This window comes from Dama dama, chromosome 7 (genome assembly GCF_033118175.1).
Source record: "Dama dama isolate Ldn47 chromosome 7, ASM3311817v1, whole genome shotgun sequence".
NCBI lineage: Eukaryota > Metazoa > Chordata > Mammalia > Artiodactyla > Cervidae > Dama > Dama dama.
The window spans coordinates 35,960,262-36,104,440 of record NC_083687.1 but is presented as its reverse complement, the minus strand read 5'-3'; the positions used below and the strand labels follow the sequence as shown (position 1 = coordinate 36,104,440).

Genomic DNA, 144,179 nt, shown 5'->3' with positions numbered 1-144,179 from the left:
CAACAAATGGGAAGCCCTGGCAGGAGATGGATGGAAGAAAACAGAATGAGATCAGTGAACATATTCCCCTGGCTCCATCCTCTTAAATTTTCCCAGACACAATCACAGTTTCTTCAAGGTATCCTCTCCTGCAAAACTCTAAGTTCCACAGATGCCTCCTTCTCCCATTTCTTTGGATCTAGGCTGATAACAACTCATTTAATATCACCCAACTCCCATAACTTAATAACACTCCTGAAGTATTTTCAATTCTGTATACTTTTTTTTGATTTCTAAATGCTACAATTTAATTTTACACATGAAAACACTGAACCTGAGGAAACACGGCTGTCAAGTTCAAGGTAACACAACCACTAGCCAGCCAGTGAATGACAGTGGGAAGAAACCAGAACATTCCATTGCCAGGAACAGAAGCTTCTCTGAAGCAAATTAAACAGATGAAAAGATGGAGATGTTCTTTGGACCACAGAGCAGGGAAGTTCAGTGGGGCTGAATTGGAGAATGGGAGGAGGCAGAGTCCAACCTTTATTATCAGGAATGTGTCTCTTTTCTCCATCCCTCTCCTTAGCTCCAGGTTGACAGGCAGGCTGTCCCCACAGAACAGAAAATGCAACTACTAGAAGCTGTATCTTTACTCATCCCAAAAGTTCTAGCAAAGTCCCAGAGGCAAGTATAGTTAATTAGCACTACTCACAAGCCCACCATGAACAAATTAAGTGAATCCTGAGTGCTCAAATCAAGACAGTGGGCCATCCCTGGAGTGAGGAAATAGGGTCACCCCCACCCTCAAGACATAGACTCAGGTGGGAAATGGATGACTTCTAAGAGAAAGAGACAGACAGAAAGCAGAGGAAAGAAACATTCCCTAGAAATAAGGGTAGAAGAAATGTAGAACTAAGAAACAACTGGTATACCAAAGCAAGAACAGAATCAGTTATCTGAACCTAATTCAATTTATGTTTCACTATGACACATACAGAAACGAAATAATCTGACCTAACTGAAATCTTATTCCATGGAACCTAAAGAAAATAATCAAACTGTACATACCAATGATCAACATTAGTCTTGTAGTTACAAGTCACAGAGAATTATCACATACATTATCTCATTTAATTCAGTTATTCCAGATTTGGAATTCCATATACTCTCCCTGTGGCCTTTTTCAAGGTCAGACAAATGTTTGTGAACTTTGAGAATCCAAAGATTACTTATAAATGCTTCGATGGTGTTCACATGTGGTTAAGAAACTACAGTGTAAACATTTCCAAAAAACTCATGGTTGTCAGTTTTATTGCGCTAAGAATCACTGTGGAAATTCAGCCAGAGACTCATTAGGATATATTTCTTAGTCAAAGGCCAAATTTCTTGGAATGGTCATGTCTTCTTTTCTGCAATCTGCATTTTACCCAGGCCCCAGGGTAACTCTAATACTAAAAATATAGCTTCACCACTCCCTGTGAAAACCACTGACCAAGGCTTTTGCCATAATATTGTAGAAAAGCATGGATATATGTGCCTAAAGGAGATCAGTCCTGGGTATTCATTGGAAGGACTGATGCTGAAGCTGAAACTCCAATACTTTGGCCACCTCATGTGAAGAGTTGACTCATTGGAAAAGACCCTGATGCTGGGAGGGATTGGGGGCAGGAGGAGAAGGGGACAACAGAGGATGAGATGGCTGGATGGCATCACTGGCTCAATGGACATGAGTTTGAGTAAACTCTGGAAGTTGGTGATGGACAGAGAGGCCTGGCATGCTGTGATTCATGGTATCGCAAAGAGTCAGACATGACTGAGGAACTAAAATGAACTGATGTGCCTACATACCCAGAAATGTGTCATTTGTATAAAAATCTCAAACAAATGATCAAGAGGTGAAGTCTAGCAGACTCTTATGAGATTTTGATATAAAGTTTGGGTTCACTCTGGTGAAATTTAGAGGTCAGAAAATACATGAAGATGACCCAATGATGAAGTATTTAATAAGCTTGGGGAGAAAACAAACGGTGTGGAATCACTCAATTTAGAATGCAAACTAGAACTTGATTGAGAAGGTTAAGAGGAAAGACCAAACACAATAACATGAAAGACTGAATTTGTTTTGTCCTTTCTTGATAAAGGTAAAAATATTTAATACAAATAACCTTTGATATATATATATATATATATATGCATATTTAAGTTTATATACATATAAATTATACCTATATGTAAAACAGTATATAAAATTGCATATATACAGTTTCAGACATTTTCTAAATTTCTCAGTTATGACAACAGATGGATTGAAGATTCCCAAAATTTGCAACAGAAACTCACATCATGTGATATTTTCAAATGTACTTTTCTAAATGGTGATGGCAACTATGGATCAACCCCAGTTGGTAGACATGAGGTCGGTAATCCCCATGTCAGAATTTATTTGGTGCTTATAGTTAGAAAAACTAACTGTCGAAAATCAAAATATATGTCTGTCAAAGCTCAAAAATATTTTCAGTGCATTTCACATCAGAGGTAGGTGGAAACACCCAGTCTCAGGAGGAAATGTCTGAGAAATCTGGTGACAGATGTGATATGAGGACAGGAAAGGAGAAGTGAGTAAGCAAAAGGTGACTCTAAAATCTTTAGCCTCTAGCTGTGTATTCACTCAACTATGCGTCAGTTCAGTTCAGTTCAATTGCTCAGTCATGTATGACTCTTTAGGATCCCATGAACCACAGCACGCCAGGCCTCCCTGTCCATCACCAACTCCCGGAGTCTACCCAAACCCATATCCATTAAGATGGTAATGTTGTCCAGCTATCTCATCCTCTGTTGTCCCCTTCTCCTCCTTCACTCAAACTTTACCAGCTTCACAGTCTTACCAAATGAGTCAGCTCTTCGCATCAGGTGGCCAAAGTATTGGTGTTTCAGCTTCAACATCAGTCCTTCCAATGAACACTCAGGACTGATCTCTTTTACAATAGACTGGTTGGATTTCCTTGCAGTCCAAGGGACTCTCAAGAGTCTTCTCCAACACCACAGTTCAAAAGCATCAATTCTTTAGCACTCAGCTTTCTTTATTATCCAACTCTCATATCCATACATGACCACTGGAAAAACCATAGCCTTGACTAGATGGACCTTTGTTGACAAAATAATGTCTCTGCTTTTTAATATGCTGTCTAGGCTGGTCATAAATTTCCCTCCAAGTAGTGTCTTTTAATTTCATGGCTGAAATCACCATCTGCAGCAATCTTGGAGCCCAGAAAAACACAGTCAGCCACCTTCTCTACTGTTTCCCCATCTATTTGCCATGAAGTGATGGGACCGGATGCCATGATCTTAGTTTTCAGAATGTTGAACTTTAAGCCAACTTTTCACTCTCCTCTTTCATTTTCATTAAGAGGCTCTTTAGTTCTTCTTCACTTTCTTCCATGAGGGTGGTGTTATCTTCATATCTGAGGTTATTGATATTTCTCCTGGCAATCTTGATTCCAGTTTGTGCTTCCTCCAGCCCTGTGTTTCTCATGATGTACTCTGCATATAAGTTAAACAAGCAGGGTGACAATATACAGTCTTGATGTACTCCTTTTCCTATTTGGAACCAGTCTGTTGGTCCATGTTCAGTTCTAATTGTTGCTTCCTGACCTGCATACAGGTTTCTTAAGAGGCAGGTTAGGTGGTCTGGTATTCCCATCTCTTTCAGAATTTTCCACAGTTTATTATGATCCTCACAGTCAAAGGCTTTGGCATAGTCAATAAAGCAGAAATAGATGTTTTTCTGGAATGCTCTCCTTTTTTGATGATCCAGCTGATATTGGCAATTTAATCTCTGGTTCCACTGCCTTTTCTAAATCCAGCTTGAACATCTGGAAGTTCACAGTTCACATATTGTTGAAGCCCAGCTTGGAGAATTTTAAGCATTACTTTACTAGTGTGTGAGGTGAGTGCAATTGTGCGGTAGGTTGAGCATTCTTTGGCATTGCCGTTCCTTGGGACTGGAGTACAAACTGACCTTTTCCAGTCATGTGGCCAATGCTGAGTTGTCCAAATTTGCTGGCATTGAGTGCAGCACTTTCACAGTGTCATCTTTTAGGATTTGAAATAGCTCAACTGGAATCCCATCACCTCAACTAGCTTTGTTCATAGTGATACTTCCTAAGGCCCACTTGACTTCACATTCCAGGAAGTCTGGCTCTAGGTGAGTGATCACACCATCGTGATTATCTGGGTCGTGAAGATATGTTTTGTACAATTCTTCTGTGTATTCTTACCACCTCTTCTTGATGACTTCTGCTTCTGTTAGGTCCCTATCATTTCTGTCCTTTATTGAGCCCATCTTTGCATGAAATATTCCCTTGGTATCTCTAATTTTCTTGAAGAGATCTCTAGTATTTTCCATTCTATTGTTTTCCTCTATTTCTTTGCATTGTTCCCTGACGAAGGTTTCTTATCTCTCATTGCTCTTCTTTGGAACTGTGCATTCAAATGGGTATATCTTTCTTTTTCTCCTTTGCTTTTCACTTCCCTTCTTTTCACAGCTATTTGTAAGGCCTCCTCAGACAGCCATTTTGCTTTTTTGCATTTCTTTTTCTTGGGGATGGTCTTGATCCCTGTCCCATGTACAATGCCATGTACCTCCATCCATAGTTCATCAGGCACTCTATCAGATCTAGTCCCTTAACTCTATTTCTCACTTCCACTGTACAGTCAAAAGGGATTTGATTTAGGTCATACCTGAATGGTCTATTGGTTTTCTCCACTTTCTTCAATTTCAGTCTGAATTTGGCAATAAGGAGTTCATGATCTGAGCCACACTCAGCTCCAGGTCTTGTTTTTGCTGACTATATAGAGCTTTTTCATCTTTGTCTGCAAAGAATATAGTCAATCAGATTTTGGTCTCGACCATCTGGTGATGTCCATGTGTAGAGACTCCCCTTGTGTTGTTGGAAGAGGGTGTTTGCTATGACCAGTGCATTCTCTTGGCAAAACTCTATGATCCTTTGCCCAGGTTCATTCTGTACTCCAAGGCCAAATTTGCCTGTTAGTCCAGGTGTTTCTTGACTTCCTACTTTTGCATTCCAGTCCCCTATAGTGAAAAGGACATCTTTTTAGGGTGTTAGTCCTAAAAGGTCTTGTAGGTCTTCATAGAACTGTTCAACTTCAGCTTCTTCAGTGTTATTGGTTGGGGCATAGGCTTGGATTACCATGATATTGAATGGTTTGCCTTGGAAACGAACAGAGATCATTCTGTCATTTTTGAGATTGCATCCAAGTACTGCATTTCAGACTCTTTTGTTGACCATGATGGCTACTCCATTTCCTCTACGGGATTCCTGCCCACAGTAGTAGATATAATGGTCATCTGAGTTGAATTCACCCATTCCAGTCCATCTTAGTTCACTGATTCCTAGAATGTTGACATTCACCTTTGCCATCTCCTGTTTGACCACTTCCAATTTGCCTTGATTCATGGACCTAACATTCCAGGTTCCCATGCAATATTGCTCTTTACAGCATCGAACCTTGCTTCCATCACAGTCCCATTTACAACTCGGTGTTGTTTTGGCTTTGGCTCCATCCCTTTATTCTTTCTGGAGTTATTTCTCCACTGATCTCCAGTAGCATTTTGGGCACCTGCCAACCTGTGGAGTTCATCTCTCAGTGTCTTATCTTTTTGCCTTTTCATACTTTCATGGGGTTCTCTAGGCAAGAATACTGAAGTGGTTTGCCATTCGCTTCTCCAGTGGACCACATTCTGTCAGACCTCTCCACCATGACCCGGCTGTCTTGGGTGGCCCCACACAGCATGGCTTAGTTTCATTGAGTTACACAAAGCTGTGGTCCATGCGATCAGATTGGCTAGTTGTCTGTGACTGTAGTTTCAGTCTGTCTGCCCTCTGATCCCCTCTCTCAGTACCTACCGTCTTACTTGGGTTTCTCTTACCTTGGATGTGGGGTATCTTCAGGGCCGCTCCAGCAAAGCACAGTCACTGCTCATTACCTATGATGTGGGTTAGCTCCTCTTGACCACCACCCCTGCCCTGGGCCTCAGGCCCAGGATAGCTCCTCTCTACCATGATTATGCGCCATGGCAGCCGCCAGGCTCCTGCGCGTCACAGCTGCGGCTCTCAGAACCCTTTTCTTTTCTACTGACTACAAAACAGTAGGAAAGAAAACAGCCCAAGGCAGCCTGCTTTGTTACACCAATCAGTCATTGAGCAATATGAGAAGTAGCCATTTTAGAGGATACAGTTTCACTCTGCAAAAGTGTTGGGAGGTTCCCCTTAGTCTATAAACTGAGTCTAAGGGAATTAACTAAAAGTAAACTCTAAAGAACCTGGTCAAAATCTCCCAAGCACTTTCGAAGTTTAAGTAGAAATGAAATGCAGGTCTGGTCAGTCACAGAGTCAGTCACAGATCAGTCAGATCCAGAACCAGTTTAGACAAATATCTGTGTATCATATCTGCTCAATCTGGAGTCTCCCCATTTTCCAAACAAATGACTCTGTAGTATCATTTAAGATCGGCAATTCAGTTTTCATCTCAGTCTACATATGAACTTTGACATGTTAGCACTGTGTTGGAAAGAGGATGCAAACAAGTAGATGTATCAGAGGTTGAGAAGCAAAATAAGAGCTACTGTTGTGAAAGGAAAAATATTGATTTGTCTAACCACTGACATAATGTCTAATGGGTTAAGGCAAAGTTAAGGAACAGAACAGACCTCAAGATTCAATCTCTGAGTCTCATGTTTTGAGCTGTACATTCTGAACATAGACTTCCACAATATTATAGTTCAACATCATCATTTCAGGAAAGAATGTGGGGAAAGGAAGAGTTGTCAGGGAGTTAATTTTCATCACAATATGGTTAATATTTAGTTTCTAGCAAATCAGATAATGTATGCAAGATACATATGTCAAGTAAGTACCAATATAATATGCTAAAACGTTTGCATGGATAGATGCACCCAGAAGACTTTTTCTAATGTTATCATCAAGCATGTTGAACATACAAAGAAAAAAAATAAATAAATAAAGAGCCCTATGCCTAAAATGTTGTGTAATCTAAAGATACAATTATACTGTACCTAGGAGAATGACAGACACCCATAAAATGGGTACTCAACAAATACTATAACAACAACAGAAAGAAATCCTATGAATACAATTGATTTTCTGGGACTAAAAGTATGTAAAGGGCTAATCCACATTATCTCTGTTTCACATTTTATATTCTTCCCTAAAATGCTATTCCTTTAATGAAGTGTAACTAATTTGCATTCCAAAGGTGTGAGGTGGATAAAAGTTTGTCACACTTGTAATCTAAGTGTACAAGATTATCACAGGTACAGGCAATTAATAAGCAGATTGCCCTACACCCAGAGTCCTTGGGGACCTGTCATTAACAATGAAGGGATAGTTGAGATTTCAAGTCCCTTACAAATAGAATTAGTCAGAGAAAATTTACATATCCTATTCTCATGTTCTCCGTTTTCATTTGAAATTGAGAACACACTTGAGATACTTTAAAATGATATTATTGACTTGTATAACAATTTTTTGTTATTCTTCTGCAATGTGAATGTGCAGTTTTCAAATATCAAGGCTTTAGTCTGACTTGCTCCACCAGAACACTCTATAGAGGCTGGAAACCATTTCTATATAAGGGTTTGCTCTGCTGAGATGAAGACTACTCTAGCTTGGAAGAGGTTGGAAATATCCCATCTCGAAGCTCTTTTCAGTCCTCCTCAGCATAAACACGTTACTGAGAGGGGTCAAAGGTCACAAACTGCTAAAACAAAGCCCAAATTACTTCCATAAAGAAGCTAAGCTAAGTGGAAACTCAGAGGTCACCAACTGGACTCCTAAATGCAGCAAGGGACAAACAGTAAAACTACCCTTAAAAAGCAACAGGTACATTCTCCTAAATCCTACTGATTTTTACAAGTTGTCCAATAAGTTTAAAAAAACTAGCTTCTTAGGTATCAATGTAGAAACTAATTTGAACTCTTCAAGAAGGAGGAAGTGGTAGTAATAGTGGTGTGGCCAGTACAAACTTAAACTCTGAAAGCAACCAGCCTGCAAACTATGAAGCACCAGGTGGTTTTATAAATCTGAAGATCCATAAATCTTTCCTTAAAGTTTCCAAAAAAAAAAAAAGGGTTATTTTCTTTGTGGGATTGGGGAAAATTTTTGCCATTGGGTATCTGAGCCCCCCAAACCCTAATAGCTTTTTAAGTTTTCTTGCTCTGCATGCAGGAGACAAACAGGACAGAGGCCAAGGGAACAAGCTCAGAGCACAGCGTCATCTGGCAGCTGTCTTGTTGAGGAGAGAAGGCTGAGCTTCTGTTTCTCAACCTTGACTGTCTCACTGTAGTCATCACAACTTAATGAAGTTCTAAGATTTTAAACATTCATGGACTGAGTTTATGGATTCCTCCTTCAATTGGAAAAGTAATATATATTTCTGATTTTCAATTACAACTCCAAATCTCCAGTTTTTAAATCATATTCAGCAGTGGCCAGAAAGAGGGAATGATGGCAGAAAGACTTCCCTGATTTCGTTATTTAGTCACTAATTTGTGCCTGATTCTTTTACAACCCTATGGGCCATAACACCAGGCTCCTCTGTCCGTGGGATTTCCCTGGCATGAATACTGGAATGAGTTGCCATTTCTTTGTCCAGGGGATCTTTACCACTCAGGAAATTGACCCCGGGTCTCCTGCATTGGCAGGTGGGTTCTTTACTGCTGAACCAGCAGTATAACTTTAATTTGTAATGGAGTCAACTTTATCCCTACAACTTTTAATGTGTGTGTTTGACCTACCCCTTTCCCACATCCTACCCGGTAGAATATGCAGAAAGAGTACAGAAACTTGGAGGGAACAAGGGGCAGACCAAAGAGCGATTGGTAGCCACAATGTAATTGGCTCATTTCACTTGTCAAGGTCTGTGTACACACCTGTGTGAGGAGCATCTGTGTGCCAACTTTGTCAGGATGGGATTCAATAAGGCAAGAGTCTGCAAAAAAATATGAGGCTTTGATTTTGCTTCAAAAATTAGTAAATCAGAAAAGGGCAACTGTTCTTGGCAGACCCATCTATCTTACATACTTTGGCCACTGAAATATGTAAGCATTCCATTATTTCATGTTCTTACATCCATTTCCTGCTCTATTCAACCTGTCATTACACATCACCTTAACTTCCTTCCTTCCTTCCTTCCATTTCTTTCTTCCCTAAGTGCATGAAACCCTTGTCTCCTTGTTTATCACAATGAGACTAAGATCAGCATGGATATAAAAATTGCTTTGTAAATTATGAAGCTTTGAAACAATTTCAGTCATGATTATTTATTTATATGCCAAAATATACAATAGAGTGCAAAGGAAGATGTGAGAAATGCTAAATGCTTAAGATTGCTTACCTTTAGAAAATTATGTTCAAGATCATTTAATAATCTAATCAAAGTGTATTAGAAATTATGAGACTAGAGAGGTTTCAAATTCCATCGAAAATTGAAAACAAAACATGGAATGAGTTCAAGCTTCAAGGCATATATAATAAGAAATTTCAACAATCTGGGTTGTTGAGTCCTGGGGTGGATGAATCATTAAATCCATGGCTGATTCATGTCAATATATGACAAAAACCACTACAATATTGTAAAGTAATTAGCCTTCAACTAATAAAAATAAAATTAAAAAAAAAAAAGGAGACTGTGGACTGACTTCCTAGGAATTGTACAAGGAGCAGAATGGTCACCATCTGATGTGGTCCCACTCTGTAACCAAGCAAAAGTACTGAGAGAAATCAGGTCACCCCAATCCTATTTTCTAGTTCCAAAATTTGATCAAGGCATTAATTTTTTAAAACTCTTATGCAAAGTCCCTATAACTTTAATACAAACACTCAGATTTAAAAATGTAAAATTTCCTACTGAATGGAAAAGTCAAAAATTCCAGCTATTATGGTAACAAATAATAAAAATATTTTTTCAAATGCAGGACATGGACATTTTAACAGCAGCCATTACAGATGAGACTTCTGTTTATAAGACACCCCCAGAGGTTCAAAAATCAGAGGTGGTGATAGCAAAACAAGAACAAGTTTCTCGGTTTTTCCATGTATCCCCACAAAGGCTTTATGATCTTAAGTGTTTAGAAAAAAATATATTTCAGCCACATGAAAAATGTCAAACCTTTCAGTGACCTGTCATCATAAACACTGTCACAGACCTTCCACATCAAAGTTAATGACATCCTTGTTAGAAGATCCTTCAGCTACCCGTTATGTATATCTTTATGAATATATTGATATCTATATATTTATATTTATTTGAATATTTTTAAGAAAATTAAGAAGGAAAGTTAAAATTCTCCTCTGATTTGAAGGTTTTGTGTGGGATTTTCACTTTTTTCATTCACATATTACTCTGAAATGAAGAGAATTAGGGCAACAAGATAAGTCTAAGTTCTTTATCTTTAGTCCCATTTTAGGAAAATGGGAACCTGACTTTCTTTTGCGTGCCAGTCATTTAGTGTGTGTGTGTGTGTGTGTGTGTGTGTGTGTGAGATGGGCATATGTATACAAGCATAAGACAGCAACTGCTGCTCAAGCAGCCTGAAAAATTTCATACACCACTGACCTAGTCCTGACAAGAGGAGTCCAGCTTGGAAAACAAAACCTCTCCCTCAGAGCTACCTACTCTCAGCCTTTTGGATCTACTTTAAAAACACAAATGATTCAGGGGGAGGCTTTTATTTCACACAAGAAGCATCAAGTGATAAGGGACTTTGTCACCTCAGGGGACTAAGCACCCACTTATAACATTTGTATGGAAGCTGACTTGTTAAATTTGCCCTCAAAGATAAGGATACTACCAAAGCACTAGGAAGAGGAGAAGCAGGGTCCAGTTAAAAGTGAGGCCAGAGGCTGAGGGGTTATTCATCCACTGATAAATACTTAATTATTAATCCTTTTGCTTAAGTGGTATTTAAGCATCGAAAAAGTCTCCATCTTGCCTTTCTCAGTAGATACTGCAAAGTTTTTCTTTTTCTTATGTCAACAACAACATGTATAAATCAAATGTCATGAATAGTGACTAGCAAGCAGAGTATTGTTTGAAGCAGAATTGGCAAATAAAACTGCAAAATATTTAAAGTATATACCATGAGAATTTGATAGATGTATATATTATATTTTAAATTTACTTTTAATTGGAGTATAATTTCTTTACAATGTGTTGGTTTCTGCTGTACAATGATGTGAATCAGCCATAAGTATACATATATCCCCTCCCTCTTAAATCCGCCCACCATGCACCTCATCCCACTTCTCCAGGTGGTCACACAGAATGGGGTAAGCTTCCTGTGTCATACAGCCACTGCCCACTAGCTATCTGTTAATATTTTACATATGGTAATGTACTGTGTTTCAATGCTACTGTCTCAATTCAACTTGCCCTCTCCTTCCCGCATTGTATCCACAAGCCTGTTCTCTGTCTGTGTCTCTCTTCCTGCCCTGAAAACAGGTTAATCAGTGCTATTTTTCTAGATTCCATATATACGCAGTAATATACAACATTTGGTTTTCTCTTTCTGACTTATTTCACTCTCCATAACAGGCTGTAGGTTCATCCACCTCAGCTCAAGTGACCCAAATTCGCTTCTTTTTAAGGTTAATTAAAATTCTGTTGTATAAATGTACCACAACTTCTTTATCCATTCCTCTCTCAGTGCACATCTAGATTGCTTCCATGCCCTGGCTATTGTAAACACTGTTGCAATGAATTTTGTGGTACACGTGTCTTTTTGAATTATGGTTTTCTCAGGGTATATGCCCAATAGTAGAATTTCTAGGTCATAAGGTAGTTTTGTTAGGACTTCCCTGATGGCTCAGTAGCTAAAGAATCTGCCTGCAATGCAAGAGACACAGGAGATGGTTCAATCCCTAGGTCAGGAAGCTTTGCTGGAGGAGGAAATGGCAACCCACTCCAGTATACTTGCCATTTCCACCTACCCCTCTGCCATAATGCTGACCCTCATTTACATATATATTAGAAAAGATTTTCCCTTTCTATTAACTTAAGTAACATACCTATCATCTGACATGTTTACCTTCTACTTCTTGAAGAGAACACAGGCAAGTTCCACTCTCTTAGAGAGCATCAATTATGCAACACAATTTTATCAGTTATAGTCATCATGCTATACATTAGATCCTCAGACCTTACAATATTCATATGTTATAATGTATAACCTTTTACAATTCAGTCCATATTTCCCCCACTCTCCAAGCCTTGACAATCACTATCCTACTCTGTTTCTGAGTTCCAATTTTTTTTTAAATTCCTTACAATTGAGATCATACACTATCTGTCTTTCTCTAACTTATTTCACTTAGCATAAGGCCCTCCAGTTTCATCTATACTGCCACATATGGAAGAATTTCTTTCTTTTTTAATGGCCAAATAAAATACACATATATATGTCACATTGCATTGTTTTAATCTCTTCACCTGTTGACAGATACTTAGATTGTTTCTATAATAGGTTGTTTCTAGGCTACTGGAATATTGATGCAATGAACATGGGACTACAGATTTCTCTTTGAGATAATTATTTAATTTCTTTGAGTATATCCAGAAGTGGAGTTAATGGCCACATAACAGTTCTTTTTGAAATTTCGTGAGAAAATTCCAGAAGGTATTTCTTGGGAGTTGCACCAATATACATTCCTACCAATAATACATTAAGACCTCCATTTTCTACACATCCTCAATCAAACTTATTTCTTACTTTTTGGTAAAAGACATGTAAACAGGAATGAGGTGGTGTATGTTGTACTTTTGATTTGCACTTCCCTGATAATGATGTTGAGCATCTTGTCATATACATCTTGGGCATTCTGTATGTCTTATTTGGGGGGAAAATTGCCTATTCTGTAAAAAATAGCATGCATTTTGTATACTGTATTTGAATATATAAAACTCAGTTCCCTATCCATACACAAAAACAAATTACAGAAATACAAATAATCCCATTTACAATTGCATCAAAAAAATAAAATACTTAGAAATAAATTTAAGCAAGGTGTTGAAAGATCTATGTATGAAAACATTCAAGACACTCATGAAAGAAATGTTTAAAAGACACAAAGGAAATATATTTCATATTTATTGACTGCAAGAATTAATATTGTTAATCCATTCATACTACCCAAAGCTATCTACATATTCACTGCAGTCTCTTTCAAAATTCCAAGGCACTTTTAACAAAACAACAAAAAAAGATTCTACAACTTGTATAAAACTGCTGTTGTTGTTCAGTTGCCAGGTCATGTCTGACTCTTTGTGACTCCATAGACTCTAGCACACCAGACTTCTCTGTCCCTTACCATCTCCTAGAATTTTCCCAAGTTCTTGCCCACTGAATTGGTGATGCCATCCAACCATCTCATCCTCTGTAAGCCTCTTTTTCTTCTGCCTTCAATATTTCCCAGCATCAGGGTCTTTTCCAATGAATCAGCAATTCACATTAGATGCCCAAAGTATTGGAGCTTCAGGTTCAGCATCAGTCCTTCCAAAGAGTATTTGGGGTTGATTTCCTTTAAGGTTGACTGGTTTGATCTCCTTGCTGTCCAAGGGACTCTCAAGAGTCTTCTCAGCACAGCAGTTTGAAAACATCGGTTCTTCAGCACTCTGCATTCTTTATTGTCTGTCAAACTCTTACATGCATACATCACTACTGGAAAGAGTGTAGCCTTGACTATACAGAACTCTGTCAGCAAAGTGATGTTTTTGCTTTTAACATGCTGTTTAGGTTTGTCATAGCTTTCCTGCCAAGAAGCAATCGTCTTCTAATTTCATGGCTGCAGTCACCATCCACAGTGATTTTAGAGCCCAAGAAGAGGGAATCTGTCACTGCTTCCATATTTCCCCCTTCTATTTGCCATGTAAGCCATGGGATCAGATGCCATGATCTTAGCTTTTTTGATATTGAGTTTTAAGCCAGTTTTTTCACTCTCCTCTTTCACCCTCATCAAGAGGCTCTTTAGTTCCTCTTCACTTTCTGCCATTAGAGTAGCATCATTCACGTATTTGAGGTTGTTGATATTTATCCCAGAAATCTTGATTCCAGCTCTTAGGACTCATCCTGTCCAGCATTTTGCATGACATGCTCTGAGTATAAGTCAAATCAGCAGGGTGACAATATTCAGCCTTGACGGACTCCTTCACTAATTTTGAACCAGCTTATTGTGCCTTGTCTGCTTATAACTGTTGCTTTTAGAACTGCATACAGGTTTCTCAGAAGACAGGTAAGTTTGGTCTGGTATTCCCATCTCCTTAAGAGGTTTCCATTTTGAATACAGGCTTACCTCAAGAAACAAGAAAAAAAATCAAATAAATAATTTAACTCTACACCTAAAGCAAATTGAAAAGGAAGAAATTATGAACCCCAGGGTTAGTAGAAGGAAAGAAATCTTAAAAAGTATGGCAGAAATAAATGCAAAAGAAGCAAAAGAGACCATAGCAAAAAAAATGAACAAAACCAAAAGCTGGTTCTTTGAGAAGGTAAATAAAATTGACAAGACATTAGCCAGATTCATCAAGAAACAAAGGGAGAAAAATCAAATCAATAAAATTAGAGATGAAAATGGAGAGATCACAACAGGCAACATAGAAATACAAAGGATCAAAACAGACCATTATCAACAACTATATGCAAATAAAATGGACAATTTGGAAGAAATGGAAAAATTCCTAGAAAAGTACAACTTTCCAAAACTGAACCAGGAAGAAATAGAAAATCTTAACAGATCCAATACAAGCATGGAAATTGAAACTGTAATCAGAAATCTTCCAACAAACAAAAGCCCAGGACCAGAGGGCTTCACAGCTGAATTCTACCAAAAATTTAGAGAAGAGCTAACACCTCACCTACTCAAACTCTTCCGGAAAATTGCAGAGGAAAGTAAACTTTCAAACTCATTCTATGAGGCCACTATCACCTTAATACCAAAACCTGACAAAGATGCCACAAAAAAAGAAAACTATAGGCCAATATCACTGATGAACATAGATGCAAAAATCATTAACAAAATTCTAGCAAACAGAATCCAACAGCATATTAAAAAGATCATACTCATGACCAAGTGGGCTTTATCCCAGGGATGCAAGGATTCTTCAATATCCTCAAATCAATCAATGTAATACACCACATTAACAAATTGAAAAATAAAAACCAATGCTTATCTCAATAGATGCAGAGAAAGCCTTTGACAAAATTCAACATTCATTTATGATAAAAACCCTCCAGAAAGCAGGAATAGAAGGAACATACCTCAACATAATAAAAGCTATATATGACAGACACACAGAAAACGTTATCCTCAATGGTGAAAAATTGAAAGCACTTCCCCTAATGTCAGGAACAAGACAAGGGTGGCCACTCTCACCACTACTATTCAATATAGTTTTGGAAGTTTTGGCCACAGCAATCAGAGCAGAAAAAGAAATAAAAGGAATCCAGATAGGAAAAGAAGAAGTAAAACTCTCACTGTTTGCAGATGACATGATCCTCTACACAGAAAACCCTAAAGACTCCACCAGAAAATCACTAGAGCTAATCAATGAATATAATAAAGTTGCAGGATATAAAATTAACACACAGAAATCCCTTGTATTCCTATACACTAAAAATGAGAAAACAGAAAGAGAAATTAAGAAAACAATTCCATTCACCATTACAATGAAAGAATAAAATACAACCTAAAGAAATAAAAGACCTATATATAGAAAACTATAAGACACAGATGAAAGAATACAAAGAGGACACAAATAGATGGAGAAGTATACTGTGTTCATGGATCGGAAGAATCAATATAGTGAAAATAAGGATACTACCAAAAGCAATTTATAGATTCAATGCAATCCCTATCAAGCTACCAACAGTATTTTTCAGATGCTCAGGGCTGGTGCACTGGGATGACCCAGAGGGATGGGATGGTGAGGGAGGGGGGTTCAGGATGGGGAACACATGTACACCCATGGTGGATTCAAGTCAATGTATGGCAAAACAAATATAATGTTGTAAAGTAAAATAAATAAATTAATAAATTAAAAATAAAAAAAGAATTTTCCAATTTGCTGTGATCCATACCGTTTGGTGAGGTCAATGAGGCAGATTTCTTTTTTGGAAATCCTGTGCTTTCTCTATGTTTCAGCAAATGTTGGATATTTGATCTCTTGTTCCTAGGCCTTTGCTAAACTCAGCTTGAACATCTGGAATTTCTAGGTTCCCATAATGCTCAAGCCTAGCCTGAGGAATTGAGCATAACTACAACTGTTTAGTGGCTGGAACATTCTTTAGTACTACCTTCTTGGGAACTGGGATGAGGATTGACCTCTTCCTGTCCTCTGACCCCTGCTGGCTTTTTCAAATTTTCACACATACTGAGTGGAGCACTTTAATAACATCATCTTTTAGGATTTTAAATAGCTTTGCTGGCATTCTATCACCTCCACTAGCTTTATGGGCAGCAGTGTTTCTTAAGACCCGCTGGACTTCACATTCCAGAATGTCTGGCTCTGGGTGGGAAAATACACCATTGTGATTATCTGGGTCATTAAGATTTTTTTTGTGTGTAGTTCTTCTGTGTACTTTTTCCATCTCTTCTTGGTCTACTCTGCTATATTAAATCACAAAATACCAAAGAGTCAAAGTGATCTTGGGAAAGAACAACAACATTCGAGACTAGGGTTGCTGATTTCATATTGTATTAGAAAGCTATAGTAATCAAAACAGAATGATTTGCTTCTGGCACAAAAACAGACACATAGAGCAATAGAGCAGAACAGCAAAGCCAGAAAGAACCGCATACCTGTATACTGTTGGTTAGCTTATGAAAAAGGAGCCAAGAATATCCAGTGGGGAAAGGACATGCTTTTCAAAAATGGTGCTGGGAAAACTGGATAGTGCTATGAAAAGATGAAACTGTATCCCTGTCTTTTAGCATACACAAAAATCAACTAAACAGGGATTAAAAAGTTGAACATAAGACTTTAAGCAATGAAACCCCTAGAAGACAACATTGAGGTAATCTTCTTGCAATTGGTCTTTGCAACGAGTTTTTGGGTTTCACATCAAAAGCAAAGGCAACAACTGCAAAAACAAACAAGTGGGACCACATCAAACTCCAAACAAAGGAACATCAACAAAATCAAATGGCAATTTACAGATTGACAGAAGGTATTTCCAAATCATATATTTCATAAGGGCTTAATATCCAAAAATACATGAGACATACATCTCAAGGGAAAAAAAAAACAAATAATCCAAATTTTTAATGGAGCATAAGAAAAGTAAGAGTTTCAATAAATCTGAAGATTAGACTGTAGATGAGAGACACAGCAAGGTTTTCCTTATAGAACCACAAAAGCCTTTATCTTCCTGGCATTACTTTCTTCATCTCCACTCACTTGTTTGACAATTACAGTTTGCAGTGTACATTCTTCACAGTGTACCCACAGTGAGCTATAATATGTACTAAGAACAGCCCCACTGGGGAAAAAAAACCCTAATATTTGCATACTTACTAATGAGGCATGTCAAATGGAAGGTAATTTCCAGAGTTTACCACTCCATTGTATTCTATATTTCATTTCAAAATTGTGCCACAGAGTAAGGAAATTGAGTTAAGAGACCTCAATAATATATAGATAGAAAATCAGTTTTAAATGGGAGCATTAATGGATTATAATTTGGGTGTAATTTATTACTACTATTGTAACTGCATTCCATTTGATTCTCTACTGCATAAGGTTAATATTTTATCATAAATATTAATACCAGCATAGGGACACAAACTACTAAAGTTATAGTGAATAGAGAAAGACATAGAATATAGTAGGCAAGAAGTGAAAGTATGGGAAGTCAGCAATGGTAGTAAAGTGAAGGGCAGTATTGCCTTGAGAGGAAGGAAGGTTCTCAGAGTTTTTTGAAACACCAAGAATGAGCCAGATGTGAGGAATTAGCTTAATTTGTAAACCAGAAACTCTGCCAGAAGAAATTTAAGTTCATAAAAATATTACGATGCTAAAATCCACAATTTAGAGAGAGAATAGGGTAGGGTAGGGTATATAGACATTCAAAACTCTCCATTGCTTAGTGCATCAGGCACTCAAGGACCACCCTCACTGAAGACTTTCTCTATTGCTCAACCTACAGGTACCAGCATGGAGAAAGAGATAGCTCTACTCCACAGGCAGTTGAACCCTACTTTTATGGCCTTGTGGATTTCCTTAAGAAGCATTCGATGCAGCAGATTTCCTGCATCCCATCCCACCGGCTGACTGCCCACGGTCAACAGGACTCCTCTCCCTGGGATCATTCTGCAATCCCCATGGCTCCAGCTCCCAGCTTCCGTGGACACCAGTGGACTTACAACCCTGTCCGAGGTATGAAAGGCAGCAGCATGGCTTGTCTATGTGGTTCTCACTCTGTTCAGACGGTCACAGGTTATTTAGTTCACTCCCCAACAGCTTCAAATGACTCCCCCATTCCAGTGGACGGCCATGGACATGGGGTCTCTCCCCTATGCTTCAGCTGCACCCCCAGGTGCAGGCTGGTCCCAGTTGCTCTCCTTCTTCTTTCCCCTTCATCCTTGTCCCTTCTTTCCTTTGTCCTACTGAGTTCTGTGTGGATCCGGACATTCCTTCTCAGTAGTCAGGGCGTCCTGCCAGTATTCACCTGGTCTTCTGTGAGAACTGCTGCATCTTTAGACGTTGTTGATGCATCGGTGGAGAGATGTGTACCCCACTTCCACCTACCCCTCTGTCATCTTGTCCACCCCCATTTGTACATGTATTAGAAACGAGTTTCCCTTTCTATTAAGTAACATTGCCATCACCACACATGTTTAACTTTTGCTTTTTGAGAACACAGGTAAGTTCCACTCTCTTCAGTTCATTCAGTCATGTCCAACTCTATGTGACCCCATGGACTGTGGCAACACAGGCTTCCCTATGCATAACCAGTTCCTAGAGCTTGTTCAATCTCATGATTAGATCCCATGATTAGATCATGAAGCTCAAATATTAGAACCTCTGATCTTATTATTTTTCTATACATGAAAATATGTAACCTTTAAAAATCTCTCCCTATTTGTCCTACCCTCCAGTCTTTGGCAATCATTTTTCTATTCTGAGTTCCATCTTTTTTTTTTTTTTTTTTTTTTTTCTGAGATTCCTTATGACTGAGATCATATGGTATTTGTCTTCCTCTGACTTAGTTCACTTAGTGTAATGCCCTCCAGTTTCATCCATGTTGCCACAAATGGAAGGAGTTCTTTCTTTTTCTAACGGCAAAATAATATTTACCTATATATGTCACATCACATTGTTTCAATCCATTCACCTGTTGAAAGATACTCAGGTTGTTCCTATACCATGGTTACTGTGAATAATGCCGCAATGAACATAGAAATATAGATCTCTCTTTGAGACAATGATTTCATTTCCTTTGAATATATATCCAAAAGTGGGATAATGGATGACATAACAGTTCTCTTTTAAATTTCTTGAGGAAACTCCACGGTATTTTTCCATGGGAGTTGCACCATTATGCATCCCTACCAACAGTGCATAAGCACTCCTTTTCCTCCTCATCCTCAATAATATTTGTCATTTCTTACATTTTTGGTACTAGCCATTCAAACAGGTATGAGGTGATATCTCTTGTGCTTTTGATCTGCATTTCCTTTGATTATTAGTGATGCTGAGCATCTTGTCATATACCTCTTGATCATCTATATGTCTTATTTGTGGGAAAATGTCTATTCTTTAAAGATGTAGCATACATTATGTTTACTATATTCCAATATAAGAAACTCAGTTGCTTACCAATATATTTACAACAAACTATCAGAAAGTGGTGTAAAGAAAATAATCCCATTTACTATTGCATCACAAAAAAGATAAAACACTTAGAAATAAACTTAAGCAAGGTGTTGAAAGATTTTATGCAAAACCTTTAAGACATTGACAGAAATTTAAAAAAGAGTTAAAGATATGTAAAGTTAGGTTGTCTATTCAATGTGTTTCTTGAGGTAGGACTTGTATTACTATAAACTTCCCTTGTAGAACTGCTTTTGTTGCTTCCCATAGGTTTTATATCATCATGTTTTCATTGTTCTTTGTTTCTAGGAATATTTTGATCTCCCTTATTTCTTCAGTAACCTGTTTATTATCTAGAAATGTGTTGTTTAATCTCCATGTGTTTTTGTTCTTTAAAGTTGTTTTTTTTTTTTTTTTTTTTCTATAGTCGATATCTAGTCTCATACTGTTGTGGTCAGAGAAAATGCTTGATATAATTTTAATTTTCTTAAATTTACTGAGGTTTTATTTGTGACCCAAGATGAGGAAAATGTTCCATGTACAGTTGAAAAAAACTGTATTCTTCTGCCTTTGAATGGAATGTGCTGAAGATATAAATTAGGTCTGTTTGCTCTAATAGTTCCTTTTTCGCTTATGTTTCCCCATTAATATTCTGTTTTGATGATCTGTCCATTGGTAAAGGTGGAGTATTAACATGCCCTAATATTATTGTGTTACTATCAATTTCTCATTTTGTGTCAGTTAGTGCTAACCTTATGTATTGAGTTGCTCCTATGTTGGGTAGATAAATATTTAAAATTGTTATGTCTTTTTCTTGGACTGATCCTTTGATCATTTGGTAGTGTCCTTTATCTCTTATAATAGTTTTTATTTTAAGGTCTATTTTTTCTGATATGAAAATTGCCATTCTGGCTTTCTTTTGATTTCCATTTTCATGGAATATCTTTTTCCCTCCTCTCACTTTCAGTCTGTATGTGTCTCTAGGACTGAAGTGGGTCTTTTGTAGACAGCATATATAGGAGTCTTGTTTTTGTCTCCACTCAGCCAGTCTGTGTCTTTTGCTAAGAATGGGAGAAGATAATAGCAAATGAAACAACTGATAAGTATTGCTTTCCAAAATACAAGCAGCTCAAACAAGTCAATCATCAAAAGCAAAGGCAAGAGCTGCAAAAATAAACTAGTGAGACCACATCAAACTCAAAATCTTCCACATAGTAAAAGAAACCATCAATGAAATGAAATGGCAACCTATGGAATAAAAAAATATTTGCAAATCACATATTTGGTAAGGGCTTCATATCCAGGTATATATATATACAAGAGACTCATGCAACTCAGTAGCAAAACAAATCAAACAACCCAAATTATTAAATGAGAAAAGGAAGATTAATTGTTTTGAAAAATCTGAAGATTAGACTGTAGATGACAGACACTGTAAGTTTTTCCTTCCAAAACAGAAGCCTCTGTCTTCCTGGCATTGCTTTCTTTATCTCCAATCACCTGTTTGGTGATTGCAATTCACAGTATACATCCTTCACTCAATAGCAATCACCCTACACTGAGTTATATGTGCTAAGAATAGTCCTACTAATTATAAAAAAACTAATAATTACATACTTAATCTTGAGGCATCAAAAATCCAAGGTGTTTTCAGAATTTTACACTTCATTGTTTTCTACATTCTATTCAAAATTGAAACACCTAGTAAGGAAAAATGAGTAAGAGACCTCAATAATACATGGATAGAAAGTCATTTAAAACTGGGAGCATTACTGGATTATAATGGGGGCAATGCATTATTACTAATGCTATTGTAATTTTACTTCCTTTAATTCACAGGTACACTAGGTTGATATTTATTTAAAATAGTAATACTAACATAAAGACACATAGTACTAAAGGTACAGTAGATTGAGAAAGACAAAGCTTATGAGGCAGGAGGTGAAATCACAGAAAATTAGCATTGGTATCAAAACAAGGGGCAGTATTGCCTAGAAAGAAAGAAGAATTCTCTAATTTTTGGAGACAACCCGAACAAGCCAGATGGGAGCCAACCAGCTTAAGCTGTATACCTGAAACTGCACCAGAGGAAAATGCAGTTCATAAAAATATGCTGATGCTAAACACCAGAATCCAGACAGTAAGGAAATAGGATAGGGTACAAGTAGATACTGAAAACTCCTCAGAGAGGTAGACATGGAAGCAAATACGTTAATGAGCATCAGAAAAATCAAAGCACAAAAGGGTCTGAAAAGTCAATCGTAAAGAGACTTGGTAGTCTGAGCAAAAGAATAAGAGAATCAAATTAGAAAACCAAAATAGAAAGACTTGTGCACATGATAGAACCAGAGAATGCTCAGGAGAGAAAATTTCAGACTTAGTGGGCCAGCAAAAGAAGCCTCCAGCATCAGGAACAAAAACCCTGGGCAGGACTCATGACTATGCGCTTCTGGAAACAGCCTCAGTTTCAAAGTTTGGGCGCTATACCACCTAAAAGCGAACGCAGACAAGGATTATAGCTTGCTGTGACACTGAATCACAGATAATAGTGTTTGTTAGTTTACTTTTCTCATTCAAGTATAAAGTTAATGAATCACTAACCAATGATAATTGACACCATCAGTTTCCAATCAGATATTTTTTAGTCATACAATGAATATCTGAACCTGATCAATGATCCCCAATAACAGTTTCAATAATTCAATTTATTGATCTTTAATTGAAGGGTAATTGCTTTACAATACTGTACTGCTTTCGGCCAAACATCAACATGAATCAGCCATAGGTATACCTATGTCCCCTCTCTCTTGAACCTCCTTCCCAACTTCCTTCCCATCCCACCCCTCGAAGTTGTTACAGAAAAATATGGAAGGCTTCACAAATTTGTGTGTCATCCTTGGGCAGGGGCCATGCTAATCTTCTCAGTATTATTCCAATTTTTTAATATATGTGCCACCAAAGCAAACACATGAATAACATTTTAACAAAAAAAAAATCATATAGTTAAGTCTTCTACCAATAAATGATCAAATACATTAGGAATTAGAGTATTCTGCTATATTTACTGCCCCTTATAGAATTGAATTTCATAAGGTCCAAAGTTCCATGTAGGAATTAAGCATATATTTATGCATAACACATGTATACATGCACAGAAATATATGCAGACAAATATGTCTATGTTATACAAGCTATTATTCTCCTTGCCTGTCACAATAAGCTCTTTAGTTGATGAGAGAGATAGTCCCAAATTTCTCCAACTTATATGTCTTCTTTTTGAGAACTACTTCTTTTATTTTCATCACCTAATTTTAAGTAACCATATTCTTCTTAGACACCATGCCCCTTTAAACTAACTAAGAGCAGAGAAAACCTCGTAAATGCTGATATCTTATCCTTCATTAAATTACCACTCTTCTGGTAAATTGGAAAAAGAATCATGTTGAGATCTCATTCAGGAGGATAAAATTCCTGTTTTATCAGTTCTCTTGTCCAAGCTCAATTCTTGCTCACTTTAGTCTTATATTCTACTTATTTACAAAGGACAGACAGGAAAAGTAATATTAAAATCACGCTTGCAAGAGTCTATGATTTTATGCTTCTGTTGGCCAAAGGTAGGGCCAGGAATAATTTCTGATATATTACAATACATCATGGAAACATGAAGATCTGGTTCTACTATCAAAGCGATGTTTGGAGATGGTTCGAAAACTGAGCCCCATGGTTGTCAGGATGTGCTCCCGACCAGACAGATGGATTTTCTCCCTGAAACGTCACAGTCAGGAAAGGCCAGGCCGTGTCCACAGAGCCAGTGACTGGGTCCTGGGTGCTGAGCAGGTAAGATTCTCGTATTACCATTTGGAGATTTATTTGCTATTTTCTCGAAGAAAGAAATGTAATGAGAAGACTCAGTTCAGTTCAGTTAAGTTATTCAGTCATGTCCAAATCTTTGCGACCCCATGAACTGCTGCACGCCAGGCCACCCTGTCCATCACCAACTCCTGGAGTTTAGTCAAACTCATGTCCATCGAGTCAGTGATGCCATCCAGCCATCTCATCCTCTGTAGCCCCTTTACCTCCTGCCCCTAATCCCTCCCAGCATCAGGGTCTTTTCCAATGAGTCAACTGTTTGCATTGTGTGGCCAAAGTACTGAAGTTTCAGCTTCAGCATCAGTCCTTCCAAAGAATATCCAGGACTGATCTCTTTAGGATAGACTGGTTGGATCTCCTTGCAGTCCAAGGGACTCTGAAGAGTCTTCTCCAACACCACAGTTCAAAAGCATCAATTTTTCGGCAATCAGCTTTCTTTATAGTCCAACTCTCACATCCATACATGACCAATGGAAATACCATAGCCTTGACTAGACGGACCTTTTTTATAAAAGATGCATAAAAGTAGAAGAGCTGTCAAGGTACCTAGAAGCAAGGCTAGCCAGGAGAACCAGGCCCCCACATTGATAATTGTCAAAGACTTTAATGGTGAGTGTTTTACAAACAGAGCAGAACAAGTGGATAAAACCAATGTTCTAGGGTCACTGCTGTTTTGCAGTCAAAGACAAAATATTTTTCTCTGCAAGCAGAGTCATCACAGCTCCTGATATGGTCCTGGTTACACACATGCAGACCGAGAGCCCACAGGCATGTGTGATGTGACATCAGGAAGTGCACAGATGACTGTATTGGTGCCCATTCACCTCCATCTGCTAATAATGGGACCTGGGGAAAATTACTTGCCCTCTCCAAGTCATTGCATCTTATTATAATTTGATGATCATAGTGAAGATGAAGGCTATCTCACAGGGTTACTGTGAAACACAAATTTTAAGATGTTTTAAAGCTTCTGGGAAAGTATCAAAGACATGCATGTGGTTACGAAGGAGAGTTAGTACTTCCAAGGTACAGTGTCCTTTTTCTCTTTGTATTCTCTCTGTACTCAATAGTAGCGATTAGTCAGTCATGTGTTTACTCTTATCCCAGTGTGATGGTAAACCACACAGATCAACTGGACTTTTCTTGTCATTTCCGTGTCTAAAATTCAAGCACTAGTCAATGTAGAGTGAAAAAATTACAAACTCCTAGAGGGCCTCTCTGCTCAGAGTCTGCAGAGTCCCAACATTAAACTGTCTTAAAAGAATGGCCTAAACACTCTGGCTCAGAATTAAGTTCCAAATGTTTGCAGAGCACAGAAGTACTTCTGGGAGCAATGCAAAAATGCAGGGAGTATCCTACTTCTCCAACTATCTATCTGTGCAAATATCATCATCCATCTAAATTTACACAGAAGGCACTCCTTCTTCCCCAGCCCAGCTACTATAGCACCAACTCTTGCTCAAAGCAACAGGGAAAGAGAAGGTTTCCCTCCACAGGATGGATTTGATAACCTCAGGTGACTAGATCATCTCAGAATGGCTCATGTTTTTATTTTAGCAGGGTCCTGGCTGCTCCTGCTGCTGGTCATGTCAAAACTGCTCTTGTGCCAAGGCAACTTATGCCCATCCTGCAGTCCTGACTTGCTTGACATCCCCCTGAAATCCCTTACAGACCTGTTTATGGATGCCGCCAGGCTCTCCCACGACTATCATAACCTTTCCACAATAATGTTCAATGAGTTTATAAGTACTATGGTGGTGGTGGTGGATTAGTTGCTAAATCATGTCTGACTCTTGAGACCCCATGGACTGTAGCCCGCCAGGCTCCCAGAAGGAAACTTCACATAAGTGACTGGGCCATACTGTTCTTTAAACAAGAGGGCTGCATCAGCCAAACTTCAAATAACACACTCTCTAGGTTAAAGATGCCATCAGCTGAGAAGATGTGGAAATTGAAGAAAGGACCAGTTTTGTGAAATCTCAAAGATTCCTAAGAAGTGCAATAACTTTTTTAATTTCCTTTCATTCATTTTCTTTTTTAAATTTCCAAAATAAATGATTTTGTATCTGTCAGCTAGGAATGCCATAGAAGAATACAATAGACTCAGTGGAATAAACAACAGAAATTTATTACCTCACAGCTCTGGGGGCTAGAAGCCCCAGATCAGGGCACCATCAAGGTGAGGTTCTGGTAAGAACTCTTTCTTCCCAGGATGGCTTCTCCATGCGTCCTCACACCAGGTGGGGGTGGGGCAGATAGACAGAGGAGAGGACACACAGACACAGAGCAGAAGAGAAAATTCTCTGGTGTTTCGCTTCATGCAGACACTAAACCTATTGGATGAGTGTTCCACCCTAAGAGCTCATTCAACCTTAATGGGCTTTGCTAGTGGCTTGGATGGTAAAAAATCTGCCTGCAATGGGAGAGACTTGGGTTCTACCCCTGAGTCTGGAAGATTCTCTGGAAAAGGGAACGGCAAGCCACTCCAGTATTCTTGCCTGAGAAATCCCATGGACAGAGGAGCCTGGTGGGCTATAGATCATGGGGTCCCCAAAAGTCGGAATCCTTTTCAAAACACAGTACTTTGGCAGTACAGGCTCTAACACATGAATTTGAATAACACACATTCATTCCATAGTATTACCTGACATAAAGCACTTTTAGGTGGAACTGGGGAAAAGGAAGCATGTTGATTTTCTGGTCCTTCAGTGTCTCTCTGGGCTTTCTTCTCTAGGCTCAGAGTTAATAGCCAATAAATGAGAACTGCTCTGCAGTGAACTGGGTGGATGGAACATGTTGAACAAAGCTGAATCCCGGTCACAAAAACGAATAATGATTTTTTTTTTTTTTAATGCTACAAGTTATTGTTTTAAGATTTGCAGTGAATAGGTTTCAAGCTACAATAGAAGGGGAGTTTACAATTGGAAACAATTATTCTCTTTCTGATGAAGGTATTTGAAAGTTGTATGTTAATTCTTTTAGGTCAATCAAGGAGCACACAATAGAGCAGACAGCTAATAAAAGGCGGTTCTAAAGGTTTCTATTAAATTTACGTAGTTCTTTGTAAACACTAGTTTTTGTTTCATCCTCCATTTTTGTCGGTCCTTTTTTTTCCCCATCTCTTCCAAGTTATCTCTTTAAATGTTCATAACTTCTGCTAAAGATTAGTTTTTCTCTATCAAAGTGTTAGTTAGATTTTTCTACTCTTGTTATTCTAAGTCCATTGCTTAGTATTTCCTATAACTTTATGCTATGATTTTCTGATGTACCATTTTGTCACCATAAACAACATTGTATTCTGCACCTGGGATGAACACTAATCTTTTTGGTGTGCGGATTCAGAAATAAGTTGAAGTCATTACTGTATTACTCCTTATAAGGGAATATATTGGCTCTGACCCACAGTAAACAAGAGATTAAATGGTTAAATATAGGTGCATGCATGCATTCTAAGTCACTTCAGTTGTATCCAACTCTTTGTAACCCTACTGACTGTAGACCAACAGGCTGCTCTATCCATAGGATTCCCCAGGCAAGAATACTGGAGTGTGTTGCTATATATATATATATCTATCTTGCAAGGGATGCTCCTCACCTAGGGATCAAACCTGAGTCTTCTTATATCTCCTGCATTGGCAGGAATGTTCTTTACCGCTACAATCCCCTGGGAAGCACCAACTATTGGTACATATGTCTATATTTGGTTCAAATAGTTTAAAAATAATAATAATAATAAAACAGAGAAAGGAAAAGTTTAAACTTAAAAGGTTAGATGTAAAATCATTTTTATATAGGCAATGTATCAAAAAAGTAGGAAAAGAATTACTTTCAAATTTTGTGATGCCCCCCCATTAAAAAAATTCCACGTCTATCAAACATGTAAATGTTCCAGTAATGGGTTCATCTACTGAATGCCCAACAACTCTAACTAATTGCCTGATCACTTTCAGGAAGGGCAAACAGTACTATATCAGTGCCACCAGGAGCTACCACACAAATTCCCTCCGTGCTCCCAAAGAAAGAGAAAAAGCCCTACAGATGAACGTGAGTTTTTTACCTGGGTTTTTCACCAAATCAAATGAGACTGTATCTGGGTAACCAGGCTTCAGACTATTAGAGGTTATGGTAACAGTACATGGAGAAAAAGGTGGAAGAACCGTAAGCAATTGAAGAGAAATTATATTATGCAGTTGATGAAGCATGAGTGAAATCAAGGGATGACTAACGATCTGTAGTAGCAAAATAAATAACAGATCTATAAAGTGTCCATGCAGACAACTTTAGTTTGACCAATGCATTAGACACAGGATTGCAGCTATTATACTTTACAAAACCAGGAAATGGATGGGAACTTCCATGTGTAAAATATAAGATTGCAAAATTCATGAATATGTGAGAAACACACCCCAGTTTTGAGTACTCCTTGTTACTACTGACTCCTACTTGGGAGTTCTATACCGCACTGCCCGGGCGATCGCGTTTACCTTTCAAGACTCTCCTGATTCTGCTTCTACTTCTCTGACACCTCCTTCATTCATCATTCTCAATGACTTCTGTGTCACTTTTTATTCTTAATTTGTAAGTCTCCCCCACAATGGCCTATAAAACATTGCTTTGCTTCTCATGGCCACAATAACTGCCTCTGTTCTGAGGACAACACAGTTTACATAGCAAGGCTCAATCATTTATGGCACCTGCAAATTGTCACTGTTATTGATTTCCTGCATTATCCTTCTTCCTAACATTATTTAAAATATTTTCACATGCAGTCCCCCTTAAAATTCTATCTTCTCTCTCTACAACCTTCTTAATGATACCAGCATTCTTTTCCTCTGTTAAGCTCATTAATAATGAGGATGATCAAGTAATGGAAAAAGGTCAAAGTGGAAGAAGAGGAGGGATTTTTCAAAAGCTTAAATTTAAAGTTTATTCAGAGTTACTACATGGCCATACATTTTGCTAAGTACATTACATGCATTACTATATTTAATCCTACTCAGTTCTCTGTTCTTTACCACTAAAACAGTTCATGGATGTAAAGAAATCAAGCATATTAACTAGAGATATTCAGCCCCCAGGATTTTCATGCTCAATTCTACTAGTAGTAGTGAACCTGGAGGGGAGGGGAACCCTCCATTGTGAATCCCACTGATGCTGTTACTAAAGACAACACTGCCATTTTCTGCCCGGACACATGTCAACAATACAGACTCTTCTGATACCAGCATGGGGGCCAGTGTTGGGATCAACTGAGGAAAGAAAGCCTGTTTAGGAATGTCATGTCTTCTTCATTATCTCTTTGTTGTTATAGCATAAAACAAATTACCAATTGAAAATCAATATGAATGACTCATCTGATTCATTAATACGAAAGAATCACTGGGTTACAATGATGTGGGCACAGGTAGAATGCCTCTTTCCTGGGTCAGGTACTGCAGGCACATACTGACTTGTCTCAAAATACTTAGATTTCTCTCACGCAAATATACAAACATAAAAGAACACTGAGTGGTGGTAGCATTTCAGAGGAAAAAAGAAAATTCTTCATGTTATAAATTAGAACACATCAGAGGAATTAATTCCTAAAATAACCTAGATTTTTAATAATTCAGAGAAGTGTGAACTAATAGCTTACATTTTATACTTTTGAAACTTTCACTACCTTTAAAAATCTCTGCATACACATAGGAATAACCAAAAGTTTTTTAGGTCAGCTGCTCTGAGCAAAGATCACATGTTACCAAAACCACTGACTTATGATTATTTTAATGAGACTGTTTCTTCTGGTTGCTTAGAATGAAGACCTTAGTAAGTGGATACTCATATTACTGTACTCCTGGAATAGACCTCTGTATCATCTAATAAAAGAGCTGCAGAGTTTGAAAGAAGATTCAGATGCTATCCTATCAAGTGCCATAGAGAATGAGAAAATGTCAGACAAACTGCAAGAATTCATAGAGAGGCAATTTAGCCAGGTGAACATCCTGCCAGAGGGCTTTCTTGCTTTGTTCATGAATGAAAGAGTTGACCTCTGTAATGCATAAGGAGTTTTGAAATATCTCATTTTGTAAGAAAAAGATTCATGACTTCTACATGCTAGACTTCTACTACATAAAGCAGGAGTTTAGTCATTCATAGTGATAGATTCTACTGTAAAGGAATCAGAATTTCACTGCAATTTTTGTCATGTGCACACAATTCCACCAAAAGCTTGCCTCTTCCTAGGCACAGGTGGTTGAAATAATTTCAGAAGTAAGAGAACTGGAGAATAGAATTTTCAAGATCAGCATTTTCTTCAAAGTATCCCAGGACATCTGCTATTGAAGTTCCATGTGTCTTCTTTCTCTGTTCTGCTCAAATCAAAGGATGAGAGAGGGAAGGAAGAAAAGAGAAAGTTAAAACTAAACTTGAGTTATGTTTCTACTTTTTAGATTCCTAATAGTTTTCTCATTGGCCGGCTCCAAAATCCATATCTAGAGAATTTTATGTTCGTATGTCTTCCCCAAATCTTAATTTGATAATTAGAAGCAAAAAAGATAAGCAAATACTAATAAAACACAAAAGAAGTCACTATCTTTTGGGTATTCAGATTATTTTTGCAGTCAGGCTGAAGATGTCCGAGGCTCGCACTTACTGGTCAGGACTCCCATCCCTGATGTCCACTGATGAAGATAGGCATCATTCTGCATTTTATAACCTGTTCCAGTGCCTGCGCAGGGATTCACATAAAGTTGACATCTACACCAAGATCCTGGCGTGCCGAATCTGCAAAAGGTGCTAAATCCACATCCATCCGATCCCGCTCTGAGATGGTCATAATGATCTATCCCATAGCAAGCTTCTTTGAAATTTACAGCTTTTCAATGCATGCTCTTTGAAATGGTTCTTCTCTTAAAAAAATAAATACAGACTCTGTAGAGATGTCAAAATCTAAGAGGGCAATTTGACAACACTTCATATTTTCATTTAATATAAAATCAAAAGAAAATCCACCCCTACAATTGAGAGAATGAAGCTCGTTGTAAAATTAGTCACAAATAGCAGAAGCTGGCATTACAAATAAGACCATTAAGAGATTACATAACAATCAAAGCCAATTATTATGGGTCAAGTTATTACAATCAAAGAATTAGAAAATTGTTCATGGCTCTGGCCATGCTACCAAGGCTGAATCCTTAGGATTCTGTATTAAAGCCAGCTGCGAACTGTCAACCAACTGTCACAGTGTTACACCATACAGGACCAGTGCTTCGCACCTTTGTACAAATAGCATGAAGTTTACTGAACTGTTTGAAGATTGTTAGGATGCTGTCTTAGACCTTCTGGGTTTGCTATAACAAAATATCACAGACTTATAAACAATGGAAATGGATTTTCACAGCGTGGTCATGCAGGGTCTTTTCTGGTCACACACTTCTTATTGTATCCTCACATGGGGGAAGGGCTCGGGAGCTCTGTGTGTCTCTTATATATAAAAGCACTCATCTCATTGAAGAGGCTCCATCCTTATAACTCCATCCCCTCACAAAGGCTCCACTTATGGGTATCATAACCATGGGAATCTGGATTTCACCATATGAAATTTCTGGGGGACACAAAGGTTGAGACCATAGCAGATACAAACGTGAACTGGCTCCATCCTCCTCCAGTGCCTTCTTCACCCACACTCCACTGCATCCTCATTTTCTGCATCACCTTGCAACCATTCCATACATTCTGTCACTCTGGGTTTCACAAGGCCAGGTCAGTCAAGTGTCAACTCCATCTCATATTCAGCCTATTCAATGTTTCCCTCTACCCTACTGAGGCCCAGGGGACCTACCAGGAAGCATCAATGTGTCCATTTCTGCAAGGTTCCTTCTCTCTCGCTTTCTGGATCTTCATTCCTTGGGCCATGGTGGAACAGGGTAGATGGTAATGAGATGGGAAAGTTCTGACATCACTGACTTACATGGTGCTCTTGTAGCCTTCTCTTGGTCCAGACGGACTGATTTGAAGTTCCCCCTGACTGACAAGTGTTTCTCTTGTGGGGGATCCTTGTGATTACCCAGGACATTCACAAGTTGGGGATCCCCAACACCATAGTTTCCTTTTTAATCAGGGGAAATGTTCTGTTACCGACAGCTCACCACCTGCAGTCATCACCACAGCCTCTCTGTTTCCCTCACTCTGCAAGCACCATCTGGAGAAAATTAAGGAGCCCACAGTCAGCTGCCTACTAGCTGACCCACAGGAAACCCATGTATCATAAACACTCTGAACCATTGAATGGCAGAAATACTGGTGTGCATCTGTCCCCTGCCTGGGGCTTCTGGACAATTGTCCAACTGGTCACATAGATACCGAGGAGATCAGAATGCTGGATTCAAAAACACATTTATCTGAGAAGTGAGATACCATTCTCTCTTCCTTTTAGAGTAACTATCCTAGTCATTAAGTATTTGGCTTTACAAACATGCCCTAGTAGGTCCCTGAATTATAAAATCCTCCAAATAGACTGAGTCTCTACTGAGACTGGAGCGATGTGACTGAATTAGGGTTGCTCAGCTTGTTCAACAGCCTCTAAGCCACCTGGGATGAGGGCCAATCTCTTGACTGGCTCTCCTAAGAAGTCAGTGATGTTGCTGGGCTAGTTGTGCAGCATCTTTAGGGCTTTAGCAGTAATTCCTAGTAAACAGAAATTGGGAAATCAAAAGGTAGAAGGGAAAGGTTGATAAATAAGAGAGAAGGAAAAGAAAGATGGAAGGAAAAGCAGCAAAAGGAAAGTGAGTCAAGGCTTTGGGTGGTGAAGGATGAAATGCTGTTAGAACACTTTATTTTTAAGGACCCAAACATATGTGCTTTTTTTAATATCTGAAGAGCACATATCTCACATTCACTTTTATTTCCATTTTCTCTTCTCTCCTCTTTTATCTGACATTGTCCTTTATATTAGGAGTATCCTTTTGTTGTTACTAAATGTCATAGTTCTAGAGATGAACAAAGTTTGGCAACTCTTCAGGGCAGTATGCAGCCAAATTATCTTATTTTAGGCAAAGACACCTTTCACCCACCTACAGGAACACTGTCCATTAAAACCAACCTCTTCCCTCATAGCCAGGGTTGTTCTTGCCTGATTCTTGCCCCTGCCTCTACCTGGGACGACCCAAACCTTTCAGAACACGACAGAATACTCTGCCACAAAGCAATCTATCAAACCCTCCTTTGGCACCCTCATTCATGTAAAGGGTCTGCTTATTTGTATTTTCATTTGTTCTTTCAAAACACAAAAGACCATGAAAAAAATCCTATAAGCAATTTCTAAGTCGTTTATTGACAAAAACATCTAATTCTATTGTGTTACTTGCTGAAGTATCTTTCCTTCAATGTCTATGTATTTCCAGCAGAGAGGATCATATATATTAGAGGGGAAATTTGGCAATAAGGGGGACAATGCAATTGGAGGAAACATACACTCACCAATAGTCCACACACATCTTCATGTATTTGTCTCTAATAAAATTTATTTCAAGCATAAATTTATAACTTTACATCAAGAACAGAGGTGGTGACACTGAGAGTGCCCTCCTTGCTTGACAGTGATATATAAAGTGAATACTGTAGATTTCAGACAATACTGAACAGAGCCATAGATATTCTATAGAGTCAGTCAGGAATAGCCAAAGAGGAGACATTTGGACAGGATTTAACAATCACGCCCTTGCCATCTAGAAAGCGTCGATTTTTCCCTCTTTTACAGATTTCCATGTAAGATTACATGTGAAGAAATGGCCCTGCTATATCAGGATTAGTAGCCATGGTTACCAAAGGGAAACAAACAAATGAAGAACCTTTGAATTTCACTGACCTTATAGATTAGTACGTCACATATCATGGATACAGTGAGGACTTAAACTGAGGTTTAAAAATACCTCTATTTTCCCAAAGTAGGCCCTCAAGTTGTGGAGAAGGAGAGGGTGATATAAACACACAGATTACTCTATTACATGGTGGAATGATGAAGGATAAAATGTGATGCGAACACAGTGCTACAGTGGATTGAAGTAAAGCTAGGAGCGATCTGAGTGGTTCATAGGAGTGATACAAATGGGATAGCTTTATGATTGAGTTTTGAAAGGTTGATGGAATATTGATGTGCAAAAACAGGAAAACAGTATATCTGTCAATTCATTTAGGATCATCTTTTGAAATAAGTATCTCTGACATCCTAGATCAAGGCAACTGAGTTATTAATATGTATAGCATTATAAGGTATCAGTGAATAATTTAGTCTTACAGAAACACATGAAATGCTCATTTTTTACCATACATGTTGTATCTCTCATGATTATGCTCCCATGATATGCTGTATATATTATTATAGGGTTAGAATGGAGAAATACTTGTATGGATTTTTATGCATTAGGGAGAACATATATGCCAATTTGGAGAGTTTGTCTTTATTCTACAAAGCAACAGGAAACCAAGAACATTTAGTCAAAGAGATCAATATGTCTAGAATTAGAAAAGAGAAACTTTAATGTGGATTGAGGAGTTGTGGCTATTGGGGCTGGTAGAGAAAAAGAAAGACCTGAAAGAGCTGGGAATATTATGACACTAAAAATCAAAGAGGGCTCTGCCAAGTGATAAGATGCAAAGGATGTGAGAAATACAGGAAATGAATAAACCTTGACCACATGCAAGGAATGAGGCAGACATAAGAGTCAAAACAGGCATCCAACAATATGGGACTAGTTGAGTCAATCAATGAAACGTCAGAGAGAAGGGAGGAGATAAATTAAGGTTTTATCCAAAAGCATCTGAGCTCTATTTTCCTGTATTTCATCAACTTAGTACTAGAAATCACCAAAAACTGTCAAGGTTCTGCAGCAAATGATAGAAATAAGTACTCTACAGAGCCTCTTCTAGACCCTGTGGAATACCAGAACCAAATCACGACTACCCAGTGATAACAAGCAATAAGTCACTAGTCACTTTCAACACTTAAATAAGACATAGATTGTAAAGCATAGATGATGAATGGAAATAAATTGGAAACAACACATTCCTTTACAGAGCCAGCCTAAACAAAACCTAAAACTTAACCAAAATAGAAATAATGGTCTCCTTAATCATGTGTCCACTTTCTCCAAGAGTTCCTCATCCCTTTTGCCTGAATCCTCCCTTGTTTACTAACCCTTCATTGCCTTACACTCAGCAGTCAGCTAATCACTAATCAAATAAATAATTAAACAGCGTTCACTCCTGAGATATATTTGTATTGATGGACTCTTCAAACTGAAAAGCTTTCTAAACCCCTGAGATTAAAACTCTAATACTGAAAGAACTCCTTCCCAACCTCTTTCCAAAATGCCCAGTGGGCAGCAACTGTGAGTCTAGCTACTTAGACATCTTCTGCTGTAATTATAACCTGTTTGGATAGTGAAGACAGGAGACTGATGAGGCACTGAAAGATGTCAAGAAAGAAATGCATGAACAAGTGGAAAAGATAGCATAAACCTTAAACACCGATCTATGCCTGCATACCATACCATGTGATGGGAGCCAGGTGGGCCTAATCAGGGATGGATTTTTCAAGAAAGCCCTGTATGAGTTGGCACTGAGAAGTTTGATTCAACTCAACTGTTTCAACATGATTCTTTGATTCTAAGACTCAAAGCCCCTTGTATCATTTAACTGCACTAAGTCAAAAAGGGAATATACTTACTGCCCATTTGAACACTGCCAAGAGATCATAAAATGTCTCACCGCAAGTAGAAAATTGTAACTATTTCTAGTGATGGATGTTCACCAGACATATTGCGGTGATCATTTTGCAATATATATCAAATAATTATGTTGTACACCTGGAACCAAAATAACATTATATGTCAATATTATCTATGTATAATGATACCTGGAACTAAAATAGCATATTTGTCAATGTGACCTATGTATAATGATCATATAATCATTACGTTATATACATAACACATACGCATACCTTCAGTTAAGTTCAGTCACTCAGTCATAGCCACTCTTTGAGACCCCATGGACTGTAGCACATCAGACTCCCCTGTCCTCCACCATCTTCTGGAGCTTGCTCAATCTCATGTCCGTCGAGTCGGTGATGTGATCCAAGCATCTCATCCTCTGCCATCTCCTTCTCCTCCTGCCTTCAATCTTTCCCAGCATCAGTGTCTTTTCCAGTGAGTCAGTTCTTTGCATCAGGTGGCCAAAGTATTGGAGCTTCAGCTTCAGTATCAGTCCTTTCAATGAATATTCAGGGCTGATTTCCTTTAGCATTGATGGGTTTGATCCCCTTGCAGTCCAAGGGACTTTCAAGTCTTCTTGGAGTCTTCTCCAACACCACAGTTCAAAAGCATCAGTTCCTTGGTGCTCACTTTCCTTATGGTCCAGCTCTCACATCCATACATGACTACTGGAAAAACAATACCTTTGACTAGATGGAATTTTATTTATGTATATAGACATATATGTATACACACCTATGTAAGGAAAAGTTTTGAAAAGGAATATAATTCTATTTTGGATAAAGAAAACAAATCAACTAGTATATTTTTTTTTCAAATGTGCATTTTGGCTATCATATTGGGTCTAAAACCTTATCTTCAAATGTAGTTTATGTTTATGCTGATAAAATAAACAGAAATGTGTCTTAACCTTGTAACATTAACTGTAGAACAGCTTATTTACAATAGCTAATCAAAATCACAAAACTTTGAAACCCATAGGCCTGCCCAGTACTCTGCTATTGGTCTTTAACCAATTGACTTTACTTAATTCCTCCTTGACTCAGAAACTCTTACAGGTGCTTAGTTTACATCAGTAAACAAAGCAGGCAGACACTTATGTTCATGGAACTGACATTCTAGCTGGGGGAAGACAGATAATCTGCAATAAACATGAATCCAAGTACATTATATGGTATGTTACAGGTGATCTGTACTGTGGGAAAAGAAATAGTAAAGCAGAAGATGGGGTTTAGGGAATAAAGGTAAAGAAACAGAGGTGATTTAAAGCAAAACAGCTTAGAATAAACTGAGAGGAGCAAGCATGCTTTCTCACATTCAAGATTCAAGTTTTCCCCTGTCCAGTCAGATCTCTTGGTCTTCTACCCAACTTCAAAAATGTTTCCGTCACTGAGTCTCTATGCAAACTCATGCAAACTTGGATGTTCTGAACATTCTGCCTCTTCACTTGAACTGGTCTCATAAAAAATTTTTTGGCAAACTCCCCCAAATTAAGTAACATTTTATGAAGCAAATTTTGATAATTTTCTGTTTCCCAAAGAACTAATCTCCAAATTGTTTTCCACTTTACAACACACTGTCAGTGACCTAAGTATATTATGTAAAAATATTATATATGCATTGCTATCTATTTCTGCTTTATTGACTACACCAAAGTCTTCGGCTATGTGGATCATAATAAACTGTGGAAAATTCTGAAAGAGATGGGAATACCAGACCACCTGACCTGCCTCTTGAGAAACCTGTATGCAGGTCAGGAAACAACAGTTAGAACTGGACATGGACCAACAGACTGATTCCAAATAGGAAAAGGAGTACATTAAGGCTGTATATTGTCACCCTGCGTATTTAACTTATATGCAGAGTACATCATGAGAAATGTTGGACTGGAAGAAGCACAAGCTGGAATCAAGATAGCCAGGAGAAATATCAGTAACCTCAGATATGCAGATGACACCACCCTTATGGCAGAAAGTGAAGAGGAACTAAAAGGTCTCTTGATGAAAGTAAAAGAGGAGAGTGAAAAAGTTGGCTTAAAGCTTAACATTCAGAAAACTAAGATATTGGCATCTGGTCCCATCACTTCATGGGAAATAGATGGGGACACAGTGGAAACAGTGTCAGATTTTATTTTGGGGGGCTCCAAAATCACTGCAGATGGTGATTGCAGCCATGAAATTAAAAGACACTTACTCCTTGGAAGGAAAGTTATGACCAAATTAGATAACATGTTAAAAAGCAGAGACATTACTTTGCCAACAAAGGTCTGTCTGGTCAAGGCTATGATTTTTCCAGTTGTCATGTATGGATGTGAGAGTTGGACTGTGAGGAAAGCTAAGCACTGAACAATTGATGCTTTTGAACTGTGGTGTTGGAGAAGACTCTTGAGAGTCCCTTGGAGTGCAAGGAGATCCAACCAGTCCATCCTAAAAGAGATCATTCCTGGGTGTTCATTGGAAGGACTGATGCTGAAGCTGAAACTCCAATACTTTGGCCACCTCATGCGAAGAGCTAACTCATTGGAAAAGACCCTGATGCTGGGAGGGATTGGGGGCAGGAGGAGAAGGGGACGACAGAGGATGAGATGACTGGATGGCATCACCGACTCGATGGGCATGAGTTTGGGTAAACTCTGGGAGTTGGTGATGGAGAGGGAGACCTGGTGTGCTGCGATTCATAGGGTCGCAAAGAGTCGGACACAACTGAGTGACTGAACTGAACTGAACTGACTCTTATATATTATGACATTTAAAAATATACAGAAAATATAAATTAAGAGACAGTGAGATAAAAATAAATAGAAATGGAAATGCTAACCTTTTCTTCCCCAGGGGATGAGGACACTCATTATTATGGCCACTGGACTAATGGATTCTGAATATACACACATAATTATACCAGTTATTTAACTATCATAATAAAATAATTTCTTTTACATATAGCTTCAATCAAAGTTCTCAGAATACCACAAGGGGCCAAGAATACAATTTTATGTGAATAACTCTCTTCATGTGCATATATAAAATTTTATGAGCTCAATTAAAAAATCTTTAATTCCTTTGTTATTCCATCAATTCATCTACTGTTACATAATACAAACTCTACAATAGATTTCTTTTTTTTCAAGTGTTTAAATCACAAGTCATAATAAAAGCAGATCAATGGCCTAGAAGAATAAATAAAATGTCATATGAAAATCATTATACCTATGCATTTGTAAAGAAAATTCATGAAAAAATGCAGAAGACTTACAGTTTGCTGAAACAGAAAGTTTACTTACTCAGAGCTGAATATACACATCACCTAGAAAAACTACTTTCTCAGCTTCCCATGAATTCTAAAGAAAAGGATTGCATGACTTTCATCTCCAACCTACTGTGGACTCCTTTCCACTTTCGTCCTCAACTTCCCTCCAGAAATCTCTTCCTTAAGTTATAAAACACACCGTGGGCTTCTGGTTCAGACAAGATGAACTTGATCTCTTTGTGCCCACTCCTCTGTTTGTTCTGGAAATAAAAGAGACCAGTAAAGGAGACCTTGTATATTTGGCAAGAAGAAGGGAAACTAGTTTAGGGCCTGAAGAATGGAAGAGAAACACAGCAACACATAACAGAAGACAACCCAGGCCCAGCATTCCTGACCTCCAACCTAGCATCAGAAGGCAGCCTGAGTGGGGCTGTTCCTCCCAAGGGATAAATGTGAAGGAACAGCAGGTGGTGGTTTAGTTGCTAAGTTGTCTCTGACTTTTTGTGACCCCATGGACTGTAGCCCACCAGGTTCCTCTGTCCACGGAATTCTCCAGGCAAGCATACGGATTCCCATTTCCTCCTGCAGGGAATCTTCCCAATCCAGGGACTGAACCCATGTCTTTGCAAGGCAGGGGGATTCCTTACTGTCTGAGCCACCAGGAAAGCCAAAGAAACTCAAAAATGGCTTGGATATTTGGAAAATAAAAGGATTAAAATATACATTAATGTTAGATAAAGTAGACTTTAGAGCAAAGAAAATATCTCTAGACAGAGGAATACAAGGACATTACATAAGGAAAAAGGAGTCAATCCAGCAGGAATACATAATAATCCTAAATATGTATACACCAAACAACATAATCTCAAAATACTTGAAACAAAAATAGATGTGTCATCTGAATACTGCTATAACCGTTAATGAAATTGAAAGTGTAGCATAGAACTTTTGAAAAGAAAATCATCAATCCAAGATAGTTTGACCAGAGAATTCTAACAAATATTTAAAAAATTAAAATCAATTTGACATAACCTCTTCAAGAAAATGAAAGAGTAGGAAACCATTCCCAACTAATTAGATGGGACCAGTATTGCTCCGTATCAAAATCAGACAAAGGTAGTTCAAAAAAGGGAAGTTTCAGACTAACGTCTCTCATAAATTTGGAATTAAAAGTTTTCATTCTCACACATACAAATCAACCAAATGAATGCAACAATGTATAAAAACATCTCTTGATAGTTTCTGGTCCCTTCCTCAGTCTGGTCACATTACCTATTTCTTCAAAGGGTTTAAGTGAATCAAGGATACAGTCGGTTAGGTTCCCAGTGATAATATTATCATACCAGAAACAGTGACAAATGCTCAAGTCTACGTCAAATCAGAAACTGACTACTCCCATTAAAGTTAATCATATCCAGCCATTCTAAATGTCTAGCACAAATAACTAGAACTAGATTCATATGATAAAGAAAACATATCTACAGCATAGAAAAGGTGGGTGTATTTGATATTCTTTATATGCCCCTGGGGAACCCTGTTGATCATTTTCTACTATGTTATGAGCCTTTGGAGGCTGAGAAGACCAGATTTTATCCCTTTAGCTCTCTTGGACTCTGACTTCTACTTGAGTTTGGCCAGTGGTGGACAAAAGAGATTGGTGAGTCAGTGGAGAAAGAGATAAGTAGATTGATTCTTCCTGCTTCCTTTCCTTCTGGGAAGTGGCCAAGTTTCTCCACTGAAGCCCAGAGCTCAGGTCAGAGGCCCTCACTTTTAGCTGCAGCTGTGTACAAAACTCTTTAGAGACTGCAATATCCATTCTCTTCCTTTGCCCTGTGGGCCTAAAAGTGTTCATGTATCCTTGATCTTGCCTATCTCAAAGAGTTTTGCTATTCTTTTTAAGCTATCCTTAACTCTGCTACAGCTTCCAAATCCTTAAAGTTCATCGTGTGTTAGTCACTCAGGCATGTCTGACTTTTTGTGACCCCCATGGAAGTCTATCAGGCTTCTCTGTCCAAAGGATTCTTCAGAGAAAAATACTAGAGTGGATAATCATTCCCTTCTGCATGGATCTTCCCTGACCCAGGGGTGCAACCCAGGTATCCTACATTGCAGGCATATTCTCTACCATTTGAGCCACCAGGGAAGTTAGTTTTCTTTATTTTCCTTATCTGTGTAAATCATCTTGATTTCTGACAATGATAGGGGTGGCTTTGGAGCTGCTAGCTAAAGAGGGCCCCTCAAAGATCTATCACTAAACTGCTTACAACAGGAGGGGGATATCTTTTTTTCTGACTCCAAAATCATAAATACAGAACATGTCACATATCATGTAAAAATAAGTGCTGAGAAATCAGTGATTTAAGAATGAATTTGGTAAAAGTGCACAAACTTTAAGCTGTAAAATGATGAATAATGTGTGAGGAACTAATGTGTAACATGGTGACTATGGTTTGTAACGTGTTATTGACATTTGTGGTGCTTCCCGGGTGGTATTAGTGGTAAAGAACCCTCCTGCCAGTGCAGGATGCATAAAAGACATGGGTTGAATCCCTGTTTAGAAAGATCCCCTGGAGGAGGCCATGGCAACCCACCTTAACAATCTTTCCTGGAGAATCCCCATGGACAGACGAGCCTGGCAGACTATATAGTCCACATGGTCACAAAGAGTTGGACATGACTGAAGTCATAAGCATACATGTAAGAGAGGAAAACTTAAAAGTCCTCACCAAAAAGATCTTGAAAGGTATATATGTGAGGAGATATTAATAGATATGTTAATTAAATCAATGAGAGAATACATTAATAATGTATACTTATTTAAAATATCATGTATACTTTAAATATCTTGCCATTGTATCTGGAAATTATATTTTTAAAAAACTGAGAAAAGTCAAAAAACAAGAATTTCAATGCTTTTCATATGATATTTTAGCTATTTCAACCATTACTCTTGGTATGTAAAAGCATTTTTTTTTTTTTTATTCCAGATAATAACCTGTGGGATTCACTGGATATTCAGAAATGGAAGAAACCTTGGAAATTATCTAGACAATACTCCCATTTTAAGGATATATAAGTTAATCCAAGAATGATTAAGTCACTTATCTAAACTTATAAAACTCAAAGCAAAACTAGCAATAGAAACCAGGTTTCCAAGGTTTAGGGGAATCTTTACCGAATTACCCGGCAAATGGAAATATCTCCAATGCTCCAAAAAACTTGATTCTTATCTCTTTCACAGAAGTGATCATATTCCACCTTGTATTCATTGTCCAGTTAGCATAAGTTTTACCAAGTAAATTAAATTCCTTGAAGGTTCAATCCTGGCATGTCTGTTCTTCTCACTCTATATTCTCACTTATGGCTAAAGCTCTTTATCAATGCCATTTCTTCTCCTTCTACCTCATGACTTCCCTGACATCTTTCAGATCTCAGTAAAAACCACTTCCACAAAGCAGCCTTTCGTGATTCTGACACAGTTCAGGTCTCCTTGTTATGTGGACATATGGCATTCTGTGCTTTATCCTCTTTTTTTTTTTTTTTTTTTTTTCATTTTTAATTTATTTTTATTAGTTGGAGGCTAATTACTTTACAATATTGTAGTGGTTTTTGTCATATATTGACATGAATCAGCCATGGATTTACACGTATTCCCCATCCTGATTCCCCCTCCCACCTCCCTCTCTACCCAGTCCTTCTGGGTCTTCCCAGTGCACCAGGCCCGAGCACTTATCTCATGCATCCAACCTGGGCTGGTGATCTGTTTCACCCTAGATAATATACATGTTTCGATGCAGTTCTCTCGAAACATCCCACCCTCGCCTTCTCCCACAGAGTCCAAAAGTCTGTTCTGTACATCTGGGTCTCTTTTTCTGTTTTGCATATAGGGTTATCATTACCATTTTTCTAAATCCCATATATATGTGTTAGTATACTGTAATGGTCTTTATCTTTCTGGCTTACTTCACTCTGTATAATGGGCTCCAGTTTCATCCATCTCATTAGGACTGATTCAAATGAATTCTTTTTAATGGCTGAGTAATATTCCATGGTGTATATGTACCACAGCTTCCTTATCCATTCGTCTGCTGATGGGCATCTAGGTTGCTTCCATGTCCTGGCTGTTATAAACAGTGCTGCGATAAATATTGGGGTGCACGTATCTCTTTCAGATCTGGCTTCCTCAGTGTGTATGCCCAGAAGTGGGATTGCTGGGTCATATGGCAGTTCTATTTCCAGTTTTTTAAGAAATCTCCACACTGTTTTCCATAGCGGCTGTACTAGTCTGCATTCCCACCAACAGTGTAAGAGGGTTCCCTTTTCTCCACACCCTCTCCAGCATTTATTGCTTGTAGACTTCTGGATAGTAGCCATCCTGACTGGTGTGTAATGGTACCTCATTGTGGATTTGATTTGCATTTCTCTGATAATGAGTGATGTGGAGCATCTTTTCATGTGTTTGTTAGCCATCTGTATGTCTTCTTTGGAGAAATGTCTGTTTAGTTCTTTGGCCCATCTTTTGATTGGGTCATTTATTTTTCTGGAATTGAGCTACAGGAGTTGCTGGTATATTTTTGAGATTAATCCTTTGTCTGTTGCTTCATTTGCTATTATTTTCTCCTAGTCTGAGGGCTGTCTTTTCACCTTGCTTATACTTTCCTTTGTTGTGCAATAGCTTTTAAGTTTAATTAGGTCCCATTTGTTTATTTTTGCTTTTATTTCCAATATTCTGGGAGGTGGGTCATAGAGGATCCTGCTGTGATTTATGTCAGAGAGTGTTTTGCCTATGTTTTCCTCTAGGAGTTTTATAGTTTCTGGTCTTACATTTAGATCTTTAATCCATTTTGAGTTTATTTTTGTGTATGATGTTAGAAAGTGTTCTAGTTTCATTCTTTTACAGGTGGTTGACCAGTTTTCCTAGCACCACTTGTTAAAGAGGTTGTCTTTTTTCCATTGTATATTCTTGCCTCCTTTGTCAAATACAAGGAGTCCATAGGTGTGTGGAAATTATCTGGACAATCCACCCATTTTAAGGATATATAAGTTAATCCAAGAATGATTAAGTCACTTATCTAAACTTATAAAACTCAAAGCAAAACTAGCAATAGAAACCAGGTTTCCAAGGTTTAGGGGAATCTTTACCGAATTACCCGGCAAATGGAAATATCTTCTATGCTCCAAAAAACTTGATTCTTATCTCTTTCACAGAAGTGATCATATTCCACCTTGTATTCATTGTCCAGTTAGCTTTTTCCTCTTGACATGTGTCGCAATTGTGGTGCAACAGTTAACTTTGAAATTTACCTCATTTCTGTTTTTCTATTAAAATATAAGTCCTAATTTACAAAGTCCACATGTATGCTCTTCACTACTGTCCATCTTTGCATCCAGCAGGACTTCATTAGGTGTTTGTTCAGTGAAACACTTTTATTCGTGAAGAATAAAATTTCAATGAATTTTTGATGCTCACAGCATACAGTGAACTAAAACCATTGGGGTCTTTTCTCCCCACCCAAACCCTCATACCCAGATTATTTGGACATGATACAAAACTAGAACTGCGGGGGCTTTCCTTGTGGCTCAGCTGGTAAAAAAATCTGCCTGCAATGTGGGAGGCCTGGGTTTGATCCCTGGGTTGGGAAGATTCCCTGGAGAAGGGAAAGGCTACCCACTCCAGTATTCTGGCCTGGAGAATTCCATGGACTCTAGAGTCCAGCATGTCACAAAGAATCAGACATGACTGAGCAACTTTCACTTTCACAGAACTGTGTATGCATTTGCTTTTAATTGTTACCCTATTAGATGGAAAACACTGGATGTTCGGTCTTTTATTCCCCATACAGTAGCCCTCACAGTTTCATGTCCTAAGATCATGTGATAATTGAGTCACTGACTAAAAGGCTGAATAGGACAGAACTAGAGACAGTGCTCTGAACCTGCCACTTGAGTCTACTTTTTACCATAGGATTCTTAACTTCCCTAGAGGTGTTCATGTCTTAGCTGTATTCTCTGATCATGACAGATGAAAATACTTTAAGGAGAGTCTACAAATCAAATATTCTTGCATTGTACACGAACACCTAATCTCTCTTCGAAGGTTCAAAAGAAAATCACCCCCTTGATGAATTGTTACCTACTTTTCCTAAATGAAAGTACCGTCTTCCTCCTTATTGCTTCCTAATTTCATTCTCACCATTTTTATCTCACTGACCACATTCTGTCTTATAGTTAATTATCTGAACAACACCAATTCCCACTGCTTTAATTCAGTTTCCTTGGGTCTATAAAGGCTGCACCAACTACCCTGAAGTTACTACTTACTGAGTATCAACCATGGCAGAAACTGGTATTTTTCACAGACCAGCTTATTTGTTCCTTTTGAGGTAAATATTACAATTAAAAGCAAATACTCAGCCTCTGGTATTTTGAATAAACTGACAACGGACAAAATCTTAACCGCTATTCCAGATAAAAGTTCCTTTTGTGTTATTTATTTATTTATTTTTCATAAAGAACTTGCATTCTAGATAGCTTTCAGGTGAATAGAAACAGGACTGATATGTTAATAGGAAAAAAACCACTGCTGCAGGAAACAAAAGTAGACAAATATCACATCTTCTGTGTACATCAAGACTCATTTTATTGGGAGCTGTTGGCTCAGACAGTAAAGAGTCCACCTGCAGTACAGGAGACCTGGATTCCATTCCTGGTCAGGAAGATCCCTGGAAGAGGTCATGTCAAACCACTCTAGTATTCTTGGCTAGAGAATCCCCATGGACAGAGGAGCCCGGTGGGTTGCAGTCCATGGGGTCATCAGACCATGGGGTCGTAAAGCATTGGACACAACTGAGCAACTATGCATAGCAAAGTTCCTCAAGGTAACATACTGACATTTAGAACAGTTTCTCTCACTAGTGTGCTTAACTACAACTCCTGGTTTTCGATGAAAGACCAAAGATAAAAGTAGTATTCCATAACAATCAAGTAATTATTTCTATCAAGGAATTTTTCTTAAAGCTAAGCTAGAGAAATATACTGTGAGATAGAGCAGATAATGAGAAGTAGAAGAGATCCAAACACAGAAGCTGAATAACCAATTGATAAGTTTTCTTTCAGGAAAAAGAATAAAACCTCAGTTTGGGATCATGCTTTATACAGAGATTTGCATACTCTTTGGAAATGTAAAGGATTTTCTACTCTAATTTCCTTGTTTAGTTGAGAAAACCAAGGCCTAGAGAAGTGAAGATAAGTTTTCTAAGTCAAAGATCAGTTATGTTAGGATTCTAAAGAGAGCCTAGTGACAGGCTTTAGGGTCCAGTTGCTTCATCTTTAGGCTGACAGGCTGGTGATTGAGCTACCAGTGATGGTGCCATCTTCAGGCTGAATTGCTTTTACTTTGGGAAACCTCTGTTTTTGCTCTTAACATCCTCAACTGATCCCATAAAATCCACAATCTATTGGTTTAAATGTTATTACCTCTAAGAAAATATGTTCCCAGGTGAGCACGTCAAAGAACTACAATTTGAAAGAAATGTTAAGTTCTATGGAGTATGTTACCTCATTCCGCAAGAATTGAATATCCATGCTGCCTGTTCCACATTCATGACCTTGGAAGGGAAAACGTGATTGAGAATTTTTTTTTTCCCCCATTTAATCATGTCCAGTGTTTTAGTGCATGCAGGCTGCTGTTACAAAATGCCAGAGGCTGGGTGATTTATAAACCACGTTATTTATCACAGTTCTGGAGGCTAAAAGTCCAAGATCAGGATGCCAGCATGGTTGAGTGAGTGAAGGCCTCTTCCAGGACATATCCTTAAATAGAAGGGATTTGCAAGTATTTCAGGCCTCTTTCACAAGAGCCCCAATCCCATTCATGTGGGCTCTGCCCTCATGTGGGTTCTGCACTCATAACCTAATTATTTTCAAATGGTCCCACCATCTAAAATCATCACTTTGGGGATTAGGTTTTCAACATATGAATTTGGGGGGAACACAAGCATTAGACCATGGCAGGAGACTGACTTGTCTAAGGTAACCCAATGCCTCATGCATACTGAATGCTCTGTGGTGCTGATAGCCAAGGACTAAGGAATTGTAGATTTCTCCTGGGGATTGCAGAGTTTTGAAAGATACAGATAAAAACTGCCCAGGGAAAAAGGCATATAGGGCAGAGTCAAAGACAGTGTGAGCATGGAACTTTTGGTTTCCTCTTCCCAGGGTGTCATGGACAGCTTTGTGTTCCCAGCACCGATGTGTCAGCAGTGAGCACTTGCAGACACGGGAGCTCACTCCAGGCTCTGTGTCCAGATTCTTTACGGGGGCTCCACCTCGTAGGCATGATTGACTGTCCATACAGCTGATCTCAGGCTCAAACCTCTCTAGAGGTGCAGCTGACACTGCATGATTAAAACCCCTATCCTGAATCACATTGTTCATGTGGCCCAAACTTTTTACTCCAAGTCACATTATTTGCATCCTTATCAGGCTGTCCTAAGAACCTCACATAAACAAAAGCACTTTTCTCAGTGTCAACCTTTGACACCTTTAGTCACCCTTTCTCAGAGAAAATGACCTAAGGGTTTAGAGAGGAGCTACCAGGAAATAAGTGCAAAGTCCAGACTTCCCTTTGGATGAGGCTAAGCCCTTCGCTACACAGCTGGGTGGCTGATTTTACCTGAGGAGACTCCCCTGTTGTAACATCACATTAAGAAAATGTGAAGTGACAAACATTGGTCAGGCATTTATCTTCTTCTGGTCTTTCTCTGAAATGCTTTTCTTGCATGATCTTCTTTAATTCTTATGCACCTCCATGAGGTGGACACTAGTTTGAAAGGCATTATAGAGAGAAGTAAAATATGGCTTGCCTAAAGATTCAGAGCTTGTGAGTGGTGCAGTGGGAGTATGGACAAGGGCTACAGGACTCCAAGGTTCATACTTAAAGCCACTATGTTGCAAAGATGCCACCATTTCTTTTTTTTAGTATTTTTATTCATTGATGTCTTAGTTGTAGCACATCTGGATCATCCACCTCTGTTGTGGCATGTGGGATCTAGATCTGTGAGCAGGGATTGACCCCCAGGCCCCATGCATTAGGAGCATGGATTCTTAAGCACTGGACAACTGGGAAAGTTTCAACACCATTTCTATTTGGAGTAAACGTTCACATGCAAGTGCACAACCAAAGAAGATTGTTGAATCAATATTGTCCAATCCTGTATTTCTGTTCCACAATATATATGAATGAAGAAATTTACAACATGAAACTCTTCTTGCTATCCATTTAACAGAAATAAATAAAAGACAGAAAGACATGAAGACTTACCATAAGTTCAGGATGCCATGATCAAAGAAGGCTTAGGCGACAGGAGCATTTCAAATGGTTTCTTTGTCTGGCATCCCAGAAATCTGCACACTCTGGGGCATCACACAATAATAAGATTCCAGATGGTGAAAGGCAGGTCTTTCTTTATGAAAGAGGGCCAGGGCAATTCTGAAATGGGAGGTGGGAAAGAAGACCAGTATTTAAACCTTCAAATACAAATCTTTTCTCAGAGAGAAAAATTTAGAAAAGAAAACATATGAATGTTGAGAGTCTGAAAATTGTTTCCCTAAAATCTCTCCCTGTGAGCATACACCATGGAAAACTTCATGTACCCCAAAATACCCTGGTTTGTTTACAGTCTTGCTGATCCAGTATTTTAATAATTTTCTTAATTTTGGGTGAAGCTTTCTTTAACTTCCCATGTGACCAATGGTGTTGATAATTGATAAATCAATTGGAATAGGGTTCCTGAAAATGGATTGGACAGATGAGAAATGTAATCTGTAGTCTAAGTGAAGACAGTTTGATACACAGAGGGAGAAAGGAATTTTAACTTTTCTGAGGAATGGTGGTTGGTGAGATGTGGTCCTCAAGGTTCTATGTGAAGGAGCCCCACTCCCCTGCATCAACTGAGGACAGGGAAAAGGATGGAGTCTAAGCTCTGTTGGCAAGACAGAAGTGTTTCAGCCCACAGACCTTCATTATAGACAGAGTGAGCTCTCTGTAAGCAACGGTATCCAAAATAGGATACCTGCAACAGCAATACAAATGACCAAGTGATGGAGGAGCAACACAGACCTGTTCTAATCAACCCAAGGTGTTCTTAGTGTGAAAATATTGATGACCTCCCCACCTCTTACTACTTAGTTCTACTTTTGTCTGAGAGGAAAGTTCCTCCAAGAAGGATGGGAGTTCATACTCCTTTCAGGAAGCCAACTGGGGACTCTAAGCCATGGAATTAACATTTGGATCTAGAGTCACTTTTATAATCATACTGTGTTTCCCACCCCTCAAGTGGTGGACTTGGAAACACCAGTTACAATTGTGATTTTAAAGAAATATTAAATACAGATATTCTTCTATTTTACTGTCTGTAAATTTTAGAAATAGATAATGTGAAATTTAACCTGTAAAACTGCCTTACTCAGAGGATTATTTTACACTGATTAGAAAGTAAATGACCCTTAAATAAATTTGGCCAAAATATTGTCAAAGCTTCATTGTATGTACACTCTGCAAATACTCCATAGCAGTGTTTTTAATAAAACAAGAAAGGCACTGAGTTGATACCAATATAATAGTTGAAAAGTGAAAATCTAAGTTTATTAATCAATTGTACCATTCTTACAGAAAAACCAAATATATTCTGGATGTTGGGGGCATTTGCTTTGATTTGTTGCTGGTTTATCACAGTGGGTTGACATTATCTTGACCATCTGGTTTTAATTTTTTGTTGCCTATGCTACTTAATATGTCACAGTCCTTCAAATTTGTGGATTGCATGGTCAAAAAGCAGCATGGACCTTCTTCTGGTTTTGTTGTATGAGGGTAATTTTTCAAGCTTTTAGTTTAGAGGAGGAAATAGGCACCTCATTTCCATAATTGGAAACTTCCAGCACTAGCAAGTACAGCTCAGATTAAATGGGATATAAACAGAAAAAAAAGGTCGACTCACAGCATGTTCCTTAAAGAAAAGGATGTGTGTCCAGCTTCCTTTTTATTGACACAATTAATACTTGAGTAAGGCACATTTATAGTATCCATGGAGGGGTAAAGTAGGGCAGGTTGGGAGAATACATCTTGCGGTCAAGCATTAAGTCTCTGGGGATGGGAGAGTAAGAAGACTTCAGCTTTAGTTGAAAGAATTTGCCTTTGCTTCCAATTTCATGGCCTCCTTTAGCCATGATATAGCATAAATAGAAGATGGAACTTAAAAAATTAATAAAGAATGCAGAATGGTTTTGTTTCTGCAAATGCCTTGAACAAAGCATGTGTTTCTGTTTAATGCTGGATAAGCTCCAATTGATGTCTAGATCCTTGTCAAAATGGTTACTTTTCTGTGGGATTTTTTTTTTTTCCTAGTGGGCCATTCTGAAGCCATGGCTACAGCTCTGGACTTCAAAGTTGCTGCCAGCTTCATTAGAAAAGCCATTGTGTTACCCTTCCCCTATCTCTGTTCAAATTAAATCTTTATTTTTTATTAATCATTTTGGGCCAGAAAATGATCAATCTTAATACCAAAAAACAGAACAAACTCAACAAAGAGTTGAATGAAACTCACCAAAGCAACTACAAGGACAATAAATATTGAAAAAAATAGGGATACTTTGCTCTTTGGGTATCATGTAAAACAACAACAGCAAAATAACATTTTCTTTTTCAGCAGTTTTGAAGGTCTGATGTGAGTGTGCAAGACCACTGGAGAAGAAGTCTTAAAAATAAAAAATGGTACTTTATACTACTTTGGTTATTTTATTTAACTTCATAGGCCCATAGAAAATAAAATACATTTGCCATGAATTATAATATTATAATATTAATTGGAAAGGTTTCTGCTGAAGTTGAAGCTCCAGTACTTTGCCCACCTGGTGCGAACAGCTGACTCATTGGAAAAGACTCTGATGCTGGTAAAGATTAAGGGCAAAAGGAGAAGCGGGGGACAGAGGATGAGATGGTTGGAAGGCATTACTGACTCAATGGACGTGAGTTTGAGCAAAGTCAGGGAGATAGTGAAGGACAGGGGAGCCTGGCATACTGCAGTTTATGGCGTGGCAAAGAGTTGGACAGGAATTAGTGACTGAACAACAACAATGAATTATAAATATGTCAAGACAATAAATAAATAAACTTGAATGGTTTTTTCTTACATTTTTACTAGAATGTTTAACCCATAATTAAAGGCATACAATATGATGTCAGAGACTACAGAACAACTATAAAAGTAGGAAAGAAAAAAAAAGCTTAGAGATAACACCTATTTAACTGAAAAGATAAATGAATTTTGTCAAAGTAAATGAAAAATGAAGTCTCTCATACCACTGTAGAAGGACTTAATTTCTTCCTTTCTGATTTTTAAAATCCTTTATACCAATTTTTTCAATAACAGTAAAACACTCACTCCTTCCCAGCCTTCCCCAAGGAGTGCTGAAATTGAACCACAAAGATCTGGGTTCTGGTCCTGTGTCCACCTGCTTTTGATGCTAGGTTTATAAGTTAGTCTTTGCTGTTTAACAAATCACCCCCAAAACACAGTGCTTTAAGACAACAATCGCTGATCGGTGCACAATTCTACGGGTTATCTAGTTGGTTCTACCCTCTTGACTGGCTTGCTGGGACTGACTGATATAGAACAACCTCATCACATGTCTCAGGCCTCATCTGGGTTTCTTAGAGGCCAGCCCAGGTCTCATCACCTCCAGGGAGATGAATTTCCAGCAGGAAGAAAGGGCAAATGCAATGCAGAGCACTTAGCGAGGATCTGTGCACCACATTTGCTGCCGTTTGATTGGCCAAAGCAATCATATGAGTAAGCTTAGCCAGAGTACAAGGGGATGTACAGGGGATAACACAGGGAATTGTAGATGGTGAGGGCAAGGGTCTTTATTGTAACAATCTGCCAATTAACCCCTCAAGGACTCATTTTCTTCATCCCTAAACTGAAGAACATAAAAATTTGAATTTCTCTAAAAAATGTTTTGGGAATTAAATGAGAAAATATATATGGAAGCTTTGAAAGATGCAGAGAACTCCATAATTATAAAATACTATCATATTTCCAGTGGTCATGTATGGATGTGAGAGTTGGACTGTGAAGAATGCTGAGCGCTGAAGATTGATGCTTTTGAACGATGGTGTTGGGGAAGACTCTTGAGAGTCCCTTGGACTGCAAGGAGATCCAACCAGTCCATCCTAAAGGAGATCAGTCCTGGGTGTTCATTGGAAGGACTGATGCTGAAGCTGAAACTCCAATACTTTGGCCACCTCATGCAAAGAGTTGACTCATTGGAAAAGTCCCTGATGCTGGGGGGGATTGGGGGCAGGAGGAGAAGGGGATGACAGAGGATGAGATGGCTGGATGGCATCACCGACTCGATGGATATGAGTTTGAGTAAACTCCGGGAGTTGGTGATGGACAGGGAGGCCTGGCGTGCTGCGATTCATGGGATTGCAAAGAGTCGGACACGAATGAGCGACTGAACTGAACTGATCATATTTCTAGAGAAATCCTTGTTCTGAGTTGCTTTTTTCCCTCTAAGTATGACTATTGTTTTTATTTTAGTTTTACATAATATGTCCCAACAAATTAAAACATATTGACCCCTGGGAATTCCTTGTGGTCCAGGGGTTAGAACGTCACTCTTTCACAGTGAGGGCCCAGATTCAATTTCTGGTTGGGGAACTAAGATCCCACAAGCCTTGTGGCTCAACCACACACACACACATACACACAAATACACACACACACACACACACACACACACACACACATGACAATATTGACCCCAACATAAAACATTTATGTTTAATAGCATAGTCACTACTTTTTTAAACTGAAATTTTAATATTTCAGCCAGACATCTAGGTAATATTCATCAATTTAACAGACAAAACTCTAATGTCTTGCCAACTCTTTACAGAATTAAGACTTTTACATATTTGGCCAAAAGAGGAGGCCAGTGTAAAAAAGTTGGCTATTATATGGTATTTGGATATTACATCTATCTAACACTAAAGATTTTGAATCGCTATTGATCCATTAAATTCTTCTATTTCATTTTGTTTTTAAAAGATGGTACAGTTGCCTGCTTTTGAATTACCTTGATTATTATGTGCCCTGAGATTAAAATGTCTCTTTCTGAGAAAAGTGACTTTTTTCCCTACCACACCCAATGTATCATCTTCTTCACTAAATTTCTTGTCGCAATATAAGTTCTAATTTTTAATTTCTCAGTACCCACTGTCCCCAAGAAGTAGAAGCTTTATGGAAAAAGGAATACACTGTCTTAATATAGTGTACCCATATGGCTATTGTTCTTAAAGACCCAACTGAACATTCTCTCCTACTACGCAGAACTTTATCCAGTACACATTTTTACATTTTTTTTGTGGTTCTCTTCTTCTCCAGTTTCAACTTTAACCACCTTGTTTTTGTTTTCATTTTATTCCCCTATTGTGTCATTAGCCACAGGATTTCTTAGCAAACATAGGAGATTCAGTGTAAATTTGAGTCATGCTCTAGGATAAGGAGGAGAAGGCAGTGGCAACCCACTCCAGTACTCTTGTCTGGAGAATCGCATGGCCGGTGGAGACTGGTAGGCTGCAGTTCATGGGGTCACTAAGAGTCGGACATGACTGAGCGACTTCACTTCCACTTTTTACTTTGATGCATTGGAGAAGGAAATGGCGGCCCATTCCAGTGTCCTTGCCTGGAGAATCCCAGGGACGGGAGAGCCTGGTGGCTGCCGTCTATGGGGTCACACAAAGTCGGACACGACTGAAGCAACTTCAGGCAGCGGCAACAGCAGCTATGATAAAGAATACAGCTTTGAGATATAAATCAGAATCATTCAAAGAAACACGGTAATTGGTTAAAAATAAGTTAGAATGTGGTTATCCTAAGGTTATATAATTCTTTAACCATATTTATCTTGATGAAAAGTTTGAGTTAGACATTTGATAGGCCTCAAATGTTTTATTTTCTTGGGATTATTGCAGACGGTGATGCAGGCATGAAATTAAAAGATGTTTGCTCCTTCAAAGAAAAGCTATGAAAAAACTAGACATGTATTAAAAAAGCAGAGACATCACTTTGCCAAAAAATGACTCTATATTCAAAGCTATGGTTTTTCTAGTAGTCATGTATGGATGTGAGTGTTGTACCATAAAGAAGTCTGAGCACTGAAGAACTGATGTCTTCGAACAGTGGTGCTGGAGAGGATTCTTGAGAGTCCCTGAGACTACAAGGAGATTAAACCAGTCAATCCTAAAGGAAATCAACCCTGAATATTCAAAGGAAGGACTAATGCTGAAACTCTAACACCTTGGCCACCTGATACGAAGAGCTGGCTCATTGTAAAAGACCCTGATGCTGGGAAACTTTGAGGGCAGGAGGGGAAGGGGGCGACAGAGAAAGAGATGGTTGGATGGCATCACCGACTCGATGGATGTGAGTTTGAGAAAACTCTGGGAGATAGTGAAGGACCGGGAAGCCTGGTGTGCTGCAGTCCATGGGGTCGCAAGTGTCAGATGTGACTTAATGACTGAACCACAAGAAGAACAAGGCCTCACGTGTAGATATGAAGTTTAATATTTATGAAATATAATCAGTCTTACATTACACATATAGAATAACTTCAGTAATTTGAGTTGTAATAAAGGCTAATCACAGCACAATTAAAAAAAGGTCCAATGTAATCACAATTCCTTGATTTGTTGATACTACCAGTTTCTTTTTTTTTTTTTTCCTTTATTTATTTATTTATTTTTTCAGTGGGTTTTGTCATACATTGATATGAATCAGCCATAGATTTACACGTGTAAATACTACCAGTTTCTAATTGTTGTGGCTGTTTAGTTGCTAAGTCATGTCTGAATCTTTTGGGACCTCCTGGGCTGTAGCCCATCAGACTCTCCTCTGTCCTTGGATTTTCCAGAAAAAAGTATTGGAATAGGTTGCTGTTTCCTTCTACAGGGAATCTTATCTATAGAACCCAGTGCTCTCTCCCAAGGTCATGTGAGGGGGCGTGTCTCCAGGACAGACAGGAGTGGAGGGTTCGCTCCAGACTCATGTGTCCATGTGTCTGCCAAGAAGTCTACTCATAGGAAGGACACAACCGCAGGGAGCAAGTGAGACGTGTGAGTCACAGGCTACGGATTTTTTGCTGTTTCTGTCTGGCCCTCCCAAAGATAGGAGAGAGTCGATAGAATTCATCATCTTTCCCCAAACCTGCGGTGCTCTTTGGATTTTAAATGTCTTTCTTTGTATAAGCTCTTCCCCAACCTTGAGTCCTGCCCTCTTCCACTCCTGGGGAGCTCCTCCAAATCCTATTTTACTTCCTTTTTGAAAATTCTTGTGACTTTCCCAGACAAATCAGCTCGTCTCTCCTTTGGGTTCCTATGTTAGGTTTTACTCACATTCAAAGAAATGACTACAACTGAACTAATTGTTTATTCACATATTTATGTGTTTCTTATGAAAAAATTGGAACCAGTAAGATTAAATTCAAACAATAGACCTTCATAAAATTTAACAAATATATATTTAATAAGTGTATGTTTAACAAATGCTCAAAATATATTATTTATTTAAAAGTTATCAAGGTCATTTCTCATGCCAAAATGCCTTAGGCTATGTTTCAGGATAATATTAAATTTTTATTAATGTAAAGGAGTAAAGTAGTAAACTCAAAATCAGTTAACTATTTTGCAAATATGAATAATTTCAAAAATTTCACCTATAAACACAAATTCTTAAGATAAAGGAATTTTGAAAAATATCAAGAGTTATTATTCTTAACATTCAACTTTTTACTATGGATCCCAACTGTGGCAAGGGGCAGAGGGTTTATTAGGAAAGTCTGAGGAATCTTATTTTCTGTCATTCAAGGTCAAATGCCTGTTGGATAAATATTACAATCTAGACTCTCTGTCTTTCCCCTCCTATGTCAGGAAAATTTCACAAATCATCAAGTTATTCAGATATACATCTTCATAGATTTTTATGCCAGTTAATACAGGTAAAATAAGAATATGAAGGATCATATAAAAACATGTGGTCAGAGTCTCCCTCTACTTTTTTTTCCAAGATGTAGGTTATTTTTTCAATTGACATATAAGATCATACACGTTTTTAAGTATGCAACACAATGGTTTGATATTTGTATATATTGCAAAATTATCATCACAGTTATTCTAGTGTTAATTTTCTAGTGTGATCTATCATCACACACTGTTTCAATTGTTTCTTGTGGTGAGAACTTAAAATCTACTCTCTTAGCAACTTTCAAGTATACAATACACTATTATTAACTATAGTCACCACACTCTGTATTATATCCCTGTGATTTATTTATAACTGGAAATCTGTATCCGCTTTACCCTTTCTGGCTCCCACACCCAAACCCTGCCTCTGGAAACCACCAAACTGTTCTCTGTGTTTATATTTTGTTGTTTGTGGTTATTGGTTTTTGATTCCTCATTTAAGTGAGATCGTATAGCATTTGTCTTTATCTGACTTATTTCACATAGCATAATGCCCTCAAGGTTCATTCATGCTATCACAGAGAGCAAGATTTCTTCCTGGTAAGTCCATAACTAATACATTAAGAGTACTTGCATAATCCTGAGGATAAACTTGGGCCAGCTCCACACTGTACTCATCCCTCATGGTGAACAACTTGTTGATAGTAGTATAATTCATGTAAGTTACCCTTTAATTGTTCCCTGTCTGTTTGCTTGACACCATTTTGCTACCTGCCCCCCTGGACCTGAGTCCCAATGTCCAGTGCAATAGCAAGCATCATTTGCACCTGGCCTGAGAGGTGGGACATGGAACAGCTGCTATGCTTTGGCAAGAACTATTATGATTATATAAAAATAAAACTGGAGTGAAGTAAATATAATTTTTACTAGAGAAACCATATAGCATATTAATTTTTAAATCAAAAGTGCAATGCAGTGACTAAATTTTGTGGAATTTAATGCTTCACAATTGATTGCTATTTCTTTCCTTGGCCATCTCAGTTCATGTGAAAAAATTATTTTAAGAAATGAGTATTTATCACTATTTATAAAAATACAAATCTATCCAAGATGCTATCCAAAATGGAAAAAAAAGAGAGACCATTGTCACTTTATAATTGGCAAAGCAAAGAACATCACACTAATAAAACTTAATTAAATCATTAAATATTTAAAAGGGATTTCTAACTCTTGCTTATTTAATGGTTCCCTTTTATGTAGTTTAATCCCTATTATGAAGTCTATACATAAAGAAAATTCAAATGTAAAACCAATCTATTTAATGTATTCCTCTCAATCAAAAATTCCATTTCCTTTATCCTTCCTAAATTTAAATCACCTCAGAACACTACATCTCAATTTATATTTCACTCATATCAGAAAACACATAATAAAATAGGGTTATAAATACATCACTTACAAAGTAGTTTCATCTTTAAATATAACTCATTCATTTCCCATGTTTTATTTCATTTCACTAATAATGTATAATAATATTGTCCAATTTAGAATGAATGTCATATTTCTGATAGATGAGATAATGGATATTTATGAATTCCATTTTTAACATCAACTATATAGATACATATAAGTCTTCAATATCCTTTAGAAAATATTTCTAACAGTGAGACATAGGAGTTTTACTTTGAATAAAAGGCAGAATTAGATACATAATGATCTTATTTAGTAAAAATACAATATATTGCCATATTACTACATGGATTTGTATACATCTATAAGATAAGCACTTCTCTTATATTATACTACATATATTAAAATTCAAAAAAAATCAATAAATATCGTAAGTAACCAAACACATCACAAAATACACAAGCATATTCCTGGGTTGCTTTACTTGACTAAATAAGAGTGGCAGAGTGAGCATTTCCTCATTTCTTGGCATAGCCCCTTGTGATTCAGCTGGTAAAGAATCTGCCTGCAATGCGGGAGACCTGGGTTTGATCCCTGGGTTGGGAAGATCCCCTAAAAAAGGGAAAGGCTACCCTCTCCAGTATTCTGGCCTGGAGAATTCCGTGGACTGTATAGTCCATGGAGTCACACACAGTCAGACACGACTGAGCAACTTTCCCTTTCACGACACTAAAACTGAACTTCCCAGGGGGCTAGGTGATAAAGAATCTACCTGACGGTTCTGGAGACGTGGGTTCAGTCCCTGGGTCAAGAAGATTCCCCTGCAGCGGGAAATGGCAACCCACTCCAGTATTCTTGCCTGGAGAATTTCATGGACAGAAGGAGCCTAGCAGCCTATAGTCCACACGGTCACAATAGAGTTGGATAGGACCTAGTGACTAAGCAAGCATGCACTACTCTAATGCTAGCATTATTCTGCTTTAGCAGGAAAAAGGAATTATAACACTTACTGGACCCATAGTCTGGGTAAGTGAGGAAATCTTTTCTCCCTTCAAAACTTTCAAATGCCCTTTGAATGACAGAAAGGCTTTGGACTCCTCAGTCTGGAAACACAAACCCAAACTTTCTACTTTTCAAGCCACTGACCTCACTTCTCTTTCATCTGATTAGCTGGCTCCCCTCACCATCCAGTTTGTTGCCTGCATCAAACACTGGAATCAGTTTACAATCGTCCAAATCTGCCGGTTCTCCCTGGCATTCTTTCAATCTCTTCATGTGGCCCCCCGGTACTGGTCCCTCACTCCAACTTCTCCGACCCTCCATGCTGGTCCTGCAAGCAGCCTCCTCATCTCAACCTGGCTTGAGTGGGTATCCATTCCCTTCTCCAGGGATCTTCCTGACCCAAGGGCCAAACCCGGGTCTCCTGAATTGCAGGCAGATTCTTTACTCTCTAGCCACCAGGGAAATCCTGCCTCTCTCCTGGTTGTATTATATTAAGTTGGCCAAAGGGTTCATTCTGGTTTTTCTATATGATCTTACAAAAACCTAAATGACCTTTCTGGCCAATCCAATATTTTAAGGTCACTTAACAGCTTGTTTTAAACAAGCTGTTTTTTCAGTCTTCTCAGTACTCTGCAGAGAAAGCAGTACTGAAGTACTTGGTACAGTACTTGCAGAGAAAGCAACAGAAACCTTTCAGAGCAGGAGAAATGTTTCAGAGCATAATGATCTGCCTCAGTGAAGTTCCTCTCCAAATGTACCACTTCAGTTCAGTCAGTCAGTCAGTCAGTTCAGTTGCTCAGTTGTGTTCACTTCTTTGAGACCCCATGGACTGCATGGACCACTTCAAGCTGCTGCTTTACTTTTAAAATGAACAATTAAAATATGAGAAGAACCATACACAGTTTCTCCTTCTTTCATATGCTTAACAGGCACTGTAGTTATACCTGAGGCTGCAGTAGTTTAGATGTCTGGTTTACAACCAAAAAATTGATGATTTGTGGATAATGTTAGACTGGGCTTACCTGGCAGCTATGTTAGGAACAAAAATCCTGCTTTCATGTTCTCTTCCTCAAATTTTCTCTAACTTCACACCTCGTTCCATGTTCACCATTCCTTAAGAATATAATCCAGATTTGTCAATGTGTCACATGAGTCCCCTGACAATCTGACCCTAAATTATTTTACACACCCCAACTACACAGCCAATGCTCCAGGCAAGATGGACTATTAGGAACATTCAACTCTCAGCCGCTGTCTGGAAGAGCTTACTCATTCAAAGCCATGCTTTTGAAATGACATGCCTACTCCTCTAAAACTGCCCATTATTCAGGCATCGCTCAGATTTCAGCAAATAAGGAGATGTGCTTATGCCTAAGGCACTGGAAGGTAAGGAAGCATTATCATGTAAACAGAAAAAAAGGTCAAAAGGGAAAGTTGTGAAACAGTGAAGTGTTCAAGAGTGTCATTTCATATCTTTAAAGGGACTTCATATGCTCCCCGGGGCTTCCCTGGTGGCTCAGATGGTAAAGTGTTTGCCTGTAATGCAGGAGACCCGGGTTCGATCCCTGGGTTGGTAAGATCTCCTGGAGAAGGAAATGGCAACCCACTACAGTACTCCTGCCTGGGAAATTCCGTGGATGGAGGAGCCTGGAAGGCTACAGTCCATGGGGTCACAAAGAATCGGACATGACTGAGTGACTTCACTTTCTTTCTTTCTTTCTTTCTTTCTTTCTCGTCTGCTCCAGTTTTAGAAAATGAAAACATTGATTTAAAATGTACATTATTATCTGTTCTTTAAACATTATATTGAGTTTTATACAGGGATAATAGCCTTTGAATCTGCTGTTAAAAAAAATGTTTTAGATGTTCATATTTTTCTTGTATTATTCTGTTTCTGTCTCCTGTGAGGAAACTTACCACGGCAAAGGAAAAGGAAAGACTGATATCATGAAATAGTGAGTTTATTGTCCAAGATTAACCATTTCAACATATCACTATTACATTTATTACCTAATAATATCATTTCAATAAAGCATATTCTCATCTTCCCTGATAGCTCAGCTGGTAAAGAATCTACCTGCAATGTAGGAGACGCCGGTTCAATTCCTGGGTCAGGAAGATCTGCTGGAGAAAGGATAGGTTACCCAATCCAGTGTTCTGGCCTGGAGAATTCCATGGACTATATGGTCCATTGACATGCATAATCCGTAAACATGTATATTCCATGGGGCAGCAAAGAGTCGGACACAACTGAGTGACTTTCACTTTCACTGAGGTATCAACATTTGATGCAAGCTTCCTAAATGTATTAGAAGTTTCTATATCATGAGGAGGGATACTAAGAAAGCTTGGTTATAGTGACTGTCATGAAAAATGGTAAATGAATTTGTTAGCATTGTTATTGAGTTGCCAAGTCGTGTCTGACTCTGTGAACCCATGGACGGTTTGTGCTTATTTCCAGAAGGATTCTTCAAGTAACTGACTGGGCTATACTATCATTTAAACAAGAAGGCTGCATCAGCCAAACTTTAAATAATACACTCTCTAGGTCAAAGAAGGCATAAGCTCCTAAGATGTGGAATCAAACAAAAACAAGGATCAGTTTTGTGAAATCTCAAAGATTTTTCAAGATTGAAAAATCTGTTTCAATTTCCTTCCATTCACTTAGATTTTTACGTTTCCAAAATAAATTTAAAGCTCCTGAACTTGTTATCTTGGACTGCTGTAACAGAATACCATAGCCTCAGTGAAATAAACAACAGAAATATATATCTTCACAGTTTTGGGGCTGAATATCCCAGATCAGGGTGCCATAAGATCATGTTCTGGTAAGGGCTCTGTCTTCCCAGCTTGGCTTCTCCCTGTGTCCTCACAGGGTGGGGATGGGGAAAAGAGACAGAGAGACAGAGACACAGATACAAAAGAGAAAACTCTGGTATTTCTCCTCATAAAGACACTAATCCTACTGGATTACTGGTCCACCCTATGAGCTCATTTAACCTTAATTAATCTTCATAAAACCCCTTTTCCAAACACATACTTTGGGAGTTGGGGCTTCAACACATGAATTTGGGGGAGACACATTCAGTCTATAACAATACCTGACATAAAGCACTTTGGGGAAGGGGCTGGGAAAAGGAAGCAAGTTGAATCTTTGGCTCTTCAGTGTCTCTCTGGGCATTCTTCACATGCACACAGTAAACACACAATAAATGAGAACTGCACTACAGTGAACTGGGTGGATGGAAAATGTTAAACAAAGCTAAATCCTTGTCATGAAAACAAATAATGACAGTTTTTTAAATGCTAACAAATTATTGTTATAAGATTTGCGATGAATAAGTTTACTACATTTCTCCAAAGAAGACATACAGATGGCTAACAAACACATGAAAAGATGCTCCACATCACTCATTATCAGAGAAATGCAAATCAAAACCACAATGAGGTACCATTACACACCAGTCAGGATGGCTGCTACCCAAAAGTCTACAAGCAATAAATGCTGGAGAGGGTGTGGAGAAAAGGGAACCCTCTCACACTGTTGGTGGGAATGCAAACTAGTACAGCCACTATGGAGAACAGTGTGGAGATTCCTTAAAAACTGGAAATAGAACTGCCATATGACCCAGCAGCCCCGCTGCTGGGCATACACACTGAGGAAACCAGAATTGAAAGAGACACGTGTACCCCAATGTTCATTGTGGCACTGTTTATAATAGCCAGGACATGGAAGCAACCTAGATGTCCATCAGCAGATGAATGGATAAGGAAGCCATGGTATATATACACAATGGAGTATTACTCAGCCATTAAAAAGAATACATTTGAATCAGTTCTAATGAGGTGGATGAATCTGGAGACCATTATACAGAGTGAAGTAAGCCAGAAAGTAAAACACCATTACAGTATACTAACACATATATATGGAATTTAGAAAAATGGTAACAATAACTCTTTATGTGAGACAGAAAGAGAGACACAGATGTATTGAACAGTCTTTTGAACTCTATGGGAGAGGGCGAGGGCAGGATGATATGAGAGAATGGCATTGAAACATGTAAATTATCATATGTGAGATGAATCTCCAGTCCAGGTTTGATGCATGAGACAGGATGCTCGGGACTGGTGCACTGGGATGACCCAGAGGGATGGGATGGGGAGGGAGATGGGAGGGGGGTTCAGGATGGGGAACTCATGTACACCTATGGTGGATTCAAGTCAAAGTATGGCAAAACCAATACAATGTTATAAAGTAAAATAAATAAATAAATCAATTAAAAAAATCTCATGGAGCACACACACACACACACAAATAATAATAAGTTTAGACCTAAAATAGAAGGTTGTTTTAGAATTGGAAACAGTTATTCTCTTTCTGATGAAGTTACGTTGAAGTAGTGTGTAAACTTGTAGGTCAATCAGGTAGTCCACAGTAGAGCAGACAAATGATATAAAAAAAATGGTGCTCAATGTTTCTATTAAATTCACATAGTTCTTTACATTCACTAGCTTTTCTTTCATCCTCCATTAAATTTTTTTAACTAATTTATTTTTATTGAAGGATAATTGCTTCACAAAATTTTGCTGTCATCCTCCATTTTTGATTGTCATCCTTTTTCCAAATCTTCCAAGTAATCTCTTTAAATGTTCACAATTTCCACTAAAGGTTAGTTTTTCTCTATCCATGTGTTAGCTAGTTTTTCTTGTTCTTATTCTCAGTCCATTGCTTAGCATGTCCTAGAATTTTGTGCCATGTCTTTCTAACTATTTTGTCACCATCACCAACATTGTATTCTGCATCTACAATGAACACGAAGCTATAGGTGTGTGGATTCAGAGGTCAGTCAAAGAAGTTATAACTTTATAACTCCTATTAAGAGAGTGTACTGGTTCCAACCTCAGTAAACGAGAGATTAAGTGTTTATAGATTATCTCTATAAACAAGTGTCTATAGATACAATGGAAAGAAAAAGTAGGAAAAAGAATGACTCAATTTTTATGTGACCCTCAAAAAAATTAGACATCTATCAAATGTGTTAATATTCTGGTAATGGGTTCATTTATTGAATGCCCAAATAACCGTAACTCTGAATTTTCTTGATCACTTTCAGAATAAACAGTATGCCCAGGGCAGAGACTTAAATCTCTTCAACAGTTGCCACACCTCCTCCCTCCACACCACTCAAAACAAATGAGCAACTGAGCTGACAGAGGTGAGTCTTTTTGTCCAGTTTATCACTCAAGCAACTGAGACAGTACACTTGTGTTACAAAGCTTCATATCTTTAGAGGTTACAGCAACCACTCATGCAGAGAAAAGTGGAAGAAAAATAAGGAAAAAAATCAAAGAAAAATTACTTCTGCAGTTGATAAACTATGAATAAAATCAAGTGATGACTAAATATCTATAGCAGCAAAATAAATAACTGATCTATAAATTGCCCGTGAAGTATAAACTAAGAGCTTACATTTTATAATTTTACAGCTTTTACCACCTTCAAAACATTTGGCATACACATAGGAATAACAAAGAGGTTTTTAGGTCAACTGCTCTGAGTAAAAATCACATGTTACCAAGCACACTGAAGTATACTTATTTTAAGAGATTGTTTCTTATGGTTGCATAGGATGAAATCTTTCTGAGGTGGGTGCTCATTTTGTTGGTCTCCTGGAATGACCCTTTGCATCACCTAGTCACAAAGCTGCAGGATATGAAAGGAACCTCAAATGCTCTTCCATCGAAGGCCAAAGAGATTGAGGAAGACAACAAAGTACTTCAGGAAGGCATGGAAACTATAACTGGCAAGGTGAGCAGCCTCCTGAAGGTTTCCTTGCTTTTCTCGTGAATGAAAGAGGTGACCTCTGTAATGAGGAATGTGTCATGAGATTTCTCACTTTGCAAGAACAAGATTCAGGCCTTCTGTATTCTAGATTGCTATTACAGGAAGCAAAAGCCTAGTCATTCATAGTGACAGATTCTCCTTTAAGTGGATTAGGATCCCACTGCAATTTTTGACAGGTGTAGCCTTCCCTGAATTGCACACAATTCCACCAAAAGTGTGCCTCTTCCTGGTTACAGTTGATTGAAATATTTTAGAGGGTAAGAGAACTACAAAATAATGTCCAAGATAAATGCTTTCTTGAAAGTATATCCCAGTACATTCACTAGTGAAATTCTGTTAGTATATTTTCTTTGCCATCCTCAAACCAAAAGAGAGAGAGGGAAACAAGAAGAGAGAAAGTCAAAACTAAACTCATACTTGAGTTCTGTTTCTAGTTTTTAGATCACTAATAGATATCTGATGTGCTGGCTATAAAACACATGTCTAGGGAATTTCATGTCTCTTCCCCTAATCTTAATTTGATAATTAGATGGAACAAAGAGCAAATACTAATAAAACTCACAATTTATTATCTTTTGGTGCTTAGATTCATCCTGGAATCAAGGAGAACATGACTACTGCTTATGGTCAGGACTCCCATCACTGCAGTCAAAAGATGCAGATGCCTACCAAACTGCTTTTAATAACCTTCTCTAGTGCCTGTGCATGGATATGAGTAAGATTAACACTTACCTCAAGCACCTGAATTGCTGAATCATCTACAACAAGAAGTGCTAAGCCCGTATCCCTCACATGAACTTCTGAGATGGTTTTTAATGATCCATCCCATAGCAAATTTCTTTGAGTTTTGCATCTTTTTCATGCATGCTTGAGTGCAGCAGATCTCATCTTAAAAAATTAAAAAATAATCTGTAGAGATGTCAAAATCTAAGAAGGCAATTTTTCAATGTTTATTATTTTCATTTAAGAGAAAAATCAAAAGCAAATCCATCCTTACCATTGAGAGAATGAAGTTCTGATTAAATTTTGTCAGAGGTAGGAGAAGCTGGCATTACAAAGAAGACCATTAACAGCTTACTTTAGAATCCTAGCAAGTTATTCTGGGTTAACTTATTAGATAATTATTTATTATGATGGTTATCTTACCAAGAAGACTGAATTCTCAGGATTCCTTATGAAAGTCAGCCAGGTACTGTCAACCAAGTTTCACAGTGTTACAACAGACAGTAAAAGTGCTTTGTACCTGGGTATCCAAATAGCATGAAATTTACAGAACTGTCTAAAGATTCTTAGGATTTTTGTCTTAGTCCTTCTGGGTTGCTATAACAAAATGACAGATTTATAAGCAATAGAAATGGATTTTCACAGTGTGGTCAGACAGGGCCTTTTCTGGTCCCACGCTACTTACTGTATCCTCACATGGGGGAAGTGTTAGGGAGCTCTGTGAGTCTCTTATACGTAAAAACACTCATCTCATTCAGGAGGCTCTGTCTTCATAACTCCATCACCTCCCAAAGGCCCCACTTAAGAACACCACTTAAGAGATGATGCTGAACAAGGTGCAACAGTGGATTGAAGTACAGCTAGGAGCCATCTGAATGTGAGAGCAAGGAGTTTTTGGATTAACACAACTGCAGTGGCTTTATAATGAAGTGTTGAAAGGTTGATGAGATATTGACATGCAAACATAGGAAGACAGTATATCTGTCAATTCATTTAGGATCATCTTAAGAAATACATATCTCCTACATCCTGGACAAGGCAACTGAGATATTAATACATATAGTATTTAAGGTATCAGTGAATAATCAAGTCTGACCAAAACACAAGTGTTCATTTTTTTTTTAACAGACATGTAATATCTCTCATTATTATGATCCCAAGATACTCTGTGTATATTACTATAATGTTAGAATGGAAAAAATCTTATAAGGATTGCTTGTGTATTAGGGAGCATCATTTATGTCAGTTTGGAGAGTTTGTACTTATTCTACAAAGCAATAGGAAACCAGGACATTTTAGTGCAAGAGTACAGTGTGTCCAGAATTGTAAAAGAGACACATTAACCTGGATTGTGGTCTTGTGGGTAATGGGGCTGGTAGACAAAAACAAGCAGCCAAATAAGCTTGGAATATTATGACACTAAAGGAAAATCAAAAGGGCTCTGCCAAGGGAAAAGAAGCAAAAGTTGTGAAAGATACAGGGAAAGAAAGAGGCCTTGACCATACGGCAGGAATGAGGCAGATATGAGTCAAAAATTCATCCAGGAACATGGGACAAGATGAGTAAATAAATGACAGGAAAGTAAGAGATAAGAGATAAATAAATTAAGGTTTTGTCCAAAAGCATCTGAACTTTATTGTATTTCATCAAATTAGTACCATAAATAAATTTTAAAAAAAGTGAAGTTACTGCAGCAAATCATAGAAATAAGCACTCGAGAGCTTCTTCTAGACAGTATCAAATACCAGAACCAAAGCATCACTACTCAGTGATAACAAGCAGTAAGTAATTGTCACTTTCAACACTCTCATAAGACATACATTGTAAATCATAGAGGATGAATACAAATGTAAACAGTCTATCTCTTTACAAAGCCAGCCTGACCCAAAACCTAAACAAAATGTAAGTAATGCTCTCATTAAACATGTGTCCACTTTCTCCAAGAGTTTCTTATTCCTTTTGCCAGAATCCACTCTTGTTTACTGTTGTCCCCCCTCCAGTCTTACTCTCAGCAGATGGTCAGCTAATCACTAATCAAATAAATAATTAAAAAGTGTTCACTTTTAAGATGTTGAAAGACTCTTGAAACTGGAAAGCTTTATGGTCAAGCAGATGGTCAGGTGAGCAGATGTGACTTCTTTGACTACTGGAACTTTTTATTGCTGCCATGTGGCAATCTTGCATGTGTACTAAGTTGCTTCAGTCAAGTCTGACACTTTGTGACCCCATGGACTGTAGCCTGTCAGGCTCCTCTGTTCGTAGGATTCTCTAGGCAAGAATACTGGAGTGGGTTGCTATGACCTCCTCCAGGGGATCTTCCTGACCTATGGATTGAACCCAAATCTCTTGAGTCTCCTGCTTTGGCAAGCGGGTTCTTTACCACAAGCACCACCTATAGCAATCTTACCTGCATAAAAAGTCAACATTTGTTGGACAGATCCAGAACTTCCAGGGTAAAGGATGTAGAACCCCATGAGAACTATCTAAACCCAGATCTGCCACTTGATGTTTTCAGTCATCCAATAAGTGCCTTATGTTTTTCCCACTTGTGTTTGGGTTTCTGTCAATTGCAACAGAAACTATTCTTTGTAATATACATGAAACGGAAAGAATAGTAAATGACATTTCATTTCATAAGTCATCAGTAGAAAAAATGATAATATCTGATTTAAAGGTTTTTCATAAATTTAAAATCATCATGTATTCCTGTTACAACTCCTAACTTAAGTGGGTTTAAACTTGATTACTGTTAATTACAAATCCTAACATAGAATAAAAACAAATTCCTGTTATATGGTTAAATGTGGTTATTATAGTAACTCTGAAGAGAAGTTACAATCAGCTAACTGCCAGATGTAAAAAAAAAAAAAAAAAATCTGGAGAGGCATGTGTGTATCTTCTAAAAGGAGAAAAGTAAGGTTGAACAAAGAAATTAGTGTATGATACAGTGTGGTGTGCTGTATGCTGTGGTTAGTTACCTCCGACTCTTTGTGACCCCGTGGACCCCACCAGGCTCATCTATCCATGGGGATTCTCCAAACAAGAATACTGGAGTGGTTGCCATGCCCTCCTGCAGAGGATCTTCCCAATCCAGGGATCGAATCCAGGTTTCCTGTATTGTAGGCGGATTCTTTACCAGCTGAGCTAATAATACAGTATGATGTTATTTAGAAAATTCATCTGAAATAGTAAGAAAAAATAAGATATCAGTTGGATTAGTTTCGACAATAGAGATGAACACTCCTGCTTAATTATTTAATTTACTGTGGAGAAATTAGATTTGAGGAAAGGATTAAAATCAGGCCAAGTATTTTTCCAATTTCTTCAAAAATAGTTTAAGAATTATTTCTCTTTCAATTCCATATCTAAGATCAAATTCAGGGAAGAGACATATTTCTTTATTATTTCTGCCACTAAAAATTATTCTTATTAGGCTAGACTTCCATTCTTTGTAGTTCAGACACATTCATCATAGTGAACAGCAGAGAATACTTCTTTAAATACTGTCACATGTGAGTATCATTCAAAGAAATGCCCAAGGTGTCACCAGCTGAATCCCAGGTGAACTGCTAACTCTTTACCTGGAAAAACTATGAAATAATAGCTACCAGAAACTACTGCCTAGGACAATAAAAGTGAATTCTGAACAATTCTGAGCTCATCTCTATTGTATTAGGTAGTTTCCATTTACAAGGGGAAGAAAATAAGTTCTAATGAAAAAGAACAGGATGTGACAGTCCACTTTCTAAAGGAGACTCCAAAAAAAAGGTATTTCTGGATGCACAATACATATAAAAATCTCAACAGCAGTAACGTAGGAATCTTTATTGTACACCATACTGTGCCAACAATATGACATAAATACTCCCCAAAAGCCTATTTTTAATGTCCTATGAAAAAAATCATTTTCTTACCCTTTATTTTTACTTTTCTCTACCTAATTGTTCTGCTTACTCAAAGTTTCTATTACCTCATAATGCAAAGTCCATCATATCTTTCCAGCTGATTTCATTTAACTTTGGTACCTGCTGCTAAATGACTCATTCCCTCAGAATTTCTTAGCTCAAGAGAATCTCACTAACTGAGCTCATCGTTTGTGAGTCAGACCACATCACAGTTTCCTCATCAGCCTTTAGATCGACTGTTCTTCCGTCCAGTTGGGGATGACTAAGAAGGTGGAAACTGTGCAGTATTTTTGTGAGGCAGCTTATCCTGGGAAGGAGTTAAGCTTACCAGGATAAGTTCTCTATGCATCCATGGAGAACAAAGCACTTACATGATATAGATTAGGTCTTGTTAACCAGTAGAGCTGGTTAGCAGAGGCTTCGCATTCTGCAGTCCAGAGTCACAAAAAGTCGGACATGACCAGGCTACTGAACGACAACAGCAACCAGTAGAGCAAACTGTCTACATCCTCCCCAGCACAGCTGCAAAGCTGCCCCCATCTAACCCACTCCATCTATCACATGCATTGTACATAGGCCCGTATCATGCAAATAGAATGTTGTGCTGTGTATCAATTTCATCTCCTGCCTCTGAAGGTGGTGTCTAAAGGACCTATCAAAAGTTCTTGATGGTCTTGGAGTCTACTGGATAATTCTTGATTCTACAGAACCAAGAGTTTGTTCTTTTAAATTCTGATAGTGTCATGCACAGATGGAAGTAAAAATACAAAAAAAACCTTGGTTATATTCTACACGTTTCATACTCAAGGGCTTCCCTGGTGGCTCAGAGGGTAAAGAATCTGCCCTCAAAGTGGGAGACCCAGGTTTGATGCCTAGGTTGGGAAGATCCCCTGGAGAAAGAAATGGCACCCCACTCTAGTACTCTCGCCTGGAAAATACCATGGATGGAGGAGCCTGGTAGGCTGCAGTCCATGGGGTCGTGAAGAGTCAGGCACGATTGAGCAACTTTACTTTCACTTTTTCATGCTCAAATATACCCAAACAAGACCTGGATTTTCCCTAGTCCTTTTATTTACTCTGTCTCAATAAAGATGCCAAGTGTAAAAACAAAGACATTTAGTAGTCATCCAATGCCAATATTTTCTCTTTGACTAGTGGTCAAGACTATTTTATAGGAAAATGGTAGAGATATCCACTATAGTTGTTAATAAAAATTCATTGACATGAAATAGATTGAGAAAAAAATTAAAGCTAGACCCACTCAGTCTGTATTGTGAATACATGACATGAGAATACAGTCTCAATGACCTTTTCACTATCTCTGCTGAATTGACTTCGATATGGTTCCTTTCATCTTCATGTAGGAATGAACAAACCACCTCCCATGGAGGCCGAGACTTACATGAGGTCTGTCCCTTGCTAAGATCCTCGCTCAATAGAAAGGTCATGAAAGCTGCATACTGATCACATTCTATACCTTTTCACCCAAGCCCCAGTGGAAGCCAGGATTAATGAGACTGATAAACTCTGATTTACCCTTTTACTCTTTAGGACAGTTAGAGAAAAACACCCCATTGTGACCATTCAAGGCCAATAGGAAAGGCCATGACAACCCTCATCTCTCTTAACTGGCTATTGTTGCAAAGACAATTTTGAAACCAACAGGCAATGGCAAGTGTGCAAACATTCCTTTCCTTTACTTCCCTGGAATGAGAAGGGGACACCATCAAAGGTCAAAATTTCCAGAATAAAGTGATTGATCAAAGGTTACTGGAATGTTTTTAAACTTATTACCAATAAAGTATTTTTATCCATATTCTCATTAGGACAATTTTATGTTCAAATGACCCATTTATGTTTAATCACATCTCTAATGTTTCTTTTATTTCTTCAAGTTGGCTGAAAATAGGAGTCAGTCAAAATGTTCAAAATACTTGGGACAAAGAAAAACTCCAGTTTGACAGAAACTCAGTAAATGTATGTTGTTTGTTCATAATGAAAAAACATTTGACATAGGAGAAAAATGTCTCCCCCAAAATGTCCATGACCAAATTCCCAGAATCTGTGACTACGCTATCTTCTATGGCAAACGGGACTTTGCAGATGGTGACTAAATTAAAATTCTTCAGAAATTAACCCAGATTTACTGCACAGCATCAATATGATTGCAAACTCAGGCCCCATAAATAAAAAAGGGTGGCATAAGAGTCAAAGGCAGGGAAGGAGTTGTGAAAACAGAAGAAAAGGGAGTGATACAAATACTGGTTTTTAAAATGGAGCCAAGGAAGGAGAGGAGCTTCTAGAAGCTGGAAAAAGGCAAGGAATTCTCCCCTACAACCTCCAGAAAGAATGTAGCCCTGTAAAAGCCTTGACTGTAAACCAATGAGACCCATGTGAACTTTTGACACACAGAACTATAAATTAATAAATACTTCTAGTTTTAATCCACTGAATTTGTGCTGATTTGGTACAGAAGCAATAGAAATCTAATGTGTGTGCTTCGTCGCTCAGTTGTGTCTGAGTCTATGCGACCCCGTGGACTGTTACCTGCTAGGTTCCTCTGTCCATGGGATTTCCCGGGCAAGAATACTGGAGTGGGTTGCCATTTCCTCTGCAGGCGATCTTCCCAACCCAGGGATTGAATCCAGGACTCCCACATTGCAGGTGGGTTTTTTTTTTTTTTTTGCTATCTGAATCACCAGGGAAGCCTAAGAGTACTGTAATGGGTAGCCTATCCCTTCCCCAGGGTATCTTTTTCCTAACCCAGGAATTGAACCTGCATTGCCTGCAATTGCCTGCATTGCAGGCAAATTCTTTACCAGCTGGACTAGTTTATAGCCCATTGTTAAAATGATTATTAAAAAATCTTAATTGACCACTCCTTACTTTTCAAAAAACTAGGCCACCTTTGGACTCAGTGAAGACACATGACTAAAATATCAAAGTATTTCCTTTTTCTACTCCCTGACCCATATTATATGCTTGGAAAAAAGTACCCGTCCCTTTATCATTTTGAAAAAATATCTAGTGATATAAAATTAAGCCCTATTAATAGAAAGCCCAGAGATAAATCCACACACCTATGGACTCCTTGTATTTGACAAAGGAGGCAAGAATATACAATGGAGAAAAGAAAATCTCCTTAACAAGTGGTGCTGGGGAAACTGGTCAATCACTTGTAAAAGAATGAAACTAGAACACTTTCTAACACCATACACAAAAATAAACCCAAAATGGATTAAAGATCTAAATGTAAGACCAGAAACTATAAAACTCCTAGAGGAAAACATAGGCAAAACACTCTCTGACGTAAATCACAGCAGGATCTTCTATGACCACTTCCCAGAGTAACAGAAATAAAAGCAAAAATAAACAAATGAGACCTAAACTTAAAAGCTTTTGCACAATGAAGGAGACTATGAGCAAGGTGAAAATACAGGCTTCAGAATCGGAGAAAATAATAGCAAATGAAGCAACTGACAAACAATTAATCACAACAATATACAAGCAACTCCTGCAGCTCAATACCAGAAAAATAAATAACCCAATCAAAAAATGGGCCAAAGAACTAAACAGACATTTCTCCAAAGAAGACATACACATGGCTAACAAACAGAAGAAAAGATGTTCAACATCACTCATTATCAGAGAAATACAAATCAAAACCACAATGAGGAACCATCTCACATCAGTCAGAATGGCTGCTATCAAAGGGCTACAAAAAATAAATGCTGGAAAGGGTGCAGAGAAAAGGGAACACTCTTACACTGTTGGTTGGAATGCAAATTGGTACAGTCACTATGGAGAACAGTGTGGAATTTCCTTAAAAACTGGAAATAGAACTGTCATATGACCCAGCAATCTCACTTGTGGGCATACACACTGAGAAAAACAGAATTGAAAGAGACACGTATACCCCAGTGTTCATCGCAGCACTGTTTACAATAGCTAAGACTTGGAAGCAGCCTAGATGTCCATCAGCAGATGAATGGATAAGAAAGCTGTGATACATATACACAATGGAATACTACTCAGGTATTAAAAAATGTAGTTGAATCAGTTCTAAGGCGGTGGGTGAAACTGGAGCCTCTTAAACAGAATAAAGTAAGTCAGAAAAAAAAAAAAAAAAAAAACACCAATACAGTAAATTAAAGCAAATATATGGAATTTAGAAAGATGGTAATGATGACCCTATATCAGTTCAGTTGCTCAGTCAAGTCCAACTCTTTGTGACCCCATGAACCACTACACACCAGGCCTTCCTGTCTATCACCAACTCCCGGAGTTTACCCAAACCCATGTCCATTGAGTCGGTGATGCAATATAACCATCAAATCCTCCGTTGTCCCCTCCTCCTCCTGCCCTCAATCTTTCCCAGCATCAGGGTCTTTTCCAATGAGTCAGCTCTTCTCATCAGGTGGCCAAAGTATTGGAGTTTCACCTTCATCATCAGTCCCTCCAATGAACACCCAGGAATGATCTTCTCTAGGATGGACTGGTTGGATCTCCTTGCAGTCCAAGGGACTCTCAAGGGTCTTCTCCAACACTACAGTTCAAAAGCATCAATTCTTCGGTGCTCAGCTTTCATTACAGTCCAAGCCTCACAGCCATACATGGCCACTGGAAAAACCATAACCTTGACTAGACAGACCTTTGTTGGCAAAGTAATGTCTCTGCTTTTTAACATGCTGTCTAGGTTGGTCATAACGTTCCTTAAAAGCAGAAAGTGTCTTAATTTCATGGCTGCGATCACCATCTGCAGTGATTTTGGAGCCCAGAAAAATAGTCAGCCATTGTATCCACTGTTTCCCCATCTATTTGCCATGAAGTGATGGAACCAGATGCCATGATCTTAGTTTTCTGAATGTTGAGCCTTGAGCCAACTTTTTCACTCTCCTCTTTCACTTTCATCAAGAGGCTCTTTAGTTCTTCTTCACTTTCTGCCATAAGGGTGATGACATCTACATATCTGAGATTTTTGATATTTCTCCTGGCAATCTTGATTCCAGCTTGTGCTTCCTCCAGCCCAGCATTTCTCATGATGTACTCTGCATATAAGTTAAATAAGCAGGGTGACAGTTCATGTATTCCTGAATCCTGGCTTGGAGAATTTTGAACATTACTTTACTAGCCTGTGAGATGAGTGCAATTGTGTGGTAGTTTGAGCATTCTTTGGTATTATCTTTCTTTGGGATTGGAATGAAAACTGACCTTTTCCAGTCCTGTGGCCATTGCTGAGTTTCCCAAATTTGCTGGCATATTGAGTGTAGGACTTTCACAACATTATCCTTTAGGATTTGAAATAGCTCAAATGGAATTTCATCACCTCCACTAGCTTTGTTCGTAGTGATTCTTTCTAAGGCCCACTTGACTACACATTCCAGGATGTTTGGCTCTAAGTGAGTGATCACACCATCGTGATTATCTGGGTCATGAAGATCTGTTTTGTATAGTTCTTCTGTGTATTCTTGCCACCTCTTCTTAATATCTTCTGCTTCTGTTGGGTCCCTACCATTTCTGTCCTTTATTGAGCCCATCTTTGCATGAAATGTTCCCTTGTTATCTCTAAATTTCTTGAAGAGATCTCTACTCTTTCTTATTCTATTATTTTTCCTCTATTTCTTTGCATTGATCACTGAGGAAGCCTTTCTTATCTCTCCTTGCTATTCTTTGGAACTCTTATGTAAGACAGCAAAAGAGACACAGAGATAAAGAACAAACCTTTGGACTCTGTGGGAGAAGGCAAGGGTGGGATGATTTGAGAGAATAACATTGAAACATGTATATTACCATATGTGAAATAGATCACCAGTCCAGGTTTGATGCATGAGACAAGGCACTCAATGCTGGTGCACTGGGATGATGTGAGGGATGGAATGGGAAGGGAGGTGGGAGGGTTCAGGATGGGGAACACATGTAGACCCATGGCTGATTCATGTCAATGCATGGCAAGTAGCACTATAATATTGTAAAGTAGTTAGCCTCCAATTAAAATAAATTATTTTAATTAAGCTTTTTTAAATATGTTAGTTAGTCATTGTTAGCAATCAATAAACAATTTTCAAAAATAAAAGATGATGTGAAAAGTCCTGTTTTATTTGGAGATAGGCTATAAAGATCTGCTAAACATTTGTGGTTTCTAAAACTAAAAGGAGTAAATTCACATTTTAGAAAGAGATGATTTTTTTTAATTCTTCAAAATTGAGTGAGTTATTTAAAATATGAAGTGGGGATAAATAAAATTGACCAAATAACCGTGCTTGTAGTTTTATTTTGAAAGACACCACTAAGAATGAAATGTTATATTATTGCATCAAACAGAAAAATTGCAAATATTGCATTTCAACATCACGTACATGAACTCAGAAATGTTATCACTATAATTATCAATAGTTTACATAAAAATATGTTTTGATTTTTTTAATCAGGAAAGACAATGCTTTTACTTTGCTTGCATTTGTCAAAACAGTGTCTAACCTCAGACTACATCTGTGCATTTAGAGATAACAGTAATATTCCTCCTAACATCAAGGACAAAAACAAATATGAGAAAATCCAGATAGATACTGAACCTATTAATTTATACACTTTCATGGGGGATTAATTTGAGCATAAAGCATATTTTTTATATACTAAAATTTCTGATTAAGAGGGTCAGTAAATCTTTGCTAAAACTTGGAATAGTTATTTGGAAAATTTTAGTATGAAACACTTCAGAAAAGCAAATCATTTGGTTGCAACCAGAGTATTTGACCTGGGTCACATTTGTAACTAAGGGAACCTGATGGACATCACATTTTCGAAAGTGGGCAAACTTCCTTCAGGACCACAAGTGTATCCTAGTTGTCTATATAATTCAGGTAAGGTCTGACAATAATAAGTTTTTTAACTTAGGTATATGTGCCTAGATTAAAACATCAGTTACTTCTAGGAAATTTTATTATTTTACAAGTTTCATATTTTTAAAATAAGCATAATTCATAAAAATTATGATCAGAAAGGAGATTTTTTGAAATCTACTTTCTTCCACCTGATTTCATGTGTCAAGCCTCCCTAAGTATATTACTTTTTCCCTGAATGCCTCACTGTTATTTCCAAAAGCTCCCAATGAAAACCTAGCTCTCTTCATTTTATTGGGAAATTTTTGCTGACACAAAAGTATTCTGTCAGCAGCTGAATTTAAGTTATCTAAGTACAAGTTAATCTAAGTAATCAACAATAATTTGGAGGTAGATAAACACACTTTGTACATAAAATATAATACCGTGAGGATTTCTTTTACTTGCTTTAGAGGAAGAGCCCTCCTGGATGATGGTGGATGGTACAGGAGAGAAGTGAGGTGTTAATGTTTCTTTTCTTTTTTTTTTTCATTTATTTTTATTAATTGGAGGCTAATTACTTTACAATATTGTAGTGGTTTTTGTCATACATTGACTTGAATTAGCCATGGATTTACATGTATTCCCCATCCCGATCCCCCCTCCCACCTCCCTCTCTACCCACTCCCTCTGGGACTTCCCATTGCACCAGGCCCGAGCACTTGTCTCATGCATCCAACCTGGGCTGGTGATCTGTTTCACCCTAGATAATATACATGTTTTGATGCTGTTCTCTTGAAACATCCCACCCTCGCCTTCTCCCACAGAGTCCAAAAGTCTGTTCTGTACATTTGTGTCTCTTTTCCTGTTTTGCATATAGGGTTATCATTACCATCTTTCTAAATCCCATATATATGTGTTAGTATACTGTAATGGTCTTTATCTTTCTGGCTTACTTCACTCTGTATAATGGGCTCCAGTTTCATCCATCTCATTAGGACTGATTCAAATGAATTCTTTTTAATGGCTGAGTAATATTCCATGGTGTATATGTACCACAGCTTCCTTATCCATTCATCTGCTGATGGGCATCTAGGTTGCTTCCATGTCCTGGCTATTATAAACAGTGCTATGATGAACATTGGGGTGCACATGTCTCTTTCAGATCTGGCTTCCTCAGTGTGTATGCCCAGAAGTGGGATTGCTGGGTCATATGGCAGTTCTATTTCCAGTTTTTTAAGAAATCTCCACACTGTTTTCCATAGCGGCTGTACTAGTTTGCATTCCCACCAACAGTGTAAGAGGGTTCCCTTTTCTCCACACCCTCTCCAGCATTTATTACTTGTAGATTTTTGGGTAGCAGCCATCCTGACTGGCGTGTAATGGTACCTCATTGTGGTTTTGATTTGCATTTCTCTGATAATGAGTGATGTTGAGCATCTTTTCATGTGTTTGTTAGCCATCTGTATGTCTTCTTTGGAGAAATGTCTGTTTAGTTCTTTGGCCCACTTTTTGATTCGGTCATTTATTTTTCTGGAATTGAGCTTCAGGAGTTGCTTGTATATTTTTGAGATTAATCCTTTGTCTGTTGTTTCATTTGCTATTATTTTCTCCCAAACTGAGGGCTGTCATTTCAACTTGCTTATAGTTTCCTTTGTTCTGCAAAAGCTTTTAAGTTTAATTACGTCCAATTTGTTTATTTTTGCTTTTGTTTCTAATATTCTGGAATGTGGGTCATAGAGGATCCTGGTGTGATTTATGTCGCAGAGTGTTTTGCCTATGTTTTCCTCTAGGAGTTTTATAGTTTCTGGTCTTACATTTAGATCTTTAATCCATTTTGAGTTTATTTTTGTGTATGGTGTTAGAAAGTGTTCTAGTTTCATTCTTTTACAAGTAGTTGGCCAGTTTTCCCAGCACCACTTGTTAAAGAGGTTGTCTTTTTTCCATTGTATATCCTTGCCTCCTTTGTCAAAGATAAGGTGTCCATAGGTTCATGGATTTATCTCTGGGCTTTCTATTCTGTTCCATTGATCTATATTTCTGTCTTTGTGCCAGTACCATACTGTCTTGATGACTGTGGCTTTGTAGTATAGTCTGAAGTCAGGCAGGTTGATTCCTCCAGTTCCATTCTTCTTTCTCAAGATTACTTTGGCTATTCGAGGTTTTTTGTATTTCCATACAAATTGTGAAATTATTTCTTTCAGTTCTGTGAAAAATACCGTTGGTAGCTTGATAGGGATTGCATTGAATCTATAGATTGCTTTGGGTGGTGTAGCCATTTTGACAATATTGATTCTTCCAATCCATGAACACGGTATATTTCTCCATCTGTTTGTGTCCTCTTTGATTTCTTTCATCAGTGTTTTATAATTTTCTATGTATAGGTCTTTTGTTTCTTTAGGAAGATATACTCCTAAGTATTTTATTCTTTTTCTTGCAATGGTGAATGGTATTGTTTCCTTAATTTCTCTTTCTGTTTTCTCATTGTTAGTCTATAGGAATGCAAGGGATTTCTGTGTATTAATTTTATATCCTGCAACTTTACTATATTCATTGATTAGCTCTAGTAATTTTCTGGTAGAGTATTCAGGGTTTTCTATGTAGAGGATCATGTCATCTGCAAACAGCGAGAGTTTCACTTCTTCTTTTCCTATCTGGATTCCTTTTACTTCTTTTTCTGCTCTGATTGCTGTGGCCAAAACTTCCAAAACTATGTTGAATAGTAGTGTTGAGAGTGGGCACCCTTGTCTTGTTCCTGGCTTTAGGGGAAATGCTTTCAATTTTTCACCATTGAGGGTAATGCTTGCTGTGGGTTTGTCATATATAGCTTTTATTATGTTGAGGTATGTTCCTTCTATTCCTGCTTTCTGAAGAGTTTTAATCATAAATGGATGTTGAATTTTGTCAAAGGCTTTTTCTGCATCTATTGAGATAATCATACGGTTTTTATCTTTCAATTTGTTAATGTGGTGTATTACATTGATTGATTTTCAGATATTAAAGAATCCTTGCATTCCTGGGATAAAGCCCACTTGGTCATGGTGTATGATTTTTTTAATATGTTGTTGGATTCTGTTTGCTAGAATTTTGTTAAGGATTTTTGCATCTATGTTCATCAGTGATATTGGCCTGTAGTTTTCTTTTTTTGTGGCATCTTTGTCTGGTTTTGGAATTAGGGTGATGGTGGCCTCATAGAATGAGTTTGGAAGTTTACCTTCATCTGCAATTTTCTGGAAGAGTTTGAGTGAGATAGGTGTTAGCTCTTCTCTAAATTTTTGGTAGAATTCAGCTGTGAAACCATCTGGTCCTGGGCTTTTGTTTGCTGGAAGATTTCTGATTACAGTTTTGATTTCCTTGCTTGTGATGGGTCTGTTAAGATCTTCTATTTCTTCCTGATTCAGTTTTGGAAAGTTATACTTTTCTAAGAACTTGTCCATTTCTTCCAAGTTGTCCATTTTATTGGCATAGAGCAGCTGGTAGTAGTCTCTTATGATCCTTTGTATTTCTGTGTTGTCTGTTGTGATCTCTCCATTTTCATTTCTAATTTGGTTAATTTGGTTCTTCTCCCTTTGTTTCTTAATGAGTCTTGCTAATGGTTTGTCAATTTTGTTTATTTTTTCAAAAAACCAGCTTTTAGCTTTGTTGATTTTTGCTATGGTCTCTTTAGTTTCTTTTGCACTTATTTCTGCTCTAATTTTTAAGATTTCTTTCTTTCTACTAACCCTGGGGTTCTTCATTTCTTCCTTCTCTAGTTGCTTTAGGTGTAGAGTTAGGTTATTTATTTGACTTTTTTCTTGTTTCTTGAGGTAAGCCTGTAATGCTATGAACCTTCCCCTTAGCAGTGCTTTTACAGTGTCCCATAGGTTTTGGGTTGTTGTGTTTTCATTTTCATTCATTTCTACGAACATTTTGATTTCTTTTTTGATTTCTTCTATGATTTGTTGGCTATTCAGAAGCGTGTTATTTAGCCTCCATATGTTTGAATTTTTAATAGTTTTTTTTTCCTGTAATTGAGATCTAATCTTACTGCACTGTGGTCAGAAAAGATGACTGGAATGACTTCAATTTTTTTGAATTTACCAAGACTAGATTTATGGCCCAGGATGTGATCTATTCTGGAGAAGCTTCCGTGTGCACTTGAGAAAAAAGGTGAAGTTGATTGTTTTGGGGTGAAACGTCCTATAGATGTCAATTTAATGTTTCTTTTCTACATTATTTATTCACCATATTTTTAACCCCTTTGGTGCCATGGCTATCTTGCACTCTGACTTACAGATAGAGTTATAGTGCAAAGATGCACCTTGAAGGTGATTACAGTTCCAAAATGAGAGTTCTTCAAAAGTGGAGAAAGTAACCTTGATGTGCAAGGGCCAATTAGGCATACACCTTCCCTTGATCAGGCTTTCAGGCAAAAGAACTTTAAGCAAACTATTGATCTTGAGACTCATCTGAACATGGGGCACAATTTGAATTTGTTCCTTGCAATATTCTTCAACCAGAACCTGTTGTGTCAGGTTAACTGTCTCTGGGACAATTATGTTGAAATATTTCTTTTTATAACATATTTACTTTAGCAAGTTTGGGGATAAATTCTTTATTATTAATAAAAGGGGGGGTTGTCTGAAAAACAGTGAAGCTTTGCCATCACTATTGAGAGAAAATTTTATTAACTTAACAATCTTTATGTGAGATAAGTGTATTGTAAGTGTAATTAGGTAGAGATATTACCAGAGTTGTAGTCATGGTCTCCTCCCTCAGGAGCAATGCAGTTTACAAAGCAAGATGATATTCCGTCTTTGTATAATAGCAACTATGAGAAACGTTATCTATAAGAAACATGAAGGAAATTTTGAAAGGCAATGCAGTCATGAGATTAAAAACACAACATGTTCATAAACTTGGAACTAACTAGTAGTTCTACTTGAGAGAACATATTTTTAAAAGATTAGAAGTTTATGTACATATATGATTATTACTGTGTTCATTGTAATAGTGAAATTTTGCAAACAATCTCTGTGTCTAAACAGTAAGATATTTAAGTAACTAAAGTACATCCATATACTGGGATAATTCAAAACCACTGAAACATGTCTTAAATGATCGTTCACACATGACAGATGCACTTGATATATTGCCAAGTTAAGACAAATCAGATTACAATGCATTCAAATTAACCTCAATTTTGTAAAATATCTATCTGAGTGTTGATTTCTTCTTAGAGAGGTTTAAGCAGAAATAAACCAAATATTAACTGGTTTTCTCTGCTGTGAAATTTTGGGTGACTCTATCTTCTTTGTTTTATTTTTCTATTTTATGTTTTTTTTCAACATGTAGCAATACTTCAAATTTATTTTTAACAAATGAAACATTCAATTGGAAGTAGTTTTTAAGATAGCCTGATGGAAGAGAAGAAAAAACTCAGGTAGGAATTATGTTTTGAAGTAATGTAGGCTTAAATGTATCAGGGTGTTGATTAAGGAATTGGCCATTGAAAAGATTTGGAGAGGGAAATTGCAAAGGGAAAATTTAACCAAATTACTCAATGAAAAGTTAGCCACATGCTTAAAATATTAGTCATTGAACATTTATTTTTAAATAGAGAAGGAAACGGGTGAATTCTGGTTTTGTCCCAAATCATCCACTTGGGTTAGTTGGAAAGTTTTAAAATCTCTGGACTTTCTAATTATCTTAAGATCAAGGACTAAGTACTTTTTTATTGGGAAGTTCTCTGAAGTAGCCATCATGGAGCCTCGCTCAAAGTAATTTGTAATTCCTGTATGAATTTCATCATTGGCAAAACTGTCACATCATCCATGTGTCCATAATTGAAGAGTTCTGATGTTAGCTAAGAACTTGGGTTAATATAAGTGACTGGTTGCTCAAGCCTGTTATGTATTCAGTAGTAAGTACCTTTCATCTTCTTAAATTATGCTTTATGAAAGTGAATACACCAAGTCCCCTACACAGGAATGAGTTCTGTTCCCAGAGTGCATTTGTAGTCAAATTCGTTCACAAGTCCAACGAAATTGTACCCAAGTTGAAGCCTAGGTACTCAACTAACAGAATCCGATATATAACACTGTAATGCAATAGGTTTATAATACTTTTCTCACAAATGATACATAAAAATCAAACACATAAAACAAAGATTTTTAATCTCACAGTACAGTGCTTTGAAAAGTTCAGTAGTACAGTACAAGAGCTGGGATATAGGGGCTGGCATCCAGTCAACAGGCAAGAAGGGTTACTGACTAGGGTAGGGAGAGGGGATGGGAGACGATAGAGCTGAAGGATCATTGCAATAGGAGATGGAGTGCAAGTTGCAATTTTTCTCACACCTGACATGGATGGAGAACACTTTCACATCTTTGAAAACTCACACTTGAACTTTGTAGGGGAACTATATAAAGGACTTATGCTAGATGTAAGACTAATCAAATATTTATAAAACAGTCAGCTATACTAGTTGAAATACACATACTATTTTAATTCAAATCCTTAGGGTATATAAATATGGATCAAAAAAGAGAGCCAACAAGTCAACGAATGTACACTTTATAGATGGCTTTGGTTCAACATTTAATGTACATTAAAATGAATTTAGTGTATTTTAAGGTCTATTTCAAATATTCAGTGCATAGAGGTTTTGTTTTGTTTTGTTTTCATTTATTTATATTAGTTGGAGGCTAATTACTTTACAATATTATAGTGGTTTTTGCCGTACATTGATATGAATCAGTCATGGATTTACATGTGTTCCCCATCCTGAACCCCACTCCCACCTCCCTCCCAATCCCATCCCTCTGGGTCATCCTAGTGCACCAGCCCTGAGCACTTGTCTCATGCATCAAACCTGGGCTGGTGATCTGTTTCACAATATACATGTTTCATAATATACATGTTTCAATGCTATTCAGATCATCCCACCCTCGCCTTCTCCCATAGAGTCCAAAAGTCTGTTCTATACATCTGTGTCTATTTTTCTGTCTTGCATATAGGTTTATTGTTACCATCTTTCTAAATTCCATATATATGCATTAGTATACTGTATTTCTGTTTTTCTTTCTGGCTTACTTCACTCTGTATAATGGTGTCCAGTTGCATCCACCTCATTAGAACTGATTCAAATGCATTCTTTTTAATGGCTGAGTAATATTCCATTGTGTATATGTACCAGAGCTTCCTTATCCATTCATCTGCTGATTGGCATCTAGGTTGTTTCCATGTCCTGGCTATTATAAACAGTGCTGTGATGAACACTGGGGTACACGTGTCTCTTTCAGATCTGGTTTCCTCAGTGTGTATGCCCAGGAGTGGGATTGCTGGGTCATATGGCAGTTCTTGTGTGTGTGTGTGTGTGTGTGTGTGTGTGTGTGTGTGTGTGTGTGTAATAAAGTTTTATTAAAGTATAAAGGAGATAGAGAAAGCTTATGACATAGGCATCAGAAGGGGACAAAAGAGTACCCCCTTTGCTAGTGTTAGCAATGGAGTTATATACTCTCCAATGAATCCAAAGAATGTCTGGAGGTTGTAAAGACCTCACCAGACCTACTCCCATAATTTACATTTTAAGATCACAGAGTTGGCCAGAATGTTTAATCCAAAGATCGTCCTCAGGCAGGATACATCCTTGTAAAGACCAGACCTACTCCCATAATTTATGTTTTAAGATAACAGAATTAGCCAGAGGAGTTAATCCGAAGACTGTCCTCAAGCAGGCTACATTATTGTTATATAATCCTAAGGAATGTAGAGGAAAAAAAGTAAGGAAGTTTGTCCTTTCTTCCTCCTTGAATATCCCAGACCTCTCTCTCCTTGGGGACCCCTAGACTTCTTATCAACCTGCCTAGGAAATTACTCTCTCATTTCCCCCTTTTCTTTTAGGAGAATTATATTGCATATGGCAGTTCTATTTCCAGTTTTTTTAAGGAATCTCCACACTGTTCTCCATAGTGGCTGTACTAGTTTGCATTCCCACCAACAGTGTAAGAGGGTTCCCTTTTCTCCATACCCTCTCCAGCATTTATTGCTTGAGAGGGTATGACTTTTGGATAGTAGCCATTCTGACTGGCATGAGATGGCACCTCATTGTGGTTTTGATTTGCATTTCTCTAATAATGAGTGTTGTTGTGCATCTTTTCATGTGGTTGTTAGCCATCTGTATGTCTTTTTTTGGAGAAATGTCTGTTTAGTTCTTTGGCCCATTTTTTTGATTGGGTCATTTATTTTTCTGGAATTGAGCTGCAGGAGTTGCTTGTATATTTTTGAGATTAATTCTTTGTCTGTTGTTTCGTTTGCTATTATTTTCCCCCTCTGAAGGCTGTCATTTCACCTTGCTTATAGTTTCCTTTGTTCTGCAAAAGCTTTTAAGTTTAATTAGCTCCCATTTGTTTATTCTTAATTTTATTTCCAATATTCTTGGAGGTGGGTCATAGAAGATCTTGCTGTGATTTATGTCGGAGAGTGTTTTGCCTATGTTTTCCTCTAGGAATTCTATAGGTTCTGGTCTTACATATAGATCTTTAATCCATTTTGAGTTTATTTTTGTGTATGGTGTTAGAAAGTGTTCTAGTTTTATTCTTTTACAAGTGGTTGACCAGTTTTCCCAGCACCACTTGTTAAAGAGGTTGTCTTTTTTCCATTGTATGTCCTTGCCTCCTTTGTCGAAGATAAGGTGTCCATAGGTTCGTGGATATATCTCTGGGCTTTCTATTCTGTTCCATTGATCTATATTTCTGTCTTTGTGCCAGTACCGTACTGCCTTGATGACTGTGGCTTTGTAGTATAGTCTGAAGTCAGGCAGGTTGATTCCTCCAGTTCCATTCTTCTTTCTCAAGATTGCTTTGGCTATTCGAGGTTTCTTGCATTTCCATACAAATTTTGAAATTATTTGTTCTAGTTCTGTGAAGAATACCTTTGGTAGCTTGATAGAGATTGCATTGAATCTATAGATTACTTTGGGTAGTATACCCATTTTGACAATATTGATTCTTCCAATCCATGAACACGGTATATTTCTCCATCTGTTTGTGTCCTCTTTGATTTCTTTCATCCGTGTTTTATAATTTTCTATGTATAGGTCTTTTGTTTCTTTAGGAAGATATACTCCTAAGTATTTTATTCTTTTTCTTGCAATGGTGAATGGTATTGTTTCCTTAATTTCTCTTTCTGTTTTCTCATTGTTAGTCTATAGGAATGCAAGGGATTTCTGTGTGTTAATTTTATATCCTGCAACTTTACTATATTCATTGATTAGCTCTAGTAATTATCTGGTAGAGTCTTCAGGGTTTTCTATGTAGAGGATCATGTCATCTGCAAACAGCGAGAGTTTCACTTCTTCTTTTCCTATCTGGATTCCTTTTACTTCTTTTTCTGCTCTGATTGCTGTGGCCAAACTTCCAAAACTATGTCAAATAATAGTGGTGAGAGTGGGCACCCTTTCCTTGTTCCTGACGTTGGGCTAAATGCTTTTAATTTTTCACCACTGAGGATAATATTTGCTGTGGGTTTGTCATATATAGCTTTTATTATGTTGAGGTATGTTCCTTCTATTCCTGCTTTCTGGAGAGTTTTTATCATAAATGGATGTTGAATTTTGTCAAAGGCTTTTTCTGCATCTATTGAGATAATCATATGGTTTTTATTTTTCAATTTGTTAATGAAATGGATCAAATCAAATCAAAGTGATCAAAAAAGAGAGACAACGAGTCAACAAATGTACACTTTATAGATGGCTTTGGTTCAACATTTAATGTACATTAAAATGAATTTAGTGTATTTTAAGATCTATTTCAAATATTCAGTGCATAGAGTTTTGTTTTTTAAAAAACAGGAGTATAATAAATACTGTGCAGAGATTCCAAATGCCCATAGTTTATAATTATCTCAGAGAATCTTTTCACCCCAGGCCACCTGGAGGCTAAATTTTAAAGTAAGCAAAGTTTGCATTTACCATTTCTTTCCTTATTACCTTTCATTTTTAGGAATGAATCTAATACCCCAGTCCTTGAGCTAATCTACTCTCATCCACAGCCTTTCCTTCTTATCTCCAAAACTTTGTCTACTGCACTGGACATGGTACCATGCTTTGCTATAGTCCTAATGTAAGAGTCATTGTTCCACCCTCCTGAGTCCCAGCCGTTGTTCTCTGTTTGAAATGGGATTATTAACGTATTGAGTGATTACTCCTCACCACTAACCATGCTTAAAACATGATGTGTGGTCTTCAGGACTTACACATTTCACAAGGGGTCAGAAGTTGCCTGAAATTAATATGTCATCTTAGCTACTTAGACCAGCTTTGAGTGTAAAAATGAGAAATTTTCTTCTAGTGGTTACAGCTGAATATCCCTGATGGGTTTCCATACATGTGAAGTAGATACTTTAATCAAAATGTCATGGGAGCCGAAACTACTTTGGCTAATTCAACTGATGTTACTTTCCTCTGTCAAAATGAGCTTCAATTGCCCCAGACATCACAGGTGATCCCTTACATAAAATCTGCAAGTTGTGAACTTTCAAAGTGCTTACATGCCCAGAGAAAAAAAAACAAAGAGAGACAAGAGGATGAAGAAGTAACTGAATAACCAAAGAGATTCGTGCCATAAGAAATGGAAGAAGATTTTCTTTATTTGAGTGGGCACTTTTGTTCTTCGAGGCATAGGACTTGAACATAGAATGGTACACGAAAGTTGCAGCAGCTGTTCAAAATGCAATCTAGTGATATGTGTCACCAATGCTAAAAGAAAAAAGAGAACTACTGCCCACTCATCACTGGATCATTTTTTCCAGAGGGTAGAAAGTAAAGAAAGTGAAGTCTCTCAGTCATGTCTGACTCTTTGTGACCCCATGGACTGTAGGCTGCCAGGCTCCTCGATGCATAGGATTTTCCAGGCAAGAGTACTGGAGTGTGCTGCCATTTCCTTCTCCAGGGGATCTTCCTGACCCAGGGATTGAACCCTGGTCTCCCACACTGCATGCAGACTCTTTACTATCTGAGCCACCAGCGAAGCAGATAGAATTGAATCCAGCAAGGAACCAGAACTATGTCATCAATGTCCAGCATGAGTGCAATTGCAGTGTTCCCGCTGTCTCCTATTGCTGACAATCCTTCAACTCTACCATCTCCCACCTCCTTTCCCTCCTCCAGTCAGTAGCTCATCTTGCCTGCTCACTCCATGCCAGCCCTTGTATGCCAGCTGCTGCACTGTATTTTTCAAAGCCCTGTACTGTAAGATTAAACATTTTTTCTTTATTTTTTGTGTTTGTTTCTTTTTATGTATTATTTGCATGAAAAATATAAGCCTATTACAGTACAGTCCTATATAGCCGATTGTGTTAGTTGGATACCTAGGTTAACTTTATCGAACTTATAAACAAGTTGGATTTATGAATGCACTCTTGGATGAAACGTGTTTGTATGTAGGGAACTTACTGTAGTTTCTTACCATTCTTGTCTTCACTGGCTTTTTCTGCAGCAGTTAAGGCAGAGCAAACCCAGGAAATCAAAACATCATTCCATTTATTGTCTTTACCCTCATCATCGTTTCCCTTTCTTAAAATTCATTTGATAGTGTTAGTTCTTTAAAAATAGTCTCAGGTAATCCTGTGTTTTTTTCAAAACCATACGAATCCAAAAATAAACCAACACAAATCATTTACCAAAAAGAGGAAAGCCCAAAATATATTTTAATATGCAATTCAACAAAGATAGAATGATGTCTGGATCCCCTCAGGATAGCATACATCTGCTAACACAGCTGACTATTCAGTTCACCTAGTAACTTAAATTTGACCAATGGGGCATTGGTATAGGTGACTAACAAGAGACCTTTACAGAAATAAAATGACATACTTCCCAAATTTATGACTTTGACTCACAGGTTTCCCTGTGGAAATCTTGAGGTCAAATGGAAACAAAGGGACACTGACCATGTAGAAGGAGAACTGCCTACAAAATTGATCTAGAACAATTCTCCTTGGTTACTTCAGTTCTCACAGCATGTTAACTAATAAGGTGAGGATGAAGACACAAAGTAATCAGCCTGAAATAAATAAACCCCAACTTCTTAAAAATACCCAAAGGTATATTATTGATAATAAAAGTACTCAAGTCCTCTTTTGCTAAAAATTACTATGTTTTTGATTATCCGCCAGGAGAACTTACCATATTCCTGTTTCCTACAATTTATTAGGGGAGGTGAAGACACTGATTTATGGTAAAAATGAGGATTTGGCCAATGTCACCTAACAGCTTAATCAACAGGGAAAGTTCAGTTCAGCTCAGTGGCTCAGTTGTGTCTGACTCTTTGTGACACCATGAACCACAGCACGCCAGGCCTCCCTGTCCATCATCAACTCCCAGAATCTACCCAAACCCATATCCATCAAGTCGGTGATGCCATCCAACCATCTCATCCTCTGTCGTCCCCTTCTCCTCCTGCCCTCAATCTTTCCGAGCATCAGGATCTTTTCCAATGAGTCAGCTCTTTGCATCAGGTGGCCAAAGTATTGGAATTTCAGTTTCAACATCAGTCCTTCCAATGAACACCCAGGACTGATCTCCTTTAGGATGGACTGGTTGGATCTCCTTGCAGTCCAAGTGATTCTCAAGAGTCTTCTCCAATACCACAGTTCAAAAGCATCAATTCTTTGGTGCTCAGCTTACCAAGGGAACATTTCATGCAAAGATGCGCTCAATAAAGGACAGAAATGGTAGGGACCCAACAGAAGCAGAAGATATTAAGAAGAGGTGACAAGAATACACAGAAGAACTGTACAAAAAAAATCTTCACAACCCAGATAACCACGATGGTGTGATCGCTCACCTAGAGGCAAACTTCCTGGAATATGAAGTCAAGTGGCCCTTAGGAAGCATCACTATGAACAAAGGTAGTGGATGTGATGGAATTCCAGTTGAGCTATTTCAAATCCTGAAAGATGATGCTGTGAAAGTGCTGCACTCAATATGCCAGCAAATTTGGAAAACTCAGCAGTGGCCACAGGACTGGAAAAGGCCAGTTTTCATTCCAATCCCAAAGAAAGGCAATACCAAAGAATACTCAAACTACTGCACAATTGCACACATCTCACACACTAGTAAAGTAATGCTTAAAATTCTCCAAGCCAGGCTTCAGCAATACATGAACTGTCAATTTCTGGATGTTTGAGCTGGTTTTAGAAAAGGCAGAGGAGCCAGAGATCAAACTGCCGACACCTGCTGGATCATCAAAAAAGCAAGAGAGTTCCAGAAAAAAAACATCTATTTCTGCTTTATTGACTATGCCAAAGGCTTTGACTGTGTGGATCACAGTAAACTGTGGAAAAATCTGAAAGAGATGGGGATACCAGACCACCTGACCTGCCTCTTGAGAAACCTGTATTTATGCAGGTCAGGAAGCAACAGTTAGAACTGGACATGGAACAACAGACTGGTTCCAAATAGGAAAAGGAGTACATCAAGGCTGTCTATTGTCACCTTGCTTATTTAACATACATCATGAGAAATGCTGGGCTGGAGGAAGCACAAGCTGGAATCAAGATTGCCAGGAGAAATATCAATAACCTCAGATATGCAGATGTCACCACCCATATGGCCGAAAGTGAAGAAGAACTAAAGAGCCTCTTGATGAAAGTGAAAGAGGAGAGTGAAAAAGTTGGCTCAAGGCTCAACATTCAGAAAACTAAGATCATGGCATCTGGTTCCATCACTTCATGGCAAATAGATGGGGAAACAGTGGATACAATGGCTGACTATTTTTCTGGGCTCCAAAATCACTGCAGCTGGTGATCACAGCCATGAAATTAAAAGACACTTACTCCTTGGAAGGAAAGTTATGACCAACCTAGACAGCATGTTAAAAAGCAGAGACATTACTTTGCCAACAAAGGTCTGTCTGGTCAAGGCTATGGTTTTTCCAGTGGTCATGTATGGATGTGAGAGTTGGACAATAAAGAAAGCTGAGTGCTGAAGAATTGATGCTTTTGAACTGTGGTGTTGGAGAAGACTCTTGAGAGTCCCTTGGACTGCAAGGAAATCCAACCAGTCCATCATAGAGGAGATCAGTCCTGGGTGTTCATTGGAAGGACTGATGATGAAGGTGAAACTCCAATACTTTGGCCACCTGATGCGAAGAGCTGACTCATTGGAAAAGACCGTGATGTTGGGAAAGATTGAGGGCAGGAGGAGAAGGGGACAACAGAGGATGAGACGGTTGGATGGCATCACCGACTCGATGGACATGGGTTTTGGTAGACACTGGGAGTTGGTGATGGACAGGGAGGCCTGGTGTGCTGTGGTTCATGGGATCACAAAGAGTCAGACACGATTGAGTACCTGAACTGAACTGAATAGCTTTCTTTATAGTTCAACTCTCACAGAAAAATAGCATGTAAAATATAGTTTCACTTTCAAATCCTTTGCAGATACTCAAACAAGCCATAAATACTGATGTATGGAGTATGCTTATATGCATGACCAATAGCCAAATTATATATCTATAAAGGAAGCAGCTTCTCTTACCTACATGCTTATTTGATATCTTTTTCTAGCAAATGTGCAGAATCCATGTATTGCAGAACTTTTCAGCATTTATGTTGCTTGTAAAGCTTTACTCTAGGACTATTTTCTCCAGAATCCTGTCACTAGACTCACTAATCTTATTAGAGAGGATGATAATATATATACTTTATAAATAAGGCCTACAAATAAACATTTCCCTATTTCTTCAAGATTAAACAATTAAATTCATGCATCTTATAGATTATGGTGCTTGCCAATAAAGTTATAACAAAACAATAGACATAGACTTGCCTTGAAAGTTCCTACAGTTTACTAAGTGACATAGCATTTATTTATAACCTTGAGAATTTCCTCTCCCAAACACCCAGTAACTTCTAGTACCCTTGGTTTCTAACATCACCTAATTTCCTTTATATAGAACAAGATACAACTAGTTATCACATGTTAATTGCCAGATGAGCAACACGGAAAATAAAAACAAAACTGAAATTGAAAAAAAAATCTACAAACACTATTTATAAAAACCCTCACTGCAAAAATGTAAAGGCTTTTAAAGGTTTAAGAAGTAAACTTGTAAAGAGGTCAAGACAGAATGTGGGCCCTGTCTCTGGCACACACTGTCTGAGTTTTGAAGAAATCATCTAACAGCTACCATTGCTTGACAATGGAATCATTATTAGCATTTGGAGCAAGATAATTCTTTGTTGAGTCTGCCTGAAAATCTGCAGGATATGTACCATCTCTTCCTCTTGACATCAAAGGTCATTACAACCTTTCATTTATCTTTATCTTGACAATAACGTCCTCTCCGAAACCCTCATCTTTTGCAATTAATTGGATAGAAGTTAGAGATGAAATGGGTGCTATCACCTTTGTTGAGAACCTCTATTTTTTAACCATTATCCACCTGTTATTCCCTCATTTATGAATGGGATTTTTGTTCACAAGTTAATTTACTTTCCTTTGTTTTCAAGTTCTCAAATTCCCTACAGCTTACAACATAAAGTAAAATCATCATGATAACTATTAGACTCTTTGAGGTGGTGTTAATATTTTATTTTTATTTTTCTTGTCCCACAGGTATGACCATTTTCTGTAAGATATGTTTTGGAGGGTATTGGAGAAGTAGGTGATGCAAAATATAGTACAATAAGAAATAAATGCAACCTTCTATGTGACATTCATTTCTCCAAATCCTTCTTACCCTTCAAAGCCAAATACAAATGTCAAATCTGAAATATTTCACTTCATCCTCTGCTTTTCCCTCCCTCTCTTAGTGAACTTATACTGTGTTTATGCTGTGAAACTGGAAATAACAATACATTTATTGCATCACATAGCAATTGACTTCAATAAAACAAGATCAATTTTAATAAGATAAATATTAAATCTTACCATGAGTCTAAAAATTAACTGTTTAAGTGCAGATATGCCTCAAATATTGATCAGCTCCATATATTAGAAAGACTATAGAAGATTCTCAAAAATTCTGTAACGACACCTGAAAGAAACTAATTGTGACTATATGTGTGGTTAAAGAAAAAAGGAATCAGAGAAGTGTTCTCTACATTTGAAGATAATAAAGCCCTTCTTTCAATAATCAGGTCAATTTCTAACCCGCCATTTACATCTTTTAGAGGATTCTCCTCTGCCTCTACCTCCTTGCCTGGCAGGCTTCTTTCTCTGCCTCAAGTTCTTCTTGTACCAATGGAAATAAATGAGCAGGGACTGTTAAGAACAAAATTCTGACTAAGCTAAAGTTGATCTTGGATAGCTGTCTTCAACCTCTCTCTCCCTCATGAAGTTTCATGATTTTATATCTACTGTCTTTTGTGAAATTTAATTTAGTTGTATTCCAAGACATCCTCATTTATTTCGTGATTGAGTCCCATCTTTGTAAATGGAAAAAGGGTTGAGTTGAATACATTAGGGTAGGTGACCTTTACCCGGTGATGGAATTGTGAGAGAGATTTATGATGGTGAAAGAATCCATGTCTACACAGCCAGCAAATCCCAGCATTGCCAGTCTCTGTCACTGCCTAATTTCCATCTGCCACTTGCTCTGCTGCGATGTTCAGTCAATGTCTTCTTTGGTATGTTTCAATTGACAGCAACATTTACAAATGAAATCCTTACTAAAGGTGAAATAAAAAGATTTTCTCCTTTAAGGTCTGAATTTAGGAACCTGTCTTTTCTCATAACAGCTGATGACATCTCTGGTGTCGAGCAACAGAAGGGAGACTGCATCTGTTGGCAGGAAGAGAAAAAAGAATGTACACAAGGTATGACATATTTGCAATTTTTTTTTTAAAACACTGGAGACAAGAAATGTTTGAGTTAAAGTGCTAATGGAAAATGTCTGGGTGTGTGTTCTTTATTATTACATGCAATGCTTGCATTTAAAAGGAACTTAGAGATGACACTTTAAATAGCCAGTTTTCCCCCAAAATCATTTTTTAAAATATGATCTATACTATTAAAGTTAATGGCATGTTGGAAAATAAGTAAGCTTGGTATACAGTGTTCTTTATAATTATGATCGTCATTTAGTCTGTTACCACTATCATTTTAGGTTCCCTGATGCAGAGAGAAATACATAATGAGATATCCTTATTAAGTTAGAGTTTAGGATATTTATTTTTATACTTTAGGTGCTTTTAAATTTATTAATTTTGTCTTAGGAGAAAACTACATATATAAAAATGCCAGTCCTCTCCAAACCTGACTGAATCAGCAGAATAACTTAACCTGTGTGGCTTCTGTGTATCAGAAATTCATGATCACCTTAAAAATGAGCTCTTGTGAACAGCCTGGTTTGGATCATTTTAATGTTGTGTTACAAAATACAGCTTAACTGCATAAACAATTTCTCCTTTGTTTAAAAGAAAGAAAAAAGACATATATCAAGGACAAGTGAAAATGCTTCCAATTTCAAAGAAATCACTCTTGAAAACAATTCATATACTTCTTACAGCATTCCTCTTTGACTAGCCACCAACAGGTACACACGTCCAGTGTAAAGTGTGTATGATTGTTTGCACTTGTATGGCTGTCTCTTAAAAAATGCTACTGAATTCACTTGCTATATTTCTCTACATGTCTAAAAAAAATGTGATTCTTCTAAACTCTTTCAACTTACTTTAAGACTGGGAAATCACAAATGAACTAAAGACTCATAAAGGGTGGAAACACTTATGTGACCAAATTGGCTGTAGTGAAAATGGCATTGCCTCTTGGTTCTTAGGTTCTTAGCTACTTCAGGAAAACCATTCATCAGCATAAATAAAACCATCACATAGACTTAATGGGATTCATTCAATGCAGACTTTGGCTCCTGGTGTATGCTTTTCTCTTTCCTATTATACACTTCTTCATACATCCTACCTATTAACCCCATTTTTAGTTCTTGCTACCATTGGGCTTCTCACGTGGTGCTAGTGGTAAAGACCACACCTGCCCATGCAGGAGACACAAGAAATGCAGGTTCTATCACTGGATCAGGAAGATCCTTCAGAGGAGGACATGGAAACCCACTCCAGTATCCTGGCCTAGAGAATCCCCATGGACAGAGGAGCCTGGCGGGTACAGTCCATAGGATCGTGCACGACTGAAGTGACTTAGCATGCATGCACTCACAATTTCCCACAACAGCATTTCCAATACTAATTCCTCTCTCTGACTGCTGTAGGACTGGGATTTCTGTTACACTCAAAAAATTACTAGTCTCCCATTACACAGAGAATATCTTGCTTTCCAATCCCATTAATATATCTGCATCCTCTTGCATCTTTTCCTCCTGCTCTAACATCTTACAATGAGAAGGTCCTCCTTCATCCAAAATTCATCTCTGCACCCGAAACCTAGGACCATCAATGCCTGCCTTCATGACTCATTGACTATCTCTTCTCTCACCTAAAATAACAACTTCTCTATCTCTCTCTCTCTCCCCTGGCTCTCTCCTTCAGCATATAATCATACTCAAACCACACCCAAGTTAAAATTTTGCTCTGATTTTTCTTTGTAACGAGCACGCATTTCTCTCCTTCTTTGAATTACAAAGCTACTAGAAAGAGTAATTTTAACTTGATACTTCCAACTCTTAATTCTCACTTAGTTTCTCATCGGATGCAAGGTCATTTTTGCATCCATCATCCTATAGAATCTGACCTTGTCAAAATCATCAAAGATTCTAGCTGCTAAGTGCCATGGACACTTTAAAGTCTTGAACTTTCTGAGGTGTTAATACTGTAAAACACTTCCCCATTTTAGAATCTCTTTCTAATCTTCAGTTCATCACTCTTTCCTGAATTTGCTCTTCTCTCTAACCACCTTGTTATAGTTTACACTTTTTTTTCCCTGAGAAATTCACAATAGGCATTTCAGGCACTCCAGGGCTTCCCTGGTAGTTCAGCTGGTAAAGAATCCACCTGCAATGCAGGAGACCCCAGTTCAATTCCTGGGTTGGGATGATCCTCTGGAGGAGGGATAGGCTACCCACCCCAGTATTCTTGGGCTTTCCTGGTGGTTCAGCTCATAGAGAATCTGCCTGTAATGTGGGAGACCTGGGTCTGATCTCTGGGTCGGGCAGATCCCCTGAAGAAGGGAATGGCTACCCACTCCAGTATTCTGGCCTGGAGAATTTAATGGACTATAGTCCATGGGATCACAAAGAGTCAGACACGACTGAGTGACTTTCACTTTCACTCACTTACAGTGTGATACAAATAGTGATGCTATTCCAGAGATAATGATGCTACAGAATAAGAATCTCCAAGGAGCTGACTCTGGACATGTGCTATATAAACAATTGCTCCTTTTCACTGTAAGACATGTTGAAAAGTTTGGCGATCAGTGATCCAAACTTTAAGAAGCTGCTGGTCATGAGGGCTTGAGTTCAGTCTTCTTTAAGATCTTCTTATTCTGCTAACTCCCTCTCAGTGATCTTCCCACCCTGACATGTGGATGATTTCCATACGTAGTTGTGAGTCACATTCCAGACATGCAGATTCAACTATTTTTTCTTCAAACTAATTTGTTGGTATTTCAGGCATCTCAGATATTTTGAAATGTCCCAAACTGAACTCATTATACTTTTCCACCCAAGTAGATATTCAGCTAAGTTTTGCATATTGCTGCTGCTACTGCTGCTGCTAAGTTGCTTCAGTCGTATCTGACTCTGTGTGACCCCATAGAGAGCAGCCCACCAGGCTCCCCCATCCCTGGGGTTCTCCAGGCAAGAGCACTTTGCATATTGAGCTTGACCCAATTCCCTAACCAGTTGTCCAAAAATTGAGGATTATCCTTTCCACTGTTTCCTTTCTCTCCATCACATCTATTGGTCATTATATCCTAGTCATTTTATTTCCTTAATAACTCTCACATCTAACCCCACACATATTTTTATGCCAATCTCTATATTACAAATCTACCTATAATTTCCTACCATAGGCTAGCAAATATAAATTCTTTTTAATGAGGCACAAGACCCTTCCCAGTTTTATCACCCAAGAGTTCAGTTTTATTTCTCATCACATCTATTCTTCTCTTATCTGTATCCACTTCCTAAATTCTAGTCACACACAACTTCTTGAAAGTTTCCTGGTATATCATGTTCACTCACTCTCACTTTTTGTCTTTTTGTATTATTTTTCACTTGTTAGATCATCTTTATCTTTCATGACTTACCTAGGCATTCTTCAGCTTGTCTTTCTTGACAAATTTTGTACAACCTCCAAAGTATGCTGAACGTCACTTAACCAAAGTTTTTGACACCTTATGGTATAATTTCCATCTATTTTCAAGGGTAATCAATTAATGGTGAGATGCTTAATGGCATGAAAGTTATCCAATTTATCTTTGTATCACTTTCCTTTACCACAATTCCAAGTGTTATGGTTGAATTGCATCTCCACTCCCATCCCCAACTAAAAAACATGTTGATGTCCTCATCACCATACTCCTAACGTGGTGACTTAAAAATATGCACAACGTGAGAGTTGTGAGTCAGGTTTCATTTGGGGCAAAGTGAGGACTATAGCCTGGGAGACAGAATGTCAGATAGCTCTGAGAATCAGAGTTAGGGGGAAGGTCAGTGTATTTGTGATTTTGTTGAAGGGAAAGTACATGCAATTAAGCACATATTTTTTTGCAGAAGTTTCTGATATGCCTCTGAAGGTTACTGCTACACCATGAAGGATTTTAGTGCTTTTCTAGATATGAGGAGATATAAGAATTAGGGTAGATGGCAAATGCCAATGGCAAATGTCAATTTGTAGTTGACATTTGTAAATAAAATCTTTGCATATTTAACCAAGTTAAGATGAGGTCATTAAGGTGGTGCTAATCCAGATATGACTGGATTATATTTCCCTTTAAAAGGGGGGATGGACACAGGCACACAAAGAAAGACTATGTGAAGACACATAGAAAGAATGCCATGTAATGATGAAGACAGATCAGAGTGATGCTTCTGCAAGGCAAAGAGTGTTAAAGGCTGCTGACAACCTAACAGAGCTAGAAGAGATAAGGAAGGAGTCCCTTCAGGTCTGAGAGGGAGTATGGAACTACCTACACTTTGATTTCAGAATCCTGACCTCCAAAGATCTGAGACAGTAGATTTCTGTAGTTTTAAGTCCCCCAGTTAGTGGTACTTCCTAGTCATGCTAGTGCTCAAAAAGTGATAAAGATACAACACCAATATCCTGAATAAATTTGTGGGCAGCCTCTCCCCCAACACACACAAAATATTCAGAAGTACTGAATGTTTGCAACCTCTATTTCTCTAATTGGTCAGAACATGCTATAGCATTTTTTTTTTTTTTTTGTAAAATGCAAGTGAGAACCATCATAATACTTTCCTGAAGAAATTTTGCAATCAAATACATACAAAACACATAAGCAGAATATGAATGCTCAAAAATGTTATTATTATTGCTATTACTATCTTCATTATTTTAGTGTTATTGCTCCGTGTGGCACCTGGGAGGGCATATTTGCATTCAGATATTCAGGTCTGAGACACAGGTCCCCCAGGATCCCAGCCCTTGCACCCTCTGCATGCTTCCCTATGATCTAATCCACCTTGAGACTTTCCTTCTGCCAGAGGCCAGGCACACGCTGTCAGCCACCCCTATGTTTTGCTTTGGATCACATTTTTTCTGTCGAAGAATAAGTCCTGAAATTGTATGTGAGGAATGGAAAACAAAACAAAACAAATAAAGGATTCACTTGATATAAATGTTGGCTTTATAAATAACTCCTCAGGAATGACTTTTTTCATTAAACAAATTTGTCAAGAAAAATCCAAATTTCAGGACAAAAATAAGAGCTAATTATTCACATCATAGACACATATTCATTTTCTAGATTTTTCTTAATAAGATATAGCAGTTAAAATTGTATAAATGTGGATCTATTTAGAATTTCTTTGTCAGATATATCATCTATAGAGAGAGTACAGTGTGAATATTTATTCCAGGACATAAATAACAATGTGGATGATCTTACAGATTTCTCTCTCCTTAGAAGTATTTCTTTCTTCCTTTTAGGATCCTATCTGGAGGTTCCCAACTTCTGGGATCTAATGCCTAATGATCTGAGGTGGAGCTAGTGTATTAATAATAGAAATAGAGTGCACAATAAATATGATGCTCCTGAGTCTTCCCCAAACCATCTCCCACTCCCACCCCACTCCACATATGCTAGCCCTGGAAAAACTTTCTTCCAGAAAACTGGTCCCTGTAGTGAAAAAGGCTGGGGATTGCTGCATAGCCTGATACTCTTCTGGTCTCTAACTCCTCAGTAAATCCTAACTACAGGATTGACTCTAATTATATACAAATTCTAAGTTATGAATGACAAGTAAATTTAACATTTTTGTCACTTCCATGAATGGTTAAGATGGTTGACCATCACATGGTTCTCCAGGTATCTTCATGCATGTGAGAAAGGGACATTAAGGTGACCTTGACATTAAGTTCACTTATATTGATAGCAATGAATGAAATGCTACCAAGGCAAATGACATCACCTTGGCTTGGAGCACTTTATACAGTTCTCCAAGACTCTATCAGACACAAGTGGATAATCCAATTTGCTAATTTCTACATATTCTTGATGATTTGCAAGTGTTGAGAGGAATTTTATTTAGTACCTGATATCTTCATTTTTTCACTTTCAATAAAGCTAGAGAACTGGCAGGGATAAAATGCTTTGTAGACATAATTTAAGAGTCATAAAGAAAAACAAGAGAAAAAATTGAAAGGAAAGCAAAAGAGAAAATCCTCACTGAAAAACAGATTAAAGAGTTGGCTGTAATTTGCTGAAGAAATTCTGTGAGTTGGAATAGCCTGGCTCTGGAACTATTCATGGAGTGTGGTGAAATCTTTTATATCAAACAAATATAGTTTGGTGGGGAAAAAGAGATAAAGAAAATAAGAGAAAACACCTTCCAGCTGGCTGGTTTTATTGGCAGCCTGCAAAGAGTGAATTGGTGGTTTATGTAACCAAGAAAGAGTGTTTGTGAAAGAAAAGAGAAATGAAGTAAGCGATTAGAAATTTCAAGTTGATCTCATACCATTCCCTTTCCTTATATTCTCACCAGCCCTCTTCCTTTTCAAGGTCTGTCTGAAATTATCAATAAGGCTGCCAAATGGGAGGGCACCTGTCCCCATATGCAGGATGATATTCTACTTTCTTTGGGGTTGGATCTATATTATTTTATGGATAATTGAATTATTACATATAACTTCTACCTGCCATTATGCATTGTTTGACTGTTTTCCCACAAAAATAATAAATGAAGATGGTGATTAACAAACTATGCTGTGTATGGGCAAGAAGCTTACCTTTTGGAAGGGTCAGCTGAGCCACAAATTATATCTTTTCTGAAAGAAAGGTAATATCTTCAAGGGAGGAACATTCTGTTTCCTGAAGACTACTCTAATCACTGAGAATATTGGATTTATAGCAGCAGCTATAATAATAGCAGATCCCTGAGGTTATCTGATTCATAGGGGAAGAAAATACCATAAATCCTTTCTATTTTTTAGATATTCATGTTACACTACCACCAATACGATCACAGATATGTGATATTTGCTGTCTCCATGTTAGTAATGTTAAAGCTGTCCCTCCATTTCAATGTTTACATAAAATAAATACCCTGCAATACTGGAGATAAGCATTTCTGACTGAGATGATGGAGTAGAGGTGGTACTGTTGACATGTTGGGTGTACAGTTTGGCACAATACAGGAAAATCAGCATCCCTGACTCCTGCCCGCTAAAAGCCAGGAGCATCCCTACCCTGAAGCATGAGGGAAACCAAGCACAACCTCCCCTCCCAAAACACACACACACACACACACACACACACACACACACACACACACACACATATCTGCAACCATTTCCTGGGTAAACAGTGCTACTCTGGTTTAGGGGCACAGATCTGTTTTTGTTTTTTTTTAAAGTATATTTTCTTAAAAGAGGAAAGAGAAGTATCAAGAAGAGTATGTATCTTCCTTTGCCCACCTCAACAGTCTATCAAGCTAAGAAAAATCCCTGTTTCCTAATATCAACCACTTTATCAGAACCGGAAAATTTTATAATATCAGGCACAGATGAGGTGTTGAATGAACACTGCATTTCTTTCCTCATGTCCCTTTTTCCAAGAGGAGGAATTGAAATAAGGAAACATTTCATGTTGAAGCATTTTGGTTATGACTTTATTGCTCATTTGGAAAGGGTAAGCCATTTTCTTACCCATTTGCTTATCAAAAGAAGGCTGTCCACTCTTGTTTTGTCATCTCGGTGGACAAGGCATAATTTGTTTCATGTTCTTAGCACAGAGCCAGTCTTTTCTAGACAAGTTGCAGGCAAATTTCAACTGCAAGAGTTATCAGTTATTAAAAGAGACCATGTACAGCAAGGCACCAGCTCTTTGCTGACTGATACTGCCTGCTATTTTATTTTTGGAAAGTAGCCTAAAGCTATTATGGCTCTGGGTTTTTGACAGGCGTCATATATTGCTATTTCAGAAGAAAATTTAACTTCAAAAATCAAGTAGCCTGAGGGTTTGGGATCAAATTTAAATTTTTAATAAGTTGTCAAAAAATACTTTGCAGTATTCATTTATAACTGGACTCAACCCTCTGCAAATTAATATGCAAACTTTCCCACTTCGATTACAGTTTGTTATGCAAAAAAAAGGTAAAGGACCAGTTATCACATATATTACTAAGAGAAGTAGGAGGTGCTATTTGTTTATTTTTTTGTGTATTTGACAGGGACATACTAGCCTGAATATATTTCTGTCTAGAACTAAATTGATAATTGATATCAGTTCTTTTGATAGACTTCACTTTGAATATGCAAATAAAGTTCTCAGAATCAGTTCAGTTCAGTTGCTCAATTGTGTCTGACTCTTTGGACTGACCCCATGGACTGCAGCACACCAGGCTTCCCTGTCCATCACCAGCCCCTGGAGCTTGCTCAAACTCATGTCCATTGAGTCAATGATGCCATCCAACCATCTCATCCTTCGTTCAAGGAGGATCATCCCTTCTCCTCCTGCCTTCAATCTTTCCCAGCATCAGGGTCTTTTCCAATGAGGCAGTTCTTCGCATCAGGTTGCTAAAGCATTGCTGTTTCAGCTTCAGCATCAGTCCTTCCAATGAACATTCAGGACTGATTTCCTTTAGGATTGACTACAGTGATCTCCCTGCAGTACACAGAACTCTCAAGAGTCTTCTCCAACACCACAGTTCAAAAGCATCAATTCTTTGGTGCTCAGCTTTCTTTATAGTCTAACTCTCATATCCATACATGACTACTGGAAAAACCATAGCCTTGACTAGATAGACCTTTGTTGGCAGAGTAACGCCTCTGCTTTTTAACATGCTGTCTAGGCTAGTCATAGTTTTTCTTCCAAAGAGCAAGCATCTTTTAATTTCATGGCTGCAGTCACCATTTGCAGTGATTTTGGAGCCCCCCAAAATAAAGTCTGTCACTGTTTCCTTTGTTCCCCCATCTATTTGCCATGAAGTAATGGGACTGGGTGCCATGGTCTTAGCTTTCTGAATGTTGAGCTTTAAGCCAACTTTTTCACTCTCCTCTTTCACGTTCATCAAGAGGCTCTTTAGTTTTTCTTCACTTTCTGCCATAAGGGTGGTGTCATCTGCATATCTGAGGTTATTGATATTTCTCCTGGCCATCTTGGGTCCAGCTTGTGCTTCATTCAGTCAGGTGTTTTGCATGATGTATTCTGCATGTAAGTTAAATAAGCAGGTTGACAATATACAGCCTTGGTGTACTCCTTGCCTGATTTGGAACCAGTCAGTTGTTCCATGTCCAGTTCTAACTGTAACTTCTTGACCTGCATACACATTTCTCAGGAGGCAGGTCAGGTGGTCTGGTATTCCCATCTCTTGAAGAATTTTCCACAGTTTGTTGTGATTCACACAGTCAAAGGCTTTGGCATAGTCAACAAAGCAGAAATAGATGTTTTTCTGGAACTCTTGCTTTTTCGATGATCCAACAGATGTTGGCAATTTAATCTCAGGATGAACCCTGCAGTAAGGATTGTAACCACTCATGAGTCACTGAGAAACCTATTTAGCATCTGGAGAGAGAATCTTATAGTTTAAGTGGTGATATCAATCAGTGACTTAGTCGTCTACAAAGCAGGCATCAGAACTGATTATCTGATCTTTGTTGTCTGGTCATATGGGTGAGCTAATTAAAATACTGATTATTTTGCTATTATTGACCTAGAAAGTAGGTCTGGAATAGAATGAAGGGATTATAGGTGGTTTGGATTAAGTCTAGGAGAAATGTATGGTGTCATCATGGCATCTTTTAAGACTCATTGTGTTAATGAAACAAAGGAGACTTTTTAATTAGATAGAACTGGTTTTAAAGCCTTCATCTTCCTCTTATAAGCTATGTAACTTTGTATAGGACTTTTACTCTGTCAGTCTCTTTATATAAAAATGTCTAACATCAATCATGATAAAAATAATAAAGATAACAAAAATAATACCTGCCTTATTGTATTGTGATGGGATTAACAAAATGTATTGAAAATAAGTTCTGCAATTGTTTCTTCCGTGAATGACCATTAATTTTTTATTCTTTACTCATATTTGGTACCTAAGGCAAATAAGAGGCTCAAGTAAACCTTTAGAACTTATTTGGCATATTCAGGCTAACAAGCATATGGGAAAAATACCCATGGAGTAATATTTGGCTAGTATATGTTAGCCTGTATTCAACTTGCCAGAAAACAGAAAGTGGACATAAAAGCCAACTTCTTTCTGACTTTCTAGAATAAAGCCTTCAAGGGTATTTTCTAAGATGTCTAAAAGACTATCTAAAATGCATATTTAGCCTTTTACAGTTGTACTGTCAGAATGACAAATGTATATGCAGAATATATGAGTATATGAGAACTCCATAGGACTCAGAGCCTTCCCAGCTCTCTGAGATATTTTGGAAAGGCACAATGAGATTTGAGTTATATTTTAAGAAGTGGTTAAATTTAGACAAGAAGCCTAGAATAAAGACATTTTAAGGAGTCCTGGATAGTCCTTGTCCTAAACATGAAAATAATTAAGATCTATTCCAGGGATCACACAAGTTGTTTGGAGAGAAGGTTCTAGAGTATTTTCATGAGAGGAAATGGAAAGATTATTTGGAAATGGCTTTAGAAGTCTCAGATGCTCAATAAGCCTTGTATCTTCAAAGTTTTTGATAGTGATGAGAATGGAGCATTCAGAAAACTCAGCAGTGATGTACTGAATGAAAGGAAGGCAGAGAAGCTAGAGATATGAGCTAAAGAACAATCTATTATGCATTACAAATAGCACATATCATTTTCTTTAAGATACAATACAAAATCAGAAAGTAGTAAGGAATAGAGAGCAAAATAAAATTGACAAAATGTTGATACTTTTAAAGTTAGGTGATAGCTACTTGGGAGTTTCTTCTGGGTATGTTAAAAATTCCTCATAATAAATTAATATAAATGAATATATAGTATTAGTATTTCTTAAACTTATTTGTGCATTGCGACTTTGAATAGTTGAAGAAAGCAGTTGATCATCTGTCCAGAAATATGCATTCATTCAAAAATATTTATATACATACATTTGCAGAAGTTCATAGCTCTCTCTTCTCCCTTAACCTCTCTGTGAAGTCCATCCATGTGCCTCCTGAGTTCAACAGATTTCTTGTGTATATACAGGAAATATCTCCAAGTCAAGACTCTTGGAGACTTTAGACTGGGACTTTGGATCTTTAAGTACAGTTCATGGCTCTCATTCCTGAGACCCCGGCTTTAACTCAGTTCTGTTTTACTTTCCACTCTTCCCAAGCCCCTTCTGTTCTTTGTCACATGGAACTTTTCAAGGGTGACAGGGCTTCTCTCATTCGTATGGTGTTTAAAGAAAGACAGGGAGCCAAGACCAATTCAAAGAAAGAAGTGGTTTATGATACCATACCACAAGGTCACAGAAATGTTTATGATAACAGAGGCATTTTCTAAACTCTGGTGAAAGGAATTCAGCAGATCTCTCAACAGCTAATTGGTATTATACATATCCAAACTGATTACTATTCCATCAAATGGAAGGTATGTTGGTAAAATCTGGGAAAGGAGGCAAAACACCCTATCAGTTAATAACTCATATTTTGGAGTGACAAGAACCAAAACTCAGTTACATACATTTCTTATCTTTGAGAACTCAAGAAAATTACTTATTTCCATGAGCTTTCATTTTTTTTCATCTGCAAACTATGTGATACAAAAGATTAAAGTGTGAAAGTATTGATAATACTTCCAATTAATAGTGACAATGAGCTGGTAAATTCCAACCAAGGCTTAACCAAGTTTTTATGTAGTACTCAAGATTGTATTATTTACCTGAACAAAGCCCTGAAGCATATGATATCAGGCATTTCCAATGTGTTTCTGTAACATCATCTCCTTTTAAGAACTCCATAGGATCACTCATTTCTGTACTTTTTTTTCCACCTTTCTAAACACATAACCTGATTATCATCCTGGATCTTTCCAATCCTCTTACTCTGTAAATGAATCCTCAGGATTCCATGCAATGTTATGGTTTTAATTACTACCCATACAAGGATGATTCCCAATTGAAAAAACAAAAACAAAAAACCAAAACCTTCAACCCTTTATTATCCTCAAGCTCTAGATTTGGAAATGAAAATGTTGAAAAGTCAGAATTTCCAGAACTGAGCTTCTATTCCTTATCTACTCCCATCCCTGTAACTATTATTGCTCTTCAATTTTCCATCTCAGTTAAGGTTACTGCTAACCAATTTAGAGATCCTCTAAATCCTCCTCCCTCACTATCCAAATTCAAACAACTCTTGTTGAATCTTCTAAATTTTTTGTGGTTTCTTCCCGTGTTTACCTCCCTGTTGCTACTTCCTCAATTCAGAAGTCACTGTCTTCCCACTAGATTTCAGAAATAACCTGCTGGCTGGCTTCCCAAACTCTTGTTTTCCCTTTTCCAGTTAGACATAGCTCCTCAAGAACAATGAAAAAATATATACTAGCTATGGCAAGCTGTATTATTTTTCCAGTTGGTGGAATTATTTATAATTATAAAAAAAGAACCAGATAGTTGAAACTAGAATCATCACAGAAAACCTGGAGTATATTGTTGGCTATGATTTTATGTAGAAAAATTTTCTTGGTTTATCTACTAAAACCATTTTACATTTTATTTGTCCTTTTTAATATAATGCAGTCCAACTTTACAGGATTAAACAGGTTTTTAAACAGAAGATAATGGCTTTGTATTTTGAAGTTTAAAAACCAGTGTCAGTGATGAAAATAAGAACATGTGATGACTGATCTTGTCTTGAGCTCTCGGGCCTAGGTGAATTTATAATCAGAAAGTTACTTTTTAAATAATGAATGGCTTTAAGCCAGCTCTTCATATAAAATTACTTCTATTGTTCTTTCCTATCTTCTAAGAGTCAAAAATAGGTTTGACTGAATGTTAAGAAGCCAGAAAATGTCTGCCTAGTGCAAAGTCCAGATAGTTTCTAGGTTTTTCTGAGAAAGTTTATCCACGACTGTTGTTTAGCCATTGTTATTGTTATTTAGTTGCTAAATTGTGTCCAACTGTTTGCAGCATCGCAGACTGTAGCTCTCCAGGTTCCTCTGTCTATGGGATTTCCCAGGCAAGAATACTAGGTTGAGTGGGTTGCCAGTTCCTTCTTTAGGGTAACTTCCCAAGCCAGGGATCAAACGCATGTCTCCGGCTTGTCAGGCGGATTCTTTACTGATGAACCACTAGAGAAGCCCTCCACAACTACAGCATCCATGAAAGCAAACAAATAGTCTATCCTCACTATTGAAATAATTTTGAAATGAAGTATTTTGGAATTGTATGCTTCTTCCTCAGGCCTGCCTTCAACAATTTAGTTAGGAAATGTGATAATAAGAAATAGCTAGTGTCAGGAAAATTTGGAATTGAGAGAGACTTTCTGTTATTTACTTTAAAATATACCAAAATAAACTTAGAGGGGAAAAAAGTTCAATAATAAGAATAAGAGAGGACATAGCTAGAAGAAAAGAAATCAGAAAGACATTAATTATTTTGGGGAATTCAACATTCCCAATGCCCTGCTCTATATTTAGGTGAGATAAATGTTTCCAGAAGAAAAAAAAAAAGGACATCCTGGCCTTTTTTAAGGCTAAATAGAGCTATTTAAGGAACCATTTCATCAATGGGTTAGCTCCCAACCAATCTGGTTCTTCTGAGACAAGCTGCTGGTCAAAACATATCATCAGCAGCACATATTTATTAGAGTCAAGGTCAAGTTTAAGAAATATTATAGCTAAAGAGACTGTTGGATAAATTAGATAACCAAGGTCGTTTCCTAAAGGACACATCCAGAATAGGAAGTTACAAAGTGTGAGTTTAGTTTGTTACTCTGTTTCTGAGTACTGTGAGCTTCATTAAGCCATTTAAACTCTATTTTCTTAATAAATTTGTTGAACGAACTAAGCTGTAAAGTCCATTCAAGCTTGATGATTCTTCAACCAACTATTAAATAGACCCTAATTATGAGTATGCAAATGTTCACATTTCAAGAAATTTGCATCTCTTACCCAAGGGTCAGAACCCAATTTACGTTTGTCAGATATACTTCTGTCTGAGGCAGACCATTTCATACATGTTGGTATTTTTCTGGTTTTCCATTAGGAAAATACAGGATATGTTTAGCCTAACATCAAAACTTAGCTCTAGAACAAAGCTTTTCACAAAGAATACAATAGGCATTAAGATATGCTGTTGAATTAATGAATAAGATATACATGAAGTAACAGCTGTTTTGAATCATTAATATTATTAGTTTAATCCTCCAGCATGTATTATCATTTAAGGTATTCCTAAACTGTATTGGTTAGCAAAACAAGTCCCTTTGTTATAAACAAGTCTTAACTCTAAGTTATCTTTATTCATGTGGATGAGGAGAAAGGTACTTTTTACTTCCCATAATTCCCCTCAAAAAGAGCTGGGTCCAAAATGGGAAGTGTCCATACACTGAAATCTTGATGCTGAAGCTGAAGCTCCAATACTTTGGCCACCTGATGTGAAGAGCTGACTCATTGGAAAAGACCCTGATGCTGGGGAAGACTGAAGGCAAAAGGAGAAGTGGGTAGCAGATGATGAGATGGTAAGATAGCATCGCTTACTCAAGGGACATGAATCTGAGCAAACTCCAGGAGACACTGGAGGACAGAAGAGCCTGGCGTGTGCAGTTCATGGGATGGTAAAGAGTCAGACATGATTTAAGCAACTGAACAACACCAACAAATCTTCACTTCAGGCTTGATGTGACTTTTTGGTTGTCAGTTTACAACATGCTGATGAAAATGAGTTAGGCTGAGGAACCTAGCAGTCTTTATTATTCACAGAAGTTGGAGAAGATAATGCTATTTTATTTACAGTCTTAATAGTCTATTTTTTAAAAATATATTTTATTGAAGATTAGTTGATTTACAATGTTGTGTTAATTTCTGTTGTACAACAAAGTGACTCAGTTATACATATATATGTATATATGTACATATATATGTATATTCTTATGTATATATTCTTTTCCACTATGATTTATTATAAGATATTGAATATAGTTCCTTGTGCTATTCAGTAGGACCTTATTGTTCATCTAGTCTATATTTAGCAGTTTGCATCTGCTAATCCCAAACTCGCAGACAATCCCCCTTTATGCGTCTATGCCACAATGGTATATAGTAATCATTATGTTCAACTGACATAATACTTGGAGTATAATCTTGAAACTATTTTGTTTTTGTTTCTTACCATCCTTTTTTTATTCAGGATCCTAGTTCTTCTCATCTTTGCCGTACAGTAGAAATGAAGACAACATTGTAAGACAACTATACTTTAACAAAAATTAATTTAAAAAAAAAGACTCTAATTCTTCTTTTGTCCTTGGACGGAAACTTGCAGAGGTTCTTGAACCTTACTTATTGCTTCCAGCTGCAAAATAAAACTTTACTTCATGAATATAAAATATCCCATCCATTATCAGAAACAAATTTGCAAACTTGATTTGGTTTGAAAGTGTCTCCCGTGCCCCCAGCTCAGGCCTCCACACATGGGAAAGCTTGCCATGAAGGGAAGAACAGGTGGGCTCCTTCCATCTCTCCACTACCTCCAGAGCTTCCCTGCCTTCAGGTGGTTCTGCAGGGCTTAGCCCTGGGGTTGGGACACAGGAGAAGCAGTGAAAAAAGGATGGCAGGAAGCCCTCAAATCATCAAAAACTCTTCTGAGCTTGTGTTAGTGCTCTAGTGGTAGGGCAGGGGTTAAATTCATTTTGCCCTGAGATTTGTGACTTCTTTGGAGACATTTGTGTGTCTCCTCCATACCCCACTTCCACTCATCTAAGGACGTTTCAAGTCTAGTTCCCTTGAGTATGGTAAATGTCCTAGAAATACAATGACACTTCAATGGTCTTCTGCCAGATGGTCCTCTTGCATTCAAGAGTTTACCTAAGGGAAGTTTTTTTCTATATCCTTCACTTAACAGTCTCTGGGGACACAATTATTTCACAAACAGCTACTGTCTCTCTGCCAGTCCTTTTTACCTTTGGGATGACATGGTCACCAGTTTTCTGCAACTTCCTTTGGTTCAATTGGTGGGTGTGAGGGTGGGGTTTCTGAAGATGCAGGAGCCATTTGGTGATTTCTTTTAAAACCCTGTTCTCATGACTCATGGACACCATGGGGGAAGGAAAGGGTGGGATGAACCGAGAGAGTGACATGGATGTATATACACTAGCATGTGTCAAATAGATAGCTAGTGGGAAGCTGGTGTATAACACAGAGGCTCAGCTCTGTTCTCTGTGATGACTAGAGGGGTGGGACAGCGCGGGTAGGTGGCAGGGAGGCTCAAGAGGGAGCGGATAATATACATACAGCTGATTTGCTTTGTCGTACAGCACAAATTAACGCAGTATTGTAAAGCAATTATACACCGATTTTTTTTTTTTTTTTCTTTTTAAGCCTTGTTCCAGACATGGGATAAGGAGCAGATGAGAGATTTCTTCCCTTCTCTTCGGGAGAGATTCAAAGCCACACTATCTCCTAAGAAAATGTCCTCAAGAGTACTCTCAATTCCCTAGATCCAAATACTTTTCTACCCTCCATGTACAAGAGGAGTTTCAGAATTGTCCAATGTATTCTAACCACTATTTTTTTTAAAAAATTCCCAAAGTGTGTTAGCACTGTCTTTAAAATGTGGTTCACCTGAGACTGAATGAAGCATCTCCTTCCAGAAATAACACTAGGGAATTTTCCTCTCTACCTACCCTCCTTTACCTAGAGGTGACTAGTGTCTCAGAATTGACACAAATAACTCTTTGAAGCATTACTATGTCTGCCAATGTGATTATAACATTGTATATGGTTTATACTTATGTCAAAAGAAAAAGCGAGGGATGTAAAATGATGTATTTATAGATCGCCTTTAGAATTTCAGATTGAAAGGCCCTACATTAGACTTTTCATAGATTATATTTAAAAACTGTTAAAATGTTCTTATCACCCCAATCTGAGGAGAGAGACTTATTATTACTTTTTGCATTTAGCAAAATAAGGATCAGAATTGCTGTTATTTAAATTTACTTTAAGGAGTTCAAGACTAAAAAGTGCATTCTGGGGAATTTTGAAGTGGCATTGTTCACTGTGATAGTCACTAGACACAGGTAGCTATATAAATGTAAATTTAAATTAATTAGCTTATATAAAGTTAAAAATTCTAGTTCTTAGGTGCACTAGCCATGTTTCAAGTATGCGAGAGTTATAATTGGCTAGAGACTACCATGTTAAACAGTGCAAATATTTTAAAAAAATATCACATTGTTGTAGACATTTCAATTGAATAGCAGGACTCTCAAGATGAATACCACAGTTAAACCCATACACAGGGAATCAAATACTCTTCTTGTCAGGGGAGGTAGAGGAATGTTCTAGAGTTGTTCAGGATAGCCTTCTAAGGTAGGATTGAGAGTTTGTACCACACAAATGATGAAATGTTTTTCTTGGGACAGCTAAGCTGGTTTTGGTGATATGATTGAGGGAGCTTCCATGTTGGGCAGGGCATTAAGAATTGATTCTTCTCAATTATGAGGTTATAGCTGTGGGGAAATTGCCTTTGTATTACTAGATATAGACTTCATTACTCAGAAGAGCTGAAAGAGGATCTTAAAAGAGGCCAAGTCCCAGGATTTGACATTGTGCAAATTGAACTCACTGCTGAATGTTAACATTTTTGAGAGAAATTCACTTGGCTTACAGATGTGAGATATTTCCATTTTCTCTTCCTGTGTCTTTAAAATAGTTATAATTTAGACCCATAGTCACTTATTGAGACATCTTCATTCCTGTGTGTAAGATGTCACTGGAACTTTACTAGGAAAATCATAATGCACCTTCTCTTTATACAATTTATTTATTCTTCTTTGCTTTGGAAAATTGATTTATTTTATTTCAAAAGACCAGGAAAGGATGAGATAAAACCTGGAGACAATGAAAAAAATATATCCTGTTTGTTTTCTGTACAAAACAAAAGGTTAAGGCTTTTTTTTTTTTTTTTTTTTCAAAATAAAGCAAATAATTCTTTGGTCATCTATAATAGGACAGAGCTATTTTGAACAGTTTGATGTCATATCTACATCCCTCAAGGAAACAAAGGGGAAAGTCAGAGGAAAGGGAAAAGGCAGCTTTGATAAGTTCTGCCAGCCACTGGGCCCTGAGAGTGAAGCATCCTGTTTTTATCATGTGGCCGAAAACAGTGGAAAAAAATTTACTGCGATCAACGGTACCATTCTTTTGTTATTTCACAATTACCTGCCATAATTCCCTAAATAATCACACCAAGTGAGGGCCTTTGTAGTGACAACTGTGAAACAATGGGCCAGTCTATATAAAGGTCATTGGAAAATTACAGTCTGAGATGGAGAAAGAATGGTGACAAACCAGAGACACTTCGTGATATGAATAGCATTCTGAGTCCTGATTGTCTGTCGCCACTAGGTTTTATGACAGTCCTTTCCATGCCATCAATTAATACTCCCAATTATTGTAAAAGTCAGTGGGATACACTATACAGAAAAAGAAATAGAAAATATAATCCTCATAAAAATAAAGGATTCCTTTCAAACAAAAAATGACTTCTAAATGGACTTTTTGTGGTTCCTAGGATTGCTCTATCTATTAATCAGTCAATCATTTTAAGGGACTATAAGCAAAATTACCTCAGAGATTGCTACCACTTGGAATCCATATCCTTTCAGTTGTCTTATCTCTGGGTATCCAGGTGCAATCCAATAGCATTTATCAGCACAGCATCTATAGGATGTCACTGTAGCACAAGTACACTCCCAGAAATTACAGGAGAAACAGTTCTTCACCCACGTGTATATCAGACTGGCTTTCTAGGGTATCGTTCATGGTGGGGCAGAAAGAAGAGGGAACAGCCTCTCTGCATTTTAGTATGTTTAGGAATAATTTTGGAGCAAAGTTCTAAGGTTTTTTCTTCATGGATATGGTTCTTTAATTAATAGAAGATCATTAAACCTGAAATTATCTGGTAACTGACTTTCATCTTTACTGTCTTTGTCAGGACTTGTAAGAAATATTTAAAAACCTAACCAGTTACCTGAGGGTTTGTTTTACTTGCTGCCAAACAGCTGGGTAATTTAAACATATCCAGATAAAGTGATATTTTTCAATGATTTTATATGAGTTGTATAGACACAGCCTCAGATTGCAGGCGAGATGAACTGATATTCCGAGAGAGCTATTTATACAATTAAGCCTCTATCAAGAAAGAATGTGATTTCAACCTCTGTCCTTTGGAAAACATGATTTATACAAAATTGATTTACTATTTTAGAATGTCTACATATTGTTTTCTTCTAGTATGGCTTCCAGCCTCCCAGTGAATTGAAAATATTCGAGTACTTGGAATCCCAGTGGATTGCCACTGGGAATGAACAGAAGGTCTCGCTCCCTCCCCCTCCCCCCTCCTTTTCCTGTTTTCAAGTTCCAGAGCCAGATATATGGCTATGAGACAACACAGAAGCAGTGTCAAGAAAACCATTTTGCTCAAGGGACCTGGCAGTTGAACTCTCCCCAAAAGCTTTTAAAAAGAAAAAATACATATATATTAAATGCCAATTTTAAACAAATCCAAAGATTTGTGGAGCCCTTGTTCACCTCGTGATGTTGCTGGAGATGTGAATATACACCAAATGAGCTCACAGATTATGAAAAGTCAATGCTTAAAATCTCTTGAGTTTTCTAACAAGAGATCTGGGAAGTTTAAAAGCCTATCAGGTTTCCCAGAGATTATTAACTCTGGCTTGCATTTCAAAGTATATCAAGTGCTGTCTGCTTTATACCAAACAGAAGGGAATGTACTACCAGACGGAGCAGACAGAACTAATAAGAGCTGTAATAAATCAAATTAAGAAATATTTATTGAACATATCTGCATCTCCAGCATTGAGATGTTATGTGTGTGACAAATATAAAATATAAATAAAAAGGTCTGTGGTCTCAAAAAACTTAAATGAATTTGGAGAGATAAGATAATTGCACAGAAAATAAATAATAAAGTAGAATTTGAAAAGCAATTTCAAAGGCATGACCCAAGAAATATCATAAATAATAAAAATGAACCAAACCAGGAACATAAAAAATGTTATCATTTGAATTAGGCTAAACAGGCAACTTCATGAAAATTTTTCTGTGGAGAATAATGTTGCCCTTCAAGGTATATATATTTATACTTCTTCAGAGACCCACTCTTTGGCTGAATCCCAGGATTGTTCTATTTGCAAGGGGGTTGAATGGCCAAAATGGCTATAGCCAATAGACTCATAGAATGGCGTTAAAGTTAAATCATCAAATAAAAAACATTCCATAGTCAAGTCACTGAATTGCACTGTAGGGAAATATGGATCATTATGCTTGAAAATATCATAATATGACAATAATTACAGCTTCTATTTAAATTGCTAGACTTACATGAATGATCTAACAGATCTGCACATCCTTCAAAAATCTCTGAAAAGCCAAGCTTTATAGCAGTTTCATCTTATCTCTTCCTTCTTGTGTGAGTGTGCATGCTAAGTCACTTCAGTTGTGTCCGACTCTTTGCAAACCTATGGGCTGTAGCCTGCAAGCTTTTCTGTCCATGGGATTCTCCAGACAAGAATACCAGAGTGGGTTCCCATGTCCTCCTCCAGGGGACCTTCCTGACCCAAAGATTACACCCAAGTCTCCTGCATTCGTAGGCAGCTTCTTCACCACTAGTGCCACCTGGTTATGCTTATTAAGAAAATCCAAAATTATTTTAACTGAGATAAATTAAGCATGTTCCTATTCTCTTTGACCTGAAAGCACCTAAACACGCTCTGATGTAAATGAACTAGTTCCTATTGACATTCAGACAGTACTACATCATCTGAGTTTTGACAAAGACTTGAAACAAAGAATAATAAATAGCCATGAGACCCAGTATAAAGTAAATAAACAAAGGAAATGTTTTTAAATGAAGAAAGAATTTACAAATCCAGAAAAATTAACTAACACAGAGAAAGAAAGAGAGGTAAGGAAAAGGCTAAATCCCTTATCTTGAAAAAAGAGGAATCAAAATTATTTTTAATAGATTTTGGTCCTTTAACGTGGTTTGAAGAATGGTGTTAATATATTCAGCTAATCTCAAATAGGACTAAAAATAGAATGCTTACCTTGAAAGTCCCTGCTGAAAACAAAGCTGAAAGAGCCCCTACAGCAAAAAGAAAAAACTGAAAAAGCAAAGAAACTAGAATTAAATCATATACTGAGAGGAAAAAGTTTTAAACCATGCACAGTACATCAACAAGGTGGCAGGAGATGGTAAAAGCAGGTAAGTCAATAAAAGTGCTGTTTAAAATGTATGAACAGGAGACTTCCTCCATGATCCAGTGGTTACTATTTTCCCTTCCAATGCAGGAGGTGTGGGTCCAATCCCTAGTCAGGGAACTATGATCCCACATGCCTTGGGGTCAAAAAAACAAAACATGAAACAGAAGCAGTTATTGAATAAATTCAATAAAGACTTAAAAAAATGGTTCACATTAAAAAAAAAATTATTTAAAAAAACGTATGGACAGATTTAGGGACATTAGCAAGATAAAATTAGGTCCTGGAGCTAGCAACATCAGGGATCTTTTCCACTCATAGGCCTAAAAGGCAATGGGAGGAAACAGTTACCAGAGTGAAAGAAATCAGGTCGGCAAAGAGAGACTTTATCAGGCTGTGGCACTTGCTAGAGAGACAGCAATCACTGAGACCCAGCAGGAATGAACTAGGATAATAACTCCTCTGCTGCTGCTGCTAAGTCACTTCAGTCGTGTCCGACTCTGTGAGACCCCATAGACAGCAGCCCACCAGGCTCCCCCGTCCCTGGGATTCTCCAGGCAAGAACACTGGAGTGGGTTGCCATTTCCTTCTCCAATGCATGAAAGTGAAAAGTGAAAGTGAAGTCGCTCAGTCGTGTCCAACTCTTAGCCACCCCATGGACTGCAGCCTACCAGGCTCCTCCGTCCATGGGATTTTCCAGGCAAGAGTACTGGAGTGGGGTGCCATTGCCTTCTCTTAAAAGCTCCTCTACCTCACTCTTTTCCTGTCTGTCAATCTCTGTCAGAGTCTTCCACCAATGGACTCAACAGGCAGCTAGCGGGCAAGGAAGTCCTTGATGCCGTCCGTATAATTCAGCCTCCTGGAGCATAGAGCAGTAGAAATCATGGAGAGTTGATCTTGAGGTGCAAAAAAACCCCTAGATACCCAAAGATACAATGATTACAGAAATAAGCATAACATGATACACAGTGTTTTAGAAAAAAAAGTAAAAAAGTGAAAGTGTGAGTCACTCAGTCATGTCCAACTCTTTGCAAACCAATGGGCTGCATCCCACCAGGCTCTTCTGTCCATGGAATTCTCCAGGCAAGAATATTGGAGTGGGTAGCCATTCCCTTCTCCAGAGGATCTTCCCGACCCAGGGGTCAAACTGGGTCTCCTGCATTGCAGGCGGGTTCTTTACCATCTGAACCACCAGGGAAGCCCAGAAAATACAATTGAGTGTTTAAATTGTGATATATATACAATTGAGTGTTTAAAAAATTGCTTCATTGAGATGTATTTCACATATTATAAAATTCACTCTTTTAAAGTACACTATTAGTATCAGTGCTTAAGACGTCGCCTTTCAATTCCGGAGTGCAGGTTCAATCCCTGGTCAGGAAGCTAAGATACCACAAGCCTCACAGCCAAAAAACAAAAACATAAAAAAGAAACTATATAGTAACAAATTCAATAAAGACTTTAAAACTGGTTCACATTTTTAAAAAAGGACACGATTCTGTTATTATAATACATTCAGAATTATATAACACCACTCTATGTATAATTTTTAAATATTTTCATCACCTGCAAATGAAATTCCATGCTTAATAGCAGTTACTTTTCCATTTCCCTCTCCTCCCAATCCCTGGCAAACACTAACATATTAATATTTTCTTTCTCTATGGCCATGTTCTGGAGATGTTCTATACATGAAATCCTACAATACATGGTCTTTGGTCTGACTTGATGTAACAGAAGAGATCAAGAAGAGATGGAAAGAATACACAGAAGAACTGTACCAAAAAAATATCTTAATGACTGGGATAATCATGATAGTATTATCTCTCACTCAGAGCCAGGCATTCTGGAATGTAAAGTGTAGTGGGCCTTAGGAAGTGCTGCTGCCAATAAAACTAGTGGAAGTGATGAAATTCCAGCAGAGCTATTTAAAATCCTAAAAGATGATGCTATTAAAGTGCTGCAATCCATATGTCCACAAATTTGGAAAACCCAGCAGTTGCCACAAGACTGAAAAATGTCTTTCCTCATCCCAGTTCCCAAGAAGGGCAGTACTAAAGACTGTTCAAGCCGCTGAACAATTGCACTCATCTCCCATGCTAGTAAGGTTATGCTCAAAATCCTCCAGGCTAGGCTTCAGCATTATGTGAGCCAAGAGCTTCCAGATGTTGAAGCTGGGTCTATAAAAGGCCGAGGAACCAGAGATCAAATTGCCAACATTCATTGGACCATAGAGAAAGCAAGGGAATTCCAGGAAAAACATCTACCTCTGTGTCACTGACTATGCTAAACCTTTTGACTGTGCGGATCATAACAAGCTATGGAAAGCTTAAAGACATGGGAATATCAGACCATCTTACCTGTCTCCTGAGAAACCTGTTTGTGGGTCAAGAAGCAACAGTTAGAACCCTGTATGGGGCAACTGACTGGTTCAGGATTGAGAAAGGAGTACAACAAGACTGTTTATTGTCACCTTGTTTATTTAACTTATACACAGAGCACATCATTCAAAATGTTGGGCTGGATGAGTTACAAGCTGGAATCAAGATTGCCAGGAGAAATAGCAGCAACCTCAGATATGTGATGATACCACTCTAATGGCAGAAAGTGAAGAGGAACTAAAGAGCCTTTTGATTAGGTTGAAGGAGGAGAGTAAAAGGCTGGCTTAAAACTCAATATTAAAAAAACTAAGATCATGACATCTAGACCCATCACTTCATGGCAAATAGAAGGGGAAAATGTAGAAGCAATGATAGATTTCCTCTTCTTGGGCTCTAAAATCACTGTGAATGGTGACTGCAGTCATGAAATTAGAAGATGATTGCTCCTTGGCAGGAAAGCTATGACAAGCTTAGATAAAATGTTTAAAAGCAAAGACATCACTTTGTTGACAAAGTTAGTCTAGTCAAGGCTATGGTCTTTCCCTTAGTCCTGTACGGATGTGAGAGTTGGACAACAGAGAAAGCAGAGAGCCAAAGAATTGATGCTTTCAAACTGTGACACTGGAGATGATTCTTTAGAGTCCATAGGGAAGCAAGGAGATCAAACCAATCAGTCTTAAAGGAAATCAACCCTGAATATTCATTGGAAGGACTGATGCTGAAGCTGAAGCTCTAATACTTTGGACACCTGATGTGAACAGCTGACTCAATGGAAAAGATCTTGATGCTGGGAAAGACTGAAGGTTGAAGGAGAAGAGGGTGACAGAGGATGAGATGGTTGGATGGCATCACTGATTCAACGGACAGGAACTTGAGCAAACTCTGGGAGATGGTAAGGGACAGGGAAGCCTGGAGTGCTGTAGTCCATGCGGTTGCAAAAAGTTGAACATGACTTGGCAACTGAACAACAACATACTGTTTACAAGATACATCCATGAGGTAGAAGGAATCATTATCTCATTCTTTCTTATGGATGAATTACACTTCATGATATGAATATATCACATTTTGTTTTACCATTCTTCAGTTGATGAATATTTCATCATTTCTTCTTTTTGACTATTATGAACAACAGGTTGCTATGGACTTTCATGTGCAAGTTTTCTTTTCATGTGGACGTACATTTTCAATTCTCTTGTGTAACTATTTGGAGTGAAATTTCTGGGTCATGTGGTTTAACATTTTGAGGAACCGCCAAAAAGCTTTCCAAAGAGCTATGCCATTTACATTCCTATTAACAATACACGTAGATTCCAGTTTGCCCACATTCTTGCCAATACTTGTTATTATCTGTCTTTTTTTAAACTTTTGCCATCTTAGTGAGTATGAAGATGTATCTCATGTGGTTTTCATTTCCATTAATGACTAAAATTGTGTATTTTTTAATATGTGTCTTGACCATTAGTGTGTCAATGACAAATTGGCACTTTCCAAGGGCATTTGCCATCTGTATCTCCAAGGATTGAATTTTGGATTGCTGCAGCTTTTGACTTTCAACATGCCCTAAAAGGAATTCAGGGAGAGTGAGGCACTTTGTGCTCCAGGGAAACTGGTGAAACAGGTCTTTAGATAGATATTTTCAGGAACTAATTTCATGATCCTAATCCTTGCATCTTCTCATATCTAGAAAATCACTAAATCCCTTCATGGTGACATCAGTTCCTCGGGTTTAGCAGAAAACATTTTGTAAGATAAGTGCTTGATTGTATGAATTCCCCCTTCCCCAAAATCACATATATTGATCTTCCCCCTCCCTATGCCTTTGGAGCAGTTTCTCAGAGCTATCTGAGGTATTGTCCCCCAGGCTACAATCCTCATTTTGCCCCAAATAAAGCTTAACTCACAGCTTTCACGTTGTACATCATTTTTAGTCAACAAATATATATATATATATGTGTATATATATATATATATATTTAATTTTTGGAAACCTCTCTGTTCAAGTTTTTTATCCCTTTTAAAATTGGGTTATTGTCTTTTTATTTTTGTGCTTTCAGACTTCCTGTATTGTGGTTACAAGTCCCTGATTAGATATTTGATGTTCAAGTATTTCCTCCCACACTATGAGTTTTCTTTCCTCCTTCTTGATGGTGTCCTTTAAAGCACACAACATTTTAATTTAGATAAGGTCTAATTTTCCTAAATTTTTCTTTCAAATTTTGTGGTTTAGATGTCCTAGATGTATAACCCAAAGTCATGAAAACTTACTCTTGTGTTTTCTTCTGAGAATTGTATCATTTTATCACTTTAATTTCATTGGATGGTCCAATTTGAGTTAAGTTATGTGTGTGGTATGAAGTAAAAGTCTTAATTTCATTCTTTGCATGTGAACATCTAGGCATCTTAGCACCATCTGTTGAAAGGATTTTCCTCCCTTGAATTGTTCTGGGACTCTTGTCAAAATGAATTAATGATAAATGTGTAACTTTATTTTTAGACTCTCAATTCTATTTCTCTGGTGAATTTATCTATCAATCAATTGATTGATATTTCTATCATGAATCTATCATTTATCCTTTTGTCAGTACTACACTGGCTCAATTACCATAGCTAGTAAGTTTTGAAGTCAAAAAACATGAATCCTCTTTTTCCTTTTCGAGATAGTTTGGTTGTTCTGGGTTTCTGACTTTCCATATGAGTTTTAGAGTCACTTTGTCAATTTCTTAAATAAAAAGAAAAATTGGGATTTTACAAGGAATTGTGTTGAACCTGTATATCAATTTGGAGAGTATTATCTTGTCAGTGTTGTCTTCCAATCTCTGAGCATTGGATATTGTTTCAGTGGTTTATGTTTTCTTTAATTATTTTCAATGATGGTAGGAGAAGTGGGTGGTGGGGTTAAAAGGCATAAACTTCCAGTTTGTTGTTGTGTAGTTAATAAGTCATGTCTGACTCTTTTTGTGACCCCACAGACTGTAGCCCATCAGGCTCCTCTGTCCATGGGATTTTCCAGACAAGAATACTGAAATGGATTGCCATTTCCTTTTCCGGGGATCTTCCCGACCCAGAGATCCAACCTGTATCTCCCATATTGTGAGTGGATTCATTAATATTGAACCATCTGGGAAGTCAAACTTCCAGTTGTGAAATAAGTAAATCATGGGGAAGTAATGTATAATATGGTGACTATAGTTAATAAATACTGTATTGCTTATTTGAAAGTTGCTAAGAGAGTAGATCTTAAAAGTTCTCATCACAAGAAAAGAACTTATTTATAACTATGTGAAGTGTGATGGATATTAACTAGACTTATTATAGTGATGATTTCACAATACATAATTACCAGTGGGACAATGCAGGGGTTGGGGTGCCAACCCCACATCATGTAAAATCCACCTATAACTTTATAGTTGGTTTTCTGAACCCACATTTCTGCACCCTTGGGTTCAAGCAACCATGGATTGTGCAGTATTGTGGTAACTATTTGTTAGGAAAAAAAAAAGCTTGGGTGGGGTTGGCAAACTTCTTGAGCCATGATAGCTTTCAAAAAGCAGAAATATATCAAAACATATAATATATATGCACACACACACACACGTATTAAAAAAAACAAAAAACAAAACAAAACAAAAAACAGCCATGAGGGGGAATAAAGACATAATGGAGTTTACAATGAGGTCAAAATTGCAGTTCAAGTGAGAATGTGCTATTTGGAACTGTATTTTCCAGAGAAAGCAGATCTCATACATTTGTATATATGCTTGCCAGAGAGAAGTGATTTTTTAATACTCTTTCCTGCATTTGCTGCCTGGGAGTGTTTAACTCAAACTCTAAGGAGACCCTGTCTCTTAAGGAGTAGGAATCATTTCTGGAAGTGTACAGAAGATTGATGGTAGCCAAGCTTGGATTAATTCAAAGTTTCTAGTTCCATGAGTGAAACTAGATCCCTGGGGACTTGGAAATTACTATGGGATTTTCAAATAAACAGGTTTTGAAAGCACTGATACAGGCTAATTGCTAACAGAAACTTGAGAGGCTGGCAGAAAGAGCTATGCCAATGACTGGTGAAAAATATTTGGTTTGAGCAAGATTTTTAATGGCAAAAAACCCCCAGAAAGTCTCAGAGACTAGGATGTTCTGTTGATTAACTTATTCTGCAGTCTGCCCCGAGGCCTTATCAGTGGATTAAGCCATCCTTATGTCCAATTCTCTGCTGGGCTTTCCTATGCTTTAAAGAAAATACAAGAACTGATGACTTGCTGAATTTAAAATGATTCTTCACTAAAGAAGAAAAACATTATTCATGTTTACATTAGAGGACAGTTTCTGCTGAAGTGATTTGCCTAGGACCACTGAAGCAAAGCTTAGAGATTCCTACAGAGTTGGACACGATTCATGAAAGAGGGATCTTTGAGCCATGTTTGCTAAACACTCTTGAATTTCACAATAAAACCCAAGGGATTGTTTGAATATTCACCATTGGTTGAATTCATCAAGGTTTAGAAGGAAAAAGCTGTTATTTTAACTGCCCTCTGGAAGCTGGATTGAGCAATGACATTTAGATGTGAGACACTGGGGCAGCTTTGAAACTCAGAAGTTACTTGGGCATTCCTCTGACTCTTAAAGTTGGAGCCTCTCGTTGGACCCTGCTGGTTGTGGAAAGTAGGTCAATTGCTCAATGTAGATTAGTGTGCTCTTTAGAGCTAGGCAAGTGGGTCATGTGGTAAAGAATCTGCCTGCCAAACAGGAGACATGGGTTCGATCTCTAATCTGGAAAGATCCCCTGGAAAAGGAAACAGCAACCCACTCCAGTATGCTTGCCTGGGAAATCCCAAGGACAGAGGAGCATGGTAGGTTATAGTCCATAAGGTCGCAAAATGGTTGGACACAATTTAGCAATTGAACAACAACAGAGCTGGCCCAGGACACAAAGTAGGGCTATGTCTCTTTATTTGAACCTAGTATGAGACATTGACTCATAACTATTTTATGCATACGTAATCATTCAGTCATGTCCTACTCTTTGCGACCTAGGTTGCTTGGACTGTAACCTACCAGGCTCCTCTGTCCATGGGATTTTCCAGGCAAGAGTACTGGAGTGGGTTGCCATTTCCTTCTCCAGAGGATCTTCCCAACCCAGGGATCGAACCTGGGTCTCCTACATTGTAGGCAGACGCTTTACCGTCTGAGCCACCAGGGAAGTTATCTATGTTTGGGACTAAATATAATCAAATAAGTGATGAATTTGTTGTAGAGAATGAGAAAGGAAGATGTTACATTTTTAATGTAAATGTGAATGATTATGAATGGTATGGCCATATTTCAAAATGGAGATGAAAAAACAAAGAAAAGTATTGACAAAGAATATTACCAGCACAACTTTAAATTGACTGGACTTTAGCCATCATTTAACCCAACTTGCTGTCTTTATTGATTAAGAAATCTCTGAAGCCTGTAAATATCAAGTAATCCATAGGCTTAGCAGAAGAGCCAATCTTAGAACCCAGACTTACTAAAACTTAAGTCCCTAGGTAATGTTTCTCAGAGAGGAAATAACTAGGCTCTTGATGAGATGGTCCAAATGGTAAATTAAGATTGTAGAATAACTGTAGGACGAAGGGGAAAGAGGAAAGACTAGAGAGGCATTTGCCCAGTTTTCATTGAGGATGGAGAGCTAACCTAGAACTTAAAAAAAAAACAGAAGGGAGATGTTGATTAGGTGGTGAAGTATGTGGTTATATGTGATGAAATGCAAGTTAAATGCTTTTATCATATGAAATAGGTTTGCTATAGAAATGGCACTGGATATTACACAGAGCCATTCGTATAGAATAGCACTAGTCATCAATTCCTTGTTGTTTAGTCACCAAGTCGTGTCTGACTCTTTGCAACCCTGTGGACTGTAGCCTGCCAGGCTCTTCTGTCCATGGGATTTCCCAGGCAAGAATACTGGAGTGGGTTGCCATTTCCTTCCTCAGGAGTTCTTCCCACCCAGGGATCGAATATTGCAGGCAGATTCTTTACCTCTGAGCCACTATATACTCAACTACCAGTAATCAAAATCTACCTGTGACTACTAGCATGTCCAAAGCTGATAGTCACTACTTCAGCCCATACAAAGAAAAGCAATAGTGAGTGAGAATTTGGACATAATGCAGAAAAAGAGAAGATTGAGGGCAAACATTGAAGCTAACACACGTTACTAATGGAATTTTTTCCTACTGCCTTGATAGATTACCTTCTCTATTTGCACATTTTAATTTATCTCCCATCTTCCTCATGCTTGATCTGCTTTCCCAAAAGAATTTCTTTACTTTGATTTAAAAACTATTTGCTCAAGCCTCTCCTGAAGACCCATAAGCCAATAGAATATGGATTTGTTCTTTTCCCCCCCTTTGAATTGTGTGCCATGTAATCAATACAAATTCAGTATGCAAAGCATACAATACTCGTGGATCTGATTGTTTCTGGCAGTCAGTAGCTAAAACTTCATATTGTAATATGTTTGTGATTGTCAGTATACAGAGGTTGTATTTACTCCAAGGAACATAAGACAGAAAAGCAAGCAACTCTTCTAAGGTCAATATGCACAAAATCAAAAATAGATATAAAACCTTTTGCTTCCTGGTTTAATATTTTAGCAGTATCTTTAATTTTATTTTTGCACATCTGCAGCATTTGGTATGATTCAGATTACCTGAAAAGATAGTCCAAAAATGACTCTCTCCTTTTAAGTTCTGCTAAATATAGTCCTATATGGATAGCAGAAATTGTAAAATAAAATAAGTTGTTCTCTTAAAGAAAGAAATTCAAAACACTGTACATGCTACATATGGAGAGATTTAATAAAAATTTGTCCCAGAACTGAAAAATCAGTAGTGTGTATAACATCTTATGCTTTAATCCTATTACTTTGAGCATTTAATGTAATTTGCAAAAAACTGTTATTCCCAATAAAAATGTAGAAAATAATGGATTTATGTAGTATGAAATAACACATTGAAATAAAACTGTCACCATACTTTCATTTTTCTATGATGTGCTAGTTTTCACTCACATATGGAACTCAAGTACTGTGGCTTTACAAATGGAGAGTCAAAAGAGCCTTTAATGGTGATTAACACTAATTCTAAATATATACATTTTGATGAATGCAAAAATCTATTTAATAAAAAGATTTAAGATGTTCAAAAAGGGTCTTGTACAAAGCTAAAACAAGCTTTCTTTGAAAAACTGAATCTGTTCATTTTTAAAAAATGACATCATCCAAGATGTGTTTTTAATCAATTATCATTGTAGATAATTCTGAGGGCAACATGGTTGGAAAAACAATGGTGTGATTAACTAGGCGTTGACCTGGTGTCATGGCACTGGTCCAGGGAGAGCTTATTAGTTTGCACTAGCAGTAAATATGAAACCCAGGGCATTGTAAATCACAACTGTAGGATTAATCTGAATGTGAATCAGATACCCAGGTAAAACTGAGACATTCCCGGTTAGTTCAAAACAGCTACAGGAGGTCAGTGGAGAGAAAATAACAGTTTCCATTTTATATATAATTTTCGATTGAAAAAATTGATCCTTACACTTAATAATGTTCCAAAAAACAAGGGCACTTAGACTTGCTGGTGATGCTGGTCAGGGCAAGATCTCTTTTTGAGGGGTGGGGGTAGTACTATATTTTGTCTCTCAAAGTGTCTTGTCCAATCATGTGTTCAAAACTTGGCAAATCAGTACACCTTAAGGCCATAATTCCAGCACCATAAACTCATTTTGTTTAGTTCGTCTGTCTCATCATAGAAGATTTCATTCTTAGAAAAACATTCTGACCCTTCTTCCTTGTGGCAGCCAATTAATTGACTGGGCCACATTAAACAGTGATAGAAAATTGATTGGAAGAGTGATGAACCTTGTTTTGATCCATCCCTAATTTACATACATATGCTTAATCAGGAAGTTAAAAAGAGTCTTTAGTAATGATACTCTGAAACTTATATACCACATAAGGAAAGAGTATTCTCAAAGTTCATTGCACTTGGGATTGTCAGGTAGATTCATTTCCTACCTGTCATGCATATGTAAACTTTGTTTGCAATGTTTATTAATTGGTCAAAATCAATAAGGTTGAATTTTTCATTACTCTGTTACTTCTGGATATGCCTCTGATAGTATGACCATCAGAGGGAAATGAGAAGAGGGAAAATATGTGCAAGGTAATTATTTGACATTATGGTAAAACAGCAACAATAAGATTGTTTTAGTAAATGCAATTTCTTTTTAAGAGCAAACTCAATAAACCCAGTTGTGTATGGTGCTGTGTGTGTGCTCAGTTGATCAATCATGTCCGACTCTTTGTAACCCCATCCATGGACGGTAGACCCCCGAGCTCCTCTGTCCATGGGATTTTCCAAGCAAGGGGTTGCCATGTCCTGCTCCAGAGGATCTTCCTGACCCAGGGATTCAACCCATGTCTCTTGCATCTCCTTCACTGGTAGTGAATTCTTTACCACTGTGCCACCTGGGTAGCCCTAACTGTGTATGGAAACATGGCCAAGTCAGTGTACTAAATTAGTAATGTAAGCTAATCAGAAACAAACATGTGCTGCATACTCCTTTGGGATTTCTACATGTGTATTCTTCCATTTATATATATATACTTTTCAACCAGACATACTGAGTGTATGTAAAAAATATATTTCCCTACTGTTGTCTGCTTATAAGCCAGCTGCTGTTGTTGCTCTGATAGTTTCCATTAAGACCTACTTGTTCTTTCCCAGAGGTGCTGAAAATGTTCACTGTGGTATGAGTCATACTGATGGCTGCTTTCTGTCAGAGGATGGATCAGTGTGGGATGCCTAATTCCAGAAGGGTCTAGGACAGCTGAAGAGACAGCTTGTGTCTATCCTCTTAATGCTCAGTCCATTCCAGAAACGTACACACAAAACATAGCCCTTTCAATCTAGACCAAAGACTTCTTTAACACTTTGATTGTCTCAGATCTACTATAGAAGCAAAGCAAGAATAGAGTGGCAGACATAAAATTATATTGCACGTGTGATTATTATCCTGGGATATTAATACACCCTTTTTTTCAACCTGTTTAAGAGAGAGCTAAATTAACCTAGTAAATTAAAAGATGATATGAAAAGACCTTAAAAGAATCTACTTTTATGATTATAGAAAATACAAAAGTATATAGGGGAGGTGAAATTTTTATGTCATTCAATTTTGTTAGCATGCAGAAAGCCAATTATATAAAATTAAATTTCAAGCCTGATTGATTTTTTAAATATTCATTTTAAGCACTGCATTTGGTGTTTATAATATTATAGAGGAAATATAAAAAAATGTCTGCTGCCTTCAGGAATTAAATGAAACCTACACTGTCAATAGCCTAGCTAGGGCTTTTGACAAAGTATTATGACATTTCTATATTATGTGGCACCATAAAATGCTAAACATACACAGAACACAGCACTATAAGTTTCAAAAAGCACATGCTGGAAACTAGAGTGTTTGGCATTTATAGCTGGCTAGCACAGGAAGATAATGAGGAGTTTGATACCTTGGAAATCATAACTATGAAATATAATATAGCAATAGTTTACCATCAAGATGGATCATATATCATACAATATTGGAGGATAATTCAATACAATGCAATACAATCTGCTTTTCATTTCAAGTGGAGGGTGATGTAAGCCATAATTTACCCAGGTAGTACTCATGTGGGAAATAATGACAAATTTAGAGCAACGCATGAAAAAAAAAAAAAAAATAGGAAAAACATGAACGATTTGATGTCCTTTGGCTCCCAACTTTTCCCCCTACTTTTCTTAACCTTCTCCTTCAGTGGAAAATCTTTATGTTAATATGGATTCGTGATGAAATATAAATATTTCTTTAAAAATATAATGGGACATAACACAACGACTGCATAGTATTACCCAATAATTGTTGATTGATATAAAATGAGATAAATCATTTACATGATAGATTACTGTGGGTATCTAGGTCTCCAGGAGAATTTCAATTTAAATAATTGTCTATTAAAATCACTTTCTGTGTTAAGATGTGCAATGACTCTTCTCATACAATTATTTCTTTATCAAAAAATTCATTTATGTCATATACAAATGGAGTTGAGGTGGCATAGGGCCAGCATGTCTGGATTTTAAAAAGAGCTAAGTGTCTGATACTCTGCTTTGATTTTTCTTTTCAGCATTTAATGAACTATCGTGAGACAGTAGGAAGACAGAAGGAATTGCTAGTGAACAATAGAATAATTCTTTGTGTTCTAACAAAATAGTGGAACCCTACGGCTTTTTCTTATTGTCCAAATAGGCTTTGTAGACTGTTGTCACTCAAGTTCTCCATCTTGTACCTACTGCTAGATGAAAATATGTCTAGTAAAGAGAGGGTCAGAGGGAGTTTGTGGTGTGGCTCTGAGTTTTAGCCCCATCTCTGCCCTTACTTCCTTTTTTAAAATATAATAAGATATCCCTCTGCTTTTGCCCTTACTTCCTTTTTTAAAATATAATAAGATATCCCTCTGCTTTTGACTTCCTAAAATCTAAAGACACTGTATAAACAGTGGAGCCATTTTTCTTTTTTTTTTTTTTTCCTATGTAGACTAAAGTTTACATCACCATTACATGCATCTTCCTGAAAACCAAGAAAAAAATCAGTTTCAACCAATAGTCAAGAGATAGGTCTACCTTTTCATATCTGATGACAGTGGAATCATTTTCACACTTTAACTCTGTGTTCCAGTTTTACGACTCATTTGTACTTATATGCTCTGCTAAGTCACTTCAGTTGGGTCTAACTCTGTGATGCTATGGACCGTAGCCCACCAGGCTCCTCTGACATGGGATTCTCCAGGCAAGAACACTGGCGTGAGTTGCCATGCCCTTCTTCAGGGAATCTATTCAGGAATTGAACCCCTTTCTCTTATATCTCTTGCATTGGCAGGTAGGTTCTTTACAACTAGCACCACCTGGGAAGCCATATAGATATGGTGATAATAGTTGCAAAACATACACTTTCCTTTTAATGATCAATGGTAACATGAGAAAAAAACAAACATGAGGTTAATATAAATTTTCTCAATCATTTTAATTTGGTGTTAAAATGTTTGCTTTTGCAAATTTGTATTTTTTTTTTATTCTGGAGGAAGACATTATTTTAATTAATTTGAGTTCCTAGATAACTTTCACAGATAGCACAGAAGGTAACATAAATTCCTGCATAAGTTTCTCAAGTAAGAAAATGAATTTAAGATTAACAAGGGGGAAGGGTAGTGGGGAGGGATAGATTGAGAGTTTAGGACTGACATACACACTTTACTCTCTTTAAAATAGATACTACTATATAGCATAGGGAACTCTGCTCAACGTTCTGTAATAACCTAAATAGGAAATGATTTTGAAAAAGAATAGATACATGTATGTGACTGAATCATTTTGCTGTATACCTGAAGCTAACTCAACATTCTTAATCAACTATACTCTGATATAAAATAAAAATCCTTTAAAATACATTTTTAAGCACACACACCATCTTCTCAGTGTTCTTTTCAAATTTTTAAACCTAATTCCTCTTATTTTTCCTTAGGGATTGTTTTTTAAAGAGGTAAAGAAAAAAATAAAAACAGTTGTCAAGATGGTTATTTTGAATATTGTATTTTAATTTTATTATAGTCATTTCCCCCCTTTAGTCAAGTAAACTTAACTTCTTTTACATTCTTTTTTGCCCACTTTGCCAATTATATAATCATTTTAGATGTTCTAGCTGAGTGTCTTTGTACATATTCAAAACCATTTACTTCATCTTATTCACTTTAAAAAAAATTTTGAATGCAATTAAAAAGCTGTATTGTATACAAGTTATACCAAAATTAAAGGTTCTAGGAAAGTTATTATGTAGCAAACATTCATGGAGAAGGTCTAGGTTAAATAGACTAACACTTCAACAGCAGGGCTTAACTTAGATTTACTTATTTATGTACTGATAAACAACCTGATTTATATCACGAATGAATTGTCAGAGCTTAAAAAAATAAACATTAAAAAAAGAGAAAAACAAATAGTTGAGAGAGAGAAAGACAGAGTAAAGCGAATATAAGGGCCACACTTAAATAAACTCCTAGACATATAGAACCAAAGAGCCTCTGGATGAAAGTGAAAGAGGAGAGTGAAAAAGTTGGCTTAAAACTTGTCAATGTATGACAAAACCCACTGCAATGTTGTGAAGTAATTAGCCTCCAACTAATAAAAATAAATGAAAAAAAAAGAAAAAAAAACTCAACATTCAGAAAACTAAGATCCCGGCATCCAGTCCCATCACTTCATGGCAAATAGATGGGGAAACAATGACAAGAGACAGGCTTTATTTTGGGGAGCTCCAAAATCATTGCAGATGGTGACTGCAGCCATGAAATTAAAAGACGCTTACTCCTTGGAAGGAAAGTTATGACCAACCTAGACAGTATATTAAAAAGCAGAGACATTACTTTGCCAACAAAGGTCCGTCTGGTCAAGGCTTTGGTTTTTCCAGTGGTCATGTATGGATGTGAGAGTTGGACTCTAAAGAAAGCTGAGCACTGAAGAATTGATGCTTTTGAAGTGTGGTATTGGAGAAGACCCTTGAGAGTCCCTTGGACTGCAAGGAGATCCAACCAGTCCATCCTAAAGGAAATCAGTCCTGAATATTCATTGGAAGGACTGAGCTAGATGAAACTCCAATACTTTGGCCACCTGATGCGAAGAACTGACTCATTAGAAAAGACCCTGATGCTGGGAAAGATTGAAGGCTGAAGGAGAAGGGTACGACAAAGATGAGATGTTTGGATGGCATCACCAACTCGATGGACATGAGTTTGAGTAGGTTCTGAGAGCTGGTGATGGACAGGGAAACCTGGTGTGCTGCAGTCCATGGGGCCGCAAAGAGTTGGACATGACTGAGAGACTGAACTGAACTGAACTGGAGACAGATAGAAGTGTAAACATATGTATTAGATATAATGTAGTTTAAAAAGTAGGCCACAAATTTTGCCTCAAAGCTTTTAGCAGGTTAAGTAAAAAGGGAACTAGTATCAAGTATAAGAATCCACAGTGTTTCTAAGATTTCAGAATGAAAATGAAATAGAAAACAGTAATTGAGGAAAAAAATAATCCAAAAGTAGAAATCTGAGGTTTTTCTCTCATCACTTCTCATAAAGTATTGAATAATGTAATAGAAATATGCCTATTGTAAGTATAGTGGTAATTTTATTGGACTGTTTCTGATGGTGCTTCTTAATACAGACAACTGGTATAAAGTTATGGACAATTAAGTGCAAATCAATAAAAATATAAAATATTGTGGTTGAATGCCCAGCTCTTTGGTTTGATACAAATGTGTTAGTCGCTCAGTCGTGTCCAACTCTTTGCGATCCCATGGACTATGGCCCATGAGGTTCCTCTGTCCATGAAATTTTCCAGGCAAGAATACTGGAGTGGGTTGCTATTTCCTTCTGCAGGGGATCTGACCCAAACCAGGAATCGAACCTGGGTCTCCTGCACTGGAGGCAGACTCTTTACCATCTGAACCACTAGGGACATAAAGACAGAGTCAAAATATATAAAAGAATAAATGTTTAGCATGTTCATCAAACCTATTTCTGTTGTTTAGTTCATCAGTCTCTTTTGCAACCCCTTGGACTGTAGTCCACCAGGCTCCACTGTACATGTGATTTCCCAGGCAAGAATACTGGAGTGGGTTGCCATTTCCTTTCTCCAGGGGATCTTTGTGACCCAGGGGTTGAACCCTCATCTCCTGCATTGACTCTCTCAGTCTACATCTAGAAAGAATTCACTATCACTCATGTTTTGATAACTATTAAATAACAAAGACTTAAACATTTTCACCTGCCTGAAAAAACCTGTAGTGAAGCTGTTGGGCACTACAGATTAAATGCTGAATCATATTCATCAAAACTCTATTAACAAAGATAGTGTCTTCGCCTGCCTCTCTTATCAGATCTACAATCGGATCTAATCATAAGAAAAGGTGAAAATCTTAAGAAAAGCTGAAAGTGAAAGTTGCTCAGTTGTGTCCTACTCTCTGCAACCCCATGGACTATACAGTCCATGGAATTCTCCAGGCAAAAATACTAGAGTGGGTTCCCTTCTCCAGAGGATCTTCCCAACTCAGGGATCAAACCCAGGTCTCCAGCATTGCAGGTGTATACTTTACCAGCTGAGCCATCAGGGAAGCCTTAAGAAAAGGTATGGAGAAGAAATAAATCATCAGCCCAAAGGAATAACCAAAATCCCCCTTTTCAATGCAGGGACTATCAAACTTAAAAACATGTAGTTCTACTGTACTTGTTTGGAAATTCTCTCTGGGGTTATACACAGATTTCTTTAGAGAGATAAACTCAAATTCCAGTAGAATCAGTACCACTGATGTTAACAAGAGGTAGACACAGATGCTGATATTCACAGCAAGATATGTTTCAATAGAAATAGCTGTTTTTTAGTATATTTGAGCTCTGAACACCAATCACAATTAATAACAATGAAAGTGATTTGAAACACACACAATGGCCTATAAATACAGTTTTGATTTGTTTGGCCCTTCTCAAAATTAAAAATGAAATGCTACTACTCATTTGCCAAACACTTCAACTATTTGGTCAGATTCATTTTGAGAGAATCTGGAAGATGTTCCATTACTTTAAATGTTGCCTTTTTAGAAGAAAGAGTAAGCTTGCTCCCCACCCCCATGCCCCAAGAGAGAGAGAGTACAGAATAGAATTCTCCTGGAAAAAATTTCAAGGTCTGTATTCTCAAAGAAATGTAATGTCTTATTTGCCCCATCAGCTCCATTCCAGGGCCACACAGCAGTTTTGTTCTATTGCTTATTTTATTCCCCCCTTCTGTAACCTCTCATTCTCACAGCACTGAAAGAGTTTAAACAAAAATGACTTTGTTTGGTTCTGCAGAATTAACACGACACTCAGGCTTATTTATAATTGACTGCAGATGTTCTTTAAGCAGAGAAAAGCCTCAGCCTTGCATGTATAATTCTTCCACAGCCCTAATGGAGAGAAGTGAGTCCAAAATTAGCAACTTTTTAAAGTCAAATCTGGCTATCCGTTGCAAGACTTTGTTTTTTGGTGTTGCTTTGTTTTGTTTTCAATTTTCCAAGGGCATCCAGACAGAAGATCTTTCAAGATCTTTATAGGAAGGGCCATTATGTTTCTAAGAAACTTACAGAAGAAAGAAATCCAAACCAATCATTGTGGCAGTGCATTTATGTCTCCCCTCTTCTCTGAGGTTGTCTTAATAATAAGACACTGTCCTTGAGAGTTGTTGCTGCTAAGAAACAGGACTTTTTAAAAACTCACCAAAAAATGTTGATCTCTATGCAGCAGAGTGGCAAGTTTTGAAGGGAATGAGGTCAACCCAAGGGTTCTGTTTTGACTGTCTTGAGTCTGAGTTGCTGACATGGACAAACTTGTGAAAACCAGCTGAAGAAAGGAACGCTCTGTGTTCTTTCCACTCCTGGCTTCAACAATTTGCCTCACAATATGTTACAACCTCATTGTTTCTTCCAGATCCAAGGCCATGTGTTTATGTGTCCAAACAACAGGTTTTGAGACTGCTTATGTTGCCTTTTAAAAATATCACTTTAAATATTGAGAACCTCAGAACTAAACTGTTAGTGTACCATGTCTCTGCTCCAGAGACCTGACCATGGGACCCACTAGGGAAAAAATGCAAGGCCCAAAGAAATTCATGTTTTAGGTAGAGGAGGTGTGTGTACTATTTTCTTTTTGGTAAAAATTTCAAGACAGTTAAGCAAACTTTCAGAATGTGTGATTACATCTAATGTGAAAATACATAATCCCTCAAAATTACATGTTTGTTTAATTGAGAACAAAATGTTTGAATGTAGTTGTTAAGTCACTAAGTTGTGTCTGACTCTTTGAGACTCCATGACTGCAGCATACCAGGCTTCTCTGTCCATCACCATCTTCCAGAATTTGCTCAAATTCATGTCCATTTAGTCGCTGGTCCCCTCCAAGGATCTCATCTTGTTTCCCCCTTCTCCTCCTTCTCTTAATCTTTCCTAGCATCAGGGTTTGATGATAGAGTTCAGTTCAGTTCAGTGGCTCAGTCGTGTCCAACTCATTGCGACCCCATGGACTGCAGCACGCCAGGCTTTCCTGTCCATCACCAACTCCTGGAGTTTGCTCAAACTCATGTCCATTGAATCAGTGATGTCTTCCAACCATCTCATTCTCTCTTGTCCCCTTCTCCTCCAGCCTTCAATCTTTCCCAGAATCAGGGTCTTTTCCAATGAGTCAGTTCTTCGCATCAGGTGACCAAAGTACTGGAGCTTCAGATTTAGCATCAGTCTTTCCAATGAACATTCAGGACTGATTTCCTTTAAGACTGACTGGTTGGATCTCCTTACTGTCTAAGGGACACTCAAGAGTCTTCTCCACCAGACAGTTCAAAGGCATCAATTCTTCATCGCTAAGCCTTCTTTATGGTTCAACTCTCACATCCATACATGACTACTGGAAAAACCATAGCCTTGACTAGATGGACCTTGTTGGCAAAGTAATGTCTCTGCTTTTTAATATGCTATCTAGGTTGGTCATAACTTTCCTTCCAAGGAGTAAGTGTCTTTTAATTTCATGGCTGCAGTCACCATCTGCAGTGATTTTGGAGCCCCCAAAAATAAAGTCTGCCACTGTTGCCACTATTTCTCCTTCTTTTTGCCGTGAAGTGATGGGACCGGATGCCATGACCTCAGTTTTCTGAGTGTTGAGTTTTAAGCCAGCCTTTTCACCCTCCTCTTTCACTTTCATCAAGAGGCTCTTTAGTTCTTCTTTGCTTTCTGCCATAAGGGTGGTGTCATCTGCATATCTGAGGTTATTGGTATTTCTCCCGGCAATCTTGATTCCAGCTTGTGCTTCATAGAGCCTGGCATTTCGCATAATGTAGTCTGCATATAAGTTAAATAAAGCAGGGTGACAATATGCAGCCTTGATGTATTCCTTTCCCGATTTGGAATCAGTCTGTTGTTCCATGTCCAGTTCTAACTGTTGCATCTTAATCTGCATAGAAATTTTTCAGGAGGCAGGTCACGTGGTCTGGTATTCCCATCTCTTGTAAAATTTTCCACAGTTTGTTGTGATCGACACAGTCAAAAGCTTTGGTGTAATCAATAAAGCAGAAGTAGATGTTTTTCTGGAACTCTCTTGCTTTTTCAATGATCCAACGGATGTTGGCAATTTGATCTCTGGTTCCTTTGTCTTTTCTAAATCCAGCTTGAACATCTGGAAGTTCATGGTTCACGTGCTGTTGAAGCCTGGCTTGGAGAATAGAGGGAGGGGACAATAATGTTAATGAACATAGAAGTCAGCCCTGGGTTTATTTTTTTTTTTTTAATATTTATTTATTTATTTGGCTGCACCAGGTCTTAGCTATGGCATATGAGATTTAGTTGCATGACCGGGAATTGAACCCAGATCTCAAGCACTGGAAGCATGGAGTATCAGTCACTGGATCACCAGGGCAGTCCCCAGTCCCTGTTTTAGCCTTAGGATTAGAGTCAGATAGATATTCCTGTAAAGAAGGGGATTCCTGAATTCACCAGCATCTTCAGCTCCTCACCCAACCTGCTGACAAGAGAATATCTACCCTGGAGTCTCTCTGCTGCCCCCTCAGTCACTGGATTTTTATTGATTTCAACACTATGCTTGCATTTTGCAAAAGTTCACCTGCAAGTATAACATGAACATTAGGTTTTAGTGCCCTAGGAAACAAGGATTTTGCCTCCATGGAATTATTTTCAAGGGTTGAGTTATACAGTCCTTCAGATCTTAATTTAAGTAGAGGAAGCATCCTTTGGCATATGGTTTAAAATAAGACTTCTCAGCAGGGGCTGGGAGGCATAGGTGACCAGCATAGCCAGTGTTTAGGCTGAGGTACCATGGTGCTACAGGCAGTGCTGGTGGGGCTTCAGGAGACAGCACTAAAGGGGAAGGTAACCAGGATTGGAACAAGGAGAGGAAAGAGGCATTGAGCAAGGTGGTATTTGGAGATTACCACCCACTTTGACCAAGGAGCAGCTTCAGGAACATCTTCAGCCTATGCCTGAGCAAGATTATTTTGAGTTTTTTTCTAAAGATACTAGTAGGTATTCGCATATGTATGCAAGAGCATACATCAATTTTTAAAGCCAAGAGGACATTATTTTGTTCAATCATTTCATCATTATTTTGATGGTTGTGATGGTTATTCCTTGACAATAAAAGGTCAGGAATATCCTGCCATTGTAGAATTTGCACCTTTTCAAAAAGCTGCAAAAAAGAAGACCAATAAAAGAGATACTGATCCAGAATATAGAAAATTTTTGGAGAGATATGCCACAGATAATGAGAAAATGACATCTACTCCAGAGATACTGCTAGAGGAAATAGAAGCAAAAAATAGAGAACTAATAGCTAAAAAGGCAACTCCACTTTCGAGCTTCCTGAAAAACGAGCAAAAGATAAGAGAAGAATGGAGGTGGTGAGAAATAGAAAGAAAAAGACAAAGAGAAGGAGAGAGGAGGAAGTGGAAAGAAGAAGAGAAACAAAATCAGAAAGATATAGAAAAGCTAAAGAAGATAGACTGAGTTCCAGTAAGGGGCGAATTAAAGGATGAACCAAAGATCAAGCTGCTCAAGAAGCCAGATAAAGGACATGAAAAAGAATTGGACAAAAAAGCTCAAGAAATTGGCCAAAGAGAATCTGAGTGATGAAAGAGCCTGTGGGCAAAACTGTACCCTGTCCAGGAGTTCTGAGGGTGAATTTAAGGATGAAAAGCCTAAGAGATCTGAAGATGAGAGTGGCAGAGAATACAGGGAGAGAAAGCGGGATTACAAATGAGACCAAGAGCTGATCCTGCGGGAGAGAGAGAGGCTGAAGCGGCAGGAAGAAGAGATCTGCATGCAGAAGGAGCGCTATGAGAAGGAGAAGGCGTGCAAGAGAAAGGAAGAAGAAATGAAGAAGGAGAAAGAAGCACTTTACGATAAAGGAAAGAAGCCTGAAGGCACAGAGCCAGTAGGCAACTCAGAAAAAAACTGAAAAGAAAGAAGTGGTTAAGAGAGATCGCGTAAGAAACAAGGATCGCCCAGTGATGCAGCTTTACCAGCCAGGAGCTAGAAGCCGACATCGACTCTGTCCCCCTGAGACCAGCACCAGGACTGGAGATTCAGCCATATAAATAAAGCAGGAAAGCGTTATTAGCCACAGAAAAGAAGGAAGCGAGGAGTGATAAGTCCAAATGGCCTTAGGTTTCCTGACTGCCTAGGCAGCCAAAGAGCATGGAATTGAGCAATCCGGAAGTGCCTTCTGGGCAAAGGAACAAAGAGAGAGAGAAAAAGGGGGTTGCTGTGCTGGTGGGGTACACTGCAGAAGAGTATGTTTTGCGTCAAAGCAGGAACCTGATTGCAGGTTCAGATAGGAAGTACAATGTTCATTTTTTTATGCAGTTTCTACAAATTAACTTTAAAATGTCAGACAAAGCTGATGGGGAGAAGACATGCATTGCAGTTTGCAGGCAAGAAATGTCACCAGAGGACTTATTTAAGTATGACACGAGAAGAAGATATGAGAACTGGCTTTAAAATCAAAAGGTTTTGTTAATCCTGGATTGAAGTTTCTTAAATTTCAGTGGAGCAGAGTCACTGTGAAGTCTTGTTCAGATCTAGTTATAATCTTTGTTGGTGATAACTGTTGACTTTGTGTAGTGTAGAAGCAAGAAGCATGTAATTGTAATACAAGTACAGTGAAGGATATAACACATTTTCATTTATGCAGAAATAGTCATGTCGATATCTTATGTCCTAAAGTTTTAGGATTAGTTTAGGAATTGCTACCCACTCCAGTATTCTGGCTTGGAGAATTCCATGGGCTGTGTAGTCCCTGCGGTGGCAAAGATTCGGACACGACTGAGTGACTTTCACTTTCACTTTAGTTCTTTGTTTGATTACATGAGATTAGTGTAAAAAATTTTTTTAAAAAAACGTATCCCTTTGCCTTTAGCAATTTTTATATTCATGAAGTTTAACCCATAGTTGGTGCTTGACAATCCAGTCTTTGTTTGACCTTAGGTTTCATGAGCTGAGTGCCTGTCTTCCCCAGGAAGGAAATTATATTTGTTCCTGTTAAATAGCAACTTAACTTGTCTTGCATTGATGTCAATAAATATCAACATCGCTCAAAAATAAAAAGAAAGAAAGAAAGAAAGAAAGACTTCTCAGCAAAACTTAACATTTTGGGGAGAAAGGAGAGAAATATATATTAATCTCCTTTTGTTGGTAATTTATGATAGACCTTCCAGAAAGGCTCTATTACAGAGTCAAAGTAGGTTACAGCTTTGAGAAGCTGGAAGTGGAATCTGACTTCTAGAGAATGAGTTCTTCTCTTGCTCAAATAATGTTATGAAAACAAAAAAGCCACAGAGCATGTTCTACTGCTTTTTTGCCACATTATCTGCTGATGTTATTAATAAACTACTTATCTCATGAAACATTAAACATGTAGAAATGTCTGAATTTGCCAATAATAAGATACTACCCTGGAGAGTTGGAAAGTTTCAAAGGATTTAGCCTTTCTCCATAAATATAAGATTTGGGGCTTTAATGATAAATAATTAGTATGTTATCTGAAAGCAGTTATCTGAAATTAGTATGTTATCAGAAAGTGTTATCTGAAATAATAATATTAAAGTTTAAGAAAAAAGAATTGTTGGTGACAAGAGAAAAGTCTTTATAAATATCATCCACTCAAGATTTCTTACAGATTAAAAGATGTTAAGCTTCAATATGCCAAGTATCATATCTGTCTAACCTATTATTTTACCAAGCAAAGGCCAAGATGAGTTGAATATGTGTGTGTGCATGCTAAGTCTCTTCAGTAGGGTCTGACTCTTTGTGACTCTATGAACTGTAGCCTGCCAGGCAACTCTTGTCCATGGGATTCTCCAGGCAGGAATACTGGAGTGAGTTGCCATGCCTCCTCCAGGGGTTCTTCCTAACCCAGGAAACGAACCTGCATCTCTTATGTCTCCTATATTGGGCACTCCTGTACTAGCGCCACCTGGGAAACCCCTGAGTTGAATATAGGTGCTAACAAATTATAAATCTGTATAATATTTAGAAAGAAAAACACAGCAAAAACACTAGAAAACCAACCAAAACATGCTCCCTTCAAAGCTTGAAGCAAAAGGGGATTATTTTGGATGCATGGTCATCTTCTAATAGCAGTAGAGAAAGACTCGAATTATCCATAATCAAGGAAGACCTTTTAAAACAATTTCAGCCAGGAGGGCCAACTCAAAATATTATAACTAGTGAATCATTTTTGTTTCTTCCATGCAATACCAGAGCTTGAACACACTGACACTCATGGATTTATACCCATGGAACAAAGACTTTCTCCAATGCCTTAGACATTCAATATTAAGCAGTTCCAAATGCACTTAATTTTTTGTTTCTTTTTCTTCAAGTTTCAGTCTCTATTTGTTACCTGCTCTATTTATTTACTTCTAAAACACATAGCTAATAGCTTTTCACTAAATAACATCTGCTTTTAAAGAGAATTCATAGTGTGATATTCTTAGGTTATCTTGTAATTGATTGTTTTTAATGGATGCGTCTTTTTGTTTAACTAAGGATTTCTGACCTTTAAGACTGTTAGTATTTCTAGGTGATATTTACTCTGTTGATCTCTGGCTTTCATTGTTTCTTTGCACTCCTTGCGTGTAGTGTCTATGTTTAAACTGGTGATTTCATGTATTTTGAAACTAAACACTCAATCTCTTTGGTTTGTATACTTTCTGGTCTGGGCCTATGGAAAGACTCTCCCAATGTGTTAGAGAGATGTTGAAATTTTGGTTTCAGATAAACTCTAGTACTCCTTGTTGGAGGAGAGGAGCCCTTTGCTGTGGCTTAGCAACTCTGCTTTATTTTCTATTTTGATTTTTGTTCATTATAGCTAATAATATCAGCCAAATAACTAGTAATATTGGCATTTCAAAAAGGAGAAAACAATTTTTTTGACAAGATCACACTATGGATTATTTGCTACTTTCTGGTAATGCTAAGGCTAAAATGGTACAGTTAAAGTAATGCTATGTATTTCTCTGAGGATAAGATTGGTTTACAAATGATTTACCAGATGGTCTGAGATCAAGTCTCCTAGCTTGGGGATAAGACAGAGGAGATGCCCACAGTTAGCAGTGAAATAAAGTTTAAAAATGCTTAAGGAGGTTCTAAAGGAAAGAATCTAATAAAGGGGTGTGTTAACATAAAAAAGGTCAGTGGAATGAATGCTTTTTATCTTAATAATTTGTTCCACCCATATGGGCTCATAAACCCATAAGCAAGGTTGAACCTCCAGTGTCCATTACCTGGAATTCTGAGATTAATGCCTTCTGCTCTCACCCCCATCTGCCTGAATGCAGGCCTGTCCCATGGCATGGCCCCCAGGGTGAGGAGCCAAAATGGAAGTGGCATCATGACTCTGTCTTAATGCACCCTAAAGTGGATGCCATCCAGTCTTCTGCTATGTTGACTGCTATGTTAGCTATGCAATGCCATTCAAGGAAAACTTGGAAATCTCTCAGGAGGGGTCTTTGAAGAATAAAAGCAGTCATCAAAAGTGAGGTACTTAAACTGTCCCGGCAAGCAAGAAAATGCAACATATACCATTCCATTTCCTGGCTTTCAAAACCTGGGGGGAAAAAAATAAGAGATTTAGCACCAAAGTGCATTTAAGAAAGTAAAATCAAGACAGTATACTTGAAGCTGGGGGAGGAGGGACCACACGGAGGAAAAATTCCCTCAGAGCCCAAAGAAAGCAATAAGAGTTCTCATTTAACCTCAGAAAATGACTTGAGAATCACTTGTACTTTGAAATGATTCTAAATTGCAAACTAATTTCCCAGCGGGGTATGTTGATGGCCTACTGTACACAGCATAAATAATGAGTTTGCAACCAGGACCCCAAATAAAGCAGTGCATGTTTGTGGAATTTATGAACAATTTTTTTCCCCCATCTGACATAGCAATGTTAATGCTTCCAGTTAGGAGTTTTACTGTGTCAGCAGGTGAATTCCCTGGCAGTAAGTCAAGCTTTAATGGAACATGCTGGTAGGAATGATTATGCCCCTGCCGTGTAAAACTCCAGCATCAGTATTAGGCTTCTAGAACACATGGGCACAGCCTGCTACCTACCCTGATTGCAGATGTTCTTGGCTGCTTGACTTTTAATGCTACACTTCAAATTGACCATGAGGAAGTAACATTTCTATCTTATAAAGAATCTTAGAACTGGAAAATATAATATCTGGCCAAATCTTCTTTTCTATATAAGAAAGAAATCTGAGGCTTGAGAAGTTGCATGGCTGATAAGATGATATCCACTGTAAGTGGGAGAACTGGGATGCTAAATTAGACTCCGCTGGTCCTTCATTTCTCTGTTTCTGTCTCTTTCAAGGATACTGCCTTTTGCTGAAAAAGATAAAGGTGAATGTAGTACATTTTATAAATGTGTTAAGAAAAGTAGACAAAAATACGAATTTGAAGTATACCTTCATAATAGAAAATGAAGTGTACAACCCAGTATATATGAGTATTCAGACATCTCTGACTAAAAGGCTGATACACAATGAAAAATGATTGTTTACATGGTTTTTTTTTTTACAAAGCTTCATCCTCAGAGTTAAAAATATTACTAGACCAGATGTCATGAGTTAATATGATTCTGATAAACAACTCGCTGAGGTTAAGACCAAATGGTCCTTACCTGCCTGTAGAAACAGTGGATGTTTCCTAAGAACGACTTGTGTTCCATGTGGCTTAGGAAGGGGTAGCCAGGGTATACTCAGCCATACTTCTGCTGAGATCATTTGAGCATGTCTCTACTGTGGGAGACACATGGTTTCCTCCACAGGAGCAAGGTCCAAATTCTTAACCACTTATCCCAGGGTGTTTCCTCTGCTACATGGGATGGAGTCTGCCCCTCAGAACAGTTCCACGTACACAACCTGTACACACAATGGCATCTTGCCATTCACATAAGTTGGCAAATAGTGTTGCTCTATTACATCTTCATTAGACCCCTCCCCAAATCTACATGTAAGATCTGAGTTCTAGCCTAGCCTGAGGATTTGTGCCACCATTCTAAGGCATCCACGTGGACTTGGGTGTCAATGAGAAGTCCTCTCTTGATCAACTCCTTTTCCTCTTCTTTCCGTCAACTAATCAACCCTCTTTTCAAATCTTCTACTTGACTCCTTCATTGTCATTCTTTATAGATAAATATCCTTTTCCATTTTCATAAAGAAAGTCAAGAACACCTCAAACCGGGGACTTCCCTGGTGGTCCAGTGGTTAAGACTCTGCACTCTCAGTGCAGGGAGTGTGGGTTCAATCTCTGGTCAGTGAAATAAGATCCTACACTCCACATTGTTGTTTACTCACTAAGTCATGTTCGATTCTTTTGTCATCTCATGGACTGTAGCCTACCAGGCTCCTCTCTCCATGGGAGACCCAGAGATAGAACCCGCAACTCCTGTGGCTCCTGCATTGGCAGGCCAATTCTTTACCACTGAGCCACCTGAAAAGCCCTTCAGATACTTTCCCCTTATACATTTTTAGTACACTCTTTAGAACTTAATTTTCACAGATTCAAGCATCAATAATAATACACTTCCCAACTTGAAGATTATGCTTGTTCCCAAGAGCGACCTATTCTTATTTCTAGCAGTCTATAATACGTACATAGGTAGAACTGTTTATATACAAAGTGCAAAGAGAGGATTTAAAAAACAACCATGTATGAATCACAAAAACTATTAAAATCTAAAAAATGCTTAAACATTTCCAAAGGCAGTAAATATATTTAAAATATATTTAGAGCATCTGTCCAAAGACTGCCATAAAAGGTATCTAATGGTGCTGGAGATTCCTTTTGCATTTTTTTTTTTTTTTTGGTATTTGTGGACTGAACTGTGAGTGAGACATTAGCCAGTCAGTGCCCATAATGTGAAGAGTTCTCAATATGTTCATATACCTCCAGGGTCACACGTTCCACAAACCTCCAACTATTATAAAATCCTTAAAAATAAGGTTACTATTATTATTCTAAAATGCATGCTTCCAAGTGCTAAGTTCTTCTTAGAGCATTATGTCTTATGTCAGGGTACTGGTGACAGAAGGAATAAATCTGCTCATTTATGTCCACAGTTGGAAACATAACTTAGCTGACATTATTCTAAAATATCTTCCCCCCACGTGAAGTAAGATTTCATATTTGCAGAAAATATTTATCCTAAGCTGCAAGCAATATTACAATGACTCTTTGTTTCAAACTATTAATCACCATATTTAGATAGGTTTAAATGCCAAGTCAGGAGTCTTTCAACACATTGTACGAATGAGGAAAATGGTGGAAAAGATTATGCATTCTTTAAAAGTGCACTGATTTAATCAATTTGTAAAGGCTATCAGTGGGACAATGGTATACCCTGCACTTACCAATTTTTGACCAAGCAGATGGTCATTTTGTCACTGGTTAACTTGGATGGGTCTGTGTGGATCCATGAGTGTGATCTGGACAATTTTATCAGGAGCTGAGGGAAGCGGGGCATTCAGTCATCTAGTCTCTACATTTGCTTGAATGCCAGGTGGAAAATATGAAGACATTTTATTATCTGAACTGTGACTGTGTCCTGAACTCTATAGTGATATTCAAAGTCAAATTGCTTTCTCTTAACTTTCATCACAGCATGATTTTTAAATTAAAAATTAGCATTTGCTCTTTCCCTTTTAGTTGCTAATTATCCCTTAGGTAAAAGGGATGAAAAGTTAAGCTGCAAAACCCAGTAATACAGACTTTTTTTTTTTCCCAGAAAGCAATGTTTTAAATTAACTCATTTGTTTCTTTTATAAGTCCTATTACTGATACCTATAATGTATCTGTCACAGAACTGGGCAAAAGTAATGCAAATAGAGAGATATCCCCTCTGCTTTCAAGAAGGTTATAAATTCTTGGACAAAAGAACAATGAAATGCTAGTTGCTCAGTTGTGGCTGACTCATTGCAACCCCATGGATTGTAGCCTGCTAGCCTCCTCTGTCCTTGGTATTCTCCAGGCAAGAACATTGGAGTGGGTTGCCATGCCGTTCTCCAGGGATCTTCCTGACTGACTCAGGGATCGAACTTGGGTCTCCTGCATTGCAGACAGATTCTTTACTATCTGAGCCACCAAGTTTCAAGAAGGTATAATTTCTTGGAGAAGACACACAGAATTAGGTAACAGTGGAATATGGTAAGTATTTTAGTGGTAATATGAATAAATACTATGAAAGTGAAAGTGTTAGTTGCTCAGTTGTGTCTGACTCTTTGTGACCCCATGGACTGTATGGCCTGTAGCTTGCCAGGCTTCTCTGTCCATGGAATTCTCCACCCAAGAATACTGAAGTGGGTTGCCATTTCCTTCTCCAAGAAATGCTATGGAAAACACATTTTAAAAATTTATACATTTTGGGGTTTAGCCGATAGCCATATAGAGAAGAAATCTTTTACCTTAATTAGTGAATAGAAATTGACCTGAGAAGGGGGCTTGCTTTATATATGAGAACAAAAGCATTGTTTCAAGATGGTCTGGTCTATCTTTAACTTCTGCAGCTGCAATGGAGGATGACTATGGAATTGGGAAGGAGTGAAGAAGGAAGTGACCATTCTACTGGATCAAAGGAAAAACATGTGATAAATGACCTTGAATTTTCATCTCAGGAGTTATTCTTATTTCATCTTAATTTTAGGAGATTTACAAATCTCTACCCATCACAGACTTGAATTTGTGATGCTTATACAGACATTTCAAAATACAGAAAAGATTTTGTACCTCTCAGTGATTACAGACATTCCTTAGATTTAAGGCAGTATCAATTAGGAATCAAAAGATTTACCACAATGATACTAGTGAGGAATTGTCACTAATAGAGGTATAAAGGGCATAGGAATGAAAGTTGACAAACTGCAGTTGCAGAGATTAAGTTTTCCAGCATTATTGTGGAGGATTTCACAACTTAATAGAGCCAGTGTTTCATTGACAACAAGAGAAGTCCAAGTCATAGAATTATAATGATGAAGAAAGATCAGAATGAAGACCCCTTCATCCCATTGCTTCTAGATAAGGTCAAAAATACCATGGTGAAGAAGCAATCCCATTTAATAGGTTCCAATTGTACCTGCACATTACTTACTTTTCATATGATGTGTGGCCCAAAGGTGAATGTTGTATTGTTTAGTTGCACATTTCTTGGCATGTGGGTGGCTGTCCATAAATATTTACAGAACAAATGGCTACACATTTAATTGTTCATTTCACACAGTAGCTTTCTTTCCCCAATATTAATCCTTTATTGGTTATGGTAAAGTTCATGTTAAAAGAAGCTCTTCTGTTCTCCTTAAATACAAGTCTTAGAAGGAAAAGGATACACCAAACTTGTATAGCTACTGCTAAAGCTATTTCAGTTCGATAGACCATGGAAAGTCATGCTGAAACAGGGGTTCTTCAGTTGAAGAGATCCTCCCTGTGGGATAGCTTCCTTTTTAACCTACAGTGCTTGCTGTTCTATAAATAAGCTTAAATTGACAAAAAACGTAGCAATCTGAGTTTGGTAGATTCTCATGACACGCGTGAGATTGATAACTCTTTTGGTGAGACAGGAATTTATAGGGGACCCAAAAAGCTGTCACGAGTGATATATCTATAATAACTCTTGTGGGAAAAGTTGCTTCATGTGTCTCTGTCTTTATTAATTACTGATAGAGATGTTTCTCAAAGCCCAGATCATGTTTTTTTTAAAAAAGGCATTTTAAAGGAAAATGGAGAAAATTCAAAAAGCTTCTAAGGCTTTTAAAAAACTATCACAAGAAAACTTAAAATTTACAAATACCTATCAAGAATCCAAATAACCAAAAGCCAAAATAATCCAAATCTGGCATTGTAACTACTATTGTTCTCACTGTCAAGGTAGGACTAGAAATAACATCCTAACACTTCCAGAATCATAGAATAAAAATTAAACTTAGAATAATTGTATTTGTATGTATATTTGACAGTGTTCTGTGTGTGTATGAATATTAGTCAATCAAGTAAATATTATGCATTCATTCAAAAAAGCAATTTTCTTTTACTATTTGAGAGACAGTATATTAGATACTGAAGGTACAAATAAAATTGACCGGC

At 37.7% G+C, this 144,179-nt stretch overlaps 2 non-coding genes and 2 pseudogenes across 2 annotated transcripts; 2 read left to right on the top strand and 2 right to left on the bottom strand.

Moving 5' to 3' along the window:
- The first annotated feature begins 18,276 nt into the window (after positions 1 to 18,276).
- LOC133059157 (placental prolactin-related protein 1-like) lies at positions 18,277 to 30,538 on the top strand (annotated as a pseudogene).
- LOC133060086 (U6 spliceosomal RNA) lies at positions 22,747 to 22,857 on the bottom strand. The gene has a single exon (XR_009693748.1). It is a non-coding gene; the product is annotated as a U6 spliceosomal RNA (small nuclear RNA).
- Positions 30,539 to 63,904: 33,366 nt separating the features above from the next.
- LOC133059317 (regulator of nonsense transcripts 3B-like) lies at positions 63,905 to 135,190 on the top strand (annotated as a pseudogene).
- On the bottom strand, positions 120,997 to 121,068 carry TRNAC-ACA (transfer RNA cysteine (anticodon ACA)). Its single transcript has one exon. It is a non-coding gene; the product is annotated as a tRNA-Cys (tRNA).
- Positions 135,191 to 144,179: the final 8,989 nt, after the last annotated feature.